This window comes from Labrus bergylta, chromosome 6, assembly GCF_963930695.1.
Source record: "Labrus bergylta chromosome 6, fLabBer1.1, whole genome shotgun sequence".
Taxonomy (NCBI): Eukaryota; Metazoa; Chordata; class Actinopteri; order Labriformes; family Labridae; genus Labrus; species Labrus bergylta.
In genome coordinates, this window is record NC_089200.1 from 33,109,568 (window position 1) to 33,253,386 (window position 143,819).

The window sequence follows — 143,819 nt, forward strand, 5'->3', positions numbered from 1 at the left end:
AGAAGGGGTGTGGTCTTAAAATTGTCAGGGGCAGGCCTGACTTTCCTGTGGCAGGGGGTAGCGTCTCTGGTCTCAGCCACTGCTTTGGTTTAAGTTTGTCAACCCTCAGGGCAACCCTCTGACAATATGCTTCCCCAATTCAAAAATGCAAAAAGCTTCATCCTACATTACTTACAAGCTAAAAGAATTATTATTGTTTTTTAAATCCAGAAGGAGTCGAATTAAATGAATTATTTTATAAATATCAATTTGATCAACTAGGTTGATGAAGCTTTTATTCTGAACGACGAGCGGCGGAAGTGGTTTTCTGGCCTCTGCTTGAGAGTGACGTTGACTTGACTGTGGTCCTTAGGAGCAGCAGCAGCAGCAGTAGCGGCGTGGGATAATTGGATGAGAGGATGCAGTGGGAGAGGGGTGAGTGAACAGCTGGGTGATGGGATTTAACACAGACACCTGATTTCACCACGGTCTACAGTCAGTGCGACAGAGTCCAGCGTCACACCTGATGTGCACTGCTCACTGCTTGACCACCTTCTGTTTCCATCGGTCCTCCTCTGTGCAGAGGGCCCGCGGTGCTCTGCGCACACAGACATCATCCACCAGCGGCTATTCCGCTTTCACATGTCGGGAGCTTCATTTTCAAAACGACAGATTCATTTGAATATTAAGGATCATAAACGAGAGGAGAGAAGAAGGCGTCTTGCAGAACAAACGTCACTGTCGGAGGATCATCTAGCTCTCACAAGCCAGGTAACAACAATACAATCTTGATTATTACAGCCTCCTATTATTCACCGTTTCCGTTGATGAACAGAAAGCAGCTGTAACGTTTTGGCATTTCTGCACCGGGATCATACAGGAAGTACTGATGGACTTGAAGTGCATTGGTCTTATAGGCTTTTGTTTACTGTTGTTGTGTGTGGTGGGCTCAGTCTGAGGTGGAATGGCCTGCAGCACCGCTGGATATTTAGCCACTTCATATATCACGATAATACGTGCTGTAGTTGTAGAAACTGCTTTTTAAAAAACCGACATCAAACGGGACATGGCTTTAGTCCAGTATGCTTGTTGTAGTTGGTCGTATGTCTGTCAGGTTTGCATAGTGTAGAACATATTCTCCCATCAGGGCTACACCCAGTACTGGACCTGACAGAACTAGACATTATTGGGTTGTAATTCATTTTGTAAGAGGGCAGATGATGTCATGTGTTAGAGATTATATTAGCCATGTTTCTGTAAGACGATGAAGCTATAAATGTACCAGATCCACTCACTGGTAAATACACAGGACACACACATACACAACACCAGATCCACCCAATGGTAAATACACAGCACACACACGTACACAACACCAGATCCACTCACTGGTAAATACACAGCACACACACGTACACAACACCAGATCCAGCCAATGGTAAATACACAGCACACACACATACAACACCGTGGATATGTTTTGAAGAGGTATGGATTCAGTTATAGGTCTACTGTATGTTCATCATTGTGCTCTTCAGTCAGAGTGGTTTCTATTGTTTGTCCTCCCTGATAACAAAAGCTGTGCTTCACAATACCTTAAACACATTTAAAATAATGTGTTCCCATTCATCACCATCAACAATAAAACAACGACAAACTGAAATAAATAACACAAAACCTGTAAACCGACCACGGAGTGTATTGGACAAAATGCCAAATTGTTAAAATAAGACAGAAATGTTTCCTCTCATTTATCCATCTTATCTGATTCTTTATTCTGCAGATTGGGTCTGGCTTAGTGTAATACATAACTACTGTATATGTTTTCCTTTTCTGAGGGCAGGAGGAGAAGGCTAGAGCATCTTGTCCTCAAAATACTGGATTAGTTCAGCCGCTGCAGTCTACATGCCAAAGTGTCCTTGAGCAAGACATAAAACCCCAAAGTGCATCACGATCACCATATTAATGTGTGTGAATGTGTTTGGATCGATAATGTCAGGCAGGCTGCCACCTTGCCTCGCTGCTTTGCTATCAGTGTGTAAAAGGAGGAATGTGACACGTCCTTCTCCATCTTTGTGTCGTACAGAATGCTTTCTCCTCATGCGCCTGTTAAGTTTTCATATAACACGATCTTCACTTCAAACCTTTTCTATGACTCAAATGAAGGGATGTCATTCTGTGTAAACGTTGGATAACTCTGTTTCACATTCCTGTTCTGATGTCATTTTTATAGTCTGGCTCATTAGGATTTAAAGTCTCTTCAGTCTTTTTAAAATGTAAGCTTATGTCAGATAATAGTTCTTAGTGAAAGTATTACAAGTCTCTGCTTTGTTGAAGAATGCTGAACACAATATTTAGTGAGAGAAGTGCAGGCATCCGACCGTACAAAGAGACAAAGAAAAGTCCTTGATGATGAATTCTCATGTTCTAGTCAATCCCTCAAAGCAGAGATGTTTCCAATGGTGACAGTCATTCAAAGTCTCAAGTTAATGCTAAATGGAGTTCGTACAATTCTTTCTTGTCTTCTGACTCCTTAAAGGGCTTTTACACCGCACGTCACACCTACACATTCACACACTGATGGTAGAGGCTGCTGTGTAAAGAGTCCATCAGTATGAACTCATCCATTCAGACACATTCACACGCTGATGGTAGAGGCTGCTGTGTAAAGAGTCCATCAGTATCAACTCATCCATTCATACACATTCACACACTGATGGTAGAGGCTGCTGTGTAAAGAGTCCATCAGTATCAACTCATCCATTCATACACATTCACACACTGATGGTAGAGGCTGCTGTGTAAAGAGTCCATCAGTATTAAATCATCCATTCATACACATTCACACACTGATGGTAGAGGCTGCTGAGTAAAGAGTCCATCAGTATTAACATTGGACATAGACCTGCAGAAGCGGCGGGAGTAGCTCAGTCCGTATGGGACTTGGGTAGGGAACTGGAGGGTCACTGGTTCAAGTCCCGATGTGGACCATAATATGGAGGTTGGTAGAGATGCCATTGAGCAAGGCACCGAATCCCCAATGGCTCTGGTGCGCTCCCTGTGTGTAGCAGCCCCACTCTGACATCTCTCCTCAGGTCTATGAGTGTGAGAAGCATCTTGTCTCAAGTGTAAACCAGAACTACCCTTAGTGATTAATAAAGTATTCAAAAAGTACATATATATATTTTTTTTTAAAGCTGGGGACAACCGACTCTAGTAGAGTTTTCAATATTTGGATTGTGACAGTGAAGTGCATTCCAGACTTGATCCTCCTCTAAGCTGCTCTTGCATCACATTTACTTTACAGTTCTCTATAAGGAGCCATTTATCTGCACCTTGATTCAGAGATAACACTAGTTACACACTAGATAACACTCAACTTCTTTTGAGCTCAGTCAGACATTTTGATTTGGTCCTAACCGATATGGATTCATGGGGCAGATACCGATATTGATGAGAGAAAAAATAATCACAAAAACACTTTGAAGAAAAGAAAATGTTATGATTACATTTTGGTATTCATGATGCTGCAGCTTTGTTGGGTTGTTATTCACAGATTCATTCCATGTATTACCTACACTGTGTCCTCTGAGCTGGTGTCGTTGTGGTGATAGCATGCAGTCTTCTTTATTAGCTTAGCTGTTGATTCTGATGGTGGACTGCTCTCTTCTCATCCACAGTCCTGTCCTTTGGAGTGATGGCAGTGTTGTTAGTGCTTCTTCTCTCTGTGATCCTCCTCTCCCTTCAAACTCCTGCTCGAGCGTCTCCTTCCTGCCCTGTGAGCTGTCGATGCTATAGCCTCACTGTGGAGTGTGGCTCCACCGGCCTAAAGGACATCCCCAAACACGTTCCTCCATCTACACAGGTAGGCTCAGTGTAGGATGTCCACTGACAGTGCTACAGATGTTTATGTCATGGTCTCTCTTCATCTCGTTTTCTTTCCTTCTATCTTTCTATCTAGACTGTTTTCCTCCAGGATAATGTGATTGGCCAGATCCGTCGACAGGACCTCACTCTGCTGAGGTACCTGCACTACTTGTACCTTCAGGTAAAGAATGAACACACCTGAAGCTACAGCTTTGAAGAACTCGCTCTGCATGAGAATCAAGGATTTGTGAATCTACTGTTTAATTTTTAGTGTTATCATTCTGCCATGTTTGATGAAGCAAAGAATTGTATCATTTTTAAATTGTAGGTGTGTAACCCTAACAGTGTTGAATAAAACTCAGCACTTGAAGACGCTTTCTTCTATCACACAGCTCGCCCAGAGACTCTAAAGGCCTTATTCAAATCAATTATTATCAATCAATCATTATAGCGCCAGTTTGTCTCTAAAACAGAGCATATGGGATAATATGTATTCCTCACGTTCCTGGACGACACAGTCTGATGGTGATGGCTGGGCGTCAGGGACATCGAGTGGTGGTAGTGCCAGATAGCCTCGCTGAAGGTTTGGGGAGCTCCTTCTCCTCAAGAGCCTGACTTCTGTATCCACCCCTTGAAACAGGTTTTGATATGTAAAGGTGTTGGAGTTCACTTAATCTATAAGTTATAGAAACAGTTTATGGTGTTTGGAGGAACAAAAAGAACGATGAGTCCTTCACCATGCTACCTTAAGGTAATGTTTTCTGTGTATATGTAGTGTTTATCATGTCCCTGCAGGTCCTGAGTAATAATGAAGGGAAAGATTGTGGTTTTCACTCCTCATGCTCCTTCTTCTCCAGAACAACACTATTTCAGCGGTGGAGCCTGGCTCTTTCCAGAACCAGGCTCACTTGTTGGAGCTGGCTCTGAATGGGAATCGGATCCACCTGGTGAAAGCGGACATGTTTCAGGGACTTGAACATCTCCGCATTCTTTACCTAGCAGGAAATGACATCACACGCCTGCTCGACTACACCTTCCGTGGCTTACAGGTAAGACATGTTGCATGATGATGTCTATACATTTTCATTTTTCATGTTTAAAAGAATGATTCCCACAGAGTTATGGGAGATACATTTTCTGTACTGTTATCTGATGGCACTGATGTTTCCTCATATCTAAAAAAAATCTTGATAAATAATAAGACCCCCCCCCCATGTCTCTGCAGCGTCTGCAGGAGCTCCATTTACAGCATAACAGTATAGAGATGTTGGCGGACCAGGCTCTGGTTGGTCTGAGCTCTCTGGCTCTGCTGGACCTGAGCAGGAATAATCTTCATACTATCGGCCCTGCAACTCTGCGGCCTCTGGTCAGCCTGCAGGTCCTGCGCATCACAGGTGAGACATGTCAGTCCTCTTCCTGAAGGGTTTGTGTATGTAGTCAAAAGTATTTGTCTCTATGTTCACCTTAAAGACAAGGTTGGTCATTTTCTCCAGATCCACTTTGTAAGAATTTGGTTGAAATTGTCTTTAGGTCCTGACAGAAATTAATAACTCATGTTCTCTGAAAAAGGAACAAAGAGAATCCGTCATCTGTAGCAGTTGTAAGTCTGTAAAAACTTTAACCAATGCCTGCCACGAGGTACCAATCTGATGAACCAATCACACGCCTCCATGTCTCCTTGCTCACTCTCTACCTCTTGCGTGCTCTAGCCCACACTCAAAGAGCGTCACTGATGACAGAGTTTACACTGTGAGTCTATCGTTGTCCGTTGTGAGAAGTAAAATAGTGAAGTTTTTTTTTACATGTATTATGATAAAGTTTAGTGTTTACTTACCGCTGAATGAGACATGAGACGACGTAGTTTCTACACAATGCAAGAGATGAGCTGAGGTCCAGTTCTGGAGCAACGGTTCTCGTCCATGTAAGTGAGGGGGCGTGGCTTTAGAGGGAGTACAGAGGGGAGTGGGGTGGGTGTAGATGGTGCACTGAGGGAATGCTACTTTCAAAATCATGCTAGTTTTAAAAAATTACCTTTTATCTGTCATATCAGTTATCTGCCTTGTATGAGAGATTTCTTATTCACTGTCTCCATGGATACTGAATGGCTTGATTCAGCATGTAGTGGCTTCATCCTAACCTCCTGTCCTCTGCTCTGCTGTAGACAACCCCTGGCGCTGTGACTGTGCTCTCCACTGGCTGAGAAGCTGGATTGATGAGGAGGGCCAGAGGCTGCTCAGCTCTGCAGAGCGTCGGCTGGTCTGCACCGAGCCACCACGCCTCTCCCACCTTAGCCTGGTGGAGGTCCCCCTCAACAGCCTGGTATGTATCCCTCCACTGGTGCAGCTGGAGCCCAGGAGGCTAGCTGTGCGCCTGGGAGAGAGCCTCAGGGTGTCCTGCCATGCTTCTGGATACCCTCGGCCACAGGTAAGGATAGTTAGCATAGAATCATCTCATGGTTAATCGCTCTTTTTGGATTTTCAAATGTAAGGGCTCTGAGAGAAATTCTGATGTGAGTAACAGAAGTCGTTGTGGCTTCATTAATGATGAGGTAGAGGGTGTCGGGTAAAAATAAAACCCAACATAAAGAGAAATAAGGTGTTGTTTTGTAATGAGCCTCCCAAAAAATGAATGACTTAAGCTGGCAACTCTGTTTCAACATTCACATTGACACCAGACTTTAATATGTGAACTTCCCCTTTAAGAGCATCTGACCTTTGAACTTTTAAAGTAATGCATCATTAGTTACACTCAAATATAGATGGGTAAGCCCCTTTAAAAGATCTGACTTTCATTCAATGAAGTTTCAGTTTACATTAATGTCTCCTGAATATTGGACATTTGTAGTTATTTTAAATCTAGGTTTTCTAGTTGGTGATTGTAGTGATACTCTCTAGAACACTGAGCTGACCATTGACCATGTAACCTGTAACCTCTCTGCAGGTGACCTGGAAGAAGGCATCGCAGGGTAAAGTGGTGCTCTCTCCTCGCGGCCTGGTTCATGAGCTGGGTGCTGGGGCAGCTGGAGGAGGCAGAGCCGAGGAGCCTTCTGAGGAGGCAAGAGTCAGTCTTCAGAAGACTGAGGGCGAGCGCTTCGACCCCGACACCGGCAGTGGAATGCTGTTTCTCAGTAATGTGACTGTGGCTCACGCAGGTTTCTATGAATGTGAAGCCTGGAATGCAGGGGGCGTGGCCAGGGTGACCTTTCAGCTTGCCATCAACTCATCTACTTCCTCTTCCTCTTCATCCTCCATCTGGGCATCATGGTCTCAGGTGTCCTCGGCCTACTCCCCAGCCTGGCCCAGGTTAAGGAGCCACGGTCCTGCTGTAGGCTCAGATGTGAGCCGGGAGCCGCTGTATGCTCTGGGCAGCATGGCCTTCAGCGCTTTGGGAGCCGCTACTCAGACTGCTATAGCTGTGGGCATCTCCCTGCTGTCACTGACCGCTCTGCTGCTGGTCGCCATGATTTACAGCCGACATCACCAACGAGATAAGGAAGCGGAGCAAGCTGAGAAGGTGTGTGTCTGATGTTAAATACTTATTAGCATATTTTAAAGCACAGGGCTGAGAGAACCTGAGGAAGCTACAGGCGAAACACATTGTTCCCTCACAATAAAAATACAGTAAAGTTATTTTCAGTGTGCCACAGACTTTTGATTGATTTTTGATGGTATGTTCCTGCAGCCGTGTGCACATCAGAAGGTGTTCAGGCCATTTAGATTTAGTATGCACGACTTTAACTTGTTGCACTGAATCTCTACGCAGTCTACACAATAATAATATAGGCTACATATATATCACTAACAGCTACTATTGTTTTGATATACATTATTTACACTTAAGGTGTTGCTGATTCTATTATTAAAATCCTATAGATGAATATTGCACAATTTACAAAAAGTGATTGCACCTGTAAATATACATATAAGTATAAATGTATGTTTATTTATTTATCTATCAAGGCAAGGCAAGTTTATTTATGAAGCACATTTCAACAACAAGGCAACTCAAAGTGCTTCACACAAGAAATCAAAAAGCATCATGACAGAGGAAAGTGATTAAAAATCACTGAAATTATTAAATTTGAAAATATGTTTAAATGAAAATAATTCAAATGAAATGAATTGAAATAAATAAAGTAAAAGTATAAAAAGAGTTAAAAGTTTCAAAAATGAAAGGCACCTGTAAACAGGTGTGTCTTCAGCCTGGATTTAAAAGAGCTGAGAGTTTCAGCAGACCTGCAGTTTTCTGGGAGTTTGTTCCAGATATAAGGAGCATAGAAACTGAACACTGCTTCTCCGTGTTTGGTTCTGACTCTGGGGACAGAGAGCAGACCTGTCCCAGACGACCTGAGCGGTCTGGATGGTTCGTAATTAATCAGGAGGTCTATCAGTTTATTTGTAAAGAACATGTATGCATCTGTTACATCTAATTAAGGTGCAACAGATGTAATGTAAATGTTAAATGGACTTGCGTGTATATTTCTTTTCTCAAAGCTCTTATAGGGCGTGGTCACACGAGGCAATCTGTACCGTGCCTAAGCACGCTTTACCCCTAAAGTCCAATTAGTTTGACCAGTGGGACCGCTCCATGCTCAGGCTCAGTACACTTCCTCGGCCCTGGCATGAGGAGAGGTGTGCTTTGGCACGGTATAGTTCATGCACAAGTACAAGCACGAGTACACAACGTAGACAGCCTTTAATATAGAGAGTGTTCTGTCTGTATCTGACTAACATGACTCAAAGGAAAGACACAAAGTAGCTGTCATGTTCTCCGATGTGCGGACTTGGCTGCACGTATCTTTTATTTTTTTATTTTTTTATGGCTGTATCTGATTAAAGTGACAGAAAATAAGACACAGAGTCAGTAAAGTACCGTTCACGTTCTCTGTTTTTTTCTCCGATGTGCAGACACGGACTCGACTATGCGTCCCTTTATTTATTTATTTTTCGAGTCTGTGTGTTTGTAAACACGCTTCATAATAGCATAAAGCCATAATGCATGTGCTGTATTACGAAGTTATCTAGAAGAGGTTAGTGTGCATATGCCTGGTTTGTTTTGGAGCAGTCTGACCGCAGGCCGTGAAGGTCAGCGGGGGACTGGGGAGGAGAGGGGGGGGGCAATCGTGCTTCAATACAGCACGGTACAGATTGCCAGTGTGACCGTGCCCTTACACCACAGGTCACACTTAAATGTTCACACACTGATAGTAGAGGCTGCTGCGTAAAGAGTCCATCAGTATTAACTCATCCATTCACACACTGATGGTAGAGGCTGCTGAGTAAAGAGTATCAGTATTAACTAATCCATTCATACACATTCACACACTGACGGTAGAGGCTGCTGAGTAAAGAGTCCATCAGTATTAACTCATCCATTCATACACATTCACACACTGACGGTAGAGGCTGCTGTGTAAAGAGTCCATCAGTATTAACTCATCCATTCATACACATTCACACACTGATGGTAGAGGCTGCTGTGTAAAGAGTCCATCAGTACTAACTCATCCATTCATACACATTCACACACTGATGGTAGAGGCTGCTGTGTAAAGAGTCCATCAGTATTAACTCATCCATTCATACACATTCACACACTGATGGTAGAGGCTGCTGAGTAAAGAGTCCATCAGTATTAACTCATCCATTCATACACATTCACACACTGATGGTAGAGGCTGCTGAGTAAAGAGTCCATCAGTATTAACTCATCCATTCATACACATTCACACACACTGATGGTAGAGGTTGCTCTGTAAAGAGTCCATCAGTATTAACTCATCCATTCATACACCACTGACAAAGCAGCTGGAACAACTTGGGGTTAAGTGTCTTGCCCAAGGCCACATCAGACATGTTGCTGCAGGAGCTGGGGATCAAATCCCTGACCTTCTGGTTGAGAGACGACGACTCTACCACCTGAGCCACAGCTGCCACAATGTATACAGGACTTCTAGCCATGGCTAATTTTCAGTCTGTGTCTCTGTTTAGGCTTTTAGGAAATAACACATATGATACAAGAACACTGTAAAACAGATTTAGACAGGAAATGTCCCCCTTACTTTGTGAGTAGGAGGGGAAATGGACAGGGAAAACTGCTACTGCCGTTCAGTACAGTTGTAAACTATTAAAATGTATTTTCTGTATTGTTTTGTATGTAACTGTACCCTGTAAGTGATAAAGGTGAATTTGTAACCGCAGGAGGAGAGCATCCTGTACGTGAACGACTACTCTGATGGCCCCACCACCTTTGCCCAGCTGGAGGAGTACCGTGACGAGCGGGGCCATGAGATGTACGTTCTCAACAGGGCCAAGCCTGTGCTGCCTCCTGCTCCGCCCACAGCTGTGTCCACCACTAACCTCGGTTGCCCCGCTCCATCTGACACCTCCAGCCACACCCTCTCCTCAGGGGCAGGCCAGACCATGAGTCCCACTCTCGCCCCCAACAAACAGCAGCAGCAGGAAGGAGACATACGGACCATGAGGAGAATGGCGGGAGAGGGAGGGGAGGCGGAGCCTGTGATCACTTCAGAAGCTGAAGGGATGTTTCTCAATCACACAGGCCTGTTCATGGACTCTCAGATTGCTTATGAAATCCACTGCTGAAAAGGGGAGGGAATCCACTGCAACATAGATTGTTTGTGTAAGACAGTATCTACCAAAGGAAAGTCAGGGTGCCGCTGCAGGAATCCAGTAACTGACTTATCCACTCTTATTGGAGAAGGTTTTCACACCTGACAGAAGGAGCACTCTGGTTTATTCAGTCACTAGCCCTGCTACTTTCAATGACATTGACAATATGACCTTTACACCACATGTCAGTGGAGTGTAGGCTGCTGGGTTGACTGGCTTTTGAAAGCCAAAACACTCAAAGGTTATTTTAGTTGGACTCAGGTATTTGCTGAGCTGCTCATAACTAAACTTCCCTGTACATGAACATCTGGATCGGCTACTACAACCCTTCCACCATCGTTACTGTACAAGAGTAAACATCAAGACTCACACAAAGATCGCTGGTTATTTGGGCAAGTATTAATGAGGATGAAATAATGGAATCATCTCGATCAGGCGCATGAGAGAACCTTTGTGTGTTTTATTATTGTTATTTATATCTTGACTTGTTTTCATTTACTCTCAGACTCTGCAGGCCGTTGTAAACATCCCAGAGAAACGCAGAGATGCTGGGACTGTTTCTATGTAAGTGAGCATGTTGGGCATCACAAAGGATGGACATTTTTGTTATCTTCAATCTGAACTTTTCTGATTAACATCCTGTCAAGTTACAGAATCACACATGCACACACTCGGTGTCTCTGGGGTTAGCTAGTTCTCTCTGAGCCTGACATCTGATTCCTGGTTTCATAGAGCTGGTGGGCTCACACCCTGGCTACACCTGTGTCTTTAAATCCAGATGTGAGACAGAATCAGGCAGTGTAGAGGGTTTCGTATGAAAGAATGTCAAACTGTTAAGTCAGAGCAGAAGGCCGACTTTTGAGGTGGCAGAAAGTCATATAAAGTGAGATAAACAAAATAAGCTCTGTTCACTAGAAGTGAAATAAGAAAAGGACATAGAAATTAAAATATCAGCGTTAGGCCAATATAAATGATTAGTATCACTATATTGGTCTTTTTCATGGCAGGGCCAGTAGCATCATCTGTATCCTTGTGTGTCAATATGAGTAAACTATGATGATTAAGAAATTCATCAAATACACGGCTAGAGCCAAAGCAACAAAGAATGACTGAGTGAAGAAAGAAGAAATGGCCTAAGACGTTCTGATCAGGGGCGGGTCCAGATGGGTGGCCAGGGGTGGCATGGGCAATAAGTAAGGTCTTTTACCTGCTTTTTGTAGCATAACAATGAGTAAGGTCTTTTACCTGCTTTTTGTAACATAACAATAAGTAAGGTCTTTTACCTGCTTTTTGTAGCATAACAATGAGTAAGGTCTTTTTACCTGCTCTTTTGTAATGTTAAAAGACAAAGAGTAAGGTATTTTACCTGCTTTTTGTCAAGTGTCTCGAGATAACACTTGTTATGAGTTGACGCTATACAAATAAAAATTGATTGATTGATTGATGGGCCCCCTTGAAATCTGATTGGCCACCTCAGGTTCCAACCAGAAATACAGATCTATGATTGGCTATTTTCCTAATCAGAGGCGGGACTTAAGTACAAATCAACTATTCTGGCTGATTTCAACAGGCCCATGGTCATACTTTCATTTGTAAATAAAAACTTTGCTTCTCTTACCATAAACATTTCCAGGGAAAAACTGTGTGTACACTGTCAAACGTAAAATGGACTTTATTGTCAATAAAGGTATTTTTGTAAGTTAGAGAGCTCACAAGAGTTTTCATGCTTTTCTAAGAACTTTAATTTGAGATTTTGCACATCTTTGTTTTTGAGTCCCTAAAGAATCAAGCTAAGAAGATTGATATGTCGCAAAAATGTGTTACATATGAGTACAGATCATTAGTGAGGATAGAAAGGGTCAAAAAGTTCAATTAATGTGCATGTGTGCCCCCAGACATCATGCCCCCCCTGCATAAGTCAGTGCCAAAGGGGGACAACCCCAGTTGGACACTGGACACGTCCCTGGATCCGACTGAGGAGTACTTACCATGAGTGTGTGAATGACTTTTTCCTTAAGGCAGTCATGTTTCATTAAGGGTCACAATCACATCAGAAATTATAAAAGGATGAAGTATGCATATCCTGTTTTTTCTCCTCAACTTACAACCTGTCATTAAAGGAAGAATGTGCCCCAGCATGAAACCAAAACAAACTGCTGTTTGGCCACACCTCCTCCATACTGAAGCCTCCGCTCTCCTCCAGAGGCACACCTCCAACCCCTCTCCACTCGTTCATATGAAGGAGTTATGAATTAGAACGCACCAAAATTAAGCACCATTAAGAGTAAGCCACTTTGCTCGAGCTGCAATCACCTGTGTCCTGCAGTGTTGTGTTAGCATGCTAATGTTAGCGCTCTTTAGTTAGCTTTTAGCTTCACATTTCATGTAAACTGACACAGAAAGAGCGTGATCTAAAAACTCTTACTATCATCCAAATAATCAGTGAGTATGTTCTTCTTCTCTCTAGTTCTTGACTAAAACAGCGTTTATACACAAGGGGAGGAGCTGGCTGTTGGCCAGCGGGATTTGAGCTTCTCACTCATTGTAGACAGTTATGACTCAGAGACACATTTACACAGGATATACTTGATCTATGATATATTTATGTGGAACATGTCGCACATTCTTCCTTTAAATGTTTAAATATTGGGACTATTTTCCCTGCCAGGGTACTGCTGAAATGATAATTACAGTAAGGTTTACTAGTTCTCTCATTGGTCAGTGGACAAGTTTCAAGGTTCAAGGGTTCTTTTTTATCCCTGAGAGAGGCCAACGCTTAACTCTAAGACACTGAGAATACAAATCGAAGGACAATAAACACACAAGATGAAAATCAGTTTCATTCTTATTCTATGGACTTTTATTTACTCAGTGTGTTGAATTGAACAGGACGGTACAACAAGAACGATAATACCAGGCATATGTATGTGTGAGTATATATGTACATACATACATATCTACAGAAACATTGCACACAGAAAACAGACTGATAAAACGATGTGCATCTGCTATTTTTAAATGGATCTTTTCGTTGCCTTTTATTTGAACGTATCTTAGTTTGGTGCCATATTCAGACAGATCATGACTCCATTGTTCATAGTTCAGATAGAAAGTACATTTCTTCTTATGGATATGTTTTGTTTTTTTCATTATTAAAAACAACTGTAAAAAATAAAGCATTTGTCTAAGTGAATTTCTTTTAAACAAAGATTAGTTTCTTGTAGGGTGCTATGCTCAATCCTTCACTTATATAACGCTCACGGCTGCACAGTGGTCAGTGAGACGTCATTAGTGGTTGTCTCAGTCCCGGTGGCATCACAAACATTAGACACAACAACATCACATGTCAACAACAACATCTAATGTCTAATTTTTATTTTCTGATCCAACAGAAATAATCTGATGGTGAAGGGACACAGCAATACTCAAAAGCCATACTTGAAATGGGCACGTAAGATTATCCCGGTCTACTTAGTATTCATATTTTTACATTGATAGAATAATTCTTTTAAAATAAGTTTATACAACAGATTTTCGTACAGTGGATCGATTGGTAAAAGGTGGAGATGTCCACTTCCTATCATATCGTCCAATAGGCGATCTAAGTACGAGCAACCTTAGACTAAAACATTTTAGGCAAAAAAAACTAAAAAAAACTCCAAATTTATTTTTTTAATATGATGAACAAGCATACTCAGATTTTCAACCAGTGGTGATTTAAGCTACACAAACACAAACAAAAAAAGCTCCTATTAATTTGTGTGACTTATGGTATCACTCAATGAAAAGCTGACTCAGACATCATTCTATGCATGTTCTACTTTTTATAGTCAATTCTTCTTACTAAAGTCTAGCTTCTTATCGAAACATGAAATGTTGCTAATGTTCAAGAGTGAAATTGAATTAAAAACCAAATAATTCAAATCAATTTAACCAGATTTAAAAGGAAGAGTTGGTCTTGTTTCAATCTGCTTACTTCTATTCTAAGGCGATTATTTTTAATCAATTTCAAACGGCAGTAGTTTAGGCAGAAGTTGTCAAAGTTTTTTCTTGGACACATTTGCAATTTGAGATCCATCTGAGCCCTTAACCTACCGGACAACAGCAGGCACGGGTGCAAACTCCCGGCAAATACCAAATGCCATAGAAAATCTGACGTCGTACTTTCTACTGCACTCATTGCGATGAGTACTTGGGACACCCAGAGACCAAGGCCAGGTCTTGTACGACGTGATACAGTATGCTGTTTACATAAACATCAGCAGGGATGTACCCCACGGAGAAAGTTTCCGAGTCAGAGTCGAACTACGAACTATGTTGCCTGTGAGACCACAGCAAATACAATTGTATAACAAATGGTTAATGAGCTCTCTGATCCAAATAAATCCAAATTCCATTTTTTTTTAGTTAACAAAAGTTTTCAAATTTCTTAGCGTTGATTATGTTGATTTTACCGCAGCAAATCATACCACTCTTGATCAGTAACTTCATTCATGATCATAATTAATCCCAGTTACCTTTTATACGATTTCAATTTTTCATTTATTCATATCTTTATTTTTGAAACATCTATTAGTAGTTACGGTTAAGCTAATGCATTAAAGTTTATTTCGCGATGCGAGAAATACTGCAGATTATAATACCCCTCTTTACTAACATGATAATAGTTTCTATTATTATGAGTTGTTGTTTTATTTTTGTTTATGCATTGACTCTAAGATCTATCAACTCAATAACTAATTTTACTATTTAAAACCTGATCCTAGACGGTATAAGTACTACCACATTTTTCCATGGAATCTTAAAGCTTTCTCAATTTTTTTGTTTGAATTAAACATTTTTTCTCCTGTTTTTCGGGTAGACAGGAAGGTGAGATTTGTGTTCTAACACACATCCTTCAATCATATAATGGCCATTTAAAGGACCAATCAGTGAGATGTGTAGAGAGTGAAATTATAAAGTGAGCTTACTATATGATCAGACATTAAGGAAACATGCTATGTTGAAGTGCTGGCTTTTCTGACAACAATGCAGCAGCCAGTATGTCCTCCTTCTAACTTTAGATTCTGGTCCTGAATGCTCTCGATTTGTTTGGACCAGAGAAGGTAGGCGCTTTTAAGGCACCCCCACACGGGGTGTATGAATGGATGAGTTACTTCTGATGGTCTCACTACACAGCAGCCTCTACCATCAGTGTGTGAATGTGTATGAATGGATGAGTTAATACTGATGGACATACCATCAGAGTGCGAATGTGTAGGTGTGAATGTGTAGGTGTTAATGTGTGTGTAAAAGAGCTTTGAGTCTAGTCAGAAGATTACGAAAATACTACACATGTTCAAGTCCATTTACCATTTACACTTAACATCATATTCACGGATACAATCAACCATGAGTTTCACCCCTCAGATCATGAGGGGTGAAACTCATTGAAGCAGGAACATATGATAGGAACATTGAAGCAGTCTGTCGGGCAAATGACTCAGTGTTTCTATTTATCTTTCCCGCTTTTGGTACATCTCCTAAATTGTTTTGTTGCACTTATATTGTTGTGTCTGCATCACATTTGTAAGTGAATGCTGCTCCTCCTGATTTTGAAGGTATTAGGTGTGTTAATGTTCTTTGTTCAGAGCGTGGAAAGTTTACTCAAGACATACTAAGCCAACTATGCATTTCTGTTCCCAAGGATTTTATAAATAAGTGCATACTGATTTGATTTGTGCGCATGTATTTTTAAATCTGAACATTTGTAAAGTGTGCACAAAGATTAACATTGCAAATCGCTGCAGACAGTTTACAAATCAGTGTGCAGCCAACAGCTGCTTCCACAATGGACAACTCCATGTCCCCAACCTCCACAGGGGACGCACAACAAATTAATTAATCAATCAATTTTGATTTAGTAAGAGCTGATCAAACAGGAAGGCATTAGACACAGGGGTTATATATATTTTTTTTTTAGAAAAGGTGGGTTTTTATTGTACATAAACAAAGAACAACAAATTCACAACCCAAATGAAAAGAACACGGCCGATAGACTCTTTTAGGGCCTACGTAACTACGTCACAGTATTAGCTGGAGGCAAAACGAAGCTGAACTAGAGGTAAACATGATCGCCACCAGAGGGTAGTAGGCGACATAGACGTGTTAAAATGTGGTCTTGTTGTGTTGTTGGGTGACAGAATAGAAGGAGTAATAACGGTAATGTCTTGAAACATCTAGTGTATAACAGCCGCTACTAACATGTGACATGTTGCTAATCTCGTAGCATAGCTAACATAACAAGAGTGGCTAATTCTTAAAACAGATAAACATGTCGCTGTTTCATGTCAACTAGAACAGTCGCACAGATATCAGTTATGTAGTTAGGTTGACTACCACTTTAAATGAAATGCTGCAGGTTCCCTGCAAACACAGATCATCGTCAAAATGTAGCTGTTTTCCCAAGCCTTGTACATGGCGGTCTTCTGTCTTTGGACCGTACGTTAAAAAACAAACAAGTTAAATCAGGGTAAAGTCTGTTGCAGTTGTATCAAGTCAACTTTGGTTATATTCTTTAATAATTATACTTAATTATTAATAATATAAATAAAATATAATTAAACTATGTTTAATCTCAATTTGGGGCACCAACCTGTAATCAGGTAAATATAACCAAAATATCACTCAAATCAGTCTCAAATTAGTTATTTAATTACTAATATTATTAATAGTGAATAACTATATTTAATAAATTGAAGGCGTGAAATCCGTACACAAAGCCTTCGTACCCAGCTTATATCACAATGCAAATACACCAGTAACCACAAACAACTGCTCTCTTAAATTATAACAGAATTTATTTAAACAAAGCAACATCAATCCAAAGTCAATGAACTTAATTAAACAAATAACTATTATAAACTAATCTAAGCAACAAACATTATCAAGCAAAGGCTTGTGGAAGGGGTGTGAATGTAGGTGTGTGTGTGTGTGTGTGTGTGTGTGTGTGTGTGTGTGTGTGTGTGTGAGAGAGAGAGAGAAAGGGGGAAGAAGAAAGGGGGGAGATGGCTTCGTACCCACGTGGTTGTTCACGATGGCGCAAACCTAACAAAGACCTGCGTGCGTGCGTGCGTGCGTGCGTGCGTGCGTGCGTGCGTGCGTGCGTGCGTGCGTGCGTGCGTGCGTGCGTGCGTGCGTGCGTGCGTGGATGAAAGGGAGAGAAAAGGGGGGGGAGAGATTACTTCGTCCCACGTGGTCGCCCTTCCGATGGCGCACACTTAACAGAGACCTACAGGTGGCCTTCATGTCTAAAAGAGACCAAGTTCGGCCCTACACGATCTGTGTCTCTGAGGCGTCTGGATGGCTGCGAGTGAATAGATCTCTGTGTGTGTGGGTGTGTGTGGCCTACGTGCGTAATGGCGCGGTGGTGGAGTTAGTCCCCAGACGTATGTTTGCACAGGAATATGTGTGTGTGTGTATGTTCGTAGAAGGGGAAATAAAAGAGAATAAAAGAGAAATGCGTGCCTGGAGAGGCCGGATCACAGTCCGACTCCCGTGTCACAACTCGGAGTAATTCCCTTCATTCACAGAAACAAACCAATAGCCGAATTCAAGTTAATACGGCTTACACTGGCCTTTCTGATCAGAAGAGTAATACCCAGTTATAACGCTGTTACGCTAAACACATATAGGACGCAGCGGTCCGAAACAACAACAAGAGTTTTAAACAGTTAAAACTCAGGGCGCAGCGGTCCAACAAAGATAAAAATTACAGTTTCTGCTTCGATCAACAATTGTTAAAAACACTCTCTAAAGCTAATTCTGCCCACACCTAATTAAGCCTCACTTGTGAATCGCTTTGTCCGCGATTGGTGAAGGAAAAGAGTCCAGCGATGGAGCAGATCTTCTTTCCGTCCTGGTGCAGAGGCGTCTGATGTCAAGGGTCCCTTACGGCAAGAGCAGCTTCGTTGGTTCTCCGTTGAGTGGAAAGATGTCCTTTGATGTCCTTTCGTTGCAGGACGGAATAAGACCGTTATCTTTCTGATAATCTGTTATAGTCTGACGCTCTCTGAGAAACTGAGATGCGTTCACTGGACAATCCGAGCTCGGAATTTAGAACACTGCCGGCCGCGGATTACCTGCGCGCCAAAAAAACTTAAAACAAAGGAAGATTGTTGCAGGAAACAGGAGGTGAGCTTGGGTCTCCGAGCGCGTGGAAAGAGAAAGAACAATGGAAGTCTTGGAGCTTTGTAGCCTGGCCTGCTCCATGGGGGGTCTACCTCAGGTCCCCTCCAATGAGGAGAGAGAGGTTCCGGTCCCCCCCTTACTTCACGCGTAGGTGTGAAGTACCGCAGGGGATTCTGGGATTAAGAGTCCTTTTAGGCCTCTTTGTGATCTCAGTGAATAACTCAAATGAGGCTTTTCAGAGGTGCAGGCCCAAGTCCATTGTTTGACTGTCCTAAACCTGCGTGGCCCAACATCCCCCCTTTGTCCTGAAGAATGGGATTGCGGGTTGCGGTCTTTAGGGCAAATAGGCCAACAGTCCAGGTGTTAGGAGACAAATGTTCAAATAGTTAGTGAGCAAAACGTCCATACATTTTGAGAGGCATTCGGTCTGGGCAGACACTGAGGCAAAGTCTGGGCAGATTGTCTAACTATGTCTAAAGATAGGCATTAGCAAAGCTTTGCTACTCAAGGTGCATTCTTTAACAAAACAAATGAAACAAACAGACAAGAGGAGGAGAGAAAGAGAAGAGTATCAGGTGTAGATTTGTGGGCTAACTCCTAGCCTGGGCAGGAGTAAGCCTGTGGGAAGGTGTTTGTGGCATGTAGGTGTGTAAATGTACATGTACATTATGTGTCTCCCTACCAATGTCAAAACACAAAACAGGGACTAGGAAGCATTCATGTCGGTAGAGTGACACTGTTGTGTTTCCAGAATGGAGGCTACACCCCCACTACTATGTGGAGTCAGAATCGGGTTCTCTGTAAGCGAGGGAGACCCCCTGACATACCACATCTTTCATGCGCTCCAACTCCCTGGCAGAACTGTCAGAACTTGCTTTCTTAGGGAGCTCGTAGGAACTCCGGTTATACCTACCCTTCTGTCTCAGGCTACGGCCATCCTGAGAGTTCCGTTCGGATCTGGTAGTGATCAGTTCTCCAGGCTGGAACCTACTCTGTGGTTGAGTCCCGCCTTCACCCCCCTGGCTCTGTTCTCTATTCTGCCGGTGATATGGTCTATTATTCCTAGCACGAGGCAACTTGTTGCCCTCACGTGACACGTGATGTAAGCGTGTCTGCCAAACCGCCTGTGCGAATCTCTTGATCTCTTTCATACTAAGCTGATGTGTACGACTATGCAGGGTGACATCTGAACGTACGCAGTCATGGAGATTGTGCATGAAGATGGACTTGAAAGTTGGGTTCTCTTTCAAACCTGGAGCCTCACGTCCCTGGAAATATGCAGATCTTAGTCGCCAGTAATAATCTTTGGGGGCCTTGTGCTTCTGGTGCAAGACACTAAAAGCACTAAGAAGGGCAGATGCAGGGTCAATGTAGGTGGAGTATTCCTGGCGCAAAGCATTGCAGAGCGCAGAGTACTGGTATCTGATCTCAGGCTGAAGGGTAGTCGTGAAGTTATGGACACTCTTGGAAGTTGTCTTCCATATCAGCCTGAGTTTTTCTCTTGTGGATGCATCAGGTACCTCACTGAGACACAGGTTAATCGCTCCGAGGTAATCATCGATGCAGAGGTCTGAGTTATCTGGATCAAACCGCTCTACATCCTGTGCCATAGATTCAATGAGCCTTATGCGCAGTCTTTGATCTCTGGGTAGAAGGGAGCCATCCGAGTCATCCGAGGTTTGGATATTCCTCAGCCGTGAATCCTGCAATGGGAACCTACAGGTAGCAGGAGGGGGCCTGGTGTTATCTCTGCCTCTGGGGGCTGAGAAGTCACCCCCCTTCCTATGTGGTGATTCAAACCTGTGAAGGTGTGAAAGGGTGTCACAGTTGTCAGAGAACTGGGGCGTTTCCCCAAGGAGCGGGGCTCCACAGTCAAAATCAGGGAAACTAGACTTATTTCCTCAGTCTTTGGGTTATCCTGGCTGCTCGGTTCTTTACTGAGCTTTTTCAGCAGGGTTGTTTGATCTCTTAAGGGGCTTGGCCCAGGATCAGAGTCATATCCTGACGATGTGTCTTGCTCCATGCTTACCTGTGCTCCCTGAATTAATTCAAACATGTCCAACACTTTCTGCTTGGCAGTTTGTAAGTGCTGACTAACAGATTTGTTTCCTTTCTGCAAGGATTGGACCTTTGGTGGGAGTGTCCCCATGAAATCACGGACACTCCTAGCCGTAGTCTTCCAGATCCGTTTCAGTTTTTCATGTGAGGACGCATGAGGCAGGTCAAGGAGACAATGGTCAACTTCTCTAAGGTAGTCGTTAATACTTGAATCTGGGCTATCTGGGTCAAAACGCTTCAGATCTTTGGCCTGAGGTTCTATCTGCCTGGTTCGCAGGCCCTGACCCGAAGGCTGGCGAGGGTCGTCCGATTCGTCTGACGAATCGTAAGCCATGTGGTTGTCACGGTAGTAGAGTTGTAACCGTGGCGGAGTTTGTGTTCGGCTCAGACGTGGCCGTCTATCGTGGGACAGGTAGCGTTCGGTGCCCAATTGGGCCTGTGTCTCCTCCCTGTCTCTAGGGGGAGTAAAGCCTCTCCTCCTGCGGGGTGAGGGTTCTCTACGCTCAAAGCGTATTGCGGAACGCGGGGGCCCTTCATCTTTAATCATCCAGCTCTTTATCGGGTGGTCTGAGGACGTGGGCGCTTTTGTGCCTGGGTCGACCCGGCGGTGCCTTCCCCTCTCCTCCAGATCCTGCAACATGTCTGTTTCCCTCCTGGTTTGGACACCAGAGAGCAGAGCTTGTTCAGAGATGAGGCTAGTGTGGAGCAGAGTATGTCTGTAGCCTCGTCTGTAGAGAGTGCGGTAAAGACCTTTTGGGCAGGCATGGCAGCCATTACCTCATTAGACAGCTGAGCTGGCTTGAGTGATCGCATCTTTTGGTGGTATGACACCATTTGTGGGTGTGCCTGAGGGAGTTCCGGCAAGGAGATTGTGAATTGAATAAAGAAGTGGTCTGATAGATGCGGAAGGGTGACAGTCAGGTTTGCTGTCGAGCAGTTCCGAGTCAGGATTAAATCAAGAGTGTTGCCAGCTTTGTGGGTAAGAGGAGTTGGGACCTGCGTGAGTTCAAATGAGGATAGGAGAGCAAGGAAGTCTGTTGCCTGGGCTTTATCAGTGTGTATATTCATGTCTCCCATTACAATCAGTGGTGTTCCATCATCAGGGATTTCTGAGAGTAGCATGTCTAGTTCCACAACAAAATCATTCAGATTACACCCTGGTGGGCGGTAAATGATAGCAATGTACATTTTAATAGGCGCAGTAACCAAGATTGAGTGATATTCAAATGAGGAGTTGTTGTGGGAAGAGTTTATTGAATTTCCAGGTATTAGAAATGAGGATACCTGTACCACCTCCACGTCCAACTGAGCGGGGTGTGTGTGAGAACACTGTGTCAACAGAAAGAGCAGCTGGTGTGACTGTATTTTCTGGGCGGATCCAGGTTTCAGCCTGAATGTCTGATATTTTTGCAAGTGCTTGGATGAATTCAGTTTTATTCACAGCAGATTGACAGTTCCAGAGGCCAAAAGTAAATGAAGGGTGGGTAGAAGAGGCTTTCTTAAGTAGAGACAAGTTGTTAAGATTTTGTTCTCTATGACAGATGTGTCTTTTCTTGTTCCCATGAATGACAGAGATTTCTTTGTAGCACATGTTGCCTTTAGAAGATGACCAGAGATGCCCGGGCTCTGTGGCCACACTGAAGCGTCAGATGCAGCTTCCTAGTTTTCAGATCAGAGCTTGTTCTGCTGGCAGTTTCGGATTCAGACTCTTTTAAGCTTGGATTTTTGTGAAAATCCCACCCCAGATTTTCAGTTTACAATCAACAGAGGGTGTGACACGCGTCAACTGCTCAGAGAATGAAACTTAAGTGCTCAGTCCAAACAAAGCCTGACAATGACCCACTATCAATATCGACTCAAAGCAAGTTTCAATTCACCCACCTAGCTGACAAGACCTTCCTAGTTTTCAGATCAGAGCTTGTTCTAGACATGTTTCTGAAATCAATGTTTTTCTTCAACATATTAAAAAGTCTGTACAGCTTTACTTCTCCCACATGAACATGCATGTTGGAACTACTTTTGTAGTTGGGAGATATTTCATATATTATATTTTATTATTTATTTTATTATTTATTATTTTTTTGTAGTTGCAATCAGTGGTACGCCCTGTGAAGGAGTTCACTATTTCAAAAAAAGCATTCATAAATTCAAGTGATAGGATGTTCTTTTTTTTGCAGGGTCAAGAACGTTAATCATCAGCCATGCCTACACGTTGGGTTACTTCACCTTTTAGTCAAGCCAGCAGTTAAACTGGAACATGTAAAAAAACATGGCATGTCCTCTTTGTTGACATAATTTGCAAGTACATAAATTTACCCCTTAAAAAAATTAGAGCTCCTTTATAGTAGATAGTATAAAACCCTGGGGTTTGTGGGAGAGCACATGAAATGGGAAAGGAGCCACAAGAAGGATTCAAACCCAAGTTGCTTGCTAAGAGAACTACAGCCTCCATACATGGGGCTACCGGCGCCCCATAAAGTTGTATCTGAACATGAACTTTCCCGAGTTAATACAAAATGTACTGCTCAACTAAGTAATCACTTGGGATAGCAACTTGAAACTACAAATCCAAGGTGAGCAACCAAGAGAGTGTACTGTCCCATCATTAGACAAAATGAAAATGTAGAGTGGGACAAGATGTACCCAAAGGGTTTTTAATGAGTGCACTGCTCAGGGTAAAGTCTATGTTTGTTCCTGGACTCTGGCAGCTGTATGGCCGTGTCCTCATGATACTCCTCTGCTCTTTTTTCACCTTGTTTGCTCTCTCGTTCCCTCCCATGAACCAGTGCAGGTCTATAAAACGTCCCTGACTGCAGCAGTCTGTTCCGTCTCTCCTCTGCACCATGAAGGGCTTTTCCACTCTGGTGTTGCTGTTTTCAGCGGTGCTGCTCTGCCACTCTGCTCCAGCTTTGGAGCCAGTAACATGCACTTCTGAAAATGTCAATGCAGCGGCCCGTTTGGCAATGCATCACATTGACATGCACCATAGTCATGGCTACAAGTTCAGACTCCTGGACATCAAAGGCAACAAAATGGAAGAGGTATGGAATGAAGAAATAAGTAGTTACTGCACACGTGTGCAAACAGTTACCAATGTTGTGATTTTCATTGTTTCACCATTTCAATTTAGGAGAAGCAATGCATTTAATTTACACGAGAGTTTGAAATAAAATCCTTATTTTTGTCATTCAATCTTACAAAACAAAAATATTAGAGCTGACCTCTTCTTTTCGACTTTACCTTCTACCTCATGAGTGAACACAAGTATTTATAATCAGGAGCCTGTGAGGAACTAATGTACAAGTCTTTATTTTACTTCACTGCTTTGTAATAAATGTCTGCATTTCCATTGCTTCCAGACAGACACAGGTTGCAACATTGAACTGAAGTTGGGTCTGGGGGAGACACAATGCCATGTGGTCAATCCCAAACACTTTGAGGACTGTGAGTACAGTGGAGCCAGCGACGGGGTAAGTGACCCCCCTTTATGAGACCGAAATCAAATCCATCTCAAGCTAATGGTGGACAAAGTGATTGTAAATTCTTCCTGCCGTGGGAATGTGAGGTATCCACAGTCAAATCTAATCTGTGTTCCTTTGTAGTCGGTGATGTCCAGCTGCACTGTCATGATGACTGTCGTAGAGAGTGACGCCCAAGTCACCAGTTATTCATGTGAAACGCAGAGAGGTGGGTGCCACGTATCCAATCCTAAACACAACATTTACATCAGAAATGTTTGCAACATCTCTGTTACTCTTTTTGTTTGATGTTATAGACAGAATTATCTGGTCAAAGGAGTTCAGAAAACCTGCATTCATTTGACATTGCTGCTATGATAATTGTAAAAAGGTGTACAAATGCTAAACGGCTCAGCTGTGATGATTTGGACACTTCTTCTTCTTCTTCTTCTTCTCTCCGTCACACAGCAGGCTCATAACAATTCATCTCTGTGTTTGTAGAGATCTCTAAAGAGGAACTGTCCCTGACCTGCCCTGACTGTCCTGTCATCATGGCACTTAACGATAAAGAAGGTCTAAATGCTGCACTGGAAGCTGTGAAAGAATTCAACAAGAACACCACCAACCAGAACTACTTTGTCCTGCAGGATGTGGGACGACTGAAACTTGGGGTAAGTAATACACATATTGTCTTTCCCCTGCATGCCTGACTTAGGTCTTAAATACTAAACACCTGTATGTTAGTGTTAGTGAGTGTGTGTTACGCACACTGAATTATGACAATGTGGGTTCCATAAAAAAGATGTTTTTATTCACAGCATTCGTAACTGCAAACACAACAGAAAGACAGTCTTGTATGATGGTTAACATAGCTAGCGCGTTTCACGTGTTGAAGGAGGCTACCGATGCTAGCGCTAGTTAGCTTTCATGTTATTTGACATACACAACATTTCTAACATGCAAACATTACTAAACACATGAAGATGTACTTAAACTAAATGTTTTTGCTGCTTGTGCACTTATATCTCACCTGCAAACACAACAGAAAGACAGTCTTGTATGAGAATCGGCATATAGTGCTGCTTTGCAGACTGTCAGATGCGATACAACTGTGCTTACTTCCTGCAATACACAGGGAACAGCGCCAGTTGTTGACATTCAATGCTGCCACTGACACCTACTGGCCACAATGAATATTGTCCTGCAGGTATTACAGCCTAAGCAGGTGAATCCCTCCTAGTCACACAAATCATCTTAATGACATTTAACCAGAAAAATAATAGTGGGGGGCACCAATGTAATAATATAGCTGATAACCAATAATCACAGGCATAGTCTTACCTACTAAAATACCCAGGGTGCCACATGTGCTTACTCATATCCTCTTTTCTCTTTCAGTACATCATGTCGCAAGGGATGAGGCACTTCTCTGAGATCGCCCTGGTTGAGTCAAACTGCCCGTTGTTTTCCAGAATAGTTCCTGCGGCATGCAAAGCCCTTTGCTCCCACAGAGCTGTAAGTGTCACTCATACATACTCAAGCTTCACAAGAGTATGGCCACGCTTTGCCACGTTGTGTGCAGAATTTAAAATCCATGATATTATATTTGAACAGAAGAGGCGGGGTGATGAGTAAGTCCCGTTGCTCCTTCAAATTATAATTCAATGGACTCCTTCTCTCAGGGAGAATCCAAAGAAAGTACTGGAGCACACAAATTACAAAGAACGAATGTGAGTTTACTCAACTACATTAAATTAATTTGAACATCTGAGGAACTTCTCTGAGAACACGACCTCCATATGGTGAGGAGGCTAGAGCGCATTAGTTTCCGTCTCCTGTTGCTCATGTTTTGTTTTTAGTTTGGCATCGGTCTCTTGGAGCTTACCGTTTCTCACCATCATTAGCTGCTAAGCGCCTGAGAGCTGGTGAGCAGCTTCAATCAAACTTTTGCTATATTTGACATTTTTCTTATTGCAAACAGATCCTTACATGCCAACAAGCATCACATCATCTTTAAAAATGTTCTGAACCTCTTACCCTGTGTTTGTAAAAAACCCATTGGTTCTGTCCTCCTTAAGACATATGCTTAAAAAAAACTCCCCCACAAGTATACTTGAAAAAACAGAAGTAAGGATTTGGTGGTGACTGACACACGACGTATGCTTCAGTCTAGTGAGACTGCTTAAAGGAGGAAAAGAAGTCAGTTGGGTTCAAATGTCCAACACAAAGTCAGGGCTGTTAGCAAAGTCTCTGTTGGTGTTTACATTACTTTGATTTCCTCCAGATCCACTTTTTCAGATTTTGGTTGAAATTGTCTTTAGGTCCTGACAGAAATTAATAACTCATGTTCTCTGAAAAAGAATAAGTAGTCATCTGTATCAGTTGTAAGTCTGTAAAAACTTCAACCAATGTCATTGCCTTTATTGGATAGGACAGCTGAAGAGAGACAGACAAATGCACAGATCCTCCATTGTACATTTTGTACATTTGTGTTTCTTCTATATTTACATTTTAAATTGTACATTATATATTGTAATTGCTTTCATATTTTATTATTTAAGTTCTTGCTATTTTTGCTTTTATTTCCTTTGTTAACTGTTTTTTGCACCAATACACTGAGTCAAATTCCTTGCATGTGTAAATGTACTTGGCAATAAAAAATGATTCTGAAATGTTGGGAGGGAGGAATGACATGCATCAAAGGGCCAAGGTTGGATTCGAACCCACGGCTGCTGCAATGAGGACTATATCCTCTGTTCATGGGGCGCACAACATAACCGCTAGGCTATTGGTGCTCTAAGATGTCTTTCACAGGGGTGACCTGGAGAAGAGGGCAGCAGCACACCTCATGATAAATGTGATGACCCTGTAAGACATTTCATGATGCCTGACAAACTAAAATGTTTGGATTTGCATTGAACTGGTTTGTATCTAAGACTGGCGGACATCCAGTAGTCTGAAAGTCATCTATCAGATAACGATGCAGCTTTGTGTTTATCATGTGGGTCACTTACTTTCATTCTCTTCAAAGCAACATGCTGTCTGTCGATCATCTTATTCCAAGACAAGCAAACTCGTGTCTCTTCGCTGTGAATACTATCCTGCACTGGTGAGTCTAAATCAGTCATCAGCTTCACAGTGAAAATGATATACAGTATTTGCACCTTCACAACGCTCGTTCTTCTGTGCTGTCCTGCTCTACATTATTCATTCTTTCATACGGCACCTCTAATGTACAAAATCATCTCATACTTTGTAAAACGATAGAGAAATTCACTTTGACTCTCTTTCTGCTCTGCGCTCAACAGGACTCCAGTCCCCTCCCCCCTGGTGAGATGGAGCCTATCTGTGAACAGCCTCCTTCCTTCAGCCCTGCTGGCCCTCCTGCACCCCCACCCAATGCTGGTGCTGCACAAATACAAATCCCCTTAAACCCCCTTCCCCCAGTCCTCCCATGCCATGCCAGTCCCCAGCAAGAGTTCCACCCAATTTGCAACTGGCCTTAATTTGAACTTTGCCCCAACCCGAAGCCTGCCAGTCCAGAGATGCATACACGATGAATGTTGTTGACTGGACTTCAAAAGTCTCTGAATGTGTGTAAGAAAAAGCTTAGACCTTACAGGGTACCACAAAACAGATCCAAATAAACCACCACGGTGTCAATCATCAGCTTCTTTAGTCAGATCCTACAGAGGGCACACTGGAAGTCTGAAAGGAGTGTAATATGGAAGTATTAAAAAGCTCTTTGTTGTTCAAATCATTGATATCTCTTAAAAAGCTATTATTAAATGCAAACTAAATTGGCATTAAAGGGGACATGAAAAATCCACTTCTACAGTGTTTCTGAACATATATTTGGGTAACCTGAGTGTCTACTGACCCACAAAATGTGAAATAAACCCATCCAGTCCTTTGTTTGTGGTGTGCATAAGTCTTACAACACAGAGAAAAATGCTCTGTTTCAAATGTGCTCTCCTTGTGATGTCACAGTGGGATTCTGTTAAAAAAAAAAAATCCCCTCCCCTCCTGTGTTCTCTTGCAGAGATGTTTTTCCAAGGAGGCAAAGTTCGACACTTATCAATTTGGACGTGAGTGGAGGGTACGCTCAAATCTCACGCCAGGTCTCAGTTTGTGTACACACGTTTTCAATTCAGTGTGGACTTGCGCTGCAGCGAATCTGCTTGTTAAGAAAGGCGGATAGAGGTTCACAGATTTACTGTTAGATAAGATATCTCAAATGGATTTTATATTACGCTCCACCTCAAACGATCTCTCTACATTGCTTTTTAAATAATGTTGAACAGCGCGAGCTGTCAGTTGATTTCTTTAGTTGTGTGTTTTATTTGATGAATGAATGTTTCTTTAATCGATTTACTTTAAAGATTAAAGATTAGAGAGGCTGCTTTCAGTAAATACATGTTAAACGTTCAGCGCACAGGAATATCACTGCAGAAAATACTGAGACAAATTAAAACAGAGAAACTACAAAAAGTTACTTCAAAAGGATATAAAAACTTCCAGAGGATAGTAATTACAACTTTTAGCCTCTGAAATATGAAATATTTAAGAATACAGAACATTAACTTTAGATCATAATTAATTGGCATGTCCGGAGATTAAAATAATAAATACGCTGATGTGCCACATGCATAATTGCGCACAGCAGACGCACATAGGCCAGATTACATGTGACATAATAACCAACAAAGAAATCTGGAAGCTGTAAGACGGAGTCAGGACCTTCTTTTATGTAAGTGTTAAATTCTTGTGTTTGGAAAGAAGGCTAACCGGATGAGAAGTGCACATTACACAGCGTTTGATCAAACACTTTATTCATGTGATGCAGGACGTTTCAGGTTTTCATTCATCTCTTTTAAAGTCTCATAAATGGCAAGCACGGAGCCCATTAGTGCAGCCAACGTTATCCAACACAAATGCAGGTTCGCCTGTACCACTTGTGCCTGATATTGAGGCTGAACCGATTAAAGAAGCCACTCGCTCCACAATCTGGGATAATTTCAGGTGGGGTACGGCTAGCGTCCTCCGCTCTGGGAGCTGCTTCTTTTAAGACCCGCAACACTAGCCTATATTGTAGCGATCGTATTGTCTGACCAGGTTTTTTAAACTAAAAGTATTATATTATAGCTTAGATTATGTACGTTACATGGATGTTAAATTAATTATTAAAAACGCCGCTGGAGTTCGGTTATCCACACCAACGCTGTTGAGATTTTATGCAGGCGCATTTCTTCTGAAGCTCTTTAATCCTACATTTCAGACTGCCAAACAACACAATGTAATTCCTCTTTACTTCTCTCTGTTATGATGTCACTCCTCTTTACTTCTCTCTGTTATGATGTCACTCAGGTCTTTACTTCACTCTGTTATGATGTGTTAGGTGGGGGTTGTTTCTGTTTGTATAAATCCAATGAAGAAATCGTGAAACAGACTGGAGATTATAACACCATTTAATCGGCCGAGGTCAGACAACCTGATCAAACAAGCACGCTTCCAAATCACTTGACTGACAAAGTGCTGACGAAGTAACAGTGTTCACAGTGCTGCTTATATTCTGTCAAAAAGGTGCAACCCACAAATTCCTTTCTATTTGAGTGCATCACCATAAAACAATAAAGATGACATGACACTGATTTGTATACGTAACAACTGTAGACTCTGTCTAGCAAACAGTTGTTGACGTTGACAACATATAGTTGGCTCCTATCCAAACATAGATCTGCTACTACTTAGGTGCTTCACCCATATAAGGTTCAGCTTCAGACACCTAAAGGTAGGAGTGTTAACAGGTGGTAGACAGACTTGAATACTACATTTCACAAAGTTACCATGAATGAATTTCATGAAACATGATGTCACTCAGGTCTTTACTTCTGTTATGATGTCACTCACGTCTTTACTTCTCTCTGTTATGATGTCACTCCTCTTTACTTCTCTGTTATGATGTCACTCAGGTCTTTATGTCTCTCTGTCATGGTGTCACTCTTCTTTGCCGTATTAAGTATCTCCATGCTGTATACTCTGGGGGCGAGGACAGCTAAACCATGAATATATAGGGTCGTGGTATTTAAATGACATTTGTTATCCACACTTATCAACACCCGGTCTTGCGTACGCTGTGATCAGCCAGATATGCACGTTTCATAGGTCCCACGTGGACTCTGTCGTATGATTATTTCTACACCCAAATCTGCGCTGGTTTCTACACCAGATTGATAAGTTAGGTCCAAAATGATGATTTTTTTTTTTCATAGACATTGGTCTGGTCTCTGTCTTGTCCTGCCCGATCTCGATACCTAAAGGTCTCGGACTACTCTGGTCTCGGGTATGTCTTGGTGGTGGTGAGCGTGGTCTTCACTCCAGCACTGTGTTGAATCTTTGATAATGGCTCTGATCATATAAATCAAACAGCAGTCGATGGCAGAAAGTGGTTTATTATCAAGAATTCACAGTTTTACTGAAAGAATACAAGAACACAAAATAATCACAGAAACTGATTTTACTGGATGAGAAAAAATTATAAATTCTATTAAATGACATTCAAACCTTCATCATAACAAAGCTTTAACAGTATGCACTTAATCAGAGAGGACATGTTAGTGGACATAAAAACATAAATTAAATTTGACAATTTGTACTTAAAAACAAGTTTATTTAACGCAGCACCCGAAGCTGGAATGAATATCATTCTGTCGTGGTCATTAAATGTAGACGCCGCCGATTCATGCTGAGAAGTAAGCAGACGCTACGGCCGGCTTTGTTCGCTGAGGGATCTCTGAAACGAGGAAACAAAGAATTTATATCGAAACTTCCTTCACATCTTCTTCTCCTTCAGGCAACGTTTCAGCCAGATTCTTTTAAGAATTATTATTCTTAAGACCCTTACCCTTAAGAATTCTTAACCCTTTCTTAAGAGAGATGTGCCTTGTGTCATAAAACAAACATTTTACAAGCCTTAGTAGAGCTGCTTAAGAACTATGAGTCTGTTTCTTACCTCTGTGAAGATTAGAAGGCAGTCCATAGATGGGAATGCTATCTTCTCTCCTCTCAAAGTATTTTGAATCCAGACCAGCAGAGTCTACACTGAAGACAAGAAGAGTTCACAAGAGCTTCAGGACCACAATCAGGAAAAATGATCTGTTCCTCTCCTCTGAATAATCACAGTAAAAAGTAGACTCACGTGTGTCTGTTGGCTGGCTGTACAGCTCTCTGATCAGCAGGAGAGACGTCAACAGAAAACACAGCAGGTTTCCCCGAATGAGGATAAAACTGCGCCTGCAAAGATACAAACATGCAGGCTTTAGGACCTACCGGTACATGGACTTGAGCTTGTCTCGTTCTATTCTAGTCGTCTGAATCACTTTTACACCGCAGGTCACACCTACACATTCACACACTGATGGTAGAGGCTGCTGTGTAAAGAGTTCATCAGTATTAAATCATCCATTCATACACATTCACACACTGATGGTAGAGGCTGCTGAGTAAAGAGTCCATCAGTATTAACTCATCCATTCATACACATTCATATACGGAGGCGGCTGTGGCTCAGTTGTTAGAGTCGTTGCCTCTCAACCGGAAAGTCGAAGGTTCGATCCCCAGCTGGGGGACATGTCCGATGTGTCCTTGGGCAAGACACTTAACCCCGAATTGCTCCCGCTGCTTCAGTGGCGGTGTATGGATGGGATTAGTTACTTCTGATGGATGATACTACATAGCGATCATCACTACCATCACTATCAGGGTGTGAATGGGTGGGTGTGACCTGCAGTGTAAAAGCGCTTTGAGTAGTTGGAAGACTAGAAAAGCGCTATATAAGCTCAAGTCCATTTACATTCACACACTTATGGTAGAGGCTGCTGTGTAGAGTCCATCAGATGTAAATAATCCATTCATACACATTCACACACTGCAGACGAAGCAGTCGGCTGGGAGACCTTCTGGTTGGGAGAAGACCGACTCTTCCAAATGAGACACTGCTGCCCCAAGTGGCCACAGCCGAAATAGCTGGCAAATTCTAAACAGACTACAGAGAATAAAAAGCCCAAATTCATAAGAAACACATAATTATTTACAACTTATTAAATCATGTGAGATATTAAAGGGGTCATATTATAGATTAAACATACGAACCCCAAAAAAGGGCATAATATTGGCTCTTTAAAGTACAGCTGCTGTTTACCAAAGTGTATGAATAGAAAGGATAAAGCCTATTATTGATATCAGCGTCTCCTACCTTCAGTCCTTTTGTCGAGCACAAAACCGATGGATTCTCTGAAGATTCAGGAGTCATGGGCTTTCTGGTCAACTGTTTCTCGTTAAGCTGCTTATTTAACCAACTTATGACTGCAATGAGAAAGAAAATTGAGGTTCATAGTGTAAAAATAAAACACACTTTAAACATCCAACTAATCATGAAATGTTTCTCAGAGGAATGTGGATCGCTGTTAGGAATTATTCAAGCGTTGCTATTCTCTGATTGGACAGAGGTCATGAGTAAACGGTCTGTACATGAACAGGAAGTTGACTTTGTTGTCTTACGACCTCCAATATCATCCATCCAAACACATTATACTCTGATGGCAGACGCCACAGGTGACTGCGGCTCGAGCAAAGGTTGTTTAATGGTGTTTAATTATGGTGCGTTGTAATTCATATATCCTTTGAACGCTACGGGAGAGGGATTGGAGATGTGTCTCTGGAGGACAGTTTGTTTTGGTTTTTTGCTGGTGCTCAAGGATCAAGATCTACTGGATCAAGAAGTCGCATACGCTTCCTTTAAATGTCTAAAGATTTTGGTTCGTCAATGAACTGAACTATTTTGTGAAACAATCATTTCAGACAAACACAATCATATCTATATAGAAGCCCCTTGCACCCCCCCATCATATATCACATCGGTCCGTTTCAAACCTCCTTACCATTCTCGTTGGTTTTTAACACCTCTTTGCTTTCATTTAGCTTCTGAACTGTCGTCTCCAACTGCTCCTTTAATTTAGAAACCTGTAAGAGAAAAGATGTTGTTTAATTGTCATCCAGTTTACACACACACGCTCAGTTTTCCTGATATCTTTTGTTTCATCAACCATTGGGGCAAAATGGTCAGCTTCCATAATTTCTGCACTTATGCGTGACCGCTAAAACACTGAAACTATCTGAGTGGCTGTTCCTCTAAGCAAACCAGTGCACGAGAAGAAAAACGGAAATGAGGAAAGCAATTAAATGACTTCAACTTTTAATCAGACATTATTCTCCATTAGAAGTACCTACAGTATATTACGAGTGGTGAGCGACAGTGGTGTGAAAATGCTCTTGTATCATAACAACAGTTTTTAAATCTGAGTTCTTTTCCATGTTCCTCTTTTTGCGATGACGATTACAGACTACCCCCACCTGCATGGAGAGTTATTTCCTGTCACACATGCACAGAACGAACGTGGTGGTTGGCCATAATCTTTGTGGTGTGTTCAAGTGCAAGTTTTTGGCCAAGACGAAAGGCTTGCCACAGTCAGCCTTCCTCGCCACTCGTTCTATGCCGGGGCCCACCCTGGCCCACCCCCACCCACACCCCCACCCCCACCCCCACCCACGCGTCTGCTGTTTAAATACATGAACACATACCTGCTCGTCCTTGGTCGTGAGCTGCTGCTGAGCACATTGTAGATTTTTTTCAACGTTTTGAAGTTTTTCTGACGTTTCCTGGAGGACCTTCTCCTGGGACACAGTCACTGTGTTTTTGATTTTTAGTTTTCCAACCAGGCCTCGAACCTCACCCTGCAGCTTCTTAATGATCCCGTTAGCCTGGACCGAAAAAAGAGACGCCGATACAACATAAGACAGCTTTACACTAATACACGCTGCTCATACTTCAGGTTTCAGCTTCAACAGGATGCACCATCTTCCCCATCTTGTTTGTCGGGGGCTGTACCTAATAATTACTGCAGCCAGTAAAAAAGGTGAGAGGACCGATAACTGCTACAGGAAGTCAACAGCAAGCACTCAGGGGATCCCTGGATGATGTAATGGGGAAAACACCGACCCATGTGCAGGCAAGATGGGTTCAAGTGGAACTGGACTGCATGGCCACTTGAGGAAAGATGACCGTAAAGAGGACATATTCTCCCCTTTTTCCAGTGTCAGGGAAGTCATTGAAGTCTAGTTTGCTCGACTCATTTCTGATTTTAATTTGAGTGAAGATGGATCTTCGGCCAGATGCGTCCCTTCAGGCTGTAAACCTGTAACACATGTATACGCGTCACTTCCTAGTTACCAGCAGATACTTCATGCACGCAGCTTTACTTACCTTGATCAGCTCCTCCGACAACGACTTCACCGTGGCTTCAAGTTTTCTAACCTGATGTTCTTTACTTTCTGCATTTTCTTCCATTGATTCCTAGAAAATAAACAAGATCGTCAAAAATACAGTTAGAGACTGAATTAAACAGTGAGACTACATGAAGCTGCAGTGAGATTCATTATTCAGCGTTATTTTAGGAGCTTGTTCTTTTCATTTGAATCATATCCCTCGCACTCTAAGTTGTCCCGTACCGTGCTTAACCATGATTATCCCCCCTCCCCATTCCCCCTCTGGTCTGCACTCACACTCCAGGACTAACCGGGCCTGAGCATGGTTACCTCTGTACATAACAATGTAATACATGCCTGCTCTATGGTATTATGAAGTCAAGCCAGGCAGATAAATATATGTTTATAAATAAATACACCAGTGTGTGTGTGTGTGTGTGTATATATATATGTATATATATATATATATATATATATATATAGTTGGTATGTTAAGAGAGCAGTTCATTTTTAAAGTGAAAAAACGGGCACAAATGCACACAATCCCCAAGATGTGATTTTTGCATGTGTATCTGCGCCCCTCCCTCAGAGACGATGGGGACCAAGATGCACCCTGGTGGCTTTTGAGTCCAACACAGCACAATAACTAAAGTATGGACATAAGGAAAGTCTCCCCTACTTCCACTTTAGTAAGTCCTTAATGATTGTAGCTTATCATCATTGTATTCCATGTAGGTTAACATGACAGCCTACATCTCTTCTACGTTTCTTCATGGTCAAATTAACCTTAAAATACACATTTCTTCTAAAGATATTAATGTTATTAATGATATGTATATATTATGCAACACTGCCCAATGAATCCTTATATTTAACCTGTTATTATTTATATGGAGTTTACTTTGTATCTTTTGATATATTGTTTTGCATTGTTCTCTTAAAAGTCCTGTTGTTCTCTCTCCTGATGATGACTCGGCTACAGCTCTCACCTTTTGCTGCTGAGTGGCATCGAGCACCTCTTTGGTGCGACGCATGAGCTGCTCCTTATCTTTGACCTCTTGTTCGAGGACTGCCACTCTCATCTGCAGCTGACTCACCAAACGCTCCTTCTCATGGACCTCGGTGTCCAGCGTGCCGTTCTCCCTCCTGAGAGACAGTACCTGCTGCTTTGAGCGCTGGCACTCCTGAACACATGAGAGGTCAAGAATAACACATGTCATCATCAATCATCCTTCTTTTAGTGAGTGCATCTTTCCCTGACTCAATCAGAGGTCAGCGAGGGCCACAGATTCAGATGTTATGGAAACAGATAATAAGAGTCCTCAGGTCAGTCAGAGGAAGTAAAGGATACACAGATTCATCAGCTGAATCTCAGAAACTAAATCTGTAACTTAACTCATCTATGTGAAGAGATTTAAAGCCACTTCCAGGACTCTGCTGATCGTCACACATTTTATTGTTTCAGTTCACTCTAAACGCTTTGTAATCACTGTCTTAGGTCACATCAGGCTACTGTGCTCAAAAAGCCAGCACTTAAACTACACACTCAGCATCTCATAGCAGGCAGTCTGAAGCCGTTTTCACATCAGCACTCCAGATAATATCTAGATCATTACAGGAGGACTGCTCCTGAGATTCTCCTGACCTGGCTGTTCACACATGAACCTCACAGCAAGAGACTATCCCTCCACTCCCGAGGTAAGATGTGACATAAAAAACAATGTGGAAGCAGCGGACAAAGCATCAGAGTCCTCTATAATGAGAATATGTGTCTTTGTATCAATGCTATGTGTAGTTGAAGAGAATCTCAATGTGAAAGAGTGGAGAAGAACATACTGGAGAACAGGAAACATGCAGCAGCAGGTTCATTAGAGCACAGAGATGGTAGAGGTGGCGTGAAACTCCAGTTCACGTACCTCTTCTGCCCCCACTAGTTTTATTTTCAAATCTCGAATGACAGACTCGTTCTTGTATTTCCTCTCCGTCAGCTCTCTGCACGATGTCTCCAGCTCCGTCAGTTTGCCGTGAAGCTGCTGGCTGCTCTGCTTATGAGCACTCTCCAGCTCGTGACGGAGCTGCTCCGTCTGCTGCTGGAGCCGGCTCTGTAACTGGAAGACAACAAAGGCCCACCTATGAACCATCATCATTAACCCCTTCAGTGTAGTCCACCTCTTTACAGAACAACATAAAGAGTCACTGCTGTGGACAAACAGAACGTGGAAACACTTTGTCAAAGTTCTCACCTCCTGAGCTTTTTCCCTTTCTGACTGCAGCTCTTGCGTGTGACGGCTGGACAGACCGCTGCTCTGACTCGTCCACTCTGAGCGTAGCTTGTCCAACTCTTTAGTCTTCTCAGTCAGGGTCTACAAGTCACACACACATGTTCAGATAAGCATTGCTTCTTTTTCACCTCAAATTCAACACTCAGTTCAGTTTTTTAACTTGTCGTTTCATTTGTGAATTTGCTTAAAGCGGATTGGGGCGGCTGTGACTCAGTGGTAGAGTCGGTCGTCTCAACTGGAAGGTCGGGGGTTCGATCCCCAGCTCCTGCAGTTACAATGTGTCCTTGGGAAAGACACTGAACCCCAAGTTGCTCCTACTGCTTTGTCTTCTGTGTATGAATGAATGAATCAATTTTTATTTGTATCGCGTCAACTCAAGTGTTATCTGAAGACACTTTACAAAAAGCAGGCAAAAAGACCTTACTTATTATGTTACAAAAAGCAGGTAAAAGACCTTACTTATTACTATATTACAAAGATCCGGCCTATCCATCATGAGCACTTTAGCAAAGCAGCAAAAGTTACAGTGGTAAGAAAAAAACTGCCTTATTAAAAAGGCAGAAATCTTCAGGCCGGATCCCCGGCTCATGACAAAACAGCCTTCACAGGCCTAGACTGCACTGGGCTTGGAAAGGGATAGGGGGAGAGATGAATGTGTATGAATGGATGAGTTATTTCTGATGGACTCTTTACTCAGCAGCCTCTACCATCAGTGTGTGAATATGTATGAATGAATGAGTTAATACTGATGGACTCTTTACACAGCAGCCTCTACCATCAGTGTGTGAATATGTATGAATGAATGAGTTAATACTGATGGACTCTTTACACAGCAGCCTCTACCATCAGTGTGTGAATATGTATGAATGAATGAGTTAATACTGATGGACTCTTTACACAGCAGCCTCTACCATCAGTGTGTGAATATGTATGAATGAATGAGTTAATACTGATGGACTCTTTACTCAGCAGCCTCTACCATCAGTGTGTGAATGTGTAGGTGTGACCTGCAGTGTTGAAGAGCTCCGAGTAGTCAAAAGACTAGAAAATAAATATACAAGCTCAAGTCCAGACAGCTAAGGATTTATCTTTGGTCGGTTTCTTTGCTTATTTTATGTGTGTGTGTGTGTGTGTGTGTGTGTGTGTGTGTGTGTGTGTGTGTGTGTGTGTGTGTGTGTGTGTGTGTGTGTGTGTGTGTGTGTGTGTGTGTGTGAAAGCTGTGGGCTCAGGGGGAAACTAGTCGATGTTTTTCATTTACTGTTCTCCTAATGAGAAAAGACTCAAACCTCTGCAGCTAGCTTAAGGCAAGATATGATTTTAAAGCTGCAGATTGAGGATTATAATGTATTACCGTTTAGGTACTTTGATTGATATGCAAAGAAGACCCGGCTGCAACTGTACAACGAGGCAGATCTCTACCGTCCTCAAAGTGGTCAGTCTTAATTATAACACTGTGCTGGAGATGTTTGACTAGGCTTCTCATTGTGTCCACCTATCAAAGCTTTCTGATAAATGGTAGATGGAGCTTGTGTATTTCTATTCTAGTCTTCTGATAACTCAAACACAGTGATGGTAGAGTCCATCAGTAATAACTCAGCCATTCATACACAGTTATATGCCGCTGATGAAGAAGCGGGAGCATTTCAGCGTTAAGTGTCTTTCCCAAAGACACATTGGACATGTAGCTGCAGGAGCTGGGGATCGAACCCCTGACTTTCTGGTTGAGAGACGACCGACTCTACCACTGGATGTGAACATGATAAAAATCAAGCTCTAAACACCAACAAACTGATTTAAAAAACAACACCTGTTGTGCATAACTCAGTTGCCTGGACAGGTCGTCTTCAGTCTTCTTGAACTTCATCTCAAGCGCCTGCTTCTCCGTCTGAAACAAACACGTGGCATACATGAACAGAACTTAAAGTGACAGCACAAGTCAAGGCCAGACCCTGTGATTCCTAAGAATTATGATGAGTAAGCCAACCTTCAGAGAGGAGAGACACACTGCCAGGTAGTCTTTAACATCTTTGTCAGAGCCTTGGGCAAGCCGTAAAAACAAGTGGTTCAGGTGTTTGAATGCATTCGTTTCTACAACACTGAAGTTGGCGGGACCTTCGAGCACCGGAGACTGACATGATAACTGCAGAAGAAACCTGTAGAAGAAGACATTGTAGAGTCATTGTTGCTTTATATGGTTTTATTGGAGCACAATACAAGATGAAGATGTCGCTAGTGTTGTGACTTTTCAACACATCAGCTGATTTAAAGGATCAATCAGTAAGCTGTGTAGTGAGTGAAATGATAAAGGTATCTTACTATATGATCAGACATAAAGGAAACATGCTATGTTGAAGTGCTGGCTTCTCTGACAACAATGCAGCAGTCAGTATGTCCTCCTTCTAACTTTAGATTCTGCTCCTGAATGCTCTGGATTTGTTTGGACCAGAGAAGGTAGGCGCTTTTAAGACACCCCCCCACACGGCCGTTTTGGACGCCCCTCGGTTTGTCAGATATGAGAGCAGTTATCAGGTCAAACCAAGAGGTGTTGCAGCAATGGAAGCGGTCAAGAGAAGTGGTTCAGATAGAAGTGATTGTACCCGACCTAAAAAGCCTCTGCATGTTTCTAATAAGCTCCACGAGCAGAAACATGCTCAAACTAGGATCAATATTGGAGATGCTTTTGAAAAATGGAGAGAGGTTAGAACACAGAAAGGTTTACAGACCCATGCAGAGCTGGATAAACACTGAAGCTTCAGTGTCCACCACATGGTGACCTGCTCACATGGTGACCTGCTCACATGTGACCTGCTCACATGTGACCTGCTCACATGGTGACCCCATTTTAAACACTAGGGGTCAGAGTTACATACTGCTCCTTTAAGCAACTGCATGCAGGCAATGTTCTTTAAGGAATTTGCAACCAATCAACATTCATTCAAAAATCAAACAATCTCAGAGTTTTTGTAATGAAAGAGTTCTTCCTACCTTGGGTTGTCTGACTCTTGTTCAGCAGAGCAGAGATTTAGCAGGTCAATAAACTTCTGAGGAAATGATGCAAAGTCTATCAGGAGGCCCTGCTGGACTTTCAGACTGCAGGAAGTTAACACAAAAAGAAAACTCATTCAAAGTTCAAGAGAGCGTGTTTCTCACGTCCCACATTCAATGACTGTCTGATTGATATTAATGATTTAATGGACCAGCGCTTACCTTTGAAAATCTTCTTCTGACACAAAAAGGTTAAAGAGAAAGTAAGGGTCTTTATCATCGGTGAGTTTCACTAGAAGGTCCTAATAAATAATAAAAAGCAAAAACCAGTTAGGAGGAACAAATATCATTATCTTTAAAAACAAATACACTCATTAAAAAGACTTTAATGTAAAATAAGAGAGGGGGGAGGGGGGGAGAATTGAATAGTGGCAGGCTTTGAAGTGTTACTCACCCTTTTGTGTACCGGACTCGTTGTCTGCTGAAGCTCAATGGTGACTCTGATATTTGTTCTCCTGTCAAATTAAATGGTTTAAAAACATGCAGCTGACAATCTGACCTCACACATTGGTTAAAGGAAGAATGTGCAACTTTTTCATCCAGTAGATGTCGCCCTTGAGCACCAGCATGAAACCAAAACAAACTGCTGTTTGACCACACCTCCTCCATACTGAAGCCTCCGCTCTCCTCCAGAGACACACCTCCAACCCCCCTCCCCTCACATTCAAACGAAGGAGTTATCAATAAGAACGCACCATATAGCGCAAGCAGCAGACAAACTTGTTCTTTGCTCCAGATACTACCCGTGTCCTGCATTGTTGTGTTAGCATGCTAATGTTAGCGCTCTTTAGTTAGCTCATAGCTTCACATTAGCTGTGTCCTGCATTGTTGTGTTAGCATGCTAATGTTAGCGCTCTTTAGTTAGCTCATAGCTTCACATTAGCCGTGTCCTGCATTGTTGTGTTAGCATGCTAATGTTAGCGCTCTTTAGTTAGCTCGTAGCTTCACATTAGCTGTGTCCTGCATTGTTGTGTTAGCATACTAATGTTAGTGCTCTTTAGTTAGCTCGTAGCTTCACATTTCATGTAAACTGACACAGAATGAGCGTGATCTAAAAACTCTTACTAACATCCAAATAATCAGTGAGTATGTTCTTCTCTCTAGTTCTTGACTAAAACATCTTTTATACACAAGGGGAGGAGCCGGCCGTCCCGTCCATGTAAACACGGCTCTGACAACAACACAGCCAGTGGGACTCGAACTTCTCACTCATGACTCAGAGACACATTTACACAGGAAAGACTGGATTTATGATATATTTATGTGGAACATGTCTCACATTCTTCCTTTAATATGCCCATACACACAAAAATAATAATATACATTCAAGGTACATTCCTTTCAAACTGTAGCCCAATTATAATTTACTCTAAATGTACCCTAACAGCCCATTTCTTAGAGGCCTGGTCCCTTTACTAGCCTGGTGTTGCTTCATGTTTCGACAAATGAAGACGGGCTCAGTTAGAGGCTCTGGTGTATTTAGTGATGATGGGTCTGCGGGTCAATCCAAAGAAAATTGGCAGTTGGTCGTCGTCTCTCAACCCGAAGGTCGAGGGTTCGATCCCCAGCTGGGCAACATGTCCGATGTGTCCTTGGGCAAGACACTTAACCCCTAATTGCTCCCGCTGCTTCAGTGGTGGTGTGTGAATGTGTATGAATGGATGAGTTAATACTGATGGACTCTTTACTCAGCAGCCTCTACCATCAGTGTGTGAATGTGTAGGTGTGACCTGCAGTTTACAGAGTGCTTTAAGTAGTTAGAAGACTAGAACAGCGGTATACCATTTACAACCATTGTCACAATGATGAGAATATGGATAAACAAATTAAATTATCTTAAATCACTTATTTGATCTTGCTTTGAAAGACAGACTTTCTACAGTTTTCCAACCTGCATGATCGATAGAAGCAATAATTGATATCTGCCTTTATTTGTCAAAATATGCAGCAACACCAGGCTAGTAGAAGGGACTGTGAGAATAAGAAATGCTCCTCTTTCTGCTCAATTTGAAGAACTAGCTGATTCAAGCATGTTTCAGATCAGCTGACTCATTTAAATAAACAGAGGAATCATTATAACGTACACTCTCATTAAGTTAGTAGGGAAAGCTATTAAAGAACTAATCACATGATTAAAATCTCTTCGCCCTGCTCCACTAGAACAGCATTTGTGTCATTTGCATAAACAGAGTAAGCTCCCGTCAGGTGTCTTACCTTTCTTCACTGTCCCTGCACCTCACGTACACCTGTAGCACTTTGCTGAAGAGTTCCTCCATGATGCTTTAACACACTTTCTCGGGTAATAAAGTAATAAATCAAACTAAAGTGAGAATCCTGAGAAGCATCGGCTTTATCCAAACCAATCCTTCCGATTCTGAACTTTCATTCCTCGTCAGTTTTGATTTGGCGCTTTTCACCCGCCAACTGAATCGCCCTGGAAACGGAACATGAATTATCTCCCTCGGCCCTGATGTGTGACGTCATTGCAAACACACAGATACTGCTCACCGCCCCCTTCTGGCGCGGAGTGGAACTGCAAGTGTACCTTTGTAAAATGCCTTTATTGTCATTTCACATAGCAAACGAAATTGCTTCACTGAAACAAAAAGGTAAATTACATTAATCACACTCAGCCACACACAAAAATATTCCCGTTGACTAAACCACTGGCTTTATTTTTATTTATAAGGGTATTCTCACACTGTTTCCATCTTACCTACAGAGTTACATTCAAAAAAGTACTGGAAGCTTCCATCTTCACTCCCAGGATTTATACCTTAACTATCCCGTACTGAATCCCTCTCCTTGGAAGCGGTAAATCTTCAGGAGCTGGTTTCCTTGGTTAAGTGTTTTATGTCTAAAAAATAAAAATATGACCTGATTGACAGGCGGGCGCGATGGAACGGTTTGTCAGGAGGTTTAAAACCCGCCTCAGCGCCAGCTCTCAGCCTGTCATTAGGTTGACTGAAAGTTAGACTGAGAGGATTTCCAACATGGAGAGTGATGAGCCTCCAGTGCCCCCTGCAGAAACAGACGGGTGACATCACTCATCACATACTCCTCTTCCTCTTATTTCTCTCCTATTATTTTCTCTTCATTTTTCTTTGATGACTTTCATTGACAAACTTTGGTTTTCATGGCAATAATTAATGTGACTCTTAACAGGAAGAGTGAGTGATGTCAGATGGGGCCCCCTTAGAGAGGTGCACATTTTGAGCCACTGCTGTGGTTAAAAGTGTGTCAGCACACTGGGCCCCCCTTGCTGGACGGCAGCAAAGACAAAAGGTGATGGTCAGGCTGAGTTACATCCTTCATGATGCAGATGGCTCTGCATGCTCTGAAGCTGTCCTCCAGTGAGGGGAAGTCCGTCTGTGTTGATGACTGGTAATGACAGGAAGTCTGTCAGTGTTGATGACTGGTAATGACAGGAAGTCTGTCTGTGTTGATGACTGGTAATGACAGGAAGTCAGTCTGTGTTGATGACTGGTAATGACAGAAAGTCTGTCTGTGTTGATGACTGGTAATGACAGGAAGTTCGTCTGTGTTGATGACTGGTAATGATAGGAAGTCTGTCTGTGTTGATGACTGGTAATGACAGGGAGTTTGTCTGTGTTGATGACTGGTAATGACAGGAAGTCAGTCTGTTCTGTGTTGATGACCGGTAATGACAGGAAGTCAGTCTGTGTTGATGACTGGTAATGACAGGAAGTCAGTCTGTGTTGATGACTGGTAATGACAGGCAGTCTGTCTGTGTTGATGACTGGTAATGACAGGAAGTCAGTCTGTGTTGATGACTGGTAATGACAGGAAGTTCGTCTGTGTTGATGACTGGTAATGATAGGAAGTCTGTCTGTGTTGATGACTGGTAATGACAGGGAGTTTGTCTGTGTTGATGACTGGTAATGACAGGAAGTCAGTCTGTTCTGTGTTGATGACTGGTAATGACAGGAAGTCTGTCTGTGTTGATGACTGGTAATGACAGGAAGTCAGTCTGTTCTATGTTGATGACTGGTAATGACAGGAAGTCTGTCTGTGTTGATGACTGGTAATGACAGGAAGTCCGTCTGTGTTGATGACCGGTAATGACAGGAAGTCTGTCTGTGTTGATGACTGGTAATGACAGGAAGTCAGTCTGTTCTGTGTTGATGACTGGTAATGACAGGAAGTCCGTCTGTGTTGATGACTGGTAATGACAGGAAGTCCGTCTGTTCTGTGTTGATGACTGGTAATGACAGGAGGTCCATCTGTGATGATGACTGGTAATGACAGGAAGTCCATCTGTGTTGATGACTGGTAATGACAGGAAGTCTGTCTGTGTTGATGACTGGTAATGACAGGAAGTCAGTCTGTTCTGTGTTGATGACTGGTAATGACAGGAAGTCTGTCTGTGTTGATGACTGGTAATGTCAGGAAGTCCGTCTGTGTTGATGACTGGTAATGACAGGAAGTCCGTCTGTTCTGTGTTGATGACTGGTAATGACAGGAAGTCTGTCTGTGTTGATGACTGGTAATGACAGGAAGTCCGTCTGTTCTGTGTTGATGACTGGTAATGACAGGAAGTCAGTCTGTTCTGTGTTGATGACTGGTAATGACAGGAAGTCAGTCTGACATTCATCAGTGATCACACATTGGAATTCTTTGAATAGCTCACCCACGTCTAGATGTCAGGCTATACACATATTATTGATCTGGTTCTTCAGATAAATAAAAAAAACTAAATGTTGTTGTTTTTTTTTTTTCTCAGTCTGCAACATGGCGTTATCAGCAAAGGCCTTCGATTACCAAAGAAACGCATGCAGACGCTTCTTACAGTAAACGCTAATACAGTGTTTGTACCTCGCGGAACAGATACGATTGTCAAGAAAACTTTCAGAGTTTCAAACTTCTGCTGTTATTTCATAATATCAGAATCAGACAGACTTTATTAAATTCAGTACAATCTGCCTCATTTAGAAACCTTCCCACTCCCAGGAAGTCTTGATGACTGGTAATGACAGGAGGTCCATCTGTGTTGATGACTGGTAATGACAGGAAGTCCGTCTGTGTTGATGACTGGTAATGACAGGAAGTCTGTCTGTGTTGATGACTGGTAATGACAGGAAGTCAGTCTGTTCTGTGTTGATGACTGGTAATGACAGGAAGTCTGTCTGTGTCGATGACTGGTAATGACAGGAAGTCCGTCTGTGTTGATGACTGGTAATGACAGGAAGTCTGTCTGTGTTGATGACTGGTAATGACAGGAAGTCCGTCTGTTCTGTGTTGATGACTGGTAATGACAGGAAGTCAGTCTGTTCTGTGTTGATGACTGGTAATGACAGGTGTCCCACTCCTGTATGAGTCAGGTCTTTATGGCCTTCATATGAACAGATATGAAGAAATAAAAACAAACAAGAGCTCTGGGTGGAGTTGTGGTATAGCTTGTTTATTAATGGTATATTTTTGCATAGGGAAACATACTCATTTCCAGTAATGAATGTACCAGCAGCTGCTGATAGTAATGGCTAAATATGGTTAAAACGACATATTATCAAAGATGTTAATATCCCCCACAGCAGATGAACAACATTAAGGCAGAAACACTCATTCAGACATCTCAAACGATGAGACATTCAAACAGGAACAGGAAGTCCACTTCAGAATCCAACAGCTCAACCCATGACGTCAGCGTATAGACCAAACTATGCAACATGTTGACATGATCTCTGTCCCTGTCTAAGTGCAACACTTGAGAAATAGTTAACATCATGCAAAGAAAGGCTGATTATTGAGATCTGTTTCAGCTGAAAAACATCCAAAAGAAAAAAGTACATCAAGCTCTTTGCTAAGCTGCTACAAACTACATCCAGCCCAGAGCTCCAGCCCTTTGCACAGTGAACACCTCAGGCCAAAGATCATCTGGAGCATCATATACATGAAGCACAACTTGATTCTAGCTCCCTGATATATGGATAACAGGTTGTGCAGTATGTTGTGTCCTATACCTTTAAACAGATGTTTCTAAAAGGCTTTCTGTAGAAAATGACAAAGGTATGATGTTTCAGTTAGAAATTAATGAACTGATTCAGGGTTGTAATCCCATTCCTAAAAGATCGATGTAATGTGCTGATGAACACTGAGAGTGAAAAGGGCTGAGGTCTGTGTGGATCGTAGTCATGCAATAACTGTCGACAGCTGCTCATGCCTAAGCTCTCTCTGATGTAAGGGATATATATTCAGAAGCAAGCAAAGCAATCCTTAACAATAATATCTGAAAGGTTATGGCAAAAAATCTTCAAAACATGAGACTGCATTCAAATGTTGTCTGAGAGACACCTCTCTCTCGTTCAAATTGTCCTCAGCACTAATAAGTACCCACAGAGACAGACTGGAATCAATATGGCGTCACCGTCACAGGAAAGAACTACAAAATCAGACGTAGGTCGCTAAGAAAAGATTTCAAACTGCGGTGAGTTACAGGGCCATAAAAGAAAACAGAATCCAAGTTACGGCGCACAAAAAAACCCTATTGGAGTCACAACAGTCAGGCAACAGAAGAGAGTTGAAGAACATGAAAAGTTTTTTAGAAAAGAGCCCTCTTAAAAAACCTTCTGGGGTAAACTCGCCTGTATACCCCTTAGTGTTCAGCTCAAGTTATGACCTGACCGACTGCAGCTCTCCAGTCGTACCACAGAGAAAAGGAAAATCTAGATGGAAACTTTACACCAAAACCAACCCAATAAATAACATCATCTGAAAAGAGAGCACATTTTAAATCCAAACATTAACATTTACAGACGTGGACAAGTATTTCGCTGCATATTTCCACAAAAGTGAGAAAGGTTTGAAATTTATTTCAACCTTTGATCATGTTAGGAAGCTTCAAATGAACTCTGAATCAGTGTTGTTATGTTAAAGTGCACTCTCCAAATAGATGTGTGGTAGAAACATTGAACCATAAAATATACAAAATAAAAGGATTTGATCCATCCCACCTGGTCAGACCCTAACGTCTGCTCTGACAGAAACCTATGAGGTCAGTGGGCTGAAAGGAACAGCTGATGTTGATCTGTAAGGATGTGATCAGGACTGCTGTTACTGCTTTGTGGTAAAATTTCACAATATGGTGGACATGTAGTAAAGAGGTATCATTCTCTGGATAGAATGAAAAACATGTCGTCCTGTCTTTCTCCCTTCAACCTCTAAAGTAGGAAAAACACAGCTGTAATCCCTGAATATAATCTCACCTCACTTTCTCCCCTCAACAAACACAAAGGTTCACCGTGTTCCTCTAGATTTTCTTTTACTCTTTGGGTTGTTTTTTTTTTTTTTATGGCTTGTCATGTTCACCTTCCCAGCTCATCTCGACCATGTGCTGGTGATGTGAACAATACTGAGCACCGGTCCCGGGCTGAGGGGAGTCACAAGCACCACCAAGTTGTGTTTGTAAAGCCCAGCGTGCAAAAGAACTCTATAGAAAGGAGCAGTGAACTCATAGGCAATGCTTGTTGAAGTCATTTTTGGTTGTTTCTTTAAGTCTCCGTGTTGTTGACCTGCTGGTTTATTTGAACGCTTGAATACTGTAGATCAGTGTGATAGTAAATCTTAAAATTAGCAACTTGATCTCATTCTGACTTCTCTTAAAGGTGGTACTTCCAGACAACGTGTTAGAAGACTTCTGTGCTTTGAATGGTAACTGGGACGCCATGGGAAACTGTATGATGTTTGAAATGGAGACCTGGGCAGCCAGCGCTCAATCTGCTTCACTTTGTTGAACACTGCACAAGCTTCAGCAGAGGCAGGGCAGCTGTCAATCATTCAGAGCACATTCCTCCAATCGGCTGGATGATTGACGTGTCAGAGAGCTACTTGGTTTTCTTAATGATGAAGAAAGAGTAGGGAGTAATACAGATGAAGAGAATTCCCACTGCATTATATATTTATCAGAGACTCAGACCTTTCTGTAGAGCTCAGAGCCATCCACCCAAATTGGGAAAACACATCCATTAAACCATCTTCATTTAAATAGTGCAAGTGTCATTAGTACAGGTCAAGATTAAGAATTTAAAAGATGTTTTCTCTTCTGCTCGTCAATATGAAGCAATAGAAAGGACAATGTGTACAGTAATGCTGGTCACAAGGTCAGAGCAGTACTCTGGATCCACTCCATCAACACACACCAGCCCTGTTTACACCAAGCGGTCCGCTTCAGTTCAGTACGTCTAAAGTTGGGAATGGTACCAAAATAAGAGATTGATGTGTTGCTTTGTTTTGAACTGGTGGAGCACCTTGGTACTGCCAGAGGACCCTCTCTCTCTCTCTCTGTTTTGGTCGTTTCATATCCAGTCTGAGCCTTCAGGTGTTTTGAACTGTAGCTAACACTTTTGGGACGGTAAGATATCACATAGATGTGTAAATAACTGCTCCTCTATATAAGCTGTCTGTTATTAGAATGTCAAATTTAGAGGACTGTAATGCCTGAAGGTACGTACCAGGTTTGGAAATTTACCTTTACGCCTACCTGCCACATTTCAACATGCAGCATAATGCAATGACTCATAATATCAAATCAAGTAATGGGCTGTTTAATGAAGGGAAATGTTTCAATCAGAAAACAGTGACATGATCTTTGTTTATTTTTGTTGATTATTTGGAAGAGTCATGTCCTCAAATGTTAAATTAGCTTATTGAGCTGCAAATGAAGCTCGACTGAGAGGCACCATTATCAATTTGTTGTTTTAAAAGCATGCGTTTTAAATCTCTCTGTTACGTTACTTTGACTGGTAAATTGAACAAATTCACTCATCACCCGCTGAATGCAGGTGATTTACTGCAGTGACGGGTGTTCATTTCCAGCCCTGGTAGGTTACTTATCTTCACCTTCAGGATTGTGTTTCTCTCTCCCACTACCATTTCCCTCACATTGCTGAACTTTAAACAAGCACACTGGTATTATTCCCATTTAATGGGCTACATTTCTCTGACGCTTGTCCATCTTCTTAAAACAAACACACAAACACATTCTGACTTTAGAAGTCCATCTTGTACATGTTTCTTTAAAGTGTACTAAAAGCAACCAGATAATTACTCAAGAACATAATACAAAACAATAAGATTAAAGCATGCATATCAAATGAACTCTAAATATGGCCTCTTGTGATGTCATATGATTGGTCATGTGGTCATGGTCATCATACGAGCAAATGGACGGTGTTTTAACAGCCAATCAAAGAGCTGCTGAACCTCACACACCTACATGATTCTATGACATGGCTAATGCTCGATCAAATATTACCAATAAAACAAATGTGCTAAAGTGCTGTGCTCATGGTGGATTCATGTCGGCTCTGTAATCTAACAAAGAGTCATCAGATCACATTTGTTGTGAATTGGTGCTATAGAAATAAAGATCGATTGATTGAAATGAACTTTCCTGCTGTAAATACTCAGTGGCTGTTCTAGACTCCATTAGGACCCCAGGGGCCCCTCTCACCATCATATCTGCCAGTGTCCACATGCCTACTCCTCTGCTTTCTCTCCCAGACTGATAACTCCTCTTCAGTTTCCTTTCATTGACAAACTTTGGTTTTCACAGAAACAAAGCATGCAACACTTTGCAGAGCAAGGAGAGGGAGTGCTGTAAGATGGGGCCCCCTTTAGGGAGGTCTCCTACTGTCAATGCAACATTTTGCACATTTTAAACCTTTGCTGTAAAGTTTGTCAGCCCACAGGGGGGGCCCTATTGGCCTGGGGCCCCTGTTGGCCTGGGGCCCCTATTGGGTGGGGCCCCGGGCAGCTGCCTTGCCTGTTGATAAGCAGCGCCTCTGTAAATACTCTGAAATGACTTTGCATGTGTTTAACACTTGTTCTGAAAGCAGGACGTAGAGCGAGCCGAGCGGACACTCTGAGGATGTTTTGGGGTTTTATTCTGAACATTTAGGACTTTTGGATACAAAATAACCAAACTTTAACCAAACTTTAACCAAACGCTAAGTTACAGTATCATTTACAATACATGGAAGTCCGGAGACAAACATCAGGGTTATTAACACTGTTATCCACACACCTCAAAGCAAACCCTTCAGCTCATGAAGAAGAGCCACTGAAGATCTCTGAGTGCAAACACCTCATTATACTGAATGATGCCGTTTAACATCCAAACATCAAGAAACAAGCCAACGATGAGGGAAGTGCTTCTCTTTTCTGTGCAGAATAAAACAACAACACACGGTATTCATGTGTACAGTTCATAGTTTGAGCACTACATCTATCTCCACGTCTGAACATGTTTTCTATATTATTTTTATTGAAATGATCCCAATGAGTGTTAAAGTGTCAGATCATCTCCACAGCAGGAGGTTATGAATAACCTCACTCTTACATACTCTTACTCTTAAGTCTGGATGACACACAAAGCGCCTCAGCGACTGCTTGAATGTTTCAGATGGGGATAAAGGCCAGAGGAAAAGTAAATAAGTGAAAGCGTTATATTCAGCAAACTGTCAGAGTGTTTCTCGTGTTCTGCCTTCAGTCAGTGGACTGACACTAAAGCCAGTTTCCCAGCTGGCAGCTCACTCACTTAACTATGTACCTACTCTGGTTAATGCCAAGCAATCACACATGCAGCTTTTTTTGATTAGTTTTATCTGGTTTGAAGCTTTCAGCTGTACCATGAAAACATGATGACTGTTCTATACTGTATAATTGTTCTTTAACTAAAGGCAAGGCACATAATGTGTTTCATGAAATATCGTGCAAAATAGAAGTTTATCAACAGGGCTATTATTAAAATGTAAAGAAATAGACAACCCTTCCATCTACTACCCTCTGATGGAGTACAGAGTACAGAGGGAGGAAGGGGAGGAGGAGGAAGAGCAGGAAAGAGAGGAAGAGGTATCGTCAGTTTTTAGCCATGCATTCATTAGGTCAGCACAGCGACCAGGGCAGCACCATGCAGTATACATCAGCTTTAAGCTAACTTTAACAAAGCTTTACACCTCAGCAAACCCAGCTCAATTCAGCACCTTCAGTACAAAATCTGAACCCACAGTAGGCAATGACAGCTGTATCCCCTAAAAGCCTGGAAACAAAGAGTAGAAGACTGACACCAAGAAGCATCTGTACAGCACACAGCGTAAAGAGGAACACAGGTGCTAATGCTAAAGGACGTAAAAGCACATGATGCAAGTTTAAAATAATCCACACAAGAAATATTCCATAGCTGTTTCACTTTCAAATGTAAAACACAAAAAGACGACCGAGAAAACACTGATAGAAAAATTCAGACTGAATTGGATTTCCTTCTGAATTCCCGATCTTAGCTGTGGTAGTAAAAATCACTCATCCGTTCTCCACGCACATGGCTGAGCTGGTAAGCTGGTACATTGTACTGGGTGTTTGGGTAGCCCATTTCAGACCTCACTGAGTCCTCTCATGAGACTCTATGAACATGAAGGGTAAAGACAAACTGTGATCTTTTTCTGCAGCCTGCTGCATCTTCAGAAGGAAATCTGAGAGATGTCTGATTTAAAACAGGGAAGAGTTAAACTAATGTAAGAATTCAGCATTTTCATTGGCCATGCCACGCTGCTTCATTCCTGGTTACTGGCTTTGCATATTAGAGAGCATGGCTTTAATCTGATTCATTGATATTGGCTCCTACTATACTTTATTCTTCCAGGCAGAGAGGAGAAATGACTCCCATGATGAAGAAAAAAAAACACCTTTGACTTTCACCCTTCTGTTTGCACGGGGAACAAATCAACGAAGCAGTTCTGCAGACTTAAACCAGTTCAATAATGCCAAATGTGCTTTCTCATCTCACCTCAACACAGAAATATGCAAACGCTTCAGAACATTGAGGATGAAGAAATGCACACCCAGTCGTTTCATGTTTGAAGAGATGTTTCACAAACATTGAAAGGCCAAGAAGCAAAGGCTTTTACTACTGTTGCATTTGGAGTTTGATTTGAACTTCACATTAATGTGGAAGTTTTAATCATCCTGACATCTTCACATTCATTGAGTTTCACTTTGAGATCTACTAACTCCCAGAATGTGATCATATGGCTTTTGACATGTTGCCATCTCTGCAGATGAAAATTCAGATTTGGACTGGATCAAATGCTTAACTTGGGGGTGGCTGTGGCTCAGGAGGTAGAGTGGGTCACCTCTTAACCAAAGGGTCAATGGTTCAATCCCCAGCTCCTGCAGCTACACATCTGATAGAAACAAGACACTTAACCCCAAGTTGCTCCTGCTGCTACTTTGAGTAGTCAGAAGAAAAGTCCATTTACCATTTAACTTGTCTCATGTTAAGCTTCAAATCAAAGTGAAAATGCAACATGTAGGATTTAAAAAATATTTTTTTCTTTTCTTTTTCTTTTCTTTGGCTCCAAAAATCACTTTTTATACACGACATTGTGTTTGTTGGGCCTTACAAAAATATCTTTAAATGCTCGACTTCTTGCTTGTTGTCAGCGGTGAACCATCAACAACCCTTTAGGTCAGCACTGTGGATATCCTTCTGTTTCCTGTATCTGTCCCCAGCTGCCTGATCCCCCCCCCCCCCCCGTTCCTCTACAGACTCTAGAGGGGGGGTTGAGCTACACGGTGCAGAACCTTACAGAACACCGTCAAATCAGTATTCACATCACCTACTATCAGAAATCAACAACTTCAAGAAAAAGAACAACACAGCCTGCCAGCTGACAAGCTGCATCACTTTCTCACTTTAAGCATCAAGTGCAACATCTCTCTTTCTACATCCCTGATATAAAGTCAAAACCTTCAACAACAAACAATCTCCTCACAACGTCTCCTCCAAATAAAGCAGGGATGATATACATTCTCACACACACACACACACACACACACACACACACACACACACACACACACACACACACACACACACACACACACACACACACACACACACACACACACACACACACAGCTCAACAGCTCCTCGGTGCTGCTGGCTGCAGGTTTCCATGTGTCTTTGCCTTCTCTCAGATCAACTGAGTGTTTCTATGTCTCTGCGTTACAAACTGAATGGTATCTGAAGGGAGAAGTCAGTCTCCTCTGCCTTCCTGATACCACTGGACCTGTTCTCACTGAAGTGAAGCATTGTCCCAGGAGGAGACATGAGTATAGCTCTTATATTCTACACAGTATTCTCATAAAAAGGAAACAGCCCTAAGAAGACGAGCAGAGCGAAATGATGATGGATGATTGTCACTAAAAAGAAGAAGCCCCTGTCATTAAAGAGAAGACCAAAAATAATATGTTGCTCTAACCCTCAATTCTTTTCAACAACGTATCAAAAGGTGCAAAGAAAAACAAGATAATAATAGGAGGATATCTCTCTCTAGTCAGTCCGGAAGAAAGGGAGGCTTATTTGCATATATTATAAGCAGCACCTGCAGCGGAGAGGGGCATTCTGGGTGTTGAGGGGGGGTGAGGTCTACACCTGTCCCAGGAAGGAGGTCTAGATGTAGTAAAGAGACCCAGGGTGCAGGAATAACAGGCCTCATCCTGGGGTCAGGGTCCAGGCTTCTTAAGATCTGTAGACTTCTGGTTCTGCAGTTCATCTGAACAAAACAGAAATCTGCATCGCTTCAAAATTCCAGCTCACGTCACTCGCCATTCTTGAGAGCCATTCAGCGTCACATGGCGTAGTTCATTCTGGGATATGGCTGAGAGGAAGCAGCATCCATCCAGGCTGGCTCATCTTCTTAGTGCATACACACACATAAACATATGACTCTGTATATTTAGATGTGTGTATGGCCACGTGTCAGGCTTCTATAAAGCTGAATATATTTTCCCTCTGGCCATGTCTTGACAGTATTGTTTCCTTTCCTCCAGCACTGAAATGTCATGGTGATCACCTTTCCTCCAGAGGTCACTCAGTTCCCCAGATACCAGGACTGGAACAGAGACACACACGAGAGAGGGGGTTAAAATCTCACAGCTCATGATGAGTCATTAACATGTGGAGTCTGATTTTTAAATTTCAGAAACAACGCCTCATGGTTCAATGAAAACATTTATTGCCCCTATGGGAATTTACAGGAGAGCACATCAAACCCCACTAAAGTGTCACAGGACTGAATGAGGGATTTCAGGAGTTAAATAAAGGTCAGAGGTCATCCTGTATAATCAGAGCTGATTAAGAAGATGAATGATGTGTGGTACAAACACATGGCCTCTTTTATGTGGCCTCTTTTAGTCCTCATTCTGGTCCTTCTGTACCTGCACCCTGAAGAGTTCATACTCAGACCAAAGGGGGGTGCAGAGGGTCTGCTGTGGTCTTGTTGGATAAATTCAATGTGTACCGTCTGTCAGGTTAGAAATGCTGCTTCCCATTTATCTTGCAGCCTAGTTTAACAACCTCGTCCAGTTTGTTCTTATTTTGTACGGACAATGCTCCTCCCCAAAACTGAAAGGTCAGCACACTTTGAATTAAACTCAGCATGGTGCTGTCCACACAAAAAGTGTCCTCACAACATGGAGGCGCTAATGAAGCTTTGAAAACTGCAGTTCGATATGGTTCAGATTTGTTAAACTACAGATTGTGTATTTTTGGTCTGACAGACAGACAGACAGACAGACACAGACAGATAGACAGACAGACAGACAGACACACAGACAGACAGATAGACAGATACACAGATACACAGACAGACACACAGACAGACAGACAGACACACAGACAGACAGACAGACAGACAGACAGACAGACAGACAGACAGACACACAGACAGACACACAGACAGACACACAGACACACAGACAGACACACAGACAGACATACAGACAGACACACAGACACACAGACATGCTTTGCTGAGCTTGTGGAGAAAATAAAGTGTTTATCTCTTTGCTGATTTTTTTTTGCTGCGTGCGCAGCAGTTTCTGATGAAAAGTCTCATCATAGGACCCCCTTTGAAAATGAGACGATACATCTCTATCCTACTGAATACACTCAATTCAAAATTCAATTCATGGTTTCCTTCAACCAACATTTCACTTGCCAGGAATCTTTGCAGTGGAACTTGTATTTCAAAAGCCTGAATCCTGAATCTCCTTTCCGCCCCCTGGTGGCAGCAGACATGTGACTACATAACAATCATTGATGTTGTCACTGATTGTCTCCTTTGTCTTTGTAGTTCATAGAGAGGCTCTTTTTAATTTACAGTAAAACAACATGACTCCTCACTGGAGCTAACCTTCAGTGTACTCTGCTTCATCAGTTTGCATTTAAACACGTTCCTATAAATAAACTTTCATGAATATCCCTAACAACCTTGTTGTCATGACAAACCACTTGAAATTATCTCTCCATGTACTCTGACAAACTAGAAACAGACTCTACATAAGGCTTCAGTCACATGAACCATACTGACCTGGGTTTGGTAGAGTCCACCCGGGTCTCGAGAAGTGACTCCAACGAAGGAGGTACGGTTGGCAGGGGGGGTACCAGGGGCCGAGTATGCTGAGGATGTTGGTTTTAACAACATCAGTCACATGTCTATGATAGTTGTAAAGTTGCATTATGCTTCACCTTCACAAAACCTCCAAATATCAAAAGAACTCCAAAATGAAAAAAGTCCCTGAGTCACCTCCTATGTTCAAACTGTCTGTAAGGCGCCGTGTCCACCTGGCGTTTTTTCAGGGCAGACAAGTGCTGGCTTACGCTGTTTGCATGCCCGTCCGTCCTGTCTCCATGACAACAGTCTGCTGACAACAACTGCTGTATATGGCCGACACTGCTCCGTTACTTTTTACTGCATGTTTTATATTTGAGGTCGTTTATTTCCCAATCAGACACGGAGCAAAGAGGATGTGAGTACAAGACATGACCTGTAGGCGGAAAAACTACAGAGAATATCAAACATTTGGAAAAGAACGCCGGTGACGTCAAGAGTGGCCTTCCTGAAAAGTTGAAAGATTTTCAACTCCAGCGCTCGGAGTGGTCGCACAAAAACGAGAGAGTGCTCAGATGAAAGGAGGCTGGGCGCTCTGCAGGCGGCCGCTGTCTGCTGAGAACACTCTCTACTCAAACAAGTGAAAAAAAGGCTAGGTGGACACGGGGCCTATGATCACTAAGTTCACTTCACACTTGAACCTAATCTTTTCTCATTTTGCATAGAGGTCCATCTGATAGAAGCAGACGAGCCTCTGAACAGAGTGGTCTGTGTGTCACAGCTTTTAGAAACACAATAAAGAGATGGAGGAATGAAAAGCTCTTCATGTATGAATCTGTTGTCTGTCTCACTCTGTATCTCTAAAGGTTGCCACTAATAAATGCATTTCGAGATAAGTTCTTAGTGGCTTGTATTGACAATACAGTTGTTATTAAGATAATGGGATTATTTTGAACTGATTTATAGGAAAGAGCTTATTCCATTCATAAATTCATCATTATCAAAATAAGTGTTATCTTTAAATCACATACTTGGTGATGTGGGGGAATGTGCCCCCCCATCAGAGGAGGTGGTAGAGGCCTTTGACTCTGCAGGCAGCGTCGGCCGAGGGAGGGAGGATGGAGGCGGAGCCAGGGAGGATGCTGTTCCAGGGGGCGCCAACATCTGAGAGGAGATGTAGTGACTGGACACTTTCACCTGGTTGCTGCCGTTCAGCTGTGAACATGATATATGAATAATATAAACTCTTATTGAAGATGGAAGACAAACGTGCACACACTTGGAAAAACAAACAAACAGAAAAATAGACGAAGCAGTAGAAACTTAAAGGTGTAAACATTTGAATGGCGCCTCAACAGCAGGGGCGTGTCCAGACTTTTTTAACTGGGGGGGGGCCCACCTGGGACGCTGACTTATGCAGGGCTGGCCTGACGTTTGTGGGCACACGCCCTTTCTATCCCCACTAATGATCTGTACATGTAACAAACACAATTTGCCAAAAAATAAAAGTTCTTAGTTCGATTCTTTCGGAACTGAAAAACAAAGATGTGAAAAGTCACAAGTTTAAGTACTTAAGTGCATTCAAACGCTGTCTAAATCTAGAAAAATACATTAATTGGCCATTTGGGGCGGCACATGGCGTGGCAAATCAGACTTCAAGGGGGGTCCATGCCATCCCTGGTCACCCATCTGGACACGCCCCTGCTCAACAGTCACCGGTGTTAGGGTTACCAAAGCCAACGATCCTGAACACCTTCATATCTGCACCCATGGAGAACACTAAACATCAGAATGTTAGTAACCTGCAGCGAGGTGATACTACCACCTGACATCCCTGATGCAGCCTCCACCATCAGACTGTGTCCTACCCACAACCCCCTCCCCCCCACTCAGCGGGGAGGAAGTGTGGAACAGGAACGAGAGGAATACAAAGGAGAAATCCTTCCTGCATATTATCGCATATACTCTTTAGTAAAGTGTCTCCAGATAACACTTGTTATGAACTGGTGCTTTACAAATAATGATTGATTGATTGATTGATTGATTGATTAACGAATGTTCATGGATTCATTGATTTTTCAACCATCTCAGAGTAATTCTTCTTTTAGGTCTGTGAGGATGTAATACATATGTGTAAGAGACCTCACAGCAGCAGAGTTATATTTGGATTGGAGCCAAGTGTCTGTCTGTTGTGAGCTGAAAAGGAAATGTGACTCTGAGACTGAAGAAATGTATATGTGTGACATTTACACGTGAAGGTAATGTCTTCTCTCTAAACTATTAGAAGTGTAACCACATGGAGAGGAGTTTATAGGCTGTACCTTCAAACAGAATATCAGCAACACTGTTAACATGAAAACTTTATCAGCCATGTGAGTGCTGTTGTCTGACCACGGCTGAATCAATTTTAAGATGATCCACAGTCTGTTTCATGATTTCCATTCAACATTTACATCTTCACAGTGTTTGATGATTTTCTGTTAGAAGGTACAGCCCACAAACTCTTGGATGTCCACTTTGATATATCTCTACAAGTCTAGAAAGAAGACATCACCTTGACTCGTAAATATCAGACATATACATTTCTTCAGTCTCAGAGTCACATTTCCTTTTCTGCTCACAACAGACACTTCAATCCAAATATAACTCTGCTGCTATGAGGTCTCTAACACATATGTATTACAGCTTCACAAACCTAAAAGAAGAATTACTCTGAGATGGTTGACACAATTTAAAGCTATATCCACAAAATGATCAAGATGAATGAATCCATGGAAATACAGTTTGTCCACTTCAAATGTAACATCTCTCTTTGCTTGTGCATTATTGTAAAACTCACAACCACCATTTGAGAAAACAAAAGATAAAAGTTACAAATCATTGTGCCACAACAACCTGGACTAGCGTCACTACAGAGGTGAATATTCAAACCCAAGTGTGATTAAGCTCAGCTTTTAAAACATTAAAGATTCAGCGTTAACCATCATGTATTTTGTTTCAATCATTTAAATGGTATAAGAAGTGTTGTAGGCAAGACCACACTAACAAAGACCAAGACATACTCGAGACCAGAGTGCTCCAAGACCGAGACAAGACCAAGACCAGAAATATCTCTGAAAAGTCATCAGGCTGAGGCCATAACCAGGGGACAAAAATCAAACTACAGATGAATTCATATGTTGTTTTGGGATATTTTTCTTCTTTTTTTCTTCTGTGATGAACTCTCAGAGCCGACCATGTGACCTGCTGTACTCACTGAGCTGGAGGTTTGATTGGCTGGGTCGCAGGCCAATGAGACCAGGTCTTTGAGGGGATCCTGGGCCAGGTGAGGGGGATAGCGGATTGCTCCATGGGGGAAGTAGGAGGAGGACGGGAAATGAAGAGATGAGGAGGGGTGGGGACTCCGAGACAGACCTGGTCAGAGGGCGAGAGGAAAAGAAAGGACACGTCAATGACCTTCTTTTGTTCCCTTTAAGTTCTGCTGAATCAATCATATGAATGTGTTGATGCTGACCACTGTGAACAGCTATGACCGGCCGGTGGTGCTGAGTGAAAGAGCCCATCCTGGGTGAGTCTTCTTGAGGTGAGGGACTGTCCATCTCTGTTTTCTTTACAGGTGGAGACAGACCTAACACACACACACACACACACACACACACACACACACACACACACACACACACACACACACACACACACACACACACACACACACACACACACACACACACACAGCTAAATAAAAGAAGATGAAAGCACAGGACGAGGTGCTGGAACATTTTAACTATTCATGGTGCATCCACTAGACGGGAAATACTACTGTAACAACAACAATATGTGTACCTCTGTATCCAAACATGGAAATATAGCAGAAAAACAAAGAAGAGAAACAAAATATGGGAGATAACTACAGACTGTAAATATTCATGAACTGGAGCTGAGGCGGGTTTTAAACCTCCTGACAAACCGTTACACCGCGCCCACCTGTCAATCAGGTCATCTACACGCCTAACTAATACAGTTTTTTCCAATTGCTTACACACTAAAATGACATGCATATCACAATTATTTAAACTGACACACAGAGAGCAAAACCTCTTCTCAAGTCTCCAAAAGACACTACGTGAGCTAATTGGCCAATGTATGTGGCACCTGGCCAAACACCTCAATGGTTAATTGTTATCACTTCAGTCAGGAAGTAAGCACTACGAAAAGACCACAGGTGAGCTCCTTTTTTTTTACAACAACACTGGAAGACTTTGCAGAGAGAGGAAGAGGAGGAGGGAGGGTGAGAATGAGAGGGGGAGGAAGAGGAAGAGTGAGATGTAGGGGTAGAGCTGGTAGAGTAGTTCATGGCCAAAGAAGAAAACAACTTTCAAATGAAATCAGAGCAACCTTAGTTGATCATGTCATCAACCATGGGCTGACAATGCGAGAGGCTGAACAGAGAGTGCAGCCCAACTTGAGCCGTTTTACTGTACTGGTATATGTAGTACTGACTTGTTTGGTGAAAAATTAAAATATAAATGTTTTAACAGCATGTAAGTGTATCTGCAAATATTTCTGTGCATGTGAACAATCTGAAGAATTTTCTACAATTCGAACTATTTTACTATTATGACAAAGCATACTAAAGATGAGAGTGCTTTTCATTATGACCAACAGTGTGTGGTTGGTCAGACAAACATTTGGTAATATGAATGAAGTGTTTGCCATTTGGTGTAAAAGTTTAATTTTGATAATGCTATATGTAATTTTGGTTGCAGTGCTTCATTTTGCAGGATATATGAGGTATTTTGCAGTTTGGGTGTGTGGTTTTGTGAATTGTGTTAAGTATTTTGATAAAACCAGCCTAGTTTGCAAAATTGTGTTTTAGTTAGTGTAATAGCACATATCATTTTAAACTCAAAATGGAGCCGTTTAAAAAAAATCTCCCCCTGTGCAGTGTGTTCTAGAGATGACAATAACTAATCAGACCTATTTCATTTTTTGTACAAGGATGTAAACATGTTAATTTATACTGTAAAAACAGCTGTTTTGCCAGTATGTGACTTCCTGTGTTCCTGGAGCCAGCTTCTAGTGGATACTCGATGAACTGCAGGATTTAGCACTTTGGCATTGGCTTCATTTTTCAAGACCAGAGAGATTACTGAAGGGCGTTGCATTATTTTGAAATATTACTACATTACAAAATAAGAGAGTATATAAAACACTTAAAAACAAAACATCCTTCATGAAAGTTAGAAACCTTCAACCTTCAATACACCACTGTGTGCAGAAATCCAAACAGCAGTCCATTCCTTTAAAAATCATCAGCAGAGAAGGTGTATCTAAGGTGTTTCTGATGGTGACTTGAACCTCTACCATCAGTGTGTGAATGTGTGATGAGTGATCACTTTAAGTCTCTTTGTTGTTACTGTTCATTTTTACCTCCTTCCATGTCATCAGTCCAGTTCCTGGAGCTGCTGGCAGGAGAGGACGGTGAGTGGTAATACTCCCCTCCTGGACTGTCGGCCTCTTCCTCCATAGAGCCAGACTTGTGACGCTTACTCCTGCAGACACACACACACACACACACACACACACACACACACACACACACACACACACACACACACACACACACACACACACACAGTGCAATGTTCATGAGGTGAACTTAAAAGGATTCACAATAGCACCATTTTTATTTCAGATATTTCAGATTGTATTGTTCAGATTGATGGCAGTAAAACCACCTTGCATACATGTAGTTTGTGTGTGTGTGTGTGTGTGTGTGTGTGTGTGTGTGTGTGTGTGTGTGTGTGTGTGTGTGTGTGTGCTTACCCGCTGGATGAGGTGCTGGCCAATGATCGTCTGAGGCTTAATGGCTGGTTGACAGACTGGTTAAGGTCGTATGCCAGATGACCCTGGAGCTCCCCCATGGAGAAACTGGGTCCCACTCCGGTGACTACAGGAGCTGCACACACAACAACAACACATCGTGGTCGTGACCTACACATTGAACATTGAGCCTCAGTTTCCCTTTACTGCCCAAAAGCACATTAAGCTAATCAGATATCCAAACGATCCGGGTTGAAGTCACAATATCAGATCAATAAAGTGTGACACAAAACATCCGCCCATTATCTATTAACCTGTTCAGGGTCCTAAACTTTCTGTATACTTTCAATCAATCCATTAACAGCCAATCAGGATGTAGAACAGTTTCAGTTCAGAGCAGATACCACATGGCTGAATATTTAACTTTAAAATGCTTTATTTTGACTGTCCCACAGATTTCATATTGAACATTAATCTTCCATTAGTTAAAGGGAGCTCAGTGGGTTTTATAAAGGATTGCACAAGGACACATCAGTCATGTGGCCGCCCTGGGATAAGTTACCTCTGATGGTCACTTTACATACAATGCGCTATACAAGCTCAAGTCCATTTACCATATACATCAAATGTTTACATTTAAATTCTTTGAATATGCCGTACAGCTTTGAATTGTCCTTGCATAATATTTTTCAGTCTAAGGCCACCACTGTGATCCCACGTGTAACTCCAGCTCAATCAAACTGATGTTAGACAAGCTGAATAATAAACTTTAAGTAGTAGACTTACTTCTTGAGACCTGGACCAGCTCAGTGACACTGAAAACTCCTGATGTCACAAAACTGTCCTGGAACTCTGGACCATCTGCAGAAAGATGACAGCAAGGAGACACGAATAAGGTCTATGTGTGTGTGAGCATATATATCCTCTTTTCACTTGTTCACTCTTTTGCAGGAATAAGGGAAACTGCTATTCAATATAGATCTGCTTCCGGCGCTGTGTGAAGTGGCCGCCGGTTGCAGCAGCTCTCGTTGTCCGTGTTGTTATATCGTATTTTTTGATTAGTTATTATTTGTTTTTACTGTGTTTTTTGAGTATTAGTTTAAATCTATTGTGTGGTAATGGCTACTTTCGCTCTTGGAACTTTTTGCGCTGTTTTTCTGTTACTTTGGACATTCTGGAGAGCAGCGCACAGCTGAGTGAGGGCATTGTTTACACACGTGATCAGCTGATGGCGCTCTCCAAGGTGCTACTGCCCGGAGCAAGGCCTGTAATTCCGGGGGAGCTGAGGAGGCGACGCCGGGGTTGCAGAGCTGGAGCTAAGAGAAGAGCTAAGAAGAGAAAACATAAGCCTTCTGTACCAGCGGTGATTATGGGGAACGTGAGGTCTTTGGGCAATAAGACGGACGAACTCGGCGCACTTGTTCGGCACCAGTGGGAATACCGCCAGTGCAGTATTATGTGCTTCACAAAGACATGGCTGCACTCGGACATCCCGGACCACAGCGTGGCGGTACCCAGCTTCAGGACTTTTCGGGCGGACAGGGACGTTATTAAGAGCGGGAAGAAGAAAGGTGGAGGGATTGCACTGTATGTGAGTGAGAGATGGTGTAATCCTGGCCATGTTAGTGTGAAGGAACGTCTCTGCAGCCCGGACATTGAACTGTTAGCTGTTGGAATGCGCCCATATTACCTGTCCAGGGAATTCATGTACGCCATTGTTATAGCTGTTTACATCCCACCGTCAGCTGATGCCGAGTCTGCGAGTGATGCCATTCACTCTACTGTTTCACAGCTTCAAACTAAGCATCCAAATGCTTTTGTAGCCATTACCGGGGACTTTAATTATGTAAAAATGGACAAAACACTACCCACTTTTCAACAATATGTTAACTGTCCAACTAGAGAAAATAAAACACTGGACCTTCTGTATGCTAACGTTAAGGAAGCATACAGTACCACTGCCCTTTCCCCCCCTGGGCAGATCAGAGCACAACCTGGTCCTACTGACACCAGAGTATATCCCCCTGGTCCAAAGACAGCCTGACCACAAGGACCGTTAGGAGGTGGACACAGGAGAGCAATGAGGCACTGCAGGACTGCTTTGAGTCCACAGACTGGAATGTACTCTGCGAGCCACATGGTGAGGACATTAACAGCATGACTGACTGCATCACAGAATACATTAAATTCTGTGAAAACACTGCTTTACCGGCCCGGATTGTACGTTGTTTTCCTAACAACAAACCCTGGATTACCAGTGACCTGAAAGCCCTTCTCAACAAAAAGAAACAAGCCTTCAGGTCTGGAAACAGGGAGGAGCTGAGGAGGATACAGCACGATCTGAGGGAAAAGCTGAGGGAGTGCAAGGACTCATACAGGAGAAAACTGGAGGCCAAACTCCATCAGAACAACGTGAGGGATGTGTGGACTGGAATGAGGGAAATCACTGGTTTCAAAGGAAGAGAAAGACAACATTCTGGCAGCCTGGAGAGGGCGAATGAGCTAAACCTGTTCTTCAACAGGTTTAGTGCACAGCCTTCATCTGCCTCTCCCATCTCAAACAACACCCCTGTACTTCACACCTCCCTGTCTCCCTCTGTATTTTCTCCCTCCCCCCCAACCCACCTCAAACAACACCCCTGTACTTCACACCTTACAGCCTCCCTTTGTATTTTCTCCCTCCCCCCCCAACCCCCCTTGGTGAACTCTTTGGACTCTGGCCCCGCACCACAGGAATGCACTCCCCCCTCTGAGGTGAATTGCTCCATCCCCACCCCCTGACTCTAACAACTGGCCAGGTGAAGAGACAGCTGGAGAAACTACACATTAGCAAGGCTCCAGGCCCCGACGGCATCAGCCCAAGGGTTCTGAAGACCTGCACCAGCCTGCTGTCTGAGATTCTGCAACACCTCTTCAACCTGAGTCTGAGCCAGGAGAGGATACCGGTGCTGTGGAAAACGTCCTGCTTGGTCCCGGTCCCAAAGAAGACGACACCATCTGATCTCAAGGACTGTCGACCAGTGGCTCTCACATCTCATGTGATGAAAGTGTTGGAGAGGCTCGTCTTGACCCACCTCAGGCCGCAGGTGAAACCATCCCTTGACCCGCTACAATTTGCCTACCAGCCACATCTGGGAGTGGACGATGCCATCATCTACCTGCTGCAACCTGCTTGATTTCTCCAGTGCATTCAACACCATCCAGCCACAACTGCTGGAAGAGAAGCTGCAGTTGATGGGTGTGGACTCGTCCATCACCTCCTGGATTACTGACTACCTGACAGACAGACCACAGTTTGTCCAACTTGGCAGTGTTCAGTCTGGAATGGTGGAGAGCAGTACAGGAGCTCCACAGGGTACTGTGCTGTCTCCTTTCCTTTTCACCTGACTCCAGGTCATGCCAGTGTTGTATAAGTGATGGGCAAGAGGGGGAGTACAGAGAGCTGGTGGATAACTTTGTGGAGTGGACAGGAAGAAATCACCTGATTCTGAACTTGGATAAGACCAGGGAGATGGTGATTGACTTCAGAAGGAAGAGGACAGAGCCACCACCGCTGTGCATCCTGGGAGAGGACGTGTCTGTGGTGGAGGAGTACAAGTACCTGGGTGTCAACATAGACAACAAACTGAACTGGAAGGCCAACACTCAGGCTGTGTACAAGAAGGGGATGAGCCGACTCTACTTTCTGAGGAAGTTGAGATCCTTCAACGTGTGCAGCAAGATGTTGGAGATGTTTTATCAGTCTGTTGTGGCCAGTGCACTGTTCTCTGCTGTGGTCTGCTGGGGGAGCAGCATTGGCGCTGGTGACACTAAGAGACTGGACAAACTCATTAAGAAGGCCTGCTGTGATAGGCTGCAAGCTGGACTCTTTTGTAGTGGTGACAGAGAGGAGGACTCTTAACAAACTGTTATCCATTATGGATAATCCTGATCACCCTCTGCACACCCTACTGGACAAACAGCGGAGCAGCTTATCCAACAGACTGATACAACTCCGCTGTCACAAGGACAGATACAAGAAATCTTTCTTACCGAAGGCCATAACTCTGTACAACAGCTCACCTCATGCGAGCAGAGAACTGTCATCATGATAATATCTGTCTCTCCATACTGTAATCTGTTCTGCACATGTTAAATTTACAAATTATCCCTGCACTCATGTTCACTTCATTTGGCTGTCTACTCGCCATTATATTGTATAGTTTCTGCTTATAATATGTCTACACTCCTGCACTTTAACTTATGTCAATACTGTCCATTTACTACTCTATTTTTGCACATTTACATTTAATCTTTCATATTTAATTTACAACCATTTATGACTCTGTTTTTGCACATTTACATTTAAACTTTCATATTTAATTTATAACCATCTACGACTCTGGTTTTGCACATTTACATTCAATCTTCCCTATTTAATCTTCCTATTTAAGACTAGTAATGCTTAGTGAAATCCTGGTTGTATATATTCACATTCTTATTTTTTATATCTTTTAGTACTTATTTACTTTGTAGTTAATATTATATTGTGTTTAGATTGCTAACATTGTGTTTTTTACTCATATTGTGTGTTGGATAACCTGCTGCTGTAACACCACAATTTCCCAGTTTGGGATTAATAAAGTAATTCTATTCTATTCTATTCTATTCTATTCATTGGACCCCTATACCCACATTCCTAGTGTTGTGGTACTCGAGACCACTTTTTGAAGGTCTAGGTCTTGTCTTGGTCTCAGACTGGGCGGACTCTGGATTTTAAAACAAGACCGGTGTTAGGGTCTAAGCGAGTGACACGCCCACTGCACAACATGATGATTTTTCAGATATATTATCAGAACAAGACATGCAATGCCACAGATACAAGAAAAATGTTTTCTGCTTTTAACTCACTGCTTCAACCACCTCCTCCTCCACCCTCCGATCTGTTCACACCAGACATGTTTGCCTCGTATTTTACTGAAAAGGTTGCAACAATCAGTAACCAGTTTTCTGAGCCTGACCAACTCAGCCCAACAGCACCAACCAAAAGTGCCTCACTCGACTCATTCTCCTCTCTGACTGAGGATGAAATCTTTAATAGTAGAGGAACTTGGGCCCCTAAAAGTTGAGAGACCCCTACTCGAGGTAGAACAAAGCACGACCATATTTTTCATAACTTGAACATGTCTAAGTTTATGAAACGGATGGTTGTATAAAAATATTTTACTGCAAAATAACTTTATTTGGATGTTTTTTACATCTTACCAAAAAACGAAAATAGGTCAAATTAGGGCTTCTCCAAAAGGGACAGCTCTAGCCTTATCACATGTATCTCTGGGAATCAGAATTTCACCAAATTTGGACAGGATGTTCACAGATAGTTATTAGTTACATTTAAGCAAAGTTTTTATCAATACCATTTTCATGGTATTGAGAAGTGTTTATAAGAAGTTTCTTACATTTCACTGCACATCTGTATGAGCATGTGACAAATAAAAAAAATCTTGAATCTTATAAACATGTCTGCATGATTATTATCCTAATTCATCTCACACACATTTACGCCATCATACTTAGGATATTATAAAAACTATCCCTTCATCCAGTGTATCCTCTGGAGTAACTAGGGTTCATCTTAAAAGCAGGAGATATGGTGACTACTCACCATCTTTATATGACTGAAATACATAAAAAAAACTACAACAGGCTTTATGGCCGATATACAAATAGACTATATGAAGTATGTTTAATTTCTAAGAACTCAAGGTTATATAAATCAATACTGTTTTTTAGTTCATTAATATTTCACAACCGATGAGATATATATATATATATATATATATATATATATATATATTTATTTATTTATTACAGAATACAATTATATTGTGGCTTGTTGTTAAGTCTTAATCTATTGTTTGTGGCCACCTCCTCCTACATACACATCCATAGGGCCCCATTGTACCAGGTCGCCCTGAAATCCTGGCTGCATTAGTTTCCTGTTAGGGGCTGGTGACAGCATAGGGTCAAGTGAAAAGTCAAATAACTTACTTTTATGTTAAGATAACAGTCTGAAGAAGATAAAAATGACATATTTTAATGTTTGGTGTCCTTACTTAAAAAATGACAGACTTTGATATACATAACTTTTGAATTTTTGTTTCGATTTTCAATTTCCGCCTAAACTACATGTGTGTTTAAGTGTGAAAAATTCAAAAATTGAAAATGGTATTGATAAAAATGAAATGTAAGAAACTTCTTGTACACACTTCTCAATACCATGAATATGGTATTAATAAAAACTTTGCTTAAATTTAACTAATAACTATCTGTGAACATCCTGTCCAAATTTGGTGAAATTCTTATTCTGATTCCCAGAGATACATGTGATAAGGCTAGAGCTGTCCCTTCCGGAGAAGCCCTAATTTGACCTATTTTCGTTTTTTTGGTAAGATGCATAAAACATCCAAAAAAAGTTATTTTGCAGTAAAATATTTTTATACAACCATCCGTTTCATAAACTAGACATGTTCAAGTTATGAAAAAATATGGTCGTGCTTTGTTCAACCTCGGGCAGGGGTATCTCGAAAACTAAAGCCTTTTTTGGGGGTTTGTTCCTCTACTATAAACTTGTGCTAGACTCTCGGCCCACCACCTGTCCTCTGGACCCAATACCATGAAGCCTCCTGCAGACCATTTCCTCTCCACTTAATGCTGCACTTAAGCATATCATCAACTCCTCTCTGTCAACGGGTGTGTTCCCCACCGCATTCAAGCAAGCTCGGGTCACCCCTCTGCTCAAAAAACCCACACTAAACCCAGCCCAGGTTGAAAACTACAGACTGGTTTCTCTTCTGCCCTTTCTGTCAAAAATACTTGAGCGCACAGTCTTTAAGCAAGTTTCTGAGTTCCTGTCCAGAAACGATCTGTTTGACCCAAATCAGTCAGGCTTTAAGCGGGGCCACTCTACTGAAATTGCACTACTGTCAGTAACAGAATCGCTACGAGCTGCCAGAGTTGCGGGTCAGTTCTCAGTTCTATTACCGCTAGACCTGTCTGCTGCCTTTGACACAGTCAACCATCAAATCCTCCTATCCATGCTCTCCGAACTTGGCATCTCAGGATCTGCCCTCTGCTGGTTCGTGTCCTACCACTCTGGGCGATCCTTTAGAGTGTCGTGGAAGGGAGAAGTGTACAAAGCGCACAGCTTATCCACAGGGGTACCTCAAGGGTCAGTGCTTGGTCCCCTTCTCTTCTCTATATACACAAGCTCACTTGGTTCAATAATCCGCTCTCATGGCTTCTCATACCACTGCTATGCTGTCGATACCCAGCTCTTCCTGTCATTCCCGCCAGACGATGTTACAGTCTCTGCAAGAATCTCATCATGCTTTGCTGATATCTCTAAATGGATGAATGAACCTTCAACTAAATCTTTCAAAGACTGAGCTCCTTGTCATCCCAACCAGTCCCTCTATGCAACCACAGATCAATATCCAGCTTGGAACAACCAAACGCATGCCCACAAAGTCTGCCCGGAACCTGGCTGTCATGATTGATGACCAGCTAACTTTTAAGGTTCAAGTAGCCTCGATTGCCCGGTCATGTCTATTTGCCCTGTACAACATCAGTAAGATCAGACCTTACCTGTCAGAACACGCTACACAGCTCCTGGTACAGGCTCTTGTGATATCACGCATCAATTATTGCAACTCTCTACTGGCAGGTCTTCCTACATGCACTATCAAACCTCTGCAAATGATACAAAATGCAGCAGCACGACTGGTCTTCAACCTTCCTAAAAGAGCACATGTCACTCCGCTGTTCATCTCCTTACACTGGCTCCCAGTTACTGCTTGAAATCAAATTTAAAACTCTGCTGCTTGCTTACAAAACAGCGACAAAAACGGCTCCTCCTTACTTTAACTCTGTCATCCAGGTCTACACTCCCTCCCGCTCACTACGCTCTGCCAATGAAAGGCGTCTGATCCAACCTTCACAACAGGGTCCTAAGTCTCTGACTAGACTCTTCACCTCTGTTGCCCCCCGGTGGTGGAATGAACTTCCAATCTCCATTCGATCTGCAGAGTGCCTCTGCACCTTTAAGAAAAAGCTAAAGACCCAGCTCTTTCATGAATACCTACTAACTTAATGATGATGGTTTCGATATCATTGATGATGATGATGGTTGTGACGATTGTTTTTGTTTGATAACGATGACTTATAAGATGGTTTCTATACTGATTAGAGCTCTCAAGAACTGCCTTCAATGTTGTGCTTTGCCTCTGTGCAATGCCTGTCAGCACCTGTGTGTCCAATCGGACTCAAAGCTGATCGTTTGCTCTTACTGACATTGTTCCCTTTTTTCTAGATCTTTGCTTGTGTTGTTCTTACTCTCTACTGCATCACTATTCTTCTAATTAAGAAACAGAAGAAGGTATCCACTATCCCATATTTTCTATTTTTACAAGGAGGACCATCAATCTATTATCTTTACTGCTTTCTGAGCCTTCTGAGCCTCTTCACTCAAAAAAACATTGTTTAAAATAAGGGAACATTTGAATTTGATGTAAATAACCATTTATCACAACATAACAGACAGTGAGTAACAAATAATAACAAATCATGGATGTGCTCATCCTACAGAAGAAGTTATTACAAACATAGATGGAGAAAGAAAAGTGAATGTTCCCATGTTTAACAGAAACTCCTTTACGTTACCCATGGTGGCCGTTCGACTGTCCTCCTGATCAGAGCCCAGTCCTGTTCGACTGGGACTACTGATGCTCTGCTCGGCCTCTATGGAGAGAGAGAGACAGAGAGAGAGAAACAGAGAGAGAGGGAGAGAGAGATAGGGAGAGAGGGAGAGGGAGAGGGAGAGAGAGAGATAGAGAGAGAGAGAGAGAGAGGGAGAGAGAGAGAGAGAGAGAGAGAGAGAAATTCAAACAATTAATAAGTCTGTTGAAAAACACAGAAGCAGCAAAACATCAGGCCAGATTTTAAAATCTGTACTGATGGCGTGACACGCCACTGAAGAAAATACTTTCCCTGATGAATGGATTGAGAGGTCGTGGCGGTTTGTTTCTGTGTGATCTGATTGGTTACAGATGCCATCACATGTACATGCTGAGTTCAGGTGATTGCTAATTGAGTGTGCTGTTTTAGTGGCGGTTTTTAGAGGGTACTTATTTATTTTTAAAAATGGAATCTCCTGGAGGTTCCTTCCTGCTACCTCAATGTTTTACATATTTTGTGCCAGCAGAGGGCAGGCCCCAGTACAACATTTTGCTACTGTTACAGTAATAATGGTCTCACTGGTTTCTCAAAGGAACAGCCATCAATAATATCAAGGGTTTTCTGATGTGTATTTCCTGTAATGATATTTGCTTTTTGAAAAGACGTGTAGGTCTCCACAAGAACGATGTGAGTGTAAAACAACCAGCATGTAAAACAAGTCGTCTCACCACTAGCACAGCAGGAAACTCAGATCTATAGGCACAGAAGATTATGTGCACTTTGTGTTATTTATGCAGGTTCAGAGCTGCACAGGAGTTCAGGGATTGTCCTAGATATCTTTTTCTACACAGAACCATCAATACAACTTTTTACAGGAGGGTCTTATATCATATATGACAATATTTCATTACACTCTAGACTTTTGAGTTGTAGCTGCACAAGGCTGCAAGTCTACTCTGCTTCTTCCCATTTGATTCACAAGACTCACTTTATTTTTGTCAAATATAGAGTAAATGCTAAATGGACTTGAGATTTCTGTTCTAGTCTTCTGACTACTCAAAGTGCTTTTACACCGCAGGTCACACCTACACATTCACACACTGATGGTAGAGGCTGCTGTGTAAAGAGTCCATCAGTATTAACTCATCCATTCATACACATTCACACACTGATGGTAGAGGCTGCTGAGTAAAGAGTCCATCAGTATTAACTCATCCATTCATACACATTCACACACTGATGGTAGAGGCTGCTGAGTGAAGAGTCCATCAGTATTAACTCATCCATTCATATATATTCACACACTGATGGTAGAGGCTGCTGAGTAAAGAGTCCATCAGTATTAACTCATCCATTCATACACACTCATACAAAGCAGCAGGAGCAGTATGTTCACAATAGCTAAAGTTCTAAAAAAGTGTCTGTTTTCATGTACTGCCGCTCCATGCACCGGCTCGCTTCTGACTCTCTCTCTAAGGCTCTGAAGTGCCTACGTTCAGAGTCCCAACGCGTGCCAAGTCTGATCTGATTGGTCGGCCTGTCGGCTCTGTCGTGATTGGTCAGTCGCTCAGCACGGTTCTCGGAAATGTCACGCCCCTTTTACCATATTGGGAATGCAGCCACTTTGTCTCCAAGGGTAGCATAAACATTAGCACCTTAGCTACCGCAGGCTACGGCATATCGTTGGCGTGCTACAGAAGTTAATGGGCGTGCAACATGAGCTGCTGGGCTTGCCACAACGAGCCAATGGGCTTAGACCAGTGATATCACACTGACAAGACGTCACACTGGCAAATTTTTTTCGAGGGGGGCTAGAACCGAGCGTTACATGCATTTTTGCACACAGATGTGCCTAAACATGCACAGGACATTTGGAAAACACGCTAAAGAGCATATAAAACCAGAAAAAACATAATATGGCCCCTTTAAATAGATATCCCTTTAGTACATTTATGAATCAAATTCAAAGAGCCTCACAACAAGCATGGGATTAGTTACTTCTGATGGACAAGTCTATTTACCATCAGCTACATACTGGAAACTCTGTTAATATCACTGGTAGTGGAATTGAAGCTATGGAAATGTAAAGATTGAATGAACAGAAACTGTGAACACAACATCCTGATGTAATTTATCTGTATTGAAGTTTCACTTGGATTTCCCGTCTCCATTCACAAAGGAATAATGAGAATAAAACACACCAATGTTACAATGAGATGGACTGAAGTGTGTGCTGGCACATACCTCTCTCTTGTACATAGTAAGCAAGGTAGAGGTCCAGCTCCTTAACGGAGACAGAGATGTGTCGAGGCTGAACGCAGAGTATTGGATTGGAGCACTGGCCTCCCTTCATCAGCCGCTCTCCATCTGTGCTTTCTAACGGGATTCCTTTGAACAGAATCACCATCACCAGGTCCAACCTCCACACCTTGGGAAGGACGAGACTCAATCATTAATGAACCCAATCTAACTGATATATATCTAACGTTTCTTAGCCTAAGCACTGATTTCCTTAAAGGAGCAGTATGTAACTCTGACCCCTAGTGTTTAAAATGGGTACTGCAGTCTAAATTCTAAACATTACAGAGAGCTGTCTCTCCCCCCCCCCCTCCTCTCTAGAGTTGATGCTCACGCAGGTTACCATGTGGTGGACTCTGAAGCTTCAGTGTTTATCCAGCTCTGCATGGGTCTGTAAACCTTTCTGTGTTCTAACCTCTCTCCATTTTTCAAAAGCATCTCCAATATTGATCCTAGTTTGAGCACGTTTCTGCTCGTGGAGCTTATTAGAAACATGCAGAGGCTTTTTAGGTCGTGTACAATCACTTCTATCTGAACCACTTCTCTTGCCCGCTTCCATCGCTGCAACACCTGTTGGTTTGACCTGATAACTGCTCTCATATCTGACAAACCGAGGGGCGTCCAAAACGGCCGTGTGGGGGGGGGGGTTGCCTTAAAACCGCCTGCCTTCTCTGGTCCAAACAAAACCAGAATCTAAAGTTAGAAGGAGGACATACTGGCTGCTGCATTGTTGTCAGAGAAGCCAGCACTTCACCATAGCATGTTTCCTTAATGATCATATAGTAAGGTCAGTTATAGCAATCATGTTCAGTGTCCTCTCCATACACCTGTCTTTCTACTTTTAAAACACATGACATAAAAACATCTTGTTGATCAAATTGTGCCAATCTGAATGTTAAAATTATTCAATTTATTTGAACTTTCAATTTCACAATAGAACTGCAACACAGGGGGGCGCAGGTAGTCTATTGGTGAGTGCGCGCCCCATGTGTGGAGGCTGGAGTCCACAAAGCGGACGGCTTGTCATTTCCCACTCTCTCTTTCAATGATTTCCATCTCTGTGCGCTGTCCTGCCATTTATAAAGCCATAAAAAGCCCAAAAATAAAAGAAGAACTGCAACACAGAATTTCAATCTGAGGTTTGTAAAGTGTAATTCCATCTGCATGTTCATACAACTTTGTGCTTGAAGCTAAATCACCATACTTTACTTGTCCTCCTGGATGCAGACACAACTGTAGACGTAGGGGAAATGACCATGATGAGTATAGTTCACCTTGTCAGCTTGTCGCAGACAGTCTATGCGTCTCATTTTGCCTTTTTGGTCAGGGTTCGACAGGACACAGCACGCAGCTTTCTTCCCGGTGATTGACAGGACAAAGTCTTCCCTGAATTCTGGTCTTATGTCCTTTCTTAGCTTGGCCAAGAGACGACTAGCCCACTTCTGTTTCACCTGCATAAAGAATCACATCATTGAGTTCTTTGTTTCTATAAATATACATGGTATTGTACTGTATAGAGTAAGAAACACAGCGGTTTGTTTACATATAAAGCGTCCTGATTTGAAGTATCATAAGTTAATCATTCCTAAATCAGAGTGAAGTATTCATCTCACCTCTGCCTTCTCTCCCAGCAGTTCATCTTTGACCGCTCTCTCTTCTTCTTTAGTCATCCTTTTCTCATGTTTCTTAAAGTACTTCCTTTTCCTGGCTTGGAGGTTGAACCATGTGTAGGCGAAGGCACGGACTTGGGGTAGCAGCGCTTCAATGAACGGATGAAACTCGTCCTAAAAAAACAAGCAGACAGAGAAACATTAATACAAACTCGGAGAAAACACACAAGTGGCGCCGGTCGCCTAGTGGTTAGTGCTTGCGCCCCGTGTACTGACGCTTAAGTCTCAGAGAGCTGGGGGCCTAGGTTCAAATCCGACCTGCGGCTTCATTCCGGCATTGTTTCCCACTTTCTCTCTCCCCGCTTTCTGACTCTACCCACTGACTTATCTCTGGAAGAAATTCATAAACTCCAACAAATCAATTATCAGTTTGTTAACCAACTTCAACAAGGAGCTATAAGGCTGGCTCTTTCAGACATTTACTCCTATGTGCTTGTTCGCTCTGCAGCATCAAGTGTTACAACAACATGGCTAACCATCAACCTTGCTAACGTTAGCTCTTTGGAAGCTAACAGTTAACAAGTCTCGGTCCTATTAAATAAATGCAATGCAGAATGATGATAGTGACAGACGACCATGACCATTCGTTGAATGTCAGTAGAGTTTTCTTTGTTGTTGTTTCTCTTGTCGAGGTTGTTGAGAGAGAAGCTATTCATGTTTGTGTTTTGTTTCCTGACATGTCTTAAACATGTGAGACGTTTTACCCTTTAAATAAGTGTAAATGGACTTGAGCTTGTATATTTCTGTTCTAGTTTTCTAACTACTCAAAGCGCTTTTACACCGCAGGTCACACCTACACATTCACACAGATGGTAGAGGCTGCTGTGTAAAGAGTCCATCAGTATTAACTCATCCATTCATACACATTCACACACTGATGGTAGAGGCTGCTAAGTAAAGAGTCCATCAGTATTAAGTCATCCATTCATACACATTCATACACCGCAGCAGGAGCAACTTCGGGTTAAGTGTCTTGCCCAAGGACACATCAGACACACCTGTAGCTGCAGGAGCTGGGGATTGAACCCCCGACCTTGTCAGACGACCGACTCTACCAACTGAGCCAGAGTGAGAGTGTAGACCAAGACAAAGATCCATCAATTCTGAAATGTGTTCAAGATTCAACAACTAATTGTTTTGGAAGCTTTAACTTCTTGTTCTTCTAATTGCTGTCTTTTCATCATTATGTTGTTTGGACCCCTTTGAAAACCAGACGCTACATCTCAAGGGGCTTATCCTGCTAAATACAACAAATAAACCCATGCACTTTATGTAAAAAGTGGACTGGATGTTACTGAATGGCTGTTTTAATCTTATGCATCATGGTTTTCTGGTTTATAAAAGATGTTGTCTGCAGAACAGGAAACATTCATCATAGCAGAGGTAAATATGAGCAGCACTAAAACACTAAATCATGACAGCAGTATGAGCAGTAAAAGTGACAACAATAGGACAGGCTGAGGAAGCGTTACTAAGTATTTCCATCAAGAGGAACATGTTAATAAAGATATTACTGCCCAGCGTCTGACAGCTTTACCTGCACAACACAAATAACAAAATCTCACTTCAGTTTTTTAACACTCTCTATTCTTTATGAATGATCTGTGCTGACTAGAGATGCTAATGACCCCCGCTGTCAGGTGGGGGTTTGTTTCTATATTAAATGTTCAATGATGAAATCATGAAACAGACTGTGGATCATCTTAGGATTTATTCAGCCATGGTCAGACAACACAGAAACACACATGGCTGATAAAGTGCAGAACAAGATCTCACAATCTCTGACAATCATTGACAAAGTCTTCATCTTCACAGTGTTGATGATTTTCTGTTAGAAGGCACAACCCACAAACTCTTGTCCACTTGGATATATCTCTATAAGTCTAGAAAGAAGACATCACCTTGACTCGTAAATATCAGACATATACATTTCTTGAGTCTCAGAGTCACATTTCCTTCTCTGCTCACAACAGACACTTCAATCCAAATATAACTCTGCTGCTATGAGGTCTCTAACATATATGTATTACAGCTTCACAAACCTAAAAGAAGAATTATTCTGAGATGGTTTACACAATTTAAAGATATATCTTTAAACAAAGATATTTTTTAAGTATTTTTCTGTCATATAGGCCAACCCTTTGCCTGATCAAATGGACTTCATGTCTGCCTCACTCTCACTGCGCAGAATGAAAAGGTACGGAGAAGCTCAGTTTTACCTGACTCAGAGAGAGAGGAGGAAACATCATTTTGTTGACAGGGGATCACGATATGCCCTTTTTACATTTCCATCGCGTCCTCATTTGCTTTGCCAGTCTCCTTCGTCTTTTCCTTCTTCCTCGCTGATTCAGTAAAGCAGCTGCACCTCCGGGCAGAGAAAACGCAGCACTTCCTGGCCTATCTACAGTATGTTTTTTTTTTTTTTTTTTTAAGGAATCCAGATATGAAGGCTCTGGTCGCTTTAACTCCAAAAATGATGACACGGCAGGAAACTTCAGGACCCGGAATAATGCCCCGTGGAGAGAAAAACACGGAGAAAGTTCGGCATAATCATTCTAGGAAAATATGGCCGGAGGAGGTGTAACGCAGCACGGAGAACTGTGCCATTAGGAGAGGGACGGGGGGGATGAAGGGGCGAAGAATAAAAGACAGAGTTGATATGACGTTATGACTTCAGCCCATCCCAAACGGCGGGCTTAAAGCCACAGCAGCTCATGTTTTCAGTTCATGTGAGGATCAGCCTCTTAAAACACACACACACACACACACACACACACACACACACACACACACACCGCCGTCTGCTGCGTCCACACAAACACACTCGGTCACAGTATTTACACTTTCAATAGTGACTATAACACTAATATACAGAAAGTCTCCACAGAGCATGCTCCATCTTTGTTTTTAAATATCTATTTTCCGTGTCCGACTTTAAAAACAAAGGAAGCAGTAGGTCAACATTATTTCCACCTTAACACATTCCTACATTTCCACCGTAAGGAGGCAACAAAGATAGACTTATAACATTTATCCAAACATATATAACTCTTCTTCTGCTCTTTAAATCCTATTTGTTTCTAAAAAACTGTTTGTTAATAACTGTATAATCACAGGCTGACATGGCACAGGAGACAATTGATCATCAAGACCACCACAACAGAATAATGCAATTTTCAATAGGTTATTAGATAGAGCAGGCCTATAGTATAGTGATATACTATATTATATTACTAAACTATATTAATATACTATAGTATAGTACTTGCACATAGCTCTGTATATATTTATTTATTTCTCGTTTATTGCACATAGATCTGTTAGTCTGATCACCGTCCACTTATATCTACTCCTTTTATATTTTGTATTTTAAGTTAAGTTTAAGCTTTAAGTTGTATTTCAATTGACACTTTATATTTTAGGTTTAAAATGTTTTGTCTACCTGCACTGTTGTTAATTTACTGCTCTGTGTGCCTTTGAATTGCCCCGAGGACAAATAAAGTTTTTCTAATTTGAATTGAAGTGAATTGAATAAAGTATAGGCTATATAGAAAAGGCTATGTTTACAGTATACTGGTGTAAACAGTATGAAGGGGGGGGGCATAAGGGAAGAGCTGGATAAAGGAAAGTTAGGTTAAAACATTGGACGGGTTTATTGATAAAAGAGGATATGACTTGTAGCCTACACAAACACATGTCTGTCAGTAAGTAAGTCAAGTTTATTTGCCCTTTTTTCAGTCTTAATTCACAAAGTGTTTTACATAACACAACATGTAAACACAACATGTAAACACTGACATGATGAGCCACAGATAAAAGCATGTCAACATTAAAAACACACGTTCTATTTAGAATAAACAGTAAAGGATGCTGATGTGTTTTAAAATGATGCTCGGGATAATTACCAAATGTGTGAACAGGTGTGTTCATAACTGGGCGGCAGTAGTTCAGTCTGTAGAGACTTGGGTTGGGAACCGGAGGGTCACCAGTTCAAGTCCTGGTGCAGACCAAATATGGTAATTGGTCTGGTAGCTGGAGACATGCCAGGTCCTGAGCACTGCCGAGGTGCCCTTGAGCAAGACACTGAACCCCCTCCCCACCATCAACTCAGAAGCACCCGCTGTGGGCCACTCTGGCACTCTGGCTTCTCTCCATTAGTGCATGTCAATAGGATCCTGTTTCTGCATGTGTGTTTATATTTCAGCCTATGTGTGTGTTCATGACTCACAGAGTGTAAAAACAGAAATTTCCCCTTGCACGGATCAATAAAGTAAATCTTAACTGGTTTTAGTCATCATCATGAGATTTTATAAAGTCATGAGCAGAGCTTTCCAAAGTTTGTGAGCTAGCCTGGAAAGCTCTATCAGCTCAGCCTTAAAAGGAACAAAGAGCAACCTTTAGTGAGTGAGACCTCATGAATCACCAGATTAAAGAGTCATAATGTCAGGAATAAAGTCAACGTATATGCTGAAATGAGTTGTTTCATTACTGTCACATCAACAGCAGTCAGATTATTCAGCCTTGTGGACGAACAGCTGTGTTCAGAAATCCATTAAAGACAGTCTATCCTCAAGTTTGATCTGTCACAGATTTATCCTCTACTGTTCATGATGATGGAGGAGCAGAGTGTCCTCTGAGTGTTTCACTTAAAAACTTCTAATCAACAACAATTCGATGAGACTGAGGAAAGAGCTGCAGCTCTTCTTATCCCAGCGGCTCTCCTCCCCAGCTGCATGCCGGGACAGGAGGCCCTCTGTCGGCTTTTCACACTAAGTCAGTCGGCTGGCTCTAACTGCGGCCATTTTCTGCTGACTAACACACACACACACACACACACACACACACACATATGCCTTCACAGCACACGCACAAGAACGCGCGCGCACACACAGACAGCACGCTCGCACACACAAACACACACACACACACACACACACACACACACACACACACACACACACACACACACACAATATAGGCAATAGGAGGCTAGAGTGAACTTCAACTTGGCCTTCTGCCGTCCCGCGTGATGAGAGCAGAGGGGCCTGCACGTTCATCTTTAAAAGACACAAACTGAACAACTTTCCCCCACAGACACCACGGCATGTTTTCCGCTTCCTTGGTGCACCGCCAGGGCTCGGAAAGCACACTGGCCACTGGGATAGAGCCCGTTCCCCGGCATGGAGGCGACATGATTCAAAACTCCATTCAGAACTGTACGGCTTTAAGGCTGACTGAATGACGTCAGACATACTGAACGTGTGAGAGGACACTTTCAATCATTGCATGCTTAATAATATGTTGACTTATTCGGCCATCATCTTTAACACAAAAAGTGCTTTAATTCAACTAAACGTCAAGTTTTATGAACGTTTCCAACTCTGACTTCCGCCCTGAACAGTGTTTTCGCCGGAAAACGTCAGTTCAGAGAACAGGTAACCCAAATGTGAAATGCATAACTACTAAAGCTGCAAGGTGTTCTGCTTATCTTATATGTGCCGAATTTAAGGCTGGCTATCGACAAATCAAAATTGTTCACAAGTAGTGTTGTACCACGTTAGTGCACTTGCTGGCATGCATGTGATTTTTACTTGTTAGATTTGTTTATGATATTTTGTGACAAATTCTCTTCATAGGCAAACGTTTTATTTCGGAATACAGTGCATGTTCGGTTGCTTTAACATAGTAAAAGAGAGACAGAGCATAGAGGCTTCATGGCATTAAGAGACATGGATGCCTCTTTCTGCTCCACTTTCAGCTGCGTGACTCCTCGCATTGCGTCTTTTTTGGAAAACACGGAACAGCACACCAACCGGAGCGGACACTTCACTACATTATTGTACCGAAACGGATTGTTTCCCTACCATATCGAAGCTGTGCCGCCACCGGGGGAAGTTAAAGCTGATCTCAGCGCCTGTCCATCTTGCGTTGTCTGGTGTTTTCATTCCATATTTATGTCCATCATCGTGCGCGTGCCAGGTGGAGTAATCCGCGGTGCTCGAGACCAGAAACGTCCCGCGTCAAGCTTCGGGCTCAACGGCAGTAACACCCCACTACACACACACACACACACACACACACACACACACACACACTTCACACACACACCGGCCCGGTAGGCTGCGGCAGAATAGAATAGTGCTACCTATATTTATTTTATTGTCTGCCTCCTTCTATAACTCTGTTTGAGTATTCCTGCCCATTCTAGTTCCGTTTTCTTCTGCACTTTATATTTCACCCTTTTCCTCCCCCACTCTTTCAGTTTGGCTTTGCCTCTCATCTGTCCTTACTACTCCTTACTACTTTTTAGCGTTTGCGGTGCTTTCTTTATATATGGTTAATAGCCTGCCTATACATCCCACTCCCATATATCTGGATAACCTTCATTATGAAGCCATACCGACTGAAAATAGCCCAAACAAACTAGAGGGAAAGCTCTAGATTCTGTTTGGTACTATCGCCTTTCTGAGAATTTTTCCTGTTGCAATTTTGCTGTTGTAAAGATAGAAGTTGATCTTGCAATAAATCCACAAGTAATCCCACAGTCTCACAGACAATAAGAACATTAAGAATTAGATTAAGCCTAACTAATATTATACAAACATGTTTTGTTATAATGAAGAAGTGAGGGATTTGCTGTGGCTTCTCATTTTCTTGAAGGTTGTCATTTTATGCCTCCAAATGGGAAATGGACTTGAGCTTGTAGTGCTTTTCTAGTCTTCTGACTACTCAAAGCTCTTTTACACCGCAAGTCTCACCTACACATTCACACACTGATGGTAGAGGCTGCTGTGTAAAGAGACCATCAGTATTAACTCGTCCATTCATACGCATTCACACACCGATGGTAGAGGCTGCTGTGTCAAGAGTCCATCAGTATTAACTCGTCCATTCATACGCATTCACACACCGATGGTAGAGGCTGCTGCGTAAAGAGATCATCAGTATTAACTCGTCCATTCATACGCATTCACACACCGATGGTAGAGGCTGCTGCGTAAAGAGTCCATCAGTATTAAATCGTCCATTCATACGCATTCACACACCGATGGTAGAGGCTGCTGCGTAAAGAGACCATCAGTATTAACTCGTCCATTCATACGCATTCACACACCGATGGTAGAGGCTGCTGCCTAAAGAGTCCATCACAGAGGCTGCTGAGTAAAGAGTCCATCAGTATTAACTCGTCCATTCATACGCATTCACACACCGATGGTAGAGGCTGCTGAGTAAAGAGTCCATCAGTATGAACTCATCCATTCATACGCATTCACACACCGATGGTAGAGGCTGCTGAGTAAAGAGCCCATCAGTATTAAGTCATCCATTCATACACATTCACACACCGATGGTAGAGGCTGCTGTGTAAAGAGTCCATCAGTATTAACTCATCCCACTCGTACATCGCTGAAGAAGCAGCGATAGAAACTTGGGGTTAAGTGTCTTGCCCAAAGACACATCAGACATGTAGCTGCAGGAGCTGGGGATCAAACCCCAAACCCTCCGGTTGAGAGATGACCGACTACCTGATCCACAGCCGCAGAAAAATAGAAAAATTCATGGCAAATAAATATAAATATATAAATATATTTTATCCATGTGGTTGAATAAAGAGGTTTGACTTCATTCTTTTAGAAATGCATTACACGAAGACTTCAAGTTCAATTACTTTAATATATTTTATATCTATTTTATGAGTATACAGCCCAGTTAGTTTTCCATTTTCAGTTAACACTTGGCATTTTGTTCCTACATTGTGAGCCTATTTTTGTCATTGTGTGAATAAAAAAAAAACCTTACTCAAGGCCCATCTCTTTTGCCTTTTGCTGCAGCTTTCTCCACAGCCTGCAGTTTTCATCAGTGGATGCAATCGTTTGCTCTTTTGTCAACACAAAACTTGGAGCTACATCAAACTGGGAATCCCTTATGTTGCTGTACTGTCCTGAGAGGTAAGTTCTTCACTTCATGTAGATGTAGGTCAAACTTAATGTTATCTGCTGTGGACAAGACGAGTTATTACATGAACTGCTATAGAGCCATCAGAGCCATCAGAGCCTCATATTTATTCATATCTCACCTTGCATTTTTAACAACTGCATAACTATTATGTTTTAAGTTTTTGTCAATTAGTTTACTCTGATATGTCATAGTGATGTGGGCGACAGGTATGACATATCAGAGTAAACTAACCCCCCCAATACTGAGAAATGCTCACCTGCAGGTGTGCAATGCTTCAACTTGATTGAGTAAAAAGCCATTGTTAAGAAGTGGCGCTCAGTTGTGCAGCTCTATCTCCAGGGGACAACCTGGATGCTATATGGCCTAAACTGCAAAGCCCAAGTTCCCAGGGACACTGCATCCTTTCAGACGCTTTATCAGCATGGAGGGAAGTTAGCTGCACCGTCTTACAGAGGGAAACGATAGATCTTTGTTGGCTGAAAATTAACCTGACCACGATGGGGTACAGTCCTGAGTCCCGGGGAAAACTGAACATTCAGTGAAATATCAAAACAATTCCCACTGAAAGAAATGACTGGCCTTGAATTTGCCATAGCGAAAGACTATGGTCTTAGTGGTGAGGTTACAGTAATTACCTAATGGGCAATGAGTATGAGGACAATATTTCAAACTGCAAATGTAGTTCTTTGTCCCAAAACGTTTTATGCAAAAAGCAGAATCATTAGTGGAGGGTTATTGCAGCACCCCTCACATCTCTGAACCCAAGAGGAGCCCAGACCAAACCATTCGACCTGCTATCAATGTTTTAATAGAGTTGCACTGGAGACACTTAATCTGCCCTGATGCAGCACATCTTTGGATGTGAAGCAATGAAGGGACGTTCTACAACTTGTTGCTGCAGTGATGAAGTTTTTAAAGAAGAAAGCATTCAAAGGAAATCATGAACTCCTGAATCACTACAAGAAGGAAATATTTGGGAATATGTCTCAACATGTTAACCCTTTCTGGCTGGACGGAATATAAAACATAGCTTTACTGTATGTCTGATACAACTAAATATCATGACTATTACCTTTTTTATTTTTAACGCTAATGAATTGTATGATCATCTAGACTGCGCTGCTCTTTTCATAGTGACTGGCGACCACCTGCCTGGGGCCCCAGCCAACTTAAGGGCCCCCGAGGGCTGACAAACTTTAAACCAAAGCAGTACCTCCAAATGCACACATTTTGCAATGACATGAGGAAACCTCCCTAATGGGGCCCTAAATGACAGCACACACCCTCATTGCCCTACTTAACATATCATGAATTACTATCAAACTTGTCTTTGGCTCGAGCTGCAATCACCTGTGGCCTGCGTTGTTGTGTTAGCATGCTAATGTTAGCGCTCTTTTGTTAGCTCTTAGCTCCACATTGCGTTTAATTTAACAGAGAATGACCGTGATCTAAAAACATGACATCCAAATAATCAGTGACTATGTTCTTCTTCTTCTCTCTAGTCCTTGACTAAAACAGATTTATACTCAAGGCCCTCCCGTCCATGTAAACATGATATACACACGGCTCAGACAACTAGCTGCCTTTAATGACTTTAATGATTCTGTTTTTGATAATGGACGGACAGATGATGCATTCACCATTTACAAACCAATTACAACATCCATTACAAACCCGTTATAAAGGAGTTGTCTGGGGTTCATAGGATCAATTATAAAGTGTAAGTAAAGAATTAAAAAACTATTTTAAAGTATGATTTTGAATTATTTACACAGAAACCGATTGAAACACAAAGTAAGGGTTGGCCCACATATGTGTTAGATTAGTTGTAAACAGACAAATACAATCACACACACACACACACACACACACACACACACACACACACACACTCACATACATACACACACACACACACATACATACACACGCATATGCACTCACACACACAAACAATTGAATGAAAATGAATCATAGAAATGTCCTTGTCACACAAGGATTAAGGATTGCTTTATTATTCCCAAGGGGCAATTTGCTTTTTTTTACAAACCATCACACTTGTTAATTTATTTCTGTGTGTACTTGGGGTCATATTTGATAGACCAATGGATAAACCAGGAATAATGATCAGTACGCAGTGTGTGTCCTAGAACAAAAGAGAAGCAGTTGCTGACTCAGCCTCCTTCAATCTGCATAGTGACTCCCCCTGGAGGCCTCCATGTTCACACATACACCAACAGACAGAATCACTGCCTGAAGCTTGTTCTAAAAACAGAAGTTAAAAAGTGGTTGCAGTGCTGAGTAGTGATGGGAATTCTAGGTCTTATTAGTGATCATTGAGCTTAGCTCAGCAATAAGAAGCAACTCTTTCAGCTCCCACACAGCTCACTATTAACCCTAACACCTTATGGGGCCCAGAATTAAAGTTTCTTCCTGCTCGCTGGCTAAATGACTTTCTTGTTTATGGCAAGTAATAAAGTAAGCAAAATAATGATCACCTGAAAAAGACCTCTGGTGGAAACGTTGGGATTGTGATTAAACTTTTTTGTGGCATTTGAGCGAGTGTGCGGGCGTATCTTCTTCCTCAGTCTGCTGTTTTTGCTCTGCCCTGCACATACGTATTCTACCTCCTTTTTCTAAAAAAACAAACCTGCAACATTCTTCACCTACATTGAAATATTAAACCATATGGTTGGCCCAAAATGGGACATGTCAAGAATAACCATCCTGCTTGAAACAAGAAAATACGCTTTGATATTAGATAGAGTTGATAAAAACCTACACACCCCCATGGAGACATTTGTGTCTTCATTTAATCAGTATCAGGGTGAACATAACAGGGGTGGCTGTGGATCAGTTGGTAGAGTTGTCGTTTCTCAACAGGAATGTTGAGGGTTCGATCCCCAGTTCCTGCAGCAACATGTTCAATGTGTCCTTGGGCAAGACACTTAAAGGCTTAATATATATTAATATTTTTTTGATCCAGCAGATGTCGCCCTTGAAACCAAAACAACTCGCGCTGCATTGTTGTGCTAGCATGCTAATGCTAGCAAGCTGTATTATGCTTGTATCTTCACACTGCATGTAAATTTACCTGAAATGAGCATGATCTAGAAACACAGTTAAGCAGTGAGTACAGTATGTTATTTTTCTTTTCTCTAGTTCCTCAATTAAACAACTTTTATACTTGAGGTGACGAGCCAGCCGGCCGTCCAGGCGATGTAAACAAAGCGTACCTACGGCTAGGAAAACTCTGAAAACATCACAGAAAGTGGGACTCGGGTGTTACACCCATTGTAGACAGTCATGACTCACAGAGTTATTTTCAGAGGATATACTTGATTTCTATTACATTTAAGTGTGAAAAATCACATATAAAGCCTTTAACGCTGAATTGCTCCCACTGCTTGGTCTGAGGCATATAAATGTGTATGAATGGATGAGTTAATACTGATGGACTCTACTCAGCAGCCTCTACCATCAATGTGTGAATGTGTATGAATGGATGAGTTAATACTGATGGACTCTTTACTCAGCGGCCTCTACCATCAGTGTGTGAATGTGTATGAATGGATGAGTTAATACTGATGGACTCTTTACACAGCAGCCTCTACCATCAGTGTGTGAATGTGTATGAATGGATGAGTTAAAGGTCCCATATTATGCTTTTTCTGGTTTTATATGCTCTTTAGTGTGTTTTCCAAGTGTCTTGTGCATGTTTAGGCACATGCGGCTTCTCCTACGTCCTCCTGTTAGCTGCAGCATTAGCCGCATGTAACGCTCGGTTCTAGCCCTACTCGAAAAAAATTTGTCAGTCCGACGTCATTGTCAGTGTGAGATCACTGATCTAAGCCCATTGGCTCGTTGTGGCAAGCCCAGCAGCTCATGTTGCACGCCCGTTAACTTCTGTAGCACGCCCACGATATACCGTAGCCTGCGGTAGCACAGTAGTGCTAAGGTGCTAATGTTTATGCTACCCTCGGACGGACCCAGTGGCTGCATTCCCAATATGGTAAAAGAGGCGAGACATTTCCGAGAACCGTGCTGAGCGACTGACCAATAACGACAGAGCGGATCGGCAGACCAATCAGAGCAGACTTGGCCCACGTGGGGCTCTGCAGTGTGGGCTCAGCACAGCGTAGCTGACGGACTCAGAGCGTAGAGGGAGCAAGGAGGAGCAGTACATGAAAACAGACACTCGGACTTTAGCTATTGTGAACGTACAAAAGTAGGAACATAGATTATACGAACTCCAAAAAGGGCATAATATGGGCTCTTTAAGATGATGGACTCTTTACACAGCGGCCTCTGCCATCAGTGTGTGAATGCGTATGAATGGATGAGTTAATACTGATGGACTCTTTACTCAGCAGCCTCCGCCATCAGTGTGTGAATGCGTATGAATGGATGACTTAATACTGATGGACTCTTTACTCAACAGCCTCCGCCATCAGTGTGTGAATGCGTATGAATGGATGAGTTAATACTGATGGACTCTTTACACAGCAGCCTCCACCATCAGTGTGTGAATGCGTATGAATGGATGAGTTAATACTGATGGACTCTTTACTCAGCAGCCTCTACCATCAGTGTGTGAATGCGTATGAATGGATGAGTTAATACTGATGGACTCTTTACTCAGCAGCCTCTACCATCAGTGTGTGAATGTGTAGGTGTGAAAGCACTTTGAGGAGTCAGAAGACTAGAAAAAAACTAAACACGCTCAATTCCACTTACCATTTAACTATCAAAGATAGAAAGATTCGAGTGGCAATAGTGCAAATGTATAAAAACAGTCAAAAAGATTAATATAAATACAGAGGTACAAAAGCAGTCCACCATCCATCCCCGATGACAACCAGAGTATATTTAAACATGCACAGGGAGCAACATGGTGTGATGAAGATTCAGACAGGAGTATCTACAGTCTGTAGTTTTAAATCAGTTTTTAAATATATGAAACCATGTGTTAGTACAAATGTTCATGGATTCATTGATCTTGGTAATTTTGTGGATATATGATTTACATTTTTCAACTATCTCAGAGTAGTTCTTCTTTTAGGTCTGTGAGGATGTAATACATATGTGTAAGAGACCTCACAGCAGCAGAGTTATATTTGGATTGGAGCCAAGTGTCTGTCTGTTGTGAGCTGAAAAGGAAATGTGACTCTGAGACTGAAGAAATGTATATGTGTGACATTTACACGTGAAGGTAATGTCTTCTCTCTAAACTATTAGAAGTGTAACCACATGGAGAGGAGTTTATAGGCTGTACCTTCAAACAGAATATCAGCAACACTGTTAACATGAAAACTTTATCAGCCATGTGAGTGCTGTTGTCTGACCACGGCTGAATCAATCCTAAAAGACCATTTCGCGATTTCATCATTGAACATTTACTACAGAACCCCCCCCCCCCCCCGCCCAACACCATGGAAGTGTTGCACAAGGATCCTTTATTGCAAAGGGCCCTCACATTATGGTGGCCCTCACACCACCATAATCCTAAATGTTCATTCTCTCTCATTCAACAGTCACCATGCTGTTTGAGTAAAAAGACTTGCGCTCCCTGATCATCAGAATAGCTCTGATGGATCCTGATTTCTCAACACGTTCTCATCATGTTGGATTTTTGAAGGGGAGATTAGGGTTACTGAGGATGCTCAGGGCTTTACTCAGAATGAATGCTTGAGGCAACTGAGCTGCCAAAACGCCGTCACAACCGACGATCCTTCTCACCCTCTTGTTCATGCTGTTACTGTTTAAATATGAGGTCTAAATGCTCCAGCAACACTTTAATAAAGTTGATCTTCATACTACAAACCCCGCACTGTTTAAATATGAACCTTATCTCTTATAGTTATATAATAAATATGTTAAAAGGTTCCGTTCTGTTTTAAATCATTTCAAAAATGGCTTAAAAATATTTGTATACACAACTTTTAGCGACTAAGCCAATCTGGCAATCCTCCTCCTCTGTGATCCACTCAAACTACTGGACTGCAAAAGACATCTGGGTGAGTAAAGGGTGAAGAAAAGAAACATTAAAATAGAACATTTAAAAATCACTGAAATGATTAAATCTGAAAATATATGTTCAAATAAAAATCATTAAAGGTTCTATATGTAACTTTTTACATGTCTCTGTCTCATCTGTGTTGCCTGTATAAAAAGTTTATCCGGGTCATATTTTCCGCAAAAGCTCCAGGAAGTGACATTTTATGCACGTTCTCAACATCCCCCTCACTCCGCTCCGCTTACAGAGATCAACAGTACAAACTCATCACACACTCCTGGTCTTCACCTCCACAGCCAGAGGCCGTCTTCCACACACTTCTATCAAACTCATCACACACTCCCAGTCTCTCAGCCAGTGCCTGCAGAGACTGTCGTTTGTAGGATGGAGAATGAATACAGACACACAGACTTTCACATGTGTATGACCATTTACCTCCTCTGTAAACATTATGCCGGTAAATATCCAGTGTTTAGCGGCCGATGATGATGCTCGTTTGTGTACGTACGAGCACGTATGACAAGCACGTATGACGAGCACGCGAGGGAGAGCGAGCAACAGGTTACTGGTGCAGTTCGCCTAACGGCGCTACAAACACAGTATTTTTGAAAGTTACATATCACCCCTTTAAAATGAAATTAATTCAAATAAAGTAAAAATATAAAAGAGTTAAAAGTTACAGTGCAGAGTTAAAGTTTAAAATCGTGAGGTCGGGGGTTTGAGCCCAAGCCACAGGGGCATCCAAGAGGGCCCTCCCCTGTGTTTTTTTTGTTTTTTTTGGGGGGGGGGGCTTTGGGGCACCATCCCACTCCCGCAGTCCACCAATACACCCACAGTGTCAGTGAGTTCATCTATGTCGGTAGCTTCTGTCTCAAACACATCCAAACTGTGCAATCAACGCAGGCCCTTAATTCCAGCTTTGTTGGTCCATCGCCTCAAACTCCCCCTAAAGGCTTAAAAGATTTTGGTTTCTGCATGTGGAGATGGACCAGACCAGTGATCAGAAGGTCCCAAAGCTGCATGGGAATAATGTGACAGGCATCTTTAAGTCTGGTGTTACAAAGACTCAGTGAGGCCAAATCCCTTTCTCATTCACAACCTTCAAGGTACAGTAAGTACAATGTGTGCTACTCTCTCCACTGCACGTACACATGCAGTGGGATTGGTTATATTCTTTCACACATTTATTCAATTTCTTCATCAACTTAGCCCCTCCCTCTCCACCACTTCCACTGTCTCCCTGCTCTGGTGATCACATGATTTGGGGATTTGTTAACTTTTTAAATCATAATCCAACCCCTCTCATCCAATCATCCTGCTGCGGTCACATTTTAAAACCTGTTCTCTCTCTTCCTCAGTCACTTTGTCATTTCACTGCGATCCTCCTCCTCCACCCCGGTCACCTCCACTCCAGCTCAGCAGAGTTCAGATTCAGGTTCAGAAACCCACTCCTCATCAAATCCTGCATTCTTCTATCACCACCACCCCCAGGGTCTAGATTCCATAGGGGGGTATCACCACCACCACCACCACCACCACCACCAGGGTCTAGACTCCATAGGGGGGTATCACCACCACCACCACCACCAGGGTCTAGACTCCATAGGGGGGTATCACCACCACCACCACCACCAGAGTCTAGACTCCATAGGGAGTATCACCACCACCACCAGGGTCTAGACTACATAGGGGGGTATCACCACCACCACCACCACGAGGGTCTAGACTCTATAGGGGGTATCATCACCACCACCACCACCAGGGTCTAGACTCTATAGGGAGGTATCACCACCACCACCACCACCACCAGGGTCTAGACTCCATAGGGGGGTATCATCACCACCACCACCAGGGTCTTGACTCCATAGGGGGGCATCACCACCACCACCAGGATCTAGACTCCATAAGGGGGCATCACCACCACCACCAGGGTCTAGACTCCATAGGGGGGTATCACCATCACCACCACCAGGGTCTAGACTCCATAGGGGGGTATCACCACCACCACCACCAGGGTCTAGACTCCATAGGGGTTATCCTATCCTGCTGTCGGCTCCTTACCCTCAGAGTACATGAAGTCTGATGGAGTCTAATCCACAAAGACTTTGTACATTTAATTCTTAAATTCTTAAATAAATAATTGTTCTAATAATGAAGTCTCTCCTGATTGAACTGTGTGATGTATTCAAGCTGAAACAATCACAAACCCTGGATAGTTCTAATATCAGTGTCAAAAACATTCAGTCAGCTGTTAGATATTGAGAGAGTCACATAAAGGTCACTTAATGTTATAAAATGTTTTACAGCCTATATGACACATCATCACATGTTGTACTCTGAAGGGCAGAAGGGCCACTGATGTGTTGTTGTTGTTTTTTTTATTATTAAATTATTTGAGACATTTATTTGGGAATGAAGTGGAAAATCTTCTTCCATTCACTCTGCATCAGGACATTTTCTCTTTTACTCTCTGTACATTTCAGACACACCTGATGTTGCTCAATCAAAATAGAAACAAAATTCACTTTATCAAGATTTAAACTCTTGACTCTTGCAAGGTCAAAAGGTTCACCAAATGGTAATTACAATTTAAAGCCCTGAAACACAGCACGCCGGCTTCTTGTGCAGAAGTTCAAATACAAAAGCTGTTATTTTGTAAGCTGAAGTGGCGATAAAGTGCACATTGATATTAGATAGAGTCAGTCTAGAATAGAATTCAAGATCCTTCTTCTCACCTACAAAGCGCTAAATGGCCAGGCACCATCCTACCTGAAGGAGCTACTAGTACCGTACTGTCCCTCGAGAGCGTTGCGGTCCCGGAGTGCAGGCCTGCTGGTGGTACCTACAGTCTCCAAGTGTACTATGGGGGGTAAAGCCTTCAGTTATCGGGCTCCTCTCCTCTGGAACCGCCTTCCAGCCGGGGTCCGGGAGGCAGACACAGTCTGTATTTTTAAGAATAGACTTAAAACTTTCCTTTTTGATAAATCTTATAGTTAGTGCTGGTGTAGACCAGCTCTTAGTTATGCTGCTATAGGCTTAGACTACCGGGGAAACTGGCACCTTGAGCTGCTCTCTCTCTCTCTCTCTCTCTCTCTCTCTCTCTCTCTCTCTCTCTCTGTGCATATACAGTACATCATATTACTGCATGTATCTATCTGTAAATCTCAGTCACTAACCACCCTCTTTCCTGAGAGCTCTTGAGCTCTCTTAGGCTCCTCAAGATCGTTGGTTGACGGCCTGCCTGTGAAGGCTGTTTCGTCATGAGCCGGGGATCCGGCCGAAAATTTCTGCCTTTTAATAAGGCAGTTTTTTCTTACCACTGTAACTTTTTCTGCTTTGCTAAAGTGCTCATGATGGATAGGCCGGGTCTTTGTAATATAGTAATAAGTAAGGTCTTTTACCTGCTTTTTGTAACATAACAATGAGTAAGGTCTTTTTACCTGCTCTTTTGTAATGTTAACAGACAAAGAGTAAGGTATTTTACCTGCTTTTTGTAAAGTGTCTTGAGATAACACTTGTTATGAGTTGACGCTATCCAAAATAAATTGAATTGAATTGAATTGAATAGATGTATTGGGCTTTTTTTACTCTCTCTCTCTTACATTTTCTATGTTGGTTGTTGCTGCTAGAGGGCAGCCTTTACCTACACATGGTGGATGACAGCAGAGCTTCATGGAGCTGTGATCAGGAGGAGACAGGAGCCCCATGCTTCATCCAGAGGAGGAATTATCTGCTTTAAGGCCGATCAGCCAGACTTAGAGCTCAGCCTCACACCACCACAGTACTAGTGTTTGATTAGATTTCCTGTGCCAACAACATCTGTTCTTGACTCAGACTTCAATGTCTTTTTGACTGTCTTGGTCAGTTACTGACAGCTTTAGCAGTAGCAGCGAATGTGAGTACACCAACAAACAGCATTTTGTCATTTAAACATTTAAGTTTACAAAATGAATCTGGATTATAAGCTGAGATTCATTCTTCCAGTGATCACTTCTGGTTTCAGTGGAAACCAAATAGTTATAATGTGTGCAGTTTAATAAAGGAAAAAGAAAGCTAACCCAGAACATGACCAGTCCAGATGCACTTCCTGCTGCAGGAAGATTTCTGTTTGCAAAATGGTTAAGCTTGTAAAGCGCTTTTCTAGTCCTCTGACTACTCAAAGCACTTTTACACTGCAGGTCACACCTACACATGCACACACTGATGGTAGAGGCTGCTGAGTAAAGAGTCCATCAGTATTAACTCATCCGTTGATACACATACCGGTCTCTCTGTCTACACATCTAGGACCCTGAGGCACAGGTGCGATTGGGGTGGCCCCTCCCTTCCGAGCTACGAACTCTTTGAGACACTCCTCGTTCAGGAGAACAGAGTAAAAAAGGCAAAACCCCCAAACTCCACCATCAATCAGCCAACATGAAATCACCATTATGATTTCCCATGTAAGTTTGCAGTGCATTGACGCATGCTGGATAATGTTCACATTCCTACATAAATACAACTTGTACAATCTTTGTGAATATGTTTTCATTGATCTAATCTTTTTTGTGTCAGATGATAAAATTATGTTTAAAAAAATGATGTGTTAATGACAACAGTTATGAATTGGCTTAGACCAGATCAGCCAGACACTGACACACTGGAGCACACATTAGAAAATCATTATTGCAAGGTTGTGACAAGGAGAGATTTTCCTCTTTTTGATTACCCAGCGGCTCAGAGATGCTTTTTCTGTTTAGGCTGGAGGCTTTACGTATTTTTCCAGAATTGAAGCTCCTCACCCTCTCCGGATGTATCCATGTCCCTCTCTCTGTGACCCCCCCCCATTATAAAGATCATTACTGCCTGCTGCCTCCTACACATCGCTTACCACCCAGCGAGTTGTTTAAGCCTAAATGGGGTGTGATTGGAGGCGCTGGGCATTTGGTTCAAAAAATGCAACAAAACTAAACAATTCTTCTCCTGGGAGTAAACACTCAAATCATGATGTTCTTGGTGTCATCTAACAGACCTTTTTAAAATGTAATGATAAAACAATCTAAGGTGTCTGTCATTTTTTCAAAACATTTCTGTACTTGTGAACTGTGACAGAAACTGAAAAGTTTAGTTTAAGTCCTACTCAATAATGAAATGAAGGCAGCACACAGCCACAAAAACACAGCGGGCCTAAAGTCTGGATAATTGATGCCTAGTGATCAGTAGATGTCACCTGAACAGAGCCAGAGGTGAAACATGCCCAACTGCAAGAGAACTGGACTTTTATTTTCAATGATTGTGTCTTAAAGGAGATTCCTTTACACTGTTCAGCTTAACCTGTGCCTCACAACATTAACTGACAACTAAAAATCCTCTCTCCACAAGAGCTTTGAAAGGATGACAGACATTCCCCTGCAGTCTGAGGAAAATCCTTGAGTGATTGTTGATGCATTTTTTTAGTCATAAATATGTTGAGATTTAAGTGAATGCATCATCAAGCGAGTCATTCATAACAGATAGTTGATATTTATATGAAGAATTCTGCTGGTGATTCTAGATAGTTAGATACTGTAGATACTTCAGTGATCCTGAGGGAAATTATGGAGTCTGTTGGGTCCTTGGGAAAAAATGAATTGGGGGGCCAGACAACAATTCCTCCTCTGCCTTTTTTTCCTGTTTGTTTTTTCTCTCCTATAGATCCCTGAGCTCTGGAACTCCTTACCAGAGGACATCAGGCTAAAAAACTCACAACCAGTTTTTAAATCCTTGCTTACCTCTATAGGAAGGCCTTTATTTTAAGTGACTGAATGCAAGTATCTCATGCTGCTGTGATTGACATAATTTGTTGTTGTTAAATTTATGTTTTTTTTAATTCACTTTTATATATTTTATTGTACCAATGTTTTTTGCTGTGCATTTTATAATTTTAATTCTGCTTATGTTTTAAATCTTGCCTTCTCCTTGCACTCTGTAAAGCACTTTGTAACCTTGTTTAGATAAGTGTTATATAAATAAAGTTATTACTATTATAATTTATACTCTGCTTATATTTAGTTGCTACTTCTTTTCCCTGGGTTTTATTTTATTGTAACTCCCCTCCCCTAGCCATCTCGGGGAACGTAACTTTATGTTGTCTTTATATTCCTGTTGTATTTTCATCCTTTACTTCTTTGTAGAGCTGACTCTATAGGAGAAATTAACAATGTATCTTGACTCTCCTGTTACAGTGCAAATGGCATAAATATCAATTCTATTATTTTCTAATTGTAAATTATTGTATTATCCATTTATCAGTAGTTACTGCAGTTTTTGGATCATTCCCAGTTGTTATCATAGGCACTGTGTAATATTTGCATTATTTATGTGTCAGTTCTTTGGTGGATGGTCAATGTCTCAGTGTGTAACGCTTTTCTAGTCTTCTCACCACTCAAAGCACTTTTACACTACATGCCACCAGAGGTGCTGCCTGTCATCAGGTAAGCATAGCAGAGGCTGTCCATCAGTACTGTCTACCATTCACATGGATTTAGACGAGTGCGGCTGTGGCTCAGTGGTAGAGTCGGCCGTCTCTCAACCGGAAGGTCTATGATTCGATCCCCAGCTCCTGCAGCTATGTCCGCTGTGTCCTTGGGCAAGACTCTTAACCCCAAGTTGCTCCTGCTGCTTTCGACTGTGGCGTATGAATGTGTATGAATGGATGAGTTAATACTGATGTACTCTCTACTCAGCAGCCTCTACCATCAGTGTGTGAATGTGTATGAATGGATGAGTTAATACTGATGTACTCTTTACACAGCAGCCTCTACCATCAGTGTGTGAATGTGTATGAATGGATGAGTTAATACTGATGTACTCTTTACTCAGCAGCCTCTACCATCAGTGTGTGAATGTGTATGAATGGATGAGTTAATACTGATGGACTCTTTACACAGCAGCCTCTACCATCAGTGTGTGAATGTGTATGAATGGATGAGTTAATACTGATGGACTCTTCACTCAGCAGCCTCTACCATCAGTGTGTGAATGTGTATGAATGGATGAGTTAATACTGATGGACTTTTTACACAGCAGCCTCTACCATCAGTGTGTGACTGTGTAGGTGTGACCTGCAGTGTAAAATCACTTTGAGACGTCAGAAGACTAGAAAAGAAATAAACAAGCTCAAGTCCATTTACTGTTTACACACTGATAGCGTATCAATGGGAGCTATGAGGGGTTCAGTTTCTTGCCTAAGGTGACTTCTACATGTGAGGTCTGCAGGAGCTGGGGATCGATCCCAGAGATCATCTCAACTTAAACACTGAGCCACAGCTGGCATAGGTAATGTTTTGTTTTTTTGAATAACGTAGTCATCCTGCACTCTACCATTGATCCCTACATGCTTTTCTCACAACAATAACCAGTTGTCTATTTTATTCAAATAACAATCAGCAGGCCAAAGGGAACAGCGGAGCTTGTTATAACCTGTGTTTGGTTTCTGTGGGACGTGAACAAGCCAATTCACTCTATGCGGTTTTTATTTTTTGACTTAAGTAAGCTTTAAAAAAATGAGCACGTGGAGGGACAGTTGCTACGAGTCATCAGGTTAGCTGTGTCCTTGCGGTGGCCTCCGCTAGGATTGCTCCGTCTCTCTAAATCTGTTTTTTACTCAGGATGGAAAGGCTCAGGCAGTTAGAGGAGTGTCTGGTTTTGGAGACCTCGGGATTGTTAATCTGCTCGTTGCAGGCGGCTGATGTATTCTCATATTTGATTGTCCGGGATGAATTAGTGTAAAGATGTTCCTCCAAGTCTGAGGCCAGTGTTCTCTCCAAAAAAAGTGGATTTCTTCCTCTAGGTTAGGAGCAAGTATTGGTGATGAGTGAGAAGTTCCTCTTTGGGTTCATGGGGTTTGTTCATGAGTAAGGTCAAATGGGAGTGTACGACTGGCTGGTGAATTAGTGTTGGTCAGACATTATGCAAATGAACCAAACTGTGGTTGTGAAGAAAAGCCTGACCTGTGGATGAGCTCCAGGTGACTGATATAATGAGACTGATGCAGCTGAGAGCTCAAACATTGGTGGAGAGTTGAGCTCAGAGTTATATTTTCTGACCACACAAACAGCAGCTCCTTCAATGTAAACAAAGTTGTTATAAACGTGTGACTGAATTAAAAAGTAAGACAACAGCAGAGAAATGTAAATGTGCTACAGGAGGCAAAGATTACAGCCTGTGTGAATATGAAACATTTCATCTTTGTGACTCAGACCAGTTGATCCGTGTCTCTGTAATCATGTTCAATGTGCTGCTGCCCCTCATGGATGGGACACTCTTGTAAATGAGATTCTTAATCTCAAGCAGGTTCTCCTGGTTAAAAAAATGTAAAATAAATCAAATATCCTGAGGGAAATCGTTGCTCCTGTTCTGAAGCTTAACGAATGATTTCATAAAGTTACAGGAAATGAGACATAGGGAGATAAATAAGAGGACGATAAGAGAAAGAATGGGAGCACACACATGTAGGTTCACATACAGGTGTGTGTGTTCCTACCTACAGACGTGGTTAATGTGCAACATTTGTAAGTAGTGAGTAGAGGGACGGCCGTCTGAATGCCCACTGAGACATCTTAGAGGGACTCAAAAGGACTCTATGAATTTAATGCCTGACAGCTGTGCAGAGTTTGTTTATCCTCACTGCGACCAAATTATATCTCTCAGTCATTGAATTCAGTTTTATTCCTAAATAAATTACTGGCTGAAGATAAAAATACCCTGCAATCTGTGTTTCTCATAAGATTGATAAAGACCTTCTTTTTTATATTTTGAATAAAGATCAGTCTCACAGAAAGCCAGTGTGTGTATTTAAGATCCCCTTCACCAGAGTCTTGAGCCCAAAGAAGTTCAAATTTAAAACGTAGACTCACCATCCACCACGTCTTGGCACTGACGTCGTAACACAGTTGCCACTTAACGGAGCTGTCTGCCTCGCTGCATCCTCCTTGCGTTGCTGACATTGCCATGACAACAGACAAGAGCTGTTGTAGTGTCACACAACCATTGCCTTGGAGGAAAAAACAGGATTTGTAAAAACAAAAAACTGACTCTAATAAATGTTTTTTTTTATGTGAAGTTGATATTTTGCTGCTCTGTGTCCCTTCCTCTTTTCTTTTTGTTAAACTGAATCTGTTTTGATCCTGTTTGAGATCAGCTTGAGTCCCTGTAGATGTCCATTTAGTGCTGTGACTCACAAACATTTTGTATTTTTTTACATTAATTTTGCTTCTAAAATGAACAATTGACAAAATAAAGACTTCAATATAACTGAAGTGTTCTAGTTTGATTAAAAAAAGGTAAACATTGATTCTGTAATCTATGATCATTTAAAGATGCATCTGAAATCTGAAGACGGTCTCATATGACATCATTTCATTTCATTGATCCAGTCTCCAAAAATCAGAAAACATGCTGATCACACACAGACACTGCACAACTTCCACCTCTTCAAAATGACACCTTAGATCTAAAGAATGATGGTGTCAGTTCCCGTTTCTCCCCTCAGCTCTGCTGGAATTTCTTTGATCCAAAACAGGACCAGGTAGAGTCTTCCACAGCTTCTAGTTTACTGTGTGTCTGCAGGTCCACACATGAAGCCTCTTACCTCTTCTCTCTCTCCAAATAAATCCTCTGTTCAAAACACTCATACAGATTCTAAGTCACCTGGATGGATCTACTCCAGACTTGATCAAATGTTTTTGTAAAGTTGACTCCCCTGGTCCTCCCACATGTGGTCCTGATCCCCTCCTCAGTCCGTGGTAAATCCTTCTCAGCACCTGTCCAAGTGAAAGAGTGTTGCTACATGGGGACAAATGTTCAAAGAGTCCAATGAAGTTTCCGGCCCCCTGGATTATTTCGAAAAGGAAAAAGCTCCAAACCACCAACCAGACCAACCCGCCAGCCACCCCCCTTTCTTTATTCCTCTGAGTGGGCTGTCACTCTGGGGAGGCGGATTAGGTACAAGTAGAAAAAGACTTGGGCGAACACACACAAACAGATATGCATCAAATAGCTCCTCGCAGCTGTTCAAACACACATATACAACATGTTATTTCAATGAGTTCCCTGGCACATGGTCACACAGTATCATGACCTGTCTGTGTGTCTGTCCGTTGTGACTCAGTGTTTTAAAATCATTCCACTGACCTTTTGTTTTTTTTCCTCACTCGCTCTTTCCTTCATTCCAACTCTATGAACAAAAGAGGTTCTGCAGGGACCCCGAGTGTAAATCACATGTTCCTACTAACAAGATTGTCAGGAGAATATAGAGGGTCAACTGGAGATCATTAATAAAAGAGTATTCCTTATGTCTGCTAAAAATGTATGAATGCCAATAATAAATGGAAAACTACCTTTCTAATTTTGAATATTTATCTACTTAATTAAGTACAGTGTTGTGAAGCTGTCCATGACAAAAACACCAACCAAAAGTTTGTATCATTATTTTCTTGTCTTCTGACTCCTCAAAGCTCTTTTACACCACAGGTCACACCTACACATTCACACACTGATGGTAGAGGCTGCTGTGTAAAGAGTCCGTCAGTATTAAGTAAGTATGAAAATAAGATATAAAGCACATAGATATAAAGTATAAGAAATGGTTTGAAGAATACAGCCATGTACCGAGCTCATGTTAATAACAGATGAGCTACTGTATGTTCTGTACTAAAGCATAGAGAGTTGGGACCTGTTAATGATTTAAATAATTCAGGTTATATTTGTTTCATGTTAAGATGAAGTACTATCCACAATAAACTGCTTAATTTTTCCTCACACAAAATCTGAGACCATTTGATGTGGAATATCATTGTGCAAGTGAGTGAGAGAGCTGAAAATAGCATGATTACAATAAGGTTCATCTTCTTAACTTTGAATAGATGTTGATTACCTGAATACTGTACCTTTGTTGTCTGGGTAGTACACTGTTGAATTTAAAAATGTAATCTTACACACAGATGAATACAGAAAAATAGATGAGAACAAAAAAAATGATTTAATGAATAACTGATATTTTCTCTTTCTTTGACATCCTGAAGACCCCTCACTAAAAGTCCATGTTCTCCTGGATCCATGTCACATGCTCGAGCTTCTTCTGAATGACATTTCAACAGTCAAAGTTCTGGTGAGAGAAGATGGCCAGCAGATAAGACAGCAGTACATGAAGGAGCTCCACAATCTTCAGAAGAAGGAGGAGGGTTTGCACCTTGGAAGACTGTATTCATGCGTCAGCTGTTCAAATAAAACTAGATCTCCTCCAAACAACTTGCAATCAAACTATTTTCTTCCTATTTTAAAACCCTTTGTCCAGTTTAGATGGGGAAAGTTGATATTATGTGATATTGATCTGGGAAGACTACATTTCTAAATAATTTTTTTAACTGTGTTTTTATTCACAAGTTATTGATCTTATTTACTCTCCATGTATCTTGATTTAAGAATGGGGCTGTGTTTAAGGGCATATTTTTGCAATGACTCTGTTCCATCCCACTTTCAGAAATGAACTACATTAGTATTTGGTAAAAAAAAAATGTCGAAAGAATAAGAAGTTGTGTAAAAGTAGACTTCCTTCCCTAAGCTATTGAGTTGAGCATTAATGCACATTTTAGTCTTGTCATTTCAAATCTGAAATGTATACTCATAAGTAGTGCATTTATATAGAAATATTTATTTAATCTGAAAAACAACATTAAAAAAAGATCTGTTTTTACAGCAGAGATTAACATGTTTACAGCTTGGTACAAAACAAACAAATAGGTGTGATTAGCTCATGTCTCGATGGACACACACTGTATGGGGGTGAATGTTTTGATGACTCATCAGTTTTGATTTGATGAAGAATAAGAGTTATTCACAATAAGGCGTGTAGCTGACCTGATTGACAGGCGGGCACAGTGTAACGGTTTGTCAAGAGGCTTAAAACCCGTCTCAGCTCTCAGCCTGTGGATGACATCACTCAGGCCATCCGGGGGAGACCTCCCTCGCAGCGAGTTGTTGAAGAGAAGCAACCGAAGTCCACCCCAGAAGAACCAAAAAATGCAGATGTTGTTGAAGCTCAGGTTTCTTCTTCTGTCTCTGCAGCTCTCTGGGCACCTCGACGGACAAGTCACCAATAATCCACACTGTGTCTATAGGAGAAATACAAAGGTGTTCAATTAATGCCTCAGACAAGACAAAATGTACAGTTAACTACATGTGACAGCTCAGGTTGCTCAGGTGTTTTTTTGTTATTAGCCACATCTGCAGGAATAATATTGAACAAGGTAGCTGCAACTCATAATAATAGATACCAGTCTTAAACACTATTTTTTCTAATACTTAAAGTTTTTGGTGTGAAGCTGACACTGTCCACAGACTCCATGACTTCACAGGGTTCTATAGAAAACAAATGTCTTATAATAAATACTGAATATTTATTTTTCAATTGTCATGTTCACCTCATCGCTGTTGACATCAGTAAATATAAAACACAGACATTCCTCTTTTTGCCAGAACAGTAACATGAACTGTATGCTTTGTAATATTGATTTCTTCTGGATGTCTCATTTATTTGCAGTTTATGGATAAAACTTTGCTAATGTATTGCTCTGCTAACACTGACAAAGTCTAACTGCTCTGACAAATAACTAATAACCATAGTTGTATATTTAACAAAGTGTAGTTTTAAGACTTTAAATAAATATTTGGGTTGAATATAATTCGTTTTAACTGTTTTGTAGAAAAGTTAAATGTTAACTTACTGTTTATAGAGTTCTCTCAGGATGAGCAGCAGTAGGGGATGATATCAGCCTAGCCGTTAGCTATGCTGTGAAGTGGACTGCTAACGTCAAGCTGAATGGGCAGAGTTAAGTCCCGCCGGTCCCGCCTTACTGCTGTCGTTAGGTTGATCCGAAGTTAGGTTGAGACTGCAAATCCAATATGGATGCGGCCGTCGATTGGACTCATTTTCTGCCTATGTAACAGACGGGTCAGGGTTCGTCCAGTAATATTTACAGTCTATGGTATCAACTCATCCATTCATACATATTCACACACTGATGGTAGAGGCTGCTGAGTAAAGAGCCCATCAGTATTAACTCATCCATTCATACACATTCACACACTGATGGTAGAGGCTGCTGAGTAAAGAGTCCATCAGTATTAACTCATCCATTCATACACATTCACACACTGATGGTAGAGGCTGCTGAGTAAAGAGCCCATCAGTATTAACTCATCCATTCATACACATTCACACACTGATGGTAGAGGCTGCTGAGTAAAGAGTTCATCAGTATTAACTCAACAATATATGGCAATAAATGTTTCATAAAAAGAAAATAAGGTATCCTGGGGGGACCCCATAAAACGGCTCTAAAATTCGTGACAAATTTGGGAATCATTAATGAAAGATCCCTAAAAAACAAAGAATGGAGCTAGAAACTTGTTCCTGGGACATGTGAGCGTTGTCCGATGGAGAAGAAGTCTCTCCCTGCATCACTGACGACTCTGGGAAATATTTGACTCTCAATCACTTACGTCAGGTGAAAATCACCTGAACACGTGCCTGTTGGAAAAACGAGGGATGGGAGCAGGGAAACAGGCCGACGTCAGTGAGCAGACTGAAGCAACACCATGAAGATTACGTGACCACAATCCTGTGGGTCAAGATCACCTGACGTAAGTGTTCGAGGGTGAGTCCGTGTCAATTATGGGGTCCATAAAGACCTGAAAGCTGAGGTGAGTTAAAGATATCTTTATCAACGTCCACATTAATATCAAAGTACCAACAAATATTCAAACCTCTGATTATTTTATTAGTGCAAAACAGGCTTTTTTTTTTTTTTTTTACTGCAAAATTTGAGTCTGGGCCAGGAAGGGGGGTGGTTAACTATGACAAATAAAACTGGCTGACATTTTTTTAAACTGGTTGAGAAACAACCTTCAAAACAAGCATAATTCAGTTTTGGACGAGGGTTAATTAGAAGGATTAAAAACAGCTGGCGCTCCATCGCCTCGGCCAGTGTCTTGATAACATATTCATCCTGACACAGCCAGCTTTCAGTTTCACAAAGTCAATGGATATAATGATCTCAGGTCAGGTCAGTAACGTACAGTGATCTAATATTTAACAAAGCACGTCAGTAGTTCATTAGAAATATAATCTATCCTTACCAACATCATTGTAGAAGCACATGTCCTCTCTTTTACAGAACAACACAATGAATTTAAGAAGGCTACTTTAGTCATTTTACTCATTGTGAGACATGCTGCTCTCATACATCAGCACGTTGTTCATATAATCGACTTTACTTTTTTTTTAAATAATTCAGTTATGACGAATGAGTCAAGACTACAAAACTGAAAAGGAAATGATTCAACATGTAAACACAGAGAAGTTATTATCATCATTATGAATCCCCAGAAGAAGCAACTGTTAGTCATTTCTTTCTTTATTAGGATCCCATTAGCACCAGCATACACACTATGTAACTGTATTCATGTGAAAACATAATGTTGGTATCTGTTCCCAAAGTGCGTCTTTAAACAGGGAAAAGGAGTTTCAGGTATGCTGCTCCTGCAGTATGATCTGTGTCTGAGGGGAGCTGGTTTCTTTGAACCTTTTTAAAAAGTATATTGAAGGTGTTGGAGGAAGATGCTTCAGGTTGAAGATGCTTTAATGACTTCCTGCTCTGTGACGCTGTCTGTAACTGTTGTGCTGCTGGATGCTCTTGTAGATGAGATTCTTAATCTCACTGAGGCTCTCCTGGCTATCTCCTTGGCTATTCTTCCTACAGACCAACACACATCCAGTCATACACACTTATACACAGAACAATATAACAGACAAAGACCAGCTCCTCTCGTAGAAATCAAGTTCATACAGAAGAGAATAAATACATAAGCAGGCATCCATTTCACAGACACTCTGCAAAACCTTTTTAAGATTCAACTTTATTGTCATTACACATATATATGTGTAATGACAATAAAGTTGAATCTCATCTCTCATCTCAAAAGAACACAACATAATGAATCACTGGATTTATTTACAGGGGGGAAGAAAAAGCCTTCATGCAGCCCCTACAGCATCCCCCTTACCACCTTATGAACGCATGCAGCCCCTTCCACATTTTGCTCTGAGGTAAGACACAATTGGAAGGTATGCTCAAATATCTCATCCTGTCTAGAGAGGTGTCAGATCCCGAGGTAGAAAAAAAAAACATACTGTTACGGGTGATTTAACAATCAAACAAGAAACCGTCATATCTTACATTTTCAGTTCTTTATACAATCAACCAATTTACAGTGCTTTTGCCCTAAACAGAGAACCCTCATGGAAAGGAGCAGTGGTTTTTCAGGGTGTGGTAACAGTGTGGTCAGGTTAGTGTCTATGTCAGCCCACAGAGCTAGAGCCTTACAGCTGAGGCCTTGAGGTCTCTGGATCAGACCAACCACAGCCCACTGTGGAGAAGGTCAAGACTCCTCCACTAAATGTCACACTGCTGTTTTAGGCTCGCCTTAAACTGGCATCATTATACATGGCAGCATTACTCTGTTGTTCTATCGCTGGATTTCAGCATGATGTTTACTGCTAAAGAAAAAGCAAAGGGGGGGGGGGGGGGGATCTAAGGGTTCAGCAAAATGAAACAGCCTGACTCCCACACTCAAAAACTAAAACACAATCTTGTAATCAGTAGTCCAATCAATCAACTCCCAGCTCCCGCCCCCTCAGATAATTAGCCATTTAACCTCCCTCAGAGGTGTAAACATCCAGCCAATCAGGCTCAAACACAACAGTCTTAAACCAATCACAGTGTTGGTCGAGGAGAACAACAGGACATAGAGACAGAAAATTACAGGCTAGAACACACACACACACACACACACACACACACACACACACACTCCATTACTGAAATCCCTGAACAGACCTCACACTTACTGAATGACAGAGCAGAAAAACCCTCTCTCCTCTCTGTGGTTTCTAAATCTGTTGTAGTTTTTCTGAAAATGCACAACCTTTATCCAGTACTCGGTATGTTAAAAACGTCTGCATGTATTTTTCATGAGATTTAACTGGAAGAGTCTGCAGTTTAGCAAGCCTTACAGACATTTATTTAGTTTTGTATCATTGAACAGAGACGGAGAATCAGCTTTGGGTTTAAACCTTTTCTGTAAACTGTCATGGCTGTGAAGTCTTAATAATAATGATAATAATGTATTGGACTTTCTAAATACTCAAAGACACTTAACAAAGAATAACAAAAAAACCAAACCAAAACATTACAACGAAGACATAATGTAGAAGAAGGAGGAATGAGAGTTGCGATTGTAAGCGGTTGTAGGCGATGTAGAAGAGGTGAGTCTATTGGGATTTCTTGAAGGAAGTGAGTGAGGGGGGGTCTCTGATGTTTTTTGGGAGTGACTTCCAGAGGGTGGGAGGCTTGTGTCAGCAGACCTGAGAGTGCAGGTGGGAGTGTGGAGGAACTCAGACAGGTAGAGGGGTGGGGCAGGTTATGGAGGGCTTTGTAGATGATGATGAGGAGTTTATAGTGGATACGCTGGGAGATGGGGAGCCGTGGAGGTCATGAAGGACGGGGGTGATGTGGTCACGGGTTAAGAAAATACAACGTGGATGGTGTTGAAACCAAAATGGCTGTGTGTTTATTATTTGCTGTATGTTGTCTCTTCACAAGACCTTTATTTACACTGTGTGGTTTAATTTATGAATGTAATTCCAATAGTGAACTGTAGGAGGAGTCTTGGCTGACGCCCAGGTAATTGCAGCCAGGTGGGCAATAGGTTTTTCATCAGTGTGCAGAAAGTTACATTTAAGAGTATTATTACTGTATTTTGTTTTGGATTATTGGTAAATGTTGAACATACTTCAACTTGTTTTTTTCTGTTCTAGTCTTCTGACTACTCAAAGCTCTTTCACACCACAGGTCACACCTACACCTTCACACACTGATGGTAGAGGCTGCTGTGTAAAGAGTCCGTCAGTATTAACTCATCCATTCATACACCGCTGACAAAGCAGCAGGAGCATCTTGTGGTTAAGGGTCTTGCCCACATCGGACATGTTACTGCAGGAGCTGGGGATCGAACCATTGATCGTCCAGTAGAGAGACTACGAGTCTACTAACTGAGTTGGTGGAATCCACAGATGATTGAAAACATGTTGGAAAAGGTAAATAAACTGATCTGCGTTTCCAAAACGATGAGCTGTATTGGATATTGAATTTGTTGCATTGATGAGAACACGTGCAAACTAGTTTGATTTACATCTCATTAACCACAGTATTGGGCTTGTTTAAAAAAGGTCCCTGCAGATCGTTTAAGTTGTTGAGGGTGGTGATGATACCCCTTATGGAGTCTAGACCCTGGTGGTGGTTGTGATGCCCCCCTATGGAGTCTAGACCCTGGTGGTGGTGGTGATACTCCCTATGGAGTCTAGACCCTGGTGGTGGTGGTGGTGGTGGTGGTGATACCCCCCTATGGAATCTAGACCCTGGGGGTGGTGGTGATAGAAGAATGCAAGATTTGATGAGGAGTGGGTTTCTGAACCTGAATCTGAACTCTGCTGAGCTGGAGTGGAGGTGACCGGGGTGGAGGAGGAGGGTCGCAGTGAAATGACAAAGTGACTGAGGAAGAGAGAGAACAGGTTTTAAAATGTGACCGCAGCAGGATGATTGGTTGAGAGGGGTTGGATTATAATTTAAAAAGTAAACGCCCCCAAATCATGTGATCACCAGAGCAGGGAGACAGTGGAAGTGGTGGAGAGTCATTCTTGCTTGCTGTGCTTGTCAGCCACTTGATTTGTAAATATTTATTTAAAAATGGCGCGTACCACAAGAGGGACGTGTACCACAGTTTGAGAATGAATAGAATAGAATAGAATAGAATGTCTTTATTGTCATTATACAATTGTACAACAAAATTATTTGGCTTCACCTTAAAGTGCACACACATACAAGCATCCACAGCTAAAAACAACAAAAGAAGAAATTTAAAAAAAAGGTGATTTATAAAAGTGTGTCAGACAATAAATGGATTTGCAGCTTCAGGGCTTTTCTCTCTTTTAGAAACAATCACACTTACAGAAGAAGTGTGAACAGTTTTTATTCAAGCTCAGACGATGTATTTAGTTTGCATTTTCCTTGTTTTTCATTGTTGAACAAACAGGGCGACTGTAGCTCAGTGGTCGAGTCAGTTGTCTCCCAACCGGAAGATCAGGGGTTCAATTCCCAGCTCCTGTAGTCCACATGTCCAATTGGATTTGTCTGCTGGTGAGTGGGTGAATGTGACGTGTAGCCTACATGAGTATTAGCCCACCGTGGCGCTGATACAGTCGAGTGTGTGCTGTAGTTTGTTAACACACCACAGAGAATGGATGAGGGTTCAGGGTCCAAGTTTTCCTCTTGTCGATTTTGCATCGGGTGAGACTTCTTTTTCTGAGCGCTCTTTATTGAACAAACCTGAAAGTCATACTGGTAATAGAAGTGGGAAACAACTGCAAAACTTAACTAGTGAAATTTAAAAAAACGAAACCAAAACAATAACAGGCGCATTCTTAGTTACAAACTGCTGCTTTAAGATGAATGAATACTAAATGGACCTAAAGGCTTCCAAGGTCATCAACAAGCCGTCATAATCTCTGAATGAATATGAGTCATAGCAGGAGCACGTTGATAACATCACCTCTGACATCTAGTACTGTGTTGTTTTAAACAGCAGCAGCAGTGATGGAAGTCATTATATAATGTCTACAGTGTTCAGTTTTTTGAATACTTTATCTGTGTTATTGGTCCCTCTAGTGGTGACAGAAAGCTATAGCAGTTGATTACAGTTTTTTCCAATTGCTAACACACTAAAGTGACATGCATATCACAATTATTTGAACTGACACACAGAGAGAGCAAAACCTCTTCTCAAGTCTCCAAAAGTCTAAACACATTTACTACTTTACACACATTTTGCAATTCAAAATGGCACTTTTTAAATGCACTGAACACGGTTCTCTGCATAAGACACAACAATCTGACATAAAGTCACATGTTTGCCATTTCAAAACCCTGCCATTCAAAATGACACTACATGAGCTAATTGGCCAACGTATGTGCCACCTGGCCAAACACCTCAACGGTTAATTGTTATCACTTCAATCAGGAAGTAAGCACTATGAAAAGATCACAGGTGAGCTCCTTTTTTTTTACAACAACACTGGAAGACTTTGCAGAGAGAGGAAGAGGAGGAGGGAGGGTGAGAATGAGAGGGAGAGGAAGAGGAAGAGTGAGATGTAGGGGTAGAGCTGATAGAGTAGTTCATGGCCAAAGAAGAAAACACCTTTCAAATGAAATCAGAGCAACCTTAGTTGATCATGTCATCAACCATGGGCTGACAATGCGAGAGGCTGAACAGAGAGTGCAGCCCAACTTGAGCCGTTTTACTGTACTGGTATATGTAGTACTGACTTGTTTGGTGAAAAATAAAAATATAAATGTTTTAACAGCATGTATGTGTATCTGCAAATATTTCTGTGCATGTGAACAATCTGAAGAATTTTCTACAATTCGAACTATTTTACTATTATGGCAAAGCATACTAAAGATGAGAGTGCTTTTCATTATGCCCAACAGTGTGAAGTTGGTCAGACAAAAATTTGGTAATATGAATGAAGTGTTTGCCATTTGGTGCAAAAGTTTAATTTTGATAATGCTATATGTAGTTTTGGTTGCAGTGCTTCATTTTGCAGGATATATGAGGTATTTTGCAGTTTGGGTGTGTGGTTTTGTGAATTGTGTTAAGTATTTTGATAAAACCAGCCTAGTTTGCAAAATTGTGTTTTAGCAATTGGAAAAAACTGTAAATTATAAGACCTAAACTTCTTGTGTTTACCCTGAGTGAAATACTCCAACATTTTGTACACAAAACTGAGCCGGAAACATCTGGAATCTCTGGGATCCCTGCTTAGATAACAAAAGAAACACTGGTAGGTTGTTTTAGGAACAATTATCTGCATTTAATTGCAAGTGAAACAATTTTTTTTTTTTTTGAGTTGTATTTCTGTATTTTAAAAAGAAAAGCAAACAAACATTAGGTTTTTTCTTGTTAATTTCTTGAATTAAAAGACTTCATATGTAGAACAATAAAAACCTGACACATCATTTCTGATTCTCATAGATGACAGGTGACGCTCCGTTGTGTTACTACAGGCTGGTTTGCTTAATATCATCATCAGCATCAGTCTTTACAGCCATGTTCTCATAACTCCGTCGTTCTTCATGCTCTCTGGGACACAAGAAAACCACAAACAGACAGGTTACATATTTAGCCTTAAGACTGTTTGTCGGCAGATATCAGGAGGTTCAAAATATAATATTTAGAACAAATCTTTACAATATGAATATGTCTGTGTCCATACGTTGGCAAAAATTAGCAGAAATTTGTTAAAACACAACCCGAAGCCGTCGTCCCACTAGCCATCATTCTGACTGAACGAATGAAGGAGGGTTACGACTTTAATCTCAAAATTATTTAAAAATAATAATAATAATTTAACACGGCCCTAATCCTCCGTCGTAATTTTCTAAAACTATTCTTTGATCAAATAAATACTATGATTTTGAAAGTATCGTTCTCGTGTGTGTGTGTGTGTGTGTGTGTGTGTGTGTGTGTGTGTGTGTGTGTGTGTGTGTGTGTGTGTGTGTGTGTGTGTGTGTGTGTGTGTCTGACCTGTTCTTCCTCAGAAGTCTGTGAATAATCAAGATGGTGAAGACGATGAAGAGGAAGCCAACGACAGCTGTCAGACCGACCAGCCAGGGCTGAAGAGTCACCGACTGTGATCCTGCTGCTACTCGAATACCGGTCTGCACACCTGAACACGAGAACACACACACAGACCAATACATGTCGTGTGTGTGTGTGAGGCATTTTATGAGCAGAATAGATTGGAGTTTAGTCAAACTTTATCAGTCTAGAGACAGTCACATTGTGACGGACAGTGACACCTCGGAGAAATCTAAACATGAGCTGAGAAACTCCAAAAAGAACAAAATGACTACAATGACATCATGAAGAGTATAAAAGAGAAATGTCCCAATATTTGACAAAAGAAGGAAGTTTTATGATGAAAATATTCTAATCTTGAGAACAATTTTTCAAATACTTGAGACAAAAATGAAATCTTTCTTATTCCAGCAGTCTCACTAATACATCACAACATCAAAAGGGGTTAGGTCACGCCCCATGTACAGAGTAGGCAGCCCAGGTTCAAGTCCGACCTGCGGCTCCTTTCCTGCATGTCACTCCCTGCTCTCTCCCCATTTCCTACTCTATCCACTGTCCTATCAAATAAAGGCAAACAGCCCCAAGAATACAAATCTTTAAAAAAAGAAATACTGGAGGTAAACTTCTTATAGAATTGAACATTGTACCTTTGTTAGCTGAGCTGGTGGCAGATAAGAGCACACACATCAAGAGGAAAAAGAGAGCCATCCTTAGTAGACAAAATGGAGTCTGCACGGCACACTAAGACTGGACTTTCAGCTCACACACACCTCGCTCTTACACTGATGTCAAAGTTCACAATCCACAGGGAGGTTTCCAGCGCACTCCGGGTGTGTGTTATCTACTGATGAGCTATTCCTCAGAAGCATGAAGACAAACACAAGAGCTCAGCTGATTGTTGTTGTTTATTGTCTAAATAAATTACATTTCTGTAAATAACCCAGATGATCGTGAACACTACCACATACCACTAGAGAATTTAATTTAACCAAAGGTCAGCAAAGATGTGCATGTTTAACAGCCTGTTGCTTTTTCTGTTTCAGTAATTTAATAAGAACAAAAATGTGATAGTCAGCAAATTAATTTCTGAATATTTAGAGGGGATTCTTTTTTGCAATGACAAAAGTTATGAAGTAAGATTTAATGTTATTGGCCTCACCGTATGGCTCTTAGCATTTTAATGTATAGTGGCCTAGAGTTGATTTTTGTTAGCTGACATTTTAATGACAGGGATAAGTTAATAACAAAGTGTTTAAGGAGTTGTGAGAAACTTTCTGTTTGAGTTGCTTTGCGGCAGCAGTGGATAAGGCAGTGCATTGTATTTCGTTGCCAGTCCAGCCCTGTGTGTGCTTTCTTCTACTCTGGTAGGAGAAGGCTATGTTGGCCCAATGGCTGATTAACAAAGGCCTTCTATTCAATATAAAACTTCGACAGAAACAAAATGTATGAGTGTGTGCAAGGGCATCAGAATCTTAGACTCTTTAAGGGCCCTCCTGTGAGAGAGGGGCCCTAAAAGGTGAAATACTGAACTGCAGTCAGTGTGGGTATAGAAATTGCCTGTTTATTGTGCCAATCATTTTGTGCTATGCCCCTGGTCTTATGGGCAGAATTACAAAACTTCAAAATAAAACCAACGTTATGTAAATGAACCCATCTGTTACACAATTACATATTTTATTATCACGTGTTTCAGCATTTTTGCATTACTCACCACTGCACTTTTGTCTTATTTAGTGTTGTACATATTAGCCTTTGGCTATTTTGACTTTATTATGTTGTACTTTTGTACGTAGAGAGCACAGTTCACCAAAGTCAAATTCATTGTGTGTGTAAGCATGTAACGCTGCTGGTACAGGAGGTGTAGCTAGTTGGTACTAATATATTCTGACTGTTACAAGCATATCTGACCTGAATAATCAATCAAGCTGTGTGATTAATTTCAAGGATTAAACCAAGTTTTTTTTTCCTCTTAAAACACATCTTCCTAATTGGAAACCGATAACGAGGAATATTTTAGCATTGTTTGTTAAACTCTGGAAACAATACTTTTATTTTGAAGGATTTGGAACGGAAGAGGATTTTGTTCACTGCTGGCGGGCGGGACAGCTAGCCTACACAATTTGGGTTGTGGAGGTAAAAACCTAAGTTTGTATGAGGTGAACTCCTTTAGCTCACTGCTACAAGGAGGACTCAACATGTCCCGGTTCAAAAGAGGGACTAAGGCGGACTCTCTGGCCGGCTTCCGGGCGGACAGTCCCGACACCAGTCACACGGCTGTTCCTCACGGTCTGCTGAAGGCAGCAAGGAAAAGCGGTCAGCTGAACCTGTCTGGTCGAGGACTGACGGAAGGTAATCTTCACTTTATAGCTAGCTGGAATGACAAGGTTGGAAAAGAAAAACAAGTCCTGGCTCATAATGCTTAAAATCGAGCGAATATTACCTTATTAATACTCTTTCCCTTTAGGCCCCCATTACACGAGTGTTGTAGCCTACTGTTCTTTAAAACTCTACAAGATCCGGTTCTGTTGTGCACAGGTGTGTAACAGTGTTTTCACTCGCTCATCACTAACTCCCAGGTCAACAGCGATGGTTCTGGAGTAAACAGACAGTGACTCATGATGAAATGTAAATGTCAGGTCCAAAGTACTTATTAAATGTAAGTGCTCAGCATTCAAAATCCCACTGCGCAATGTGAGCAAGAATTTGATAAAGTAACGCACATATAAATACGTATATTTAAACTTCTTTGCACTACATGGAAGATGCATACTATGTCACACATAATCCTTTGCATTTGTTTGTCTGACACTGTACTCCACAGATAAAGAAAAAACGTAATCTTGTAATGTTCATCCAGTTCACCCTAGTTAAATTACAAATAGTGCACTAGTGGGTAATGTGTTCAGTCCTCTCTCTCTGCTGCCGTTCTCCATTACACAATGGACTTCAGCTTGTTTATTTCTGTTCTAGTCTTCTGACTATTCAAAGCTCTTTTACACCGCATGTCACACCTACACATTCACACACTGATGGTAGAGGCTGCTGAGTAAAGTAACTAATCACATTCATACACTGCAGATGAAGCAGTGGGAGCAACTTGGGGTTAAGTATCTTGCCCAAGAACATATCGGACATGTAGCTGCAGGAGCTGGGGATGGAACCCTCAACCTTCCGGTTGAAAGATGACGACTCTACCACCTGAGCCACCGCTGCGTTTTCATATGTATAGATATGTTTGGGGTCACCAAGGAGATGTGTAGAGAAGCTAACTATTTTTTACTGTTAGTAGGGATCAGATCATTCAAAATGTATATTTTAAAATATGAGGGGTGGGAATCACCAGAGGCCCCACGATACGATATTATCACGATACTTAAATCGTGACTCAATATTATTGCGATTTTAAACACAACAAATGCTGAGAATTGCGATACAATATTTTAGGATTTAACTTTTTTAACTGCATATCATGTAATCAAAATTAAACTCAATCAAGAAGTGTTTAGTCAAATAAGAAGAATTCTCAGTCTTTGGATTTCTACACAATGTGAGTGGAGCCCACAGACTGAGCAACACTGTGATCAAGTCAAACCCTGTAAGAGGCTGCATGAAGATCACAGTCTGTTAGTATCTCATATCTTAACACAAACATGTACGGATGCCTACACTCATTTCTAACAATGCAACTTGTTCAAAATGAACCATTTAACCCTTTCAGCAATTAAAAAAGCATATTGAAGCATATAGCACATGCCTATAAAAATATTGATACCTGGAAGACATGAATCGATATAATACCCCCATGCAACATATGGTGATACTATGCTGTATTGATTGTTCAGCCCACCTCTAATAGAGAGATAGAACAACAGGTTCTGTGATGTTAGCAGATAAATGAATACTGTCAAAACTGCATTAAGATGATCAATCAAAAGTTCATATTTATTTGTATAGTGTCAATTCATAACAACTGTAAATCTCAATAGACTACAAAAGAGCAGGTTAAAGGCCTTCCTCTTTGTTCTTGGCCTAATCTGAGGCTGGGTCGCTGTGGCAAGGATACTCAAAGCAGGTTTTCTTTAACCATTTGAGGAGGAATGTTTTTGTTTCTGTAATAAAATGTGAACACGTTTGTCAGTTCCTCAGAACGTGTATCGATTAAACGTGGACACACCAGAGGAGGCCAAGCAGAATGTGTCCTTTGGTGAGTCGGATCGCTGGTGGGAACAGAGTGAACTCACCAAACTACTGCTCTCGTCCAATCAGCTCACACAGCTGTCTGATGACATCACACTACTGCCTGGACTTACCACGCTGGATGTAAGTAACAAACATCAGTCAGTAACACTTATTGTACACCTTTTATTTAATGGAGATAATCATCTGCAGCTGCACACTGACTCACCGAGCAGACAAAGAACTAGAGGAGACCGAAGGCCTCTAGTTTCACTTGAACACACCACAAAGACTACAGCCGACGACCAACTACCACGTACCTTCTGCTGATGAGAGGAAATAACTCTCCATGCCAGCAGGGGGCGGTAGTCCGTTGTTATGATGCGAGAAGACCATTTTCAAGTATTATAGGTAGTCTACTAATGGAGAATAATGTCTGATAAAAAGTAGAAAATGGCGCTGGCGTTGTCAGCTCTTCGTCTTTTAGTGGAAAAAGAAGAGACTGAGGAGACAAATAAGGAGAAATCGTGTGATAACGATCCCTCTATGTAACCTTCTGGAGAGATATTCTCTTAACTTCTAACATCCAATCTTTATTTTCTACTTTTCTAATCTCTACGGTTTACTTTACACAGATTATTTCATAATGCTGAGCAGAAATCAAATTCCAACTAACAGGGCTGCTTGAGCCTTTTACTAAACTTGGTTATTTGAAAAGTTGAACCCTTAATTTTTGATAAATTGATCTCACACTTCTGTAATGTAAATACAAAATATCCATTTGCTCCGACAGCTCCATGACAACCAGCTTAGCAGTTTACCCGGAGCTTTAGGAGAACTGCAGGAGCTTCAGCAACTGAGACTGAGGTATGGCGCACACACACACACACACACACACACACACACACACACACACACACACACACACACACACACACACACACACACACACACACACACACACACACACACACACACACACACACACACACACACACACACACACACACAGCTTGTCCCCCCCCCCCCCATCTTTGATACCTCTTTGGACAAGCATTCATGTCTGATCAGACACAGCGCTGGCCAGCTGTCTGGTGCTCAACAATGTGCAGAGCGTCGCTCCTGAGCACCACAGAGGACACAGCTCACACCTCCTGCACAATGTATGACAATTCATCATACATACAACTCTTTGTGATGTAAACCTGTAGAACACGCAAAAACCTTACTTTAAGGTCCCATATTATGCTTTTTCTGGTTTTATTTTACTGTGTTTTCCAAGTGTCCTGTGCATGTTTAGGCACATCTATGTGCAAAATTTCCGCAGAAACGCAGCTTCTCCTACGTCCTCCTGTTAGCTGTAGCATTAGCTGCATGTAACGCTCGGTTCTAGCCCCCCTCGAAAAAAAATTGTCAGTGTGACGTCTTGTCAGTGTGAGATCACTAATCTAAGTCCATTGGCTCGTTGTGGCAAGCCCAGCAGCTCATGTTGCACGCTTGTTAACTTCTGTAGCACTCCCACGATATGCTGTAGCCTGCGGTAGCACAGTAGTGCTAAGGTGCTAATGTTTATGCTACCCTCGGACGGAGCCAGTGGCTGCATTCCTAATATGGTAAAAGGGGCGGGACATTTCCGAGAACTTTGCTGAACGACTGACCAATTACGGCAGAGCCGACCGGCCGACCAATCAGATCAGACTTGGCACACGTGGGGACTCTGAACGTGGGCACTTCAGAGCCTTAGAGAGAGAGTCATGGAGCCGGTGCATGGAGCGGCAGTACATGAAAACAGACACTTTTTTAGAACTATTGTGAACATACTTTAGTAGGTACATAGATTAAATATACGAACCCCAAAAAGGGCATAATATGACCTCTTTAAATAGTACCGCCTCCACAAGGTTTGCACCTGGTGTCATTCACGCAAATTTTTTTAGTAGATCACCGGAAAATTGCCCACCAACCAAACGTGCAATTTGTTGAAACGAACGCGCAATTTAGTACTCTTTAATTGGGACCTTAGTAAATCAGGCCCCAAGTGTTCTGTTTCTAGTGGTGACCATTTGATCTGTATTTGATGTTGTCCCCGCCCTCCTTCTGAAATGTGTTGTCATTGGATGCACACACACGCGGTTTGAGCTAATATCTGTCTGTGATTCCAGTCACAACCAGCTGACATCACTACCAGTAGAGGTGTGTACTCTGAAGAACCTCCGCAGCCTCACTCTCCAGCAGAACCTGCTCCAGAGCCTGCCAGAGGATGTTGGGATGCTGGAGAAGCTCACTGAGCTGGTAACTGAACACACTGAAGGATGTGGTGATCTTTCTGCCGCATGGTGTGATTGACTCACAGCGTGTTCCTGTCCTACATTTGTTCTTTAGGACCTGTCCAAGAACAACCTGCAGGGCCTGCCTTCCAGCCTGGGTCATCTCACCTGCCTGCAGAAACTCAACCTGAGCCACAACAAGCTCAGCTGTCTGCCTGACAGTCTGGCCCAGCTCATCAGTAAGTATACTATATGTTACTCAGTACCTTCTGTTTGTGACTTTATTGTTCCAGTATACATCTATATCTGTGTTCATGATGTTTGTACAGCTACTAAAAAACAAATAGATATCTAGATATGTGATAGCTGGAGGACTGCTCACACTTGCACCTCACAGCGGGAGACTGTCCCTGTCAGACATGGGGGGGGGGGGGCTCCTGAGGTAGTCCTGTTTATCTTTGAACTGGGTGTCAGCCTCTTGACACCTTAGTGGGTTAGAGAGGAACAAACAAATGTATTTCCTCCTGTTCTAAAAGGAAATGAATGTTGTGTTATAGACAAGCAAGAAACGTAGAAAGATTATCCAAAGCTTGTTACCTGATTTCTCCATATGCAGACATAGTCACAGAGCAGTTCACTGCAGTAACAAACCCACTTAGATAAGATTAGAAAACTTCATCAATCCCCAGTGGGCATGAAAAACAGAATCCACAGACATGCAGGTGGCAGAGCCGCCATCAAGGGGCGACGCCTCTCACTGTCCTGTTGTGGCGTCCACTCAGCAGTCAGGTGACCTGAATCTGCATGAACAGTTTAATATGTGAACCCACTGCATCATCAAAAAGACATTACAAAGTGTGTTTTTACACCATCTTCATCCCTGTATGTTTTGATTATCAGAGCCCCCCCTTACTTCACTGCTACATAACAAGCAGTGTGCCAGCAAGGCCAAATGGAGCGCAAAAACTGTCCTGACCAGCAGGCGTGAGGGAAAGCTTGCAGACTGTATCCTGGTCTGTCAGACACATCTCACTCTTTCCTTCATTACAGCGTGATCTCACACATGGTGAAGTCTCAGGAAGTAGCTGGGCTAAGATTTCCTGTTCACCTGAGTTCTGATTTAATTTGACAGGTGTGAAGCTGTTGGACTGCAGCAACAACCAGCTGACAGACGTCAGCCTCTCAGAGATGCCTGTTTTGGAGCAAATTTACCTCAGACACAACAAGCTCCGCCTCCTCCCAAAGCTCACTGCCCCCATGCTCAAGGTAATCATAGCAACATGAGAGTTTTCCTGCAGCTTATTTGTTCATGAAAGGATTTACAGAGTGTCTTTGTGGTCCTTTTGATTCTTTTGTGCTCTTCTTACAGACTTTTATATTTTGAAATTGAAACGCCAGAAAGTGCAAACTGATTCCTACAGATTAAGGAGAGTATATTTAAGTCACATAAGAGCAGGAAGAACAAAGGCAAGGGCATCAGGGGAATAAGGGTGCACTCACACCAGGTAATCCGTACCGTAAGCACGCTTCACCCCTAAAGTCCAGTTTGTTGGACCAGTGTGAGCGCTTATACACGGTACGGGTAAACTTCACCTCAAAGAGTTGACTCCAAATATTTAAAAAATCTCTTTGTTTGATTTGAATGACATGAACAGTTTTCGTATTCATCAGCTTATCATTTTTATCTCTTATTATTTATATTTATATATTTATTAATATATTTCTTATATTGATCAATAACCACAAACACTCTCATGAACTCATATTTAGTGTATTTTCGTGTGTAGGAGTTATACATGGGGAACAACCAGATCGAGCAGCTGGAGACGGAGCAGCTGGCGTGCCTGAGAGCCATCTCTCTTCTAGAACTCCGAGACAACAAGATCAAAAGTCTCCCTGAACAGGTCACCCTCATGAGCACGCTGACACGCCTCGACCTCACAAACAATGACATATCCACGTAAGTCCATGACATCATGACCACCTGTTAGACATGAACCATAGCCAACCAATCACCGTGCAGTAAGACATAAAGCAGCACATTGTTATCATCCACAGCTGATTCTAATAATGAATCTGTTTCAGTCTTCCAGCGGCGCTCAGCCTGCTGCCCAGTCTGCAGGTGTTACTGTTGGAGGGAAATCCTCTGAGAGGGATCAGGAGAGACCTGCTCACAGTAAGAGACACATGAACAGATAACAGAATATACATTTAATACAGAGTTCCTCTTTAACCAGCTGACACATGAAGGGATGAATTCAGTGTATAACTTATAATTCAAATGGATCATTTTACATAATGAGTACTTACATTCTGACAACCTTTGATCGTCTTACACCAACCACACGGCTGCACTGAAGCTTGCAGGATCAATAACTACAAAACATAAACTAGATGTTTAAGATGATTTCCCATCATGTTCCTACTGAAGAAAATGTGAAATGGAAGTGAAACTGAAGCTTTTTGTGTGTGCAGGGCGTTGTAATGTCTACAGTTATTAAAGCATCAATATTAGCTGGGTTAAGATTAGGCCTTTCCTTTCTTTCCACATCTCATTTTCATGATCTGTTGAACTGTTTGTCATAAGAGCGTAAGCTTCCATGTGACATTTAAAATTGGACAGAGCTCCTACATGTCAGTCATGGGATGTTAATTATCTACGCCCTAACTGCTTTTTATTTGACATTTAATTATCTTTTTTCACTTCTCCAGAGTCTGTAGGATTTTTGTGAGAAGGTGATATGTAGCTGATTGATGCAGCCATGCAATCTAGTAGAGCCCGACGATGAATCATCGGCCAGCCCATAATATTGGCCGATATTAGCATATCAGGTGGCTATAGGTATCGGCTAATTTTATCACAGATATGCTCCAAAATTTCTAGATTTATTCTGCAATCAAACAGCATTTCTTTTAAGTTTCACTGTTTCACCAGCAGAGAGCGCTATATGGATTACAATAAGCATCATCACTCACTGGCGTGTCAGGCAGTGATGCATGTACACGCTCAGTTACTCTCCAGCTGAGTGACCATCTCGTCTTCATTTTAAATCTTTACCACTAGTGTTTGATAACTGCTAATCTATCTCTACAGATCAAACGTAGATCTATGAAAGATATCAGACCCAAACATCCAGTATGGGTCGGGCCACCAGTATAAGATCACCTTGATTCTCTTTTTAAACGCAGGACAGAGCGAGGTCAAATCTTTAACCCCAGAATTAGATCTTTCAAAAAGAAAAAGAAAAATATCATTGAAAAAACATGGATGTATATGATACTAACAAACATTTCTTTTCACCACAGAAAGGAACCAATGAGCTTCTGAAATACTTACGAGGAAGAATTAAAGGTACAGACATTTTTTTATCTTCTGCCCTGAAATGCTCTACACGGCACAGACACTTAACAGAGCTCATTAGCTTGTTGTACAAAGTGGAGATAGAGGTGTATTAATAATAATATAATATCCTCATCATGATTGAAATGTTGAGCTTTGACTCGTGTGAACAACTTTCATTCAGCTCACCGCGAGCCGTTTATCAACGAGCCTCAGAGTGTTGTGATTTGAGTCAACAGTTCCTAAATACCACACACAGTTTGTCCACCTTAAAAATAAAAGCAGCACACACAGTTTGTCCACCTTCAAAATAAAAGCACCACACTCAGTTTGTCCACCTTTAAAATAAAAGCACCACACACAGTTTGTCCACCTTCAAAATAAAAACTAGATGTCAAACTGTTGAGGATGGGAAACTGAAATTCACAGAGCAGGGAATGAAATATGTAACGGATGCAGTGTGGACAGCGTGCGATATATAACGCTGGCGTGCTGCTGATAGGACACGGTGTCAGTGTGTCATGTGTGATTAAAGTTTGTTCTAGTGATGACAGCTGTAACCGTATTCTAGTTAAAATCTTTTTTTATTGAGGAAGCCGTTAAAACATTCAAAATAACAGGTTTGTCCTCCTGTTAGAAAAAAATTAAACATGAGTAAACAAAAAAGTAAACAGGTAAATAAAAATTAAAGAAACAAACAAAAGAAATAACAAAATATTACTTTAGACCCCGTGTCCAGCAGGCGTTTTTTACGGGCAGAAAAGCGCTGGAAGTGTGCGCTCTGAAGTGTTTGTGCTCTAAGAAGAAAAGTGCTGTAGGGCCGTCCTGTCTCCATGACAACAGTCTGATGACAGTTGCTGTATGAGCGACTCTGCTCTGTTACTTTTTACTGCATCTTTTATATTTGAGATTGTTTATTTCACGATCAGACACGGAGCGAGGAGGTTGTGGGGACACAATCAGTAGGAGACAAAACTACAGAGGAATATCAAACATTTAGAAAAGAGTGCCGGTGACATCAACAGAGTCTTTCTGAAAAGTTGAAAGATTTAAACTTGAGCACTCTGAGCGGTCGCACAAAAAAGGCGTAGCGCTTGTAAAACAAAAACGCTGAGCGCTGCACTTTTTCTCCTGAGCGCTGCTTTCTGCTGAGAACGTTCTCTGCTTGTTGAAAACAACTGAAAAAAAGATGCTGGCGCTCAGAAAAGAACGCTAGGTGGACATGCTACTTTTTAAATCCTGTGGTTCCAACCTTTTTCGATCGTACATTAGAATTGAAATGTGAGCTGGAGGGAAAAAAACGATTTAAAACCAAATGTTCTGCTTCAAGCTGCCATAGTGGGGAAAAGAGAGGTGGTAAAGAAAGAAAGAGATGGTATTTCAAATAAAACTGAACAATGAAAAGAAGTCTTTATATTCTGTTAACGTGGTCACGCTCTCATGAAGACATAAAGGGATTAGAGAACCATCTGACCTTCATATCGCTTTGTTTGTAAGGGTGCACTGATAGATCGGCATGTGACCACCCCAGTATAGACGCTTCGAGCCGTTTCATGCAGCTCACAGCGACACATACACTAAGGGACGGCCACACACACAACAAGCTAACATGTCTGCAGTTCAGACGTCAGGAGCTCATCAGCAGAGGAGAAGAAGGTTCTCTGCACTCGCTCCCTCCTCACCTCTCATACCATGACAGATATGTGTCTCTCTCTCTCTCTCACAGGCTGGGGGAGTGCAGCACGTTCACATATATAATTCATATTCCCCTAATAATATTTGGTTACGGAGGGAAACTTAAATGATAAAACCTCAATGAGCGCATTAAAATAAAAAAATCAAAGCGTATGGGCAGGTCAAACCAGGTAAAAGTGCATCTCTATTTGTTTGTCTTAACAACAGCATTGAGGGATAGCAGACCACAGCTATGCTTTATTAGCTAATCAGGATCCAGAATGTAACACAGCCGTGTTTTAACAATGGGTTAAGAAACAGGCCTTCAGGTCGTCCATTCATTTACTGATGATGGACACCTCGTCAACAGAAGGGAACAAGGTGAATCCAACCTCCGTTTAAATTGATTCCATTTCTGTTTCAGAGGAGCCGGAGAGCGCTGATAAAGGTCACACTGCTATGACCTTACCCAGCCAGGCTGCAGTCAATGTACACAACATCAGAAGTCTGAAGCTGTTGGTGTTCAGGTTAGTGACACATGTTGTCTTATGGAAGTCCACATGTTAAACCTGACTGATGTGACCTTCATATTTAGACATATCCACATGGCTCGGATGGATGCTAATATGTTAAGCTCTGGCCCAATCAAGCGAGGCACTACAACAGGGCTAGGGGGCGCTATAGCCCCACCAAAAATCTGTCTAGCCGTGGTAAAGCCTCCTCATGGATGTTTTTGTTTGAAAAAAGAGAGAGAAGTTAAAAAGTAACTATGAATTCATGAACACATGTTAGTCAAACTCCCCCTCAGCACCGGAAGAAAGAAAATCCTGCCGCTGTCCCTGGGGCCAGTGTCCCACCAGGTCCCTTTTATTTTGTAGTTTTTTGTGGCACAAATGTAAAATGTAAAGACAAAATACGTGTTGGGGGGGGGCTGTGGCTCAGTTGGTCGTCTCTTAACCAGAAGGTCGGGGATTCGAGCCCCAGCTTCTGCAAGACACTTAACCCCAAGTTGCTCCCGCTGCTTTATAGGCGGAGTGTGAATGGGATTAGTTACTTCTGATGGACTCTTTGGGGTTAAGTGTCTCGCCCAATGACACATCGAACATGTGACTGCAGGAGCTGGGGATTGAATCCCTGACTTTCCGGTTGAGAGGCGACGACCCTACTTACTGAAACACAGCCATCAAAGGAGAGCACATAAGTCAACAGTTAGTGCAATCATTTAAATGTCAACCTACTTTGCAAACGCTGCTGTACAGGATTGCTGCAAACAAAATTTTGTTGTTTTTTATACAATGACAATAAAGCTTCTATCTATCTGAATTTGTCAGGCAATCCTATGTCAGAATTTTGCATTACAGGTTGTTATAAACTGGAGTTATATTTATATTGAAATACATTGTATAATAATAAAATAGCATCACCATTTTAAAAAAGTATTACTGGTGTAAACACAGGACCAATCAGTGAGATGTGTAGAGAGTGAAATGAAAAAGGTATCTTACTATATGATCATTAAAGAAACATGCTATGTTGAAGTGCTGGCTTCTCTGACAACAATGCAGCAGTCAGTATGTCCTCCTTCTAACTTTAGATTCTGCTCCTGAATGCTCTGGATTTGTTTGGACCAGAGAAGGTAGGCGCTTTTAAGACACCCCCCCACACGGCCGTTTTGGACGCCCCTCTGTTTACCAGATATGAGAGCAGTTATCAGGTCAACAGGTGTTGCAGCGATGGAAGCGGGCAAGAGAAGTGGTTCAGATAGAAGTGATTGTACCCGACCTAAAAAGCCTCTGGGACAGCGAACAGCTCTCTACAATGTTTAGAATTTAGACTGCAGTGAAAGTCTTGTGAAAGAGAACCTTAGTGACAGATAGAGACGTTCTCATGTCCCTCCTCTAGATGATGGACACTTCTCCGGTCTAATGTAGACATACCTGTTCTGTCAAGGTATTTCCAATATACAAATATTTGCCAGTACCCCGTCCCTGTCTCGTCAACAGTAACACTGTCAGTGTAAACAAAAAGATCATCACAGCCTTATGATTAAATATCCAGTCCAATTTATAACAACTTCAAATGTACATATGACGTGTTTGAAACTGCTCCTTAAAGGAAGAATGTGTGATTTTTTCATCCAGTAGATGTCGCCCTTGAGCACCAGCATGAAACCAAAACAAACTGCTGTTTGGCCACACCTCCTCCATACTGAAGCCTCCGCTCTCCTCCAGAAACACACCCCCAACCCCCCTCCACTCTAGTCCTTGACTAAAACAGCTTTTATACACAAGGGGAGGAGCCAGCTGTAACATGTAAACACGGCTCTGACAACAACACAGCCAGCGGGACTCGAGCTTCTCACTCAATGTAGACAGTCATGACTCAGAGACACATTTACACAGGATAGACTGGATTTATGATTTATGTGGAACATGTCACTCGTTGTTCCTTTAAATGGAGCTTACTGACTGCCATCTGACGATCACTAAGTACCTCATACAACCTCACTAAATACAATTGAATCATCCCTCACTGGTTAAGAAACTAATTATTGTTGGTTACTTAAGAAGTGAGAGCAACTGTAATATAACTGTGTCTTATTGTTCACAGTGAGAAGCAGGCATCAGATATTCCTGGTGAGATTTTTGATGCAGCAGCAGATCAAGGTGTTACTACTGTGAACTTCAGCAAGAACCAGCTGACCTCAGTACCTTCCAGGTATACACCGACACACACACACACACACTCTCAAACACTGAAGCACTACAATGGGCTGCCTTAGCACACACACTAACCACATGTTGTTGTGTTTGCAGGCTGTTGGAGTTCCAGTCCTCCGTCTCTGATATCAATCTGGGTTTCAACAGACTCATCTGCTGCTCTCCTGCCATCTGCCAGTTACTGCAGCTGATGCACATTGACCTGGGGTAACACACACATGTGCACAGGATAACATATATGTTCAGTCAAGTTACATCTCAGGAATGCTCTGTATACCTTATAGACCAGGGGTGGGCCACATGGGGCCCCCATCAACCCTCAACGTGGCCCTTTCAGTGTTTCCCCTAGGTTTACAGCGTTGGGGGGGTGGGGACAAGCCGACATGCCGACACAAACACTTGAAGGAATCTTGGTGTTCATGTGTTACTTTTAATGACAGATGTCCTTTTCTATCTGAAAGGTATCCTTAAATGACTTCTTTCCCTGATTTCCGACTATATCCACTATCCTATCCCTACAATAAAGGCACAAAAAGCCCAAAAATTAATCTTATAAAAAACGTTTTGTTTTTTTTCTTGCTTGACCTTGGGGGGGGGGGGCAGGGGGGCGGGCATTATATTGGGGGTGGAATATAGATACAATATGTAGAGTGGCCCTCAATCAGAGACTGTAAATATTAAATCATTCCTCAATCAATACTACAATAACAAAAGATGATGTCGAGGCTAGTGGGGGGAGAACTCCACGTTTACGTAGTAAAGACGAAACCGACCTGAGGAAAAGAATATGTTTGCTGAATAGCAAAAGTATCATTTTGAGCAGTCAGAAGACTAGAGAAGAGCTTAACAAGCTCAAGTCCATTTCCAATTGTAGAGCTTGAAGTGTTGGTGATGTGGGTCCAGCGTTCTTAAAGTTCTCAGTGTGAGAGATTGTATATAAATATAAAACCTTTATTTAACCAGGTGAAGAAAGGTGACCCTTTAACTCTTACATGCTATACTGTTGTTTATTGCTGAAGTCTTATTTCCCTTCAGGACAGAAACATATAATGCCAGTGATGTAACAGAATTCAGCCCTGCTAATATATTAATATGTAGAACCTTTTGTAAATGAGTCAGTATTTAATCTTTCTCTTTTAGGAACAATCAGCTGAGTGATTTACCTCCTGACATGAAGAACTTAACCAAGCTGCGATCTGTTACCCTCAACTTCAACAGGTAACTCACTGCTTCATGACCAGTTAACATCTTCTGTTGGCTCATGTCCATGTGCAAGTGTGGCATGAGGAGGAGATACTGATAATGTATTACTGGAAACATCTACGCTTATCTCAGCATTCATTTTTAAATAATTACTCATTATATCAACTTCGCCAGAATGTGAAGCAAGAAGTCTGTAACTGTTTTATTAAAACAATCACCTGATGACAGAAATGTTCTCACTATGACGTGTGTTCATACATTACAGCAACACAATAGAACTGCATGCTTTAAGCACCATCAGATCTACAGCAATGAAAAAACATTTTGAAATGTTAGACCTGTGTTTTTACCTCTGAGCTCAAGTGGGAACCACCTCCGTATTTCCCCCTAGTCTCCTGTTAAAAAGGTTGAAGGGATTGAGGAAAGATGGAGGGCAGGAGAAAACACCCCTCCAGTCCGCTGAGGCTCCTAAATGTTGTCCACTAACAGTCTTTGTACTGATCACAGGTTCAAGTCTTTCCCTGACGTCCTCTATCACATTGTTTCCTTGGAGACTGTGCTGCTTGGTAATAATCAGGTGGGCTTGGTGGACCCTTGTGGTCTACAAAAGATGGTTCATCTGACAACACTGGATCTGTCCAACAATGACCTGCTGAGCATCCCACCTGAACTGGGCCTGTGTACCAGCCTCCGGTATGTAGCAGAGGGATGTTCTCAAAACGTTTAAATACCTCAGTCCATCACTTTTTCAAACTTTGATGGTTTTCTTTTTTGTTTGGAAGAAGAACTTTCCTTTGTTCCATGTGCAATGACAATAAAGGTTAATTTCAATTTGTGAATATGAGATGTAATTAAAGTTGAGTCAGCTTTCCTCAACCTGCTTTGACTCTAAATGTATTGAGTCCCTAGCAGAGAACAGATATGTTATCCTACTTATAGATGTTTTCTTTGTTTTTTCATTGAAAATTAGAGTCAAAAAAGTACCTTAATTGAAACTTGTGCTCTCCCCAAGGTGTCTTGGTCTGGAGGGAAATCCTTTCCGCACACCGAGAGCAGCCATAATGACCAAAGGAACAGATGCAGTGTTGGAGTATCTGCGTAGCCGTATTCCTTCATGACGCCTGACCACAGCCGAGGGAGCTTCACCCCCATAACCAACACGTTTCTTTGTTCCACAGTTCAGTTCGTTTGACGTCTGTTTCAGGAGCCAGCTTCCAAATGCAGTTGTTTAAAAGCTGTTTTTACAAATTATCAGTTAATGGACTGAACTGGACAATCAAGTTCACACTGATGCCTTGTGCAATAGTAAGGGACCAATGACAAAAGCACGCTCTTAATAAAGTTTCTTTTGGAAGTAGTGTGGTGATCCATCAGTAGAACAGGCTCCCCTGCACAGGATGAACAGGTAGAAATAGAAATGGAAATATGTGCCAGAATTGCTGACGTAATGGGTGGCAGTGCAGGAATTGGATAATGGGGCCAACTCGGGCAACACTAATGCACATATTCAGTGGGCTGCAAACCACCAAATGAAACCACTAGCTATAAACTTTATTGACCCATGATTAGTCAGGCTACTCTAAATGAACTGAATCATCATCTTTAGGGCTGGTATCTACTCATTATTATTACACAACCAAGGTTAGATGGCCCAAATGATTTGAAGAGGACAATTTCTCCCCCTTCTCCACCTTTTCAAACAGTCCCCTTGTGGTCTAAATGAAACCTCTGTGCTGTGGTCAAAATATAACATGAATCAAGCACCAGAGGAGGTTTGTGACCCTGTATAAACCAGCTCTCTCAGAATGCTCCGTTTTGGTGTGTGTGTCTCGTTAAATGCAATGAGCCCCCCCCAGTTTTCCCCGTAGACATCACTCCTCTGTAGAGAGAATAAAAATGGAGGACCTGCACAAAAGTTTTGTTCTAGTCTGGGGGCAGAGATACCAGGGTAGGGGATTTTTTTTTACCAGAATCCCACTGTGACATCTCAAGGAGAGCACATTTGAAACAGAGCATTTTTTTCCCTTTATGCACCATGTCCGTATGTCCAGTCTGTGTGACTAATATGAGTTCTCCAATCCGTGCTCTAGCTCGGTACACTTCCTTGGCCCTGGCACGCACGGTGTGGGACAACTGGGCCTTGTGTGAGTCTAAGACTCTTAGACTCTTCTCTTGTGTAGTCCCCTGATGGTAGATACAAACCTCCATTTGATCTGCAGAGTCCCCTGTCACCTTTAAGAGAAAGCTAAAGACCCAGCTCTTCATAATGTTAGTGGTGGGACTGATGTCAATGTTGGTGATGAGTCGTCAGCCTGCTGTTCAGTAACAACACTCACTGCTGAATGTATTGGATGGTTTAGTGGAAGAAAGTGAGAGTAATTATAAAACACATGCCCCCTCACTTCACTTAATGTTTTAAATAAACTTTATTGAAACTGTCAACCAGGACAAGTGCAACCCGACAATGTGAACATACTTTAAAAGCTAAGTATGAAGAGAGTCACCAAATGTTAAAGTTTGTGTTTTACAATCCCCAACAACATGGCAAAGTAACTATTTCAAGAAAAAGGAGAACATTTTGACGTTACAAACAACATCAAGAAGCTTTCGAGATGTATATTCCTGGCTATCGGATAAGAGGAATTCATTCTGTTTTTTAGACTGTGGTCATGTGGCCAGTGGAAATCACATCTTTGCACTCTTTGCTGATCACACAACACTGATAACCCATAATCTTTACACTTTTATACTGCAGGCAAAAAGACTCAATACTAACACGTTTATTATAAAACAAGAACAAATGGAATGACTGTCTTAACTAAACATTAAACTCTTGGCCGTTACAGGCAGACAATCGCAGAATTGAATTCAAAATGTTTCGAATACACACTCGGCACAAGATAGTGTTACGCCCCATGTGGCTACAAGTTAGCGCCTCCATACTGTAGAATACTACATTGTAATAAAGAGGTCTTTGTGTCTATAGTATCTGCTAGGCTGGATGCTTGTGGTTGGTTCATAGAGAATAAGAACGGCTGATGATGAGTCTAGAGCTAAAAGTCTTCAAAGCACCACTTTATACTCAGAGATATTACTGTTGCAAAATGGCCGATCTCCTTACAGTATTTACAAAAATATAAAATGTAAATAAGATACAAACAAAATCTCTTTTTAAAAGTATTCTTGTTAAGAAGGGAGGACTGAGGTGTTGAAGGTTTGCTGGAAAACTGCTTTTTCTCTTGATTGTAACCTCCTCCAAACCAAGCGGGCGCTGCAGACTCTACTTAGCTGTCTTCTGTTTCTTTGTTTCAACTTCATCCTGGAAATGTGGAAAAGAAGAAGGTTAGGAGTTAATTCTCAGGTAAATATTACCCAACATGTCATCTCACTCTTTAGGGGTCTGGATTCTTTCTGATGTTAACATGAAGAATGTTGGGGCTTACCAACCAAACCTTTATAGTTATCAATCTTCATGGTTTATGAGATTTAGTATGAGAGGAACTACAAACTTTATTCTGAGGTTACTTTTAGAAATCTTGAAGTTTATATATGAAGTATTTTTATTTCTGTCAATAGAAGAAGTGTTTGCTTTTGCAACTTAGAGAAATTCATGTTTGTGTGTATTCTTGTCTGACCACACACCTAGAGGCGGCTGTGGCTCTAAGGTAGAGTCGTCGTCTCTCAACAGGAAGGTCAGGGGTTCAATCCCCAGCTCCTACAGTCACATGTCCGATGTGTCCTTGGGCAAGACAATTAACCCCAAGTTGCTCCTGCTGCTTCATTGGCAGCGTATGAGTGTGTTTGAATGGGATGAGTTACTTCTGATGGTCTCACATACACAGCAGCCTCTACCATCAGTGTGTGAATGTGTAGTTGTGACCTATACAAGCTCAAGACCCTTAACCATTAACATGGGAGATGTTCTGCAAGGATTTCTTAAGTAAAGCCTCCAGTGATTCATAAAGAGCAGGAGGGAGCAGTCCCTGGTAGGTATACAGATGGGATTGTTCAAGTTCTGTGTGCAGTCACAAGTCAATGATAATGGTTTAGCCCAACCCACTAGATGATAAACACTAAAGGTAAACTTTTGCACATACCATAATGTCAATATTAGGAATAGCAGGCAAAGACAGGAAGCAGCCTACCTACAAGAATGCCTTCAGGGAGACTGAAACAGCTCAACCCAGGCTACATAGTACAACAAGGCATATGGGCTGGGCTGAGGCCCTGTTCTCCCTACTGCAAGTCAGTGAGCTCTTAAACTCAGTGGTGTAGTGGTGCCTGAAGAGAGTATACTCTGAATGAGTGGTCGTCCAGCAGAGCATCCTCTGATAGAAACAGGGACATGTAAGATGACTCTTAGAGACAGGGTAGGGAGGCTCATCCCTGCACCATCAATGTAGCATCAATGCTTTTTGTGTTGATACAATATTCCAACTTTCCGAACTGAAATCACATGAACACACTGAAGTCAGGAGAACATTTGTGTCTGTTCTGACTGTGATTCAATAATATTCTTCATGTAGTGTTTGGAGAACATTTCTCTGTTTCCTCCTCAGCTTGAGAAACTCTTCACCCTCCTCCTAACAGTTCTACACCTGAGGAGCTCTCTTAAGGGCTAAGACACTTTGTGAATAACTATCATCTCTACAAGGATCTAGTCTGAACTTAGAGGAGAAATTCATAGAAAACGTGCTGATTCTAAGAATTTTGTCGCTAAGAGCACCTCTTAGTACTTAGGAGTGAATACGGCCCCTGATCTTTTGTCACTGCTCTTTCTATAACTGAAAACATGTTACATATTCCTCACCTCTTCATCATCATCATCATCCTCAGCTGCTCTCTTCCCTCTTGGTCCTTCAAGGTCGTATTCTTCGTCATCCTCCTCGTCACCTAAATACACACAGATGATCACAAAATGTTGGACTAACAATGAAATACACATCCTGTCACATCTCTGTGAGGGTCAGAGGTCATGTGATTATACTGTTGCTAGGTTGGGGTAGGTCACCCACTACTCAACACGTTCTGGTATTGTTCACCTGAGAGAGACTTGAACATGACTGTAAAATGAGTGTCACAGAGTGAACTATAGGCCAGCCCTCTGCTGTGCTGCCTATACTCAGGGGATTTCCCATGATGCACCAAGCTTCTCTCTTCCATCTTCATCCAGTTTCTATTACTACTATAATTACTAATGAGTTTAGACTACTTTCATTCTCTTGTTGTGTAACAGGCTGACCTGTCTGACCCCCCAGAGGCTGGTACAGCTGAACATCTGCCTGTTAAAACCTTTTGTGTTTCACACTGTTGTCAGAGAATTTCTCAAAATGGGAACTGTTGGGTCTGTGTAAATAATATCATTAAGAGTACACTCTAGACATGAATTACTTAAAAATATGATAACATGATACTCAGCAGCCTCTACCGTCAGTGTGTGAATGTGTATGAATGGATGAGTTAATACTGATGGTCTCTTTACACAGCGGCCTCTACCATTAGTGAGGGAATTTGTATGAATGGATGAGTTAATACTGATGGACTCTTTACTCAGCGGCCTCTACCATCAGTGTGTGAATGTGTATGAATGGATGAGTTAATACTGATGGACTCTTTACTCAGCAGCCTCTACCATCAGTGTGTGAATGTGTAGGTGTGATATGCAGTGTAAAAGAGCTTTGAGTAGTCAGAAGACTAGAACAGAAAAAAACAAGCTCAAGTCTATTTACCATTTATCAGAAAAACATGGGCCATTAAACAAAAAGAACAAAGTCTGAACAGGGCGTTTGCTTATACCTGACTGTGAAAGTATATTTCCAAACAATGCTTATGTTAAACTTCCAAAATAACAACTAAATTCAAACTGATTTATCTGAGCTGACATGCGTATGGGTATTACTCTTTTAAGTGTACGTAAGTGTAAGTACATAATAAGTTTCACAGTTTTTCCACCTGGTGGCAGGCCTAACCTTTATTAGATCAACATGGACTCCAGCAGCTGGGTCCAAAGCACTCTCTTGTTCACAATCTGACTTTCAACTTGGAACTGGAGATCGGAGTCAGAGTTGAGATGATACAAAGTCTGGCTCTATAAAAACTGGTATCTGCATATAAACACATGTAAATCTAGAGATTGAGAGAGGGCTATAGAATTAGCTTCTTTTAACTAGGAACCAGTACCAATTCTGTGAACAATGGGACGGTTTAAAAAACTTGTAAAGCCTGTACTGATTCCTGTTATAGATGAGCACGATGGTCAATCTGTATTTGTGATAGCACATAACAAATGAAAACCCAAGACACTTCAGAAAGAGAGCAGGAGGTCTACACTGTACTCTGTTATGTTAAGACTAATCCACCATGAGCAAAGCACTTGATGATAGAGGAAAACAATATTTAAGTTGTAAATACTCCTCAGATTACCAGACATTAGTTTGAAGGATGCTCTTCAACTCTTCATGTGCCAAACTGCAGATATAAATCCAAACACTTTAACTCTGGTCAGTTGTGTTATTGACCCTTGACCTTTCATTCTTCATTCCACTATGTTAACCTGTATACACCTACCCTCTCCATCCTCTTCCTCATCATCTCCAACGTCGTCTTCATCCTCCTCTACCTCGTTCTCCTGCTCGCCGTTCTCCTCGTCCTTCTGGGGAGAAAGAGTTCAGTTGAGTCCCAGAAGACAGACGAGGAACATTCATGTTGTACAAGCTGGGGGAGGAACAAGATAAGCTCTTCTTACAGTTTTGCCATTGGCGGCTGCGTCATCGCCGTTCTCCTTCTCTCCAACCTGTTTCTTCTCCTTTAGCTCCTGAAAAAGAACATGTTCTTAGAATCACACCTGACTTCTGGTAGTCTAAGGACAAAAGAAAGGACAACGGCTAAATGACTGTTTAAAATTATTTGGAGTTTTTTCTGGTCAGAATACGTCTTAATCCTGTGGAGGGACCTGGGGTGCATTCAGCTTCTGTTTACAGCACATCAACTTCACGGGACTTATGCCCAAAGCAGGACATGCTGAAAACAAATTTGTGGGTTTTTTTTCACATTATTCTTAAAAGCAGATGAATAATTTGTTACCCATAATTCAATAAGTAACTATTATTGACTTTATTTACATGGTCCCTTTGTTAAAGATTGAGGACATTTCTATGATGACTCAGAGAAGCATTTGCCACACTGTGAGATGGAGAATGGGCCTAGGATTAAGATGTGATAAATGACCACATGAAATGATACGATGGCCTACTTGAAATCAAGAGAATATCATTTCCATGCATTACTCGATATACCAAACAACAACACAAATAGTTTGTGTGTTTCCTTTTATAATCTCCACATCTTTAAAGTATACAATCTGGGGCAGAAGATAGTGCTAGGGTTCCCCTCCACCCTCCTCGCTATTGTTGAGCTTGGCGGCAAGTTGCTTTAACACAGACAGGTGGAGCTCTGCGGCTCAGACATCCTATTGGTCAGTTCCCTCTAAGTCCCTCCCACCTCCTCCTGTCTGGCTGACATCTAACAACCTCGGTCACTCCTTTAATTTGTTAAGAGCAAGCCTGCTGAGGAAACAGTGCAAGGACAGAAGTCCCTGCAGGACAGCAGCTGATTTCTCCCGATCACTTTATCAAAGTAGTTCCCAGAGCAAGTAGAAAAAACACTATGTTTCTCTCTGGTAGCCTGCACACCTTCACAACATCTGAAAGAATGTAGTCACTGTTGATTACCTTGGCACACAGCAGTAGAACTGTAGGCCTGCATAAGCTCGTTATAGATAAACCTTCATGTTACATGTGGTAGATACTATCTCTCTAGTGATGTATGTGACAGACACCCTGCCCTTATTTTGCAAAGCAGTCTGTTTCCCTCGCGCCCTCAGGCGGCGTGCAGAAAAACCCAACGCAGCACGCGCGACTCAATAACACGGGCACGAGCCTGCCCCTCGCGCGCCACCTGCTTAGGCTGTGACCGGCCAGAGGACAGCACTGGTTTTATACTGGATCTAAATAAACCTATAACTTTACTTTGATCTTAATAAGTAGAATACTTGAAATAAACACAGAAACAAATCCACCAGAACCCCCAAATAGAAGATGGGGACGAAACCTCGATACATAAACATAAATAGAGAAACTGAATAAAGAGGTGGGGAGCCTCCCTCAATAATGAACACATTAAAATCACATTAAAATCAAACAGCCGGAGCTCCAATGAATAAAGATTATGGTTGAGTGACGTCACAGATTGGAGTTACAGCCTAATGAGCCTAAGCTGGATAGTGATGTTATTAAAGGTTGCTCACGTCGCTTTACTGTCACCTCTGTGAGCACGAGCGTGTCCTCCACACAAACTCACTCAAACTCACTTCAGATTTATGAAGACTCAATATTCACACAGCCAAAAGTCAATCACACGGTGCTCAAACAAACACAAGGGGTCTTTGACTGTCAAAACACTGATCGGTAACAGAGTACCAGAGTAACACATGCGTAACTTCAGTTCAACTGGAGAATCTCTGTGCGCGTTTGGCAACAGATTGACTCGAGCAACCCTCAACACGAGCAAAGCAACTCAGTCCCTAAATGTGTAAAATTGCAGCCAGGCTTGCAATAGCCTCATTTCCTCATGAGTCCCCGTTGACTTCAGTCTGAAGGAGGAGGAACACGAAGCTGACTGATACCATAACGAGCTTCATCTCCATCCATTCAGGTCGATAGACACTTTCATGAAGAACAGAACCTCCACACATTACTGTCACAAACAAGCCTTATGTCATGTTGTCACACAGATACTCTCTTTTTATATTCACTCTTGTTCAAATACACTAATTCGTGTAACAGTGTTGAAAAGAGGCAGGATTTTTTGTCTCCTTCTCTTGTCACCTTACCTTAGCACTCAGTTCTCCGCTGCTTTCCACTTTACTGTCCGCCATGATAGTTCAACACAAAGAAATGTATATCCAGTGAGAATACTGCGGGATGTGAGAAAGAAAGATGTAGAAGTCTTCTAGTAGATGATGTCCAAGTCCTGCCAGCGGCGCGTACATTCTGTGGAGCTCGACTCTTTATAGGCCAGTGGGAGGAGGCTGGTATCTGAACGTACACGCTGATTGGTCGATTACCTTTGAAACTATTTCTGTCTGCAATTGGCCAAAGGGAAACAATAGGCATCTCTCCCGTGTGTGCCTCTACTTCGATCTGGAGCAAATCTTTGGTATAAATAAGTTATTTTCTCACACACACACACTGTCATCTCATCAGGTCTTTAACATTGACCATATTCTCACACTGTTAAATATGAATTCAGCCTTAATGACTCTTAATGAACTGAAACTCCATCACTTCATTATTTATTTTATTTTCAGTAAAAACGTGCCATTATTACCGACCCGTGTAACAATTGGCAACAGCCCTGCATTTTGCTTCTCTGATTATTTTAAGCAAGGCAGAATATGATTGGGCCTAATTTTGGAAAAATTAAAAATATCTGTATCTGTGAGAAAGAAAACATTACATTTTGAGTTGTGTTTCTTCTATTAACAGATAACATTCATCTTCTTTAATGTATCCTAACATAAAACATGTACAAGGTAAATACTTCCAAACATGTGTTAACTAGTTCATCTTCCTCCTCCATCTTTAATCACTGTACTGCCCTGACTAGTTTGAAGAAAAGAGAAAAATAAAAAGTCAGACAGACAGACAGATGGAGTGAGAAGATAAAGTGATTAAGTATATTATTATTTATTCAACCACAGATGGGCTACACACTGCTCTATAGCAGCCACTCTGCTTTTTCTTCATTACAACATTAAAGCATCAAAGTGGATCTTTCTATTCCAGTTCTGCGTCTCCATCAGCAGAAGAACGGGATTACTGGTTTATGTTCCACCATCATCTAGTCAAATAGTTTATTATTTAATGTTTATTTGTCTTCATTGGTCTCACTGCTCTGGATTATTCTTTGTCTGCTGGTGTCATATTTATGAGCCAACAGCACGGAGCACTAGATTTCAAATGAGCTACCTTAACAGGGGGGGGGGGGGGGGGGGGGGGGCGAGCGCCGAGATGGATGGGGTGGGGAGAAAGAGCTAAGCAGAGAGGGAGGAGGAGTGTAGGGTGAGAGAGGGAGAGAGGGGGGGGGGGAGAGAGAGAGAGAGAGAGAGAGAGAGACAGAAGGGAGGGAGGGGGGGGTGAGGAAATGAAAGGAGAGTTAGGCGGGATGGGTCGGAAAGGAAATGGAGAAGATGAGCTTGGAGGTCATGATGTAGGTGGAGGTGTGTTGACAGAAATTCAAATCATCACGTGTTCAAGATGATGTTCAGAAAAAACGATCCCGACACATCAGGCTCCGACATGGACTGGTGGAAGCCCACTAGCTTACTGGCTTTAATTTGCATTAAGCATCGTGTTTACGTCACTAGTAGCCTATAGACAGACAGCCTGGAAATAAAACATGCTACTCTTTAATGATCAGCATGAAAGCTTCATACCTTCTGATGTGTTTATTACTTTTTGTCTGGATCGTTACAGCAGCTCAAATAAAAATACAAACGTTCATCGGGAAGATTCTAATAAGAACACAAAGCTGTCACTTTTCGTCCCTCACCAACATGGCAGCCCGCAGAGTCCGTATGACGTCGAGATTGTTGAACCTGTCTTCTGATTGGCTGGTTAACAGGAGTGAACGTAATGCTGACGCTTTGCGCCCAGTGATAGGCTGATGCAGCTGTCAATCATCAGAAGCAGGGCTGGTTTATCTGATGTACTGCGGGTGTATCCTGCTGGTGTCCTCCCAGCTCTGTCTCTACAACACACATGTAAATCAAACATGCGATCTTCATCCAGCAAGGAGATGTGTGAAGTGTAAGCACCACTTCCTGTTAGATTAGAGGAGAGGTCTTCACCAAGGAGCCCTGTGAACATCTCAGTGCTGAAAACCAGCTCTCAGAGAATGAACAGGATATATAGGATGACCTCTGGAGAATAGACTGGACAAAAGGCAAACCCAAATTCTGTCCACAAGAAAGTGCACTTTTGTATCTTTGTAAGTGAATAAAAAAACAAAATATGCATCAACATTTATTGAGAATGTGTGTATCCAAACTCGTGTCAGGATAGCATGATGTAGATCATTAAGGCTGGGTGGTTTTCTTTTGGAAAAACAATGAGTGATTTTGGATCATTGTCTGACAGAAACTTTTATCTCAGTGAGGAGGCGGGGTTTACCCTGTTGCTAGGTATGACAAATTTTTTAGAAGCTGTGATCGGCTGATCCAAAAAAATTGAGAAAAACATTTCTGTGTTTCCTCCTCAGCTTGAGAAACTCTTCATCCTGTTAAAAGTCCTCCTCACAGTTCTACACCTGAGGAGCTCTCTTAAGGGCTAAGACACTTTGTGAATAACTTTCATCTCTACAAGGATCGTGTCCTAACTTTGAGGGGAAATTTTTAGAAAACCTGATTTTAAGAGTTTTCTTAGAATTTTCTGGCTACGAGCAACTCTTAGTACTTAGGAGCTTTGTGAATACGGCTCCAGGACTTCCTGTACGTCCCTGTTTCTGTCCTCTTCCATACAGATAAATGTCCCATTAAGGAGAGACCTGCGTGTTTAGGTTGAGATATTTGGCCAAACAAATGAAACACTTCTCATCATAGCTGTCACGTTTCATTAGCATGACATTGGTCTCATCCACATTGAAACAGGCTTAATAGATCTTCTGGACTCCATTAAATATTTGAGAAGATTTGTGAAGAAGAAAAAATGTGACCAAAGCCGTGTGAGTTTTCACCTGAATCAACTTCTGACAACTCTCCTCTTACTGCACATATTTCAATGCCCAGTTTCATACACAATGGGGGGCAGCAGGGGGCAGCATTGAACTTTGATTGGACAGACTATGTATTTGGAAATTATGTTTTTAGAGGAATGCATGTACTGCTTGAGGTTGATGTAGTAATTAAGTAATCCATGCATTTCTCTTATGATTTGACTAATGGAAGTCTTCACCTGTTTTACCGTTCAGGGTCGCGGGGGGCCGGGGCTGACCCCAGCTGTCACTGTTCGAGAGGCGGGTCACACCCTGGACTGTTCACCAGCCAATCACAGAGCTGACATATAGAGACAGGCAACCAGACACACTCACATTCACACCTACAGACAATAGAGTTTCCAGTTAACCTAACGATCATGTCTTTGGACTGCGGGAGGAAGACGGAGTACCCGGAGAGAACCCACACATGCACGAGGAGAACATGCAGACTCCTCACAGAGAGGCTCCTGTCAGACGGGGATTCAAACCAGGAACCTTCTCACAGCGCTAACCACTGAGCCACTGTGCAGCCCAGTAATGGAAGTATATTTCAAATATTATTCCTAAATTTCAACTTTCATTCTTACACATTTATCTCTTCTTTTGAGTCTCTGCATGCTACAGTTTGGCATCGTCACATCAAGCATACTGAAAGATTGTCATCAGACGGTTCAGAATGTTTTCTTTTCCAGATCACTGTGGCCCAGCAGATCCCCTGTGACAATCATGTCCTCCGTTAGATCAAATGAAACTACTGGAACAGGAACATCACTTGGGACTTATTATTTCTTAAAGCAAAAGTACTCGGCTGCAACTACTTTTCAATTGCTTTCCATCCTACTTAAACGTATCTGTAATATCATAGCCCTGTTATAATAAGTGTTCACTGTAACGCTCTATCATGGAGGATACAAATATATCAAAAAACATTTAGTTTCACACACAAGTGTGTCTTAGGTTTGAGATGACGTGACCACCTTATCTGACTTTCCAAACAAAAGGATTGTAAAGTGACTTTGGCCTCACCTCTTAGGCGACTGGGCCTGTGCCCAGTAAACCTGTTTGGTAATCCAACCCTTGAGACAATGGACGTATATGAAGAGCACCATGTTTGTAGACTACCAGTATAACTGTATCAACCACCATTAAGCTTAAAAAGCCTTAAAGACCAGTTCAAGACAAAGAGTGACTGGCCTGCTCCATCATTAAGTCTTATTCTAACTGCTTTGGCTGAGTTAGTCTGCATTGACCACATATCTTTGAATGTTGTTGGAGCAGTTCTTTTCATTGTATAAAGTCGATACAACATCCATGAAGTGACCGAGAGGTTCTGAAAGCTGTGCTGCTGAGCACTAGGTAAACCTACCAGGATCTTATATACAGATTGGATAAACTAATGCACAGCACCAAAGGATCACTCAGTTGGAACCTGTCTTAGGTTTTGTGAAAAATAAATCATTTTGTTTTGTTGTGAAATTGAAAACCTGTTGGTCATGTGACTGTAAACTTGAATCACACTGGTTTCATATTTGTGACACTTCCTCCTCCTCCTCCTGTCTGATCCCTCTTTCTCTGCCTCCTTTGCTCTTCTGATAACAAAGCCGCTCTCCCTCCTCCTCCTCCTCCATCATGGCAGGCTGCAGGTGCTGTTTGAAATGGCGGGGGGAGAGAGGAGGAGAAAAGCAGAGCAGCTGCACAGAAAACCAGAAGTGGAACTGGATCCTACAATTCTACAATTCACTTAGCAGACTTTTTTTCCAAAGTGACGTACATCAGCGAATAAGTACAACACAAGCAAGGATCTAGAAAAAAGGGAACAATGTCAATAAGAGCAAATGATCAGCTTTGAGTCCGATTGGACACATAGGTGCTGACAGGAAGTGACCAGAGGGGCTGACAGGAAGTGACCAGAGGGGCTGACAGGAAGTGACCAGAGGCAAAACACAACATTGACGGCAGTTCTTGAGAGCTCTAATCAGTATAGAAACCATCTTATAAATGTTATCAAACAAAAACCATCGTCATTACCATCATCATCATCATCATCATCAATAATATGGAGACCATCATCATTAAGTTAGTAGGTATTCATGAAAGAGCTGGCTCTTTAGCTTTTTCTTAAAGGTTAAAGGCTTAAAATTTGGAGGTTCGTTCCACCACTGGGGGGAGACAGAGGAGAAGGGTCTAGTGTGCGTCTTAAATGGTAAATGGACTTGAGCTTATATAGCGCTTTTCTAGTCACCTACACATTCACACACTGATGATAGAGGCTACTGAGTAGAGTCCATCAGTATTAACTCATCCATTCATACACATTCACACACTGATGGTAGAGGCTGCTGTGTAAAGAGTCCATCAGTATTAACTCATCCATTCATACACATTCACACACTGATGGTAGAGGCTGCTGAGTAAAGAGTCCATCAGTATTAACTCATCCATTCATACACATTCACACACTGATGGTAGAGGCTGCTGAGTAAAGAGTCCATCAGTATTAATCAATCAATCAATCAATTTTTATTTGTATAGCGTCAACTCATAACAAGTGTTATCTCGAGACACTTTACAAAAAGCAGGTAAAAGACCTTACTTATTGCTATATTACAAAGACCCGGCCTATCCATCATGAGCACTTTAGCAAAGCAGCAAAAGTTACAGTGGAAAGAAAAAACTGCCTTATTAAAAGGCAGAAATCTTCGGCCGGATCCCCGGCTCATGACGAAACAGCCTTCACAGGCCTAGACTGCACTGGGCTTGGAAAGGGATAGGGGGAGAGATGGGATAAGATGCAGGAAGAGGGAACTCATCCATTCATACACATTCACACGCTGATGGTAGAGGCCGCTGAGTAAAGAGTCCATCAGTATTAACTCATCCATTCATACACCGCTGACAAAGCAGTGGGAGCAACTTGTGGTTAAGTGTCTTGCCAAAGGACTCATCGGACATGTTGCTGCAGGAGCTGGGGATCGAACCCCTGACCTTCCAGGTTAGAGATGATCAACTCCATTGATCCACAGCCGCCCTAGATGAATCACTTTCCAGCAGTGCTGAAGTGCAGTTTCATGTATGTCTGTGGCATCCTGTACTTCTCACCTTTATGTGTGAAGAACAGGATTTATGCGTCACTTTTCTGCAAACGGACAAACGTAATTTATTCTTCTAGTGATTGCTGATATTAGCAAGGATTAAGCAACTAATATGTGGCGTAACTGAGGTCGTGCAAAGCTAAGGCGTTAGAAGTGATCGCGGCACTGTGTGTTTGAAAAGAATAAATATTTAGATGTTGAACTGAGGGAAAGCTAAACTCTGAAAACATAACTACTGTTCCACTTACCTGTATTATTGTTGTATCAAAGGGTATTCAGAGTGAATGATGTTAATACTATTAAACTCAGCTTGGTCAGTAGAGGGCGCTCTAAGCTTTACACTTGACTGAGCAGCAGTAGCTGACGACAGGAGAGCAGAAGTAGTCGTCAGTACGTGATGAGTCTCAGTGTGCACACTACGGAGAGCTCCTGATCTGAAACTGTCTTATCAGATTTCCAACAGAAAATGTGTGCGCTTCATTCTTAAACCTGTAGCATGATAATGAAAGCTATATGAGGACTTTGGTAATCACTTTTTTAGTTATCAAATAGCTTCACTCAGACATGTGTTAGTCAGTGTATCCTTGTTCATATGCCAGCATGAGTGAGAGAGCACAAGCATCATTCAACAACATGCTAAAGTAATGAAACATTGAAGCTACTAACAAATAATATTCACAGTAAAGACATTCAGGAGCAGTCAAATCCCCTCTGTTGGAAAATATGCTTTTGCATACAGCCAGCCTCCATCATCAGACTGTCATCTCCACAACCACCTCCATCCTCCTTCATACACGGCCTGCTCCGACCTCCACCTCAGCGGGGAGGAAGTGTGGACAACCGGAGAAATCCTTCCTTCATATCACATCTGCTCTTTTGAAAAGTGTCTCGAGTTATCGCTTGATATTTATTGGCGCTTTACAAATAATGATTGATTTTGGTAAATGTAATATCAGAGCTCAGTCCGATCAATTCAAACTGCTCCAATAAGGGAACCTGAGAAAGTAGAATTGTAATAAAACTTTATTGACAGAGTGCCAACACTGCGTCCACAGCGTTGGATTGACCATATGAATCCACACACCCACACACTTCACCTGGGCAGGGATGTGTAGCCCTGAAGAACATTCTCATAGTTTTAAAGGAATAGCAGGAAGAAGACGATCGTTTAAATCCTTTATGCAAAAAGATTTCCAGCCAGTTTCTGAGTGACTCTGGTGGAAGAATTCATCAGTGAGATCTATCATGAAGCACACCATACTGGAGACAGAAGTGCTTAATAAACATGACTTATAACAACCCTCTATGACAGAAACTACTGATCTTGCTTTCTCAAGATATACTGATTTGGTGAAATTGTGATTTACAAAAGGCCCTAGCACATCATTTTGCATTCTAATTGTTTTAATATGAGTCCCATCTTACAACAATGAAGCTGAAATGAGAGAGCCGTCTACTCGCTTCTTTTCTTGTTGCCCCCGATCACAGTCTTCTATTTTCATTTTCTACACCACAAGCAAAACAGAGGCTGCTGGTGACAGGATCCGTTTTACCGTCCTCTGGTCCTCTTCATCACTTGTTTCCTGGCACCATGCTGAAAAACAACAACACACACATTAACCACCAAGTACTGTCCCAACGCTGCACAAAGACTGTGCTCTGTGAAAACAGGAGGAGGTTGGTTTGATGAGACGTGTGTTGGTTGATGAAATTAGTGAAATCAATCATAATTTATCTTGTGAGTTGCATTAAAGGAAGAATGTGTCGACTTTTTGATCCAGTAGATGTCGCCCTTGAGCACCAGCATGAAACCAAAACAAACTGCTGTTTGGCCACGCCTCCTCCATACTGAAGCCTCCGTTCTCCTCCAGAGACACACCTCCAACCCCCCCTTACACTGGCGTTCACATGAAGGAGTTATCAAATTAGAATGCACATTAATCAAGCGCTAAGTGCAAGCAGCAGACAAAATTGTCCTTGTATCGAGCTGCATTGTTGTGTTAGCATGCTAATGTTAGCGCTCTTTAGTTAGCTCGTAGCTTCACATTGTTGTGTTAGCATGCTAATGTTAGCACTCTTTAGTTAGCTCGTAGCTTCACATTTCATGTAAACTGACACAGAATGAGCGTGATCTAAAAACTCTTCTCTCTAGTTCTTGACTAAAACAGCTTTTATACACAAAGGGAGGAGCCGGCCGTCCCGTCCATGTAAACCAACAGACAGAATCACATTTAAATTCAGCATTTGTTCAGGCTTTCTAAAAGAAAGCTGGATACAAGCTGAGGATCCCCAGAAAAGGTCAAAAGGTGAGCTGTTAAAAAAGGTCTGTTGTGAGGATGTAGATATAACAATCTCAAAGAACCATGAAAACTTTATGCAAAGAAATCCAGGATACTGAAAAAGAGAAACAACAGGAGTGCTTCTGGTATTCTTCAAAGCACCAGTGCTCATGGGAGGGAAGACTTCAAAAAAAGTGGAGGACAACTTCAAACCAACAAACACAGGTAGAAATACTCCAGGTCCAGGCACTCAGGATGATTAGAAAAATAGAAAAGGCCTTAAAAAGGATTATGTAGACTCATATTGTTTAGACGAATGGTCCTAGGACTTAACTGTGCCATAACTGTGTGTGTGTGTGTGTGTGTGTGTGTGTGTGTGTGTGTGTGTGTGTGTTTGAACCTACTTAGAAAAGTTCTTTTGATCCTGGAGGTTCAGGACCAAGTTGTCAGCATTAAGGTACACCTTGTTCTGAGAGGTTGCCACCTGGAGATAGAAACAGACATCATCATCATAGAACATCATCTGCTCCACTTATGTAGTGAAATCTCTTCCAGGAATCTAAATGTAAAGTGATGATACTGACCGTCTTTGCAATGGTTTGTGCAGCTCTGATTCGCCTCAGCTTCAGGTAACCAGGGTTTTTAGTCACTGCCAGACCCAACTGTGTGCACACATTCAGACGAGCACAAAAACACATGAGCAGAAAACACAGTTAGCAGACATGACACAGACCACTTCAAGGAGTTTAATCCTCAAGAGAAATCTACTGAGAGCGAGCTTTGACTGTTTCTATCTCAAAGTAAGAAGCCGTTTAGTTGTTCAGGGAGTCAGTCACCATTTTAGCAGCTTCCGCCTCTCCCTCAGCCTGGATGATCTTATGTCTTTGGTCCTGTTTGGCTTTCTCCACGTAGAACTGGGCTCTCTGGGCCTCCTGCTGGGCTGAAACACACAAGAGTAATTTCTGTTAGTAAACATCAAACAGCTGAAGCTCTTTAAAAAGAAAGAAGGTAAAGATAATAAGAAACATTTTGACAGACAGTTATCAAAGCCAGAGGAATTTGTGATTTTATCATTCTTACGGGACGTGACTTGTCGCGGCAGCCGCCATGATAGACTCGGCATATTTATTGTTGCCGTGGAAACACCGGATGTTACATCAAAGACTGCTGCATAATGAAGCGCTAACTGCTGCTGAAAGCTGCTGTTCTGTTACTACATGAGCTGCTCTGATAAAAACTTCATGTAGATTATATTCTGAAACATCACCTCGTCTGTAAACATATTCTGTTCCTCAGGTCGGTTTCACCCGGTCGTCATGACTACGGTCAACTCAGAGGTCGTTTTCATCATGCAGGGAGGGAGTAGCAGAGAGAATCGCTCCCATGATTCCCCGCCAGCCTCAACATCATCTTTTGTTATTGTTTGGATTAAGAGCCCCCTGGTGGTGAAACTTACATACTGTGCCTTTAATTTAAGAAACGATCATTTCAAATCTATATGTAAGTTCACAGACGCTTGAAGTTAGTTTCTCTGCATCTCTACAGTCATTAACGCTGTAGTTCTTCTTCTCTTATTTAATGTCAAACACTTTTCAACCAGACACAAAATGAAATAAAAGAGAATATTTTAAATTTGAGATGAAGTCACATGAACACATCTTTTTTTATAAGTTAAAACCCATTTTGCATTTTGGAGATTCATTCAGCATCCCTCATCGAGTCTTACCAACTTGCTTGGCCTCCACAGCAGCGGTGTACTGGCTGCTGAAGCTCAGCTCAGTGATGGCCACGTCATCAAGAATGATGTTGAAGTCTTTGGCCCGCTCAAACAACTCCCTGCGCACCAGCAGGGACACCTGGAGAAACACAAAGATCATATCACACAGGTATGTCTGCAGATAGTCCATAAGCTAACTACTGTAAAAGGTGGTAAAGATGATACAGACTGGGAGAAAACAAACCTGTGCTCTCTGTGTGATGAGCTGTGAGGCGTTAAACTTTGCCACCACAGACTTGAGGACCTCGTTGACGATGGAGGGCAGGACTCGCTCATCGTAGTCCTTTCCCAGCTGTTGATACAGGATTGGTAGCTTGGATGCTAGAGGTCTGGACAACACCCGCACTGCTATGTTCACCATCTGCAGATCTACACACACAATTTTTCAGAAAAAGGATTTTGAATCAGCGTCAGTGAAAGGAGTCTCTCTGATTGGCTGTTGGGAGGTTTCCTGTCTCTCTAGCTCTCCTCTCAGGTTCAGTAAAGCCCCTTGAGCATGCAGCTGTAGTATCCATGCTTTCACCCATTAGAGCGGTTTCTCCGTCTCTTCTTTTTCCACCAAGAGCTGACAACGCCAGCGCCATTTTCTACTTTTTAAATCAGACATTATTCTCCATTAGTAGGCTACCTATAATACATGAAAATAGTCTTCTCGCATCATAACGAGCTTCCGCCGCCCCTCACACATGCACAGACCGTAAGTGGTGATTGGCCGTCTGCTTGGTGTGTCATTTCCTTTACAGAAGACACCAGAAGAAACCTTCAAACAAACATTCACTACAAACCTTCATTATAGTACAAACTGGATTCCATGCATTAATAATACATTAATAACTGAAGAGCTCTAGCATTCTGCCTAAAGGTAAATCCAGGCTGAACTTTACAAGTCTAAATGTATGATTCATAGTTGAGACTTGTGTTTGTTAGCAGTTTGTTAAAGCATCCTCCTGTTTAGACGTTGTGTTGTGTGCTCCTTGACAAAAACTAGTACAAGAATG

General features: G+C 42.0%; 8 protein-coding genes and 1 long non-coding RNA gene across 15 annotated transcripts in view; 4 read left to right on the forward strand and 5 right to left on the reverse strand.

Moving 5' to 3' along the window:
- The first annotated feature begins 309 nt into the window (after nt 1-309).
- On the forward strand, nt 310-13,654 carry LOC109993823 (leucine-rich repeat-containing protein 24). 2 transcript variants are annotated; one of them, XM_020646917.3, is made up of 8 exons: nt 310-750; nt 3,660-3,844; nt 3,941-4,027; nt 4,704-4,895; nt 5,072-5,240; nt 6,008-6,270; nt 6,787-7,359; nt 10,047-13,654. In XM_020646917.3, the coding sequence occupies exons 2-8, from the start codon at nt 3,677-3,679 to the stop codon at nt 10,449-10,451; spliced, it is 1,857 nt and encodes a 618-aa protein (XP_020502573.1). In that variant the 5' UTR covers nt 310-750; nt 3,660-3,676; the 3' UTR covers nt 10,452-13,654. The 2 variants fall into 2 exon arrangements, with proteins under 2 accessions (XP_020502573.1, XP_065812328.1); XM_065956256.1 differs by having other exon boundaries at nt 323-414.
- Nucleotides 13,655-23,527: 9,873 nt separating this feature from the next.
- On the forward strand, nt 23,528-28,076 carry ahsg1 (alpha-2-HS-glycoprotein 1). Its single transcript, XM_020646914.3, has 7 exons — nt 23,528-23,746; nt 24,065-24,175; nt 24,308-24,392; nt 24,665-24,834; nt 25,562-25,678; nt 27,195-27,272; nt 27,472-28,076. The coding sequence occupies exons 1-7, from the start codon at nt 23,549-23,551 to the stop codon at nt 27,667-27,669; spliced, it is 957 nt and encodes a 318-aa protein (XP_020502570.1). The 5' UTR covers nt 23,528-23,548; the 3' UTR covers nt 27,670-28,076.
- Nucleotides 28,077-30,595: 2,519 nt separating this feature from the next.
- sass6 (SAS-6 centriolar assembly protein) lies at nt 30,596-44,181 on the reverse strand. 2 transcript variants are annotated; one of them, XM_029279892.2, is made up of 16 exons: nt 42,028-44,181; nt 40,208-40,268; nt 39,976-40,055; nt 39,754-39,858; nt 38,753-38,921; nt 38,576-38,653; nt 36,730-36,849; nt 36,403-36,588; nt 35,476-35,670; nt 34,485-34,574; nt 33,803-33,982; nt 33,103-33,184; nt 32,418-32,527; nt 31,362-31,456; nt 31,176-31,264; nt 30,596-30,956 (listed from the first exon to the last, which is right to left on the reverse strand). In XM_029279892.2, exons 1-16 carry the CDS (start codon nt 42,087-42,089, stop codon nt 30,904-30,906), a joined length of 1,755 nt encoding a protein of 584 aa, XP_029135725.1. In that variant the 5' UTR covers nt 42,090-44,181; the 3' UTR covers nt 30,596-30,903. The 2 variants fall into 2 exon arrangements, with proteins under 2 accessions (XP_029135725.1, XP_020502568.1); XM_020646912.3 differs by having other exon boundaries at nt 36,403-36,594; nt 42,028-42,412.
- Nucleotides 44,182-45,214: 1,033 nt separating this feature from the next.
- Nucleotides 45,215-79,790, reverse strand: nfic (nuclear factor I/C). Of its 4 annotated transcripts, none has more exons than XM_020646927.3 (13): nt 79,594-79,788; nt 73,673-73,843; nt 73,334-73,510; nt 72,006-72,189; nt 69,747-69,824; nt 61,833-61,907; nt 61,050-61,182; nt 60,654-60,775; nt 58,738-58,851; nt 58,480-58,637; nt 56,255-56,438; nt 55,203-55,291; nt 45,215-53,723 (listed from the first exon to the last, which is right to left on the reverse strand). In XM_020646927.3, exons 1-13 carry the CDS (start codon nt 79,672-79,674, stop codon nt 53,703-53,705), a joined length of 1,587 nt encoding a protein of 528 aa, XP_020502583.1. In that variant the 5' UTR covers nt 79,675-79,788; the 3' UTR covers nt 45,215-53,702. The 4 variants fall into 4 exon arrangements, with proteins under 4 accessions (XP_020502583.1, XP_020502585.1, XP_029135724.1 ...); XM_020646929.3 differs by lacking the exon at nt 79,594-79,788 and adding an exon at nt 75,949-76,818; XM_029279891.2 differs by lacking the exon at nt 55,203-55,291 and having other exon boundaries at nt 79,594-79,790.
- LOC136179436 (uncharacterized) lies at nt 79,031-94,295 on the forward strand. Its single transcript, XR_010666581.1, has 4 exons — nt 79,031-79,164; nt 81,562-81,678; nt 91,992-92,146; nt 93,378-94,295. It is a non-coding gene; the product is annotated as an uncharacterized lncRNA (long non-coding RNA).
- Nucleotides 94,296-105,585: 11,290 nt separating this feature from the next.
- smim24 (small integral membrane protein 24) lies at nt 105,586-109,279 on the reverse strand. The gene is made up of 3 exons (XM_065956258.1): nt 109,127-109,279; nt 108,426-108,567; nt 105,586-107,981 (listed from the first exon to the last, which is right to left on the reverse strand). The coding sequence occupies exons 1-3, from the start codon at nt 109,185-109,187 to the stop codon at nt 107,900-107,902; spliced, it is 285 nt and encodes a 94-aa protein (XP_065812330.1). The 5' UTR covers nt 109,188-109,279; the 3' UTR covers nt 105,586-107,899.
- A 1,274-nt stretch (nt 109,280-110,553) lies between these two features.
- Nucleotides 110,554-125,213, forward strand: lrrc40 (leucine rich repeat containing 40). The gene is made up of 15 exons (XM_020646921.3): nt 110,554-110,828; nt 112,618-112,799; nt 113,449-113,522; nt 114,818-114,947; nt 115,038-115,161; nt 116,055-116,188; nt 116,710-116,882; nt 117,008-117,098; nt 118,229-118,274; nt 120,361-120,463; nt 122,547-122,654; nt 122,753-122,863; nt 123,797-123,874; nt 124,367-124,552; nt 124,872-125,213. Exons 1-15 carry the CDS (start codon nt 110,675-110,677, stop codon nt 124,975-124,977), a joined length of 1,800 nt encoding a protein of 599 aa, XP_020502577.1. The 5' UTR covers nt 110,554-110,674; the 3' UTR covers nt 124,978-125,213.
- A 1,053-nt stretch (nt 125,214-126,266) lies between these two features.
- On the reverse strand, nt 126,267-132,928 carry ptmaa (prothymosin alpha a). 2 transcript variants are annotated; one of them, XM_020646923.3, is made up of 5 exons: nt 132,750-132,928; nt 130,605-130,673; nt 130,427-130,508; nt 128,670-128,752; nt 126,267-127,178 (listed from the first exon to the last, which is right to left on the reverse strand). In XM_020646923.3, the coding sequence occupies exons 1-5, from the start codon at nt 132,792-132,794 to the stop codon at nt 127,140-127,142; spliced, it is 318 nt and encodes a 105-aa protein (XP_020502579.1). In that variant the 5' UTR covers nt 132,795-132,928; the 3' UTR covers nt 126,267-127,139. The 2 variants fall into 2 exon arrangements, with proteins under 2 accessions (XP_020502579.1, XP_020502578.1); XM_020646922.3 differs by having other exon boundaries at nt 130,427-130,511; nt 132,750-132,922.
- Nucleotides 132,929-139,772: 6,844 nt separating this feature from the next.
- phb2b (prohibitin 2b) overlaps nt 139,773-143,819 on the reverse strand; it is a 7,469-nt gene continuing 3,422 nt past the window's right edge. The window contains exons 5-10 of the mRNA XM_020646926.3: nt 143,006-143,190; nt 142,771-142,900; nt 141,881-141,984; nt 141,629-141,706; nt 141,449-141,528; nt 139,773-140,359 (exon numbers count right to left, since the gene is read on the reverse strand). Of these exons, the coding sequence (XP_020502582.1) occupies nt 140,338-140,359; nt 141,449-141,528; nt 141,629-141,706; nt 141,881-141,984; nt 142,771-142,900; nt 143,006-143,190 (599 nt within the window). The 3' untranslated portion in view covers nt 139,773-140,337. The remainder of the gene's footprint in view (nt 140,360-141,448; nt 141,529-141,628; nt 141,707-141,880; nt 141,985-142,770; nt 142,901-143,005; nt 143,191-143,819) is intronic.

Coding starts and splice junctions, on each gene's coding strand:
- LOC109993823 (XM_065956256.1), top strand. Junction 4,028..4,703: donor TGCACTACTTGTACCTTCAG/GTAAAGAATGAA, acceptor CTTCTTCTCCAG/AACAACACTATTTCAGCGGT. Junction 7,360..10,046: donor AAGCGGAGCAAGCTGAGAAG/GTGTGTGTCTGA, acceptor TTGTAACCGCAG/GAGGAGAGCATCCTGTACGT.
- ahsg1 (XM_020646914.3), top strand. CDS start 23,549: ATGAAGGGCTTTTCCACTCTGGTGTTGCTGTTTTCAGCGGTGCTGCTC. Junction 23,747..24,064: donor AAGGCAACAAAATGGAAGAG/GTATGGAATGAA, acceptor CATTGCTTCCAG/ACAGACACAGGTTGCAACAT. Junction 27,273..27,471: donor GTGAATACTATCCTGCACTG/GTGAGTCTAAAT, acceptor TGCGCTCAACAG/GACTCCAGTCCCCTCCCCCC.
- sass6 (XM_020646912.3), bottom strand. CDS start 42,089: ATGGAGGAACTCTTCAGCAAAGTGCTACAGGTGTACGTGAGGTGCAGG. Junction 36,850..38,575: donor AACTGAGTTATGCACAACAG/GTGTTGTTTTTT, acceptor TGTGACTTGTAG/ACCCTGACTGAGAAGACTAA. Junction 31,457..32,417: donor GCTCGACAAAAGGACTGAAG/GTAGGAGACGCT, acceptor GTATCTTTGCAG/GCGCAGTTTTATCCTCATTC.
- nfic (XM_029279891.2), bottom strand. CDS start 79,674: ATGAAAACACCAGACAACGCAAGATGGACAGGCGCTGAGATCAGCTTT. Junction 73,511..73,672: donor TGCTGGGAGAGAAGGCAGAG/GTGAGATGAATA, acceptor TTCTTTATGCAG/GTGAAACAGAAGTGGGCTAG. Junction 56,439..58,479: donor CCAATCAAACCTCCAGCTCA/GTGAGTACAGCA, acceptor TCATGTTCACAG/CTGAACGGCAGCAACCAGGT.
- smim24 (XM_065956258.1), bottom strand. CDS start 109,187: ATGGCTCTCTTTTTCCTCTTGATGTGTGTGCTCTTATCTGCCACCAGC. Junction 108,568..109,126: donor CACCAGCTCAGCTAACAAAG/GTACAATGTTCA, acceptor TCTCGTGTTCAG/GTGTGCAGACCGGTATTCGA. Junction 107,982..108,425: donor AGACTTCTGAGGAAGAACAG/GTCAGACACACA, acceptor CTTGTGTCCCAG/AGAGCATGAAGAACGACGGA.
- lrrc40 (XM_020646921.3), top strand. CDS start 110,675: ATGTCCCGGTTCAAAAGAGGGACTAAGGCGGACTCTCTGGCCGGCTTC. Junction 112,800..113,448: donor CTGGACTTACCACGCTGGAT/GTAAGTAACAAA, acceptor TTGCTCCGACAG/CTCCATGACAACCAGCTTAG. Junction 115,162..116,054: donor CAGTCTGGCCCAGCTCATCA/GTAAGTATACTA, acceptor TTAATTTGACAG/GTGTGAAGCTGTTGGACTGC.
- ptmaa (XM_020646922.3), bottom strand. CDS start 132,794: ATGGCGGACAGTAAAGTGGAAAGCAGCGGAGAACTGAGTGCTAAG. Junction 130,674..132,749: donor GCGGAGAACTGAGTGCTAAG/GTAAGGTGACAA, acceptor GTTCTTTTTCAG/GAGCTAAAGGAGAAGAAACA. Junction 127,179..128,669: donor ATGATGATGATGATGAAGAG/GTGAGGAATATG, acceptor CCACATTTCCAG/GATGAAGTTGAAACAAAGAA.